Source organism: Podarcis melisellensis (genome assembly GCF_964234715.1).
Source record: "Podarcis melisellensis genome assembly, chromosome: 3".
Lineage (NCBI taxonomy): Eukaryota > Metazoa > Chordata > Lepidosauria > Squamata > Lacertidae > Podarcis > Podarcis melisellensis.
Window position 1 is genome coordinate 37981037 of NC_138530.1, and position 107399 is coordinate 38088435.

The 107399-nt window shown below is 43.0% G+C and overlaps 3 protein-coding genes and 1 long non-coding RNA gene across 5 annotated transcripts; 1 reads left to right on the top strand and 3 right to left on the bottom strand.

Moving 5' to 3' along the window:
- Nucleotides 1-14597: 14597 nt before the first annotated feature.
- LOC309366024 lies at nt 14598-20529 on the bottom strand. Its single transcript, XR_014166413.1, has 3 exons — nt 20042-20529; nt 18078-18223; nt 14598-17802 (listed from the first exon to the last, which is right to left on the bottom strand). It is a non-coding gene; the product is annotated as an uncharacterized lncRNA (long non-coding RNA).
- Nucleotides 20530-20668: 139 nt separating this feature from the next.
- CCDC167 (coiled-coil domain containing 167) lies at nt 20669-45339 on the top strand. Its single transcript, XM_081904577.1, has 4 exons — nt 20669-20798; nt 36136-36230; nt 38592-38644; nt 43114-45339. Exons 1-4 carry the CDS (start codon nt 20757-20759, stop codon nt 43215-43217), a joined length of 294 nt encoding a protein of 97 aa, XP_081760703.1. The 5' UTR covers nt 20669-20756; the 3' UTR covers nt 43218-45339.
- A 314-nt stretch (nt 45340-45653) lies between these two features.
- Nucleotides 45654-79652, bottom strand: CMTR1 (cap methyltransferase 1). Its single transcript, XM_081903882.1, has 24 exons — nt 79435-79652; nt 76798-76932; nt 75677-75831; nt 72893-73051; nt 72202-72294; nt 68761-68832; nt 68283-68377; nt 68131-68203; nt 67704-67902; nt 67110-67228; nt 66152-66248; nt 65215-65347; nt 64331-64510; nt 62778-62834; nt 62313-62370; nt 59381-59449; nt 58289-58420; nt 57079-57201; nt 54625-54716; nt 54046-54114; nt 53225-53272; nt 52073-52185; nt 50630-50738; nt 45654-46917 (listed from the first exon to the last, which is right to left on the bottom strand). The coding sequence occupies exons 2-24, from the start codon at nt 76925-76927 to the stop codon at nt 46716-46718; spliced, it is 2577 nt and encodes an 858-aa protein (XP_081760008.1). The 5' UTR covers nt 76928-76932; nt 79435-79652; the 3' UTR covers nt 45654-46715.
- A 3172-nt stretch (nt 79653-82824) lies between these two features.
- On the bottom strand, nt 82825-100052 carry RNF8 (ring finger protein 8). Of its 2 annotated transcripts, none has more exons than XM_081904100.1 (8): nt 99759-100050; nt 96311-96439; nt 93522-94259; nt 89062-89124; nt 87350-87439; nt 86934-87041; nt 85251-85455; nt 82825-83171 (listed from the first exon to the last, which is right to left on the bottom strand). In XM_081904100.1, exons 1-8 carry the CDS (start codon nt 99879-99881, stop codon nt 82969-82971), a joined length of 1659 nt encoding a protein of 552 aa, XP_081760226.1. In that variant the 5' UTR covers nt 99882-100050; the 3' UTR covers nt 82825-82968. The 2 variants fall into 2 exon arrangements, with proteins under 2 accessions (XP_081760226.1, XP_081760227.1); XM_081904101.1 differs by having other exon boundaries at nt 82986-83171; nt 85244-85455; nt 99759-100052.
- Nucleotides 100053-107399: the final 7347 nt, after the last annotated feature.

The following is a 107399-nucleotide window of genomic DNA, read 5'->3' on the forward strand; positions in this document are numbered from 1 at the left end:
ATGGCCGGTGCAAAGCCAGAAGGCAGATTGCTCAAAGAGGGGCACCTTGACAACTTCTGACTGACCTTGTACCTGCAGCTCAACACAGTAAAGTCTGCCCAGGCATTACATATTGCTGAATGGGAAAGAGAAAATTGAAAATATGTGACACTGGAAAACAGCAGGTATGTGATTTGGGGCAAAAGCACTCTCTCAGCAGTGATATCGTGGAATTTCAACAACCATACCTTCAAGGTCCATAGGCATTGTCCAGTGGAGAATGAGAGGAAAGACCTTAATACCCTCCCCCAATAATATTTCAATCACAGTCACTAAAGATGCCATCCCAAAAGGAAATAAAACAAAGCCCCCTCTGATATCTGCACCTATAATTCAGGCTCTGGTTCGAAGAATGAAGAAATTATCGACAGCATTATGATTCCCAAGGCTTGCATCTTTCCAGCTTTTAAGGTTCTGCAAAATCACTTTGACCTATTTTAACATTCAGACACTAAAGGGTAAGGGAAGAAACATATAACAACAATGACATCCTTTTTGTGTTCAGAACATTTCACAGTATTCCTTACAACAACCCTGAGAGGTAGGCAAATATTTTCCTCATATTGCAGATGGCAGCTGAGGAATAGTGTTTTGGCCAAGTTTGCCTACTGAATTTGTAGCTGAGGTTTAGTCTGATCCAAAGACTTCTTGACTCCCAGATCACATTCTCACCAGTCACTATGTTTCTACAACGCTGATAGATGCTAATCTGTGTTCAGATAAAGAGTGTACTATATCAGATAATAATATCTGTCCTCTTCTTTACAGAGACAAATAGCTTACATGCCAAATATCAGCTCTTGGGGGCAAGGCTTTATCTCAAGTCGGATCTTTCTGGATTTGTGTTAAACTAAACAGTTATGCAACAGTTATGCCAAAAACCAAAATCCTCTTTGTCTAAAAGCAAATTTATACCCCTTCAGCTGGTAGAGGAGTTTAGTGCACAGTATTACAACAACATAACCTGAGGTCTAAAAAAAGAAGAGAAAAATTTGTGCCCTTGGTATCTTTTGTTCATTGTTAAGACTACCGTAATTTAAGATTGCAAGAGAAGGAGGCAGACTGGTTAATTGTTTAAGGCCTGGGACTTGCAGTACTGCTCTCAGCTCAGACAAAAGAAAAATGGAGGGTATCCAGGGAAAACAGAGAGCACTGAAAAATGTAGAGGAATGTAGGGAAAATGGGGAAGTGGACATGGAGCAGGTTGCCTCAAAAAAAAGGAGTTACTCTGCATGACCAAAGACATGCAGGTCCTGGATGATATTGAACAGGTTAGCTATCTATTACTTTTCATTTAATTTTCTTTCTTTATATACCACTCAATGCCAAAATAGAATTCTAAGAGGTTTACAAAGTGTAAAAACCAGATGATACAAACCAATGAATTACAAATGTCCATAATTAAAATATACACAACAAAACAGTACAGCAGTTGAAAAGTTGAGATATATGGAGGTGCCTGTGTAAATAGTATATCTTCAAAAGCCAGAGATATGCCAATGCAGATGCGGCGTATTTCAGCAGGGAGCACATTCCATAGCACCAGTGCTGCTACTGAAGAAGCCCCCCTCTGTGTTACTACAATGACTTATAACAACTAGCAATTTGTTTGTGTCTCTGTGTGATTTTGTTTCCTATGTCCATTATTCTTGCCACCTCTGCTTTTGCAATAGTTTCAGCATCTTTGAATTTGCACTCTGAAAGGAACTGAAATCTGACCCCTTGGGTGAGGAGACACATATTCCTGCATTCCAATAGCTTGGGTAAAACACCTACTTCTCCTCAGTTTCCCCCTTCTGCAAAATGGGACTGTTATCCTCATGTATGGCTTGTGAAAATTAAGCAGCCTTTACACATAGCTGTCAAGTGTCCCTTATTTGAAGGGACAGCCCCTTATTCCAGCGCCATGTCCTGCTGCTGTCCCTTATTGATGGATGTCCATTAAATGTCCCTTAAATTTCAAAGGAAGCAGCTCCTCTCCCTCCCTCCCTGCCAGCCAGGGAGGAGGGAGGCTCCAACAGTGTTGCTTGGCTGTGTTGCTCACCCAGTAAGAAGTCTAAGAATGACAGGGGGTGGAGCTTGCATGCCTTGTGTGTGGCTAGTTAATGCAAGCTGAGGAGGTTTTTGAATGCTGGACGCCATTTTGTTGCACGTGCTGCTGCAAACTTTGCAGTGCAAAGCCAGGCTGGGGAACCATCTTAAGTTGAGGCTGCATAGGCCTTGTGGTGCATGTGATTCAGATTCTATTCAGTTGAACCTCTGGTTACAAAGTTGGTTGGACAGTGTTCTAGAAGCTACCAGCATGAGTTTGACCAAACTGTAGGAGGACAGGAAGCCTGGAGTGCCTGGAACAGGTGAGGCTGCAGGTCCCTTATTTTCAAATCTGTAAGTTGACAGCTATGCCTTTACAACATTTGGGAGATGCAAAGAGCTGGTGCAGTCCTTTGAGAATGCAAAGTTCTGAGTCCTAGCAACAGTTCAGGTATTCTTGGATTTAGTATCTTAGACACATACTGCAGGTTTTTTATCTGCTGTTTGTCTACTGTTGTGTGGCGTGTTTGAAGTGTGTAAAATTAATTACTTTTAAAAAAGAAGAAGAAGAAGACTACTCCTGTGGGGAACGGGAAAAGCAGAAAGTCTGAGTTTAATTCAAATGCAATGGAAGAGAGTGATTCTACAGAGAGAAGTAGGTACAACAGAGTCACTAATGGAATTTTGCTGTTTCCCCACTGCAGGGTGTTCGGGACAATGCTCTCTGCCATGCACTGACTGAAGGAAGGTCAGAAGAGCTTTTGTTAAAGCATTATGTACATTCTGGAATGCGACGTGTGTTGTGTGTTGTGTGTTTTGTTTATTTATTCTATATTCAGCTCAATATCTTTAACTTAGTGAGTTCTATACCATGACACAGGCCCTACTAACAGATGGTTGAAGTAAAGAAAATGGAAGAGTACTTTTTTATTCAATACAAGTAAACAAGGACTATAATTAACAAAGAGAGAGAGAATCATAAATATAAATACACAACATCATTTAAGAAAGATATAAAGGAAGAAACATAGCTATCAATAGTAGTACATCTGCTCTACATGCAGAAGGTCCCTGGTTTAATCCTCAGCATCTCCAGCTAGGGCTAGAAGTGTCCCCTGCCTGAAACCTTGGAAAGCCAATGCCAGTCTGCCATAGATAATAATACTGAGCTAAATGCAACAATGCAGGTTCCTGTGTTCCTAAATCTAACCTACATATTCCTATTTTAAATAAACTCCAAACTATTGACTCAAAGAAGGCATAAACAGTAGCAATAATTAATACAGTAATATCCTGCCATTCAACCGACTATGTCATCATACAACAGAGAAGTAATTAATTTTAATCTTATAACCAACCTTCAAAAAGTCAATAAAAGGTTGCCACGCTTCCTCAAATTGAGCTTTTAATTTTCTCCCGTCCCTAAATCTCATACCTTCAGTTAGTTTAGAGAACTGTACTATTTTCCATGTACAAATTGTTAATATTTTCTCATTTTCTGCTATTTACAATTGTGGCTGCTTTTTTTAAAAGCAACATGACCATCGTCACATTCAAAAAGCACCTGTCATCCTATGAATGTATCTCTCTACTTGATTCTAAAATTGTTTAACTCTGGGATACTGCTACTACATATAGCGTTAATACACTGAGACACTGCCAGAACAGTGATGGCTAATCTGTGCCCCCTCCCAGATGCTGCTGGACTACATTCCCCATCCTTCTTGACCATTGGCTATGCTGGCTGGGGCTGATGGGAGTTGGAGTCCAACAATACCTGGACAGCCGCAGGTCAAACACCACTGTTTTAGAACCATGCTTTCAAAATATATATTTATATTCTCAGTATATCTTATATTGAGTACGACTATCAAACCCAGAACTGTCAAGGGGGGGGGGAACCTGTGTCCTTTCAGGTGTACAAATCCCCATCATCCCTGGTCATTGACCATGATAAGGTTCTTTCCTAACCTTGAGAGCCTTTAACAGGAGGTGTCAGGAGACAAACATAGAACCTTACACTGGCTGGGTCTGTGCTCTGCAATCGGGTTGCAGCCACTTATGATGCTAGAAACATATTTGGAAAAGGTTGCTGATCCAGGAAAAGCTGAGTTGTCACTTAGGCATGCTGTGAGACATCCACATGGTCTCTACAATGCAGAAGAATAACAAGATAATTGGAAACTCAAGACTGGCTTCAACATGGATTTTTTAAAAGGAGAGAAATATGAACTGGCACATAGAAAAAGTCACACTATTAACACCCAGGAGATTACACAGCAGAAAACTAGCATGATTCCTGGCATCTGCTAGAAAACCCCAAGCCTCAGGCTGAAGGGTTGATGTGCATTCCCTAGTAGTAATATCTTCCTCTCTGGTTCATTAAATGCAGGGGATGCTAGAAAGGAGCTGGGATCTTTGCTTCCAGAGCCAAAATTGCCCAATTGTGACATCCTGCATAACTGGTATACAGAGGCAAGATATTGCCTGAGAAATCACCAAGTAGAGCAGTGGAGGGGAGTACTTCATTTTGTGCCCAGGCGTTAGCTAAGGCAAGGTGAGAAAGGAACAAGGGAAACCAAAATGTCTCCAGACACTGGGACATTTGCTTGTTTTCTACTGATGGCTGTTCCAAGCTTGCTCCGCTGCCAGATTGTCCGTCTGCAGGGTGTTCTAACAGCATATTTGTGTCCCTGCTGCTTGTGATGCTGGCAACTACTCAAGGGCTATAACAGAAGCTATTAAAAAGATTGCTCTCAATAATTTAAAAGCCAGCTCTACAGCTTAATAAATTCAGAGTTGGAGGGGGATCCTTTCTTAAGCACATGCAATTAAACAAACAGTCCTAGACTCAGCTGCTTCACACAAAGCACTCTTGCTGGGAAGCCTTTTGTACCAGGAACTGAATGCCACCGTGAGCTTTCAGGAATGGGCAGTAGAATGAAAAATTATGCACGGTGTGGAAAAAGTGGATAGGGAGAAGTTAGATCTCAGGGCCATGCAACAAAGATGAATGTTGGACGATTCAGGACAGACAAAACAAAAGTACTTCTTCACACAACACACAGGGCTTATCCACACTTCCCCTTGTCCTGCTACTTTTCCCTGGAGAAAAACAACTCTTTAGAACTCATTTGGAGCAAATGGCAATTCGGGTGGTGCCTGTTAGGTCTAACAGGCAGAGAGGCCAACAGAATGGGGAACCAGAGCCAACTAATTCTAGTCTGGCCCTCATCCACCCCCCTACTGTGTTCTGATAATGGCAACTCTGAGACTACAGAGAAGGAAGCTAATAGCCAGTGCTATAGTATCCCTTAGGTTTGGGAAAGGTACTCACTGTGTGAGGATATCTTGCATTAGGTCTGCCCAAACAGAAGCAAGAGTCAGGAGAACTTCAATACAGTGGTACCTCGGGTTAAGAACTTAATTCGTTCTGGAGGTCCGTTCTTAACCTGAACCTGTTCTTAACCTGAAGCACCACTTTAGCTATTGGTGCTGCCGTGCTGCCGAAGCACAATTTCTGTTCTCATCCTGAAGCAAAGTTCTTAACCCGAGGTAATATTTCCGGGTTAGTGGCGTCTGTAGCCTGAAGCATATGTAACCTGAGGTACCACTGTAGTTGTTTTTCTTATGTATGAACAGCAACACAACACCTAGTTAGTTGCTAGAAGAAGAAGAGAAGAGTTTTGGATTTGGTATCCCGCCTTTCACTCCCTTTAAGGAGTCTCAAAGCGGCTAACATTCTCCTTTCCCTTCCTCCCCCACAACAAACACTCTGTGAGGTGAGTGGGGCTGAGAGACTTCAAAGAAGTGTGACTGGCCCAAGGTCACCCAGCAGCTGCATGTGGAGGAGCGGAGACGCGAACCCGGTTCCCCAGATTACGTGACTACCACTCTTAACCACTACACCACACTGGCTCTCTAGCTGCAACACAGGCAAAACTAAGGTTCCCACTGGTTCCTACTGTCTTATGGAGGGAGCCACGTGCAGAAAGGAGAGGGGAGTTTCAACCACACATCACACATGTCTCTTAAAAAGAGAGGCCACATACATTTCGAGTGTCACACCCTGGACTGGATGCAAGTAAGAAGGCAGGCAGACTGTGGTTCCACCAAGGGCAGACTGCGGTTGGCAGGGTAGAGCCATGTTTGCCCAAATGGAGAAGTCTGCACTGCCTTGGGCTGAAAAAGTTGCTCCACCTCCACCTTACATCCTGTGGAATTCAGATATCCTTTTGGGAAATGTTCAGTCCTCCGCACATCTTCAGCAGTTTGGGAACAGCCAACTGCTACATTTGTTCATTTTTGGCTATGCTTTTTCTCATTAACCTCCAGCACATTGAAACCTGAAAGCGGAGTTTTGAGCTCCAGGCCCAAGAGCTTTCCAATTTGAATTTGCTGTTGCCACCTTGGAAGCTGGGGCCTGAATTGCCTTTGGAAGCAGGTGGGCTTGTTGGCCAGTTCAGCAAGAGAAGAAGCAGCTACGCACGAACCTGGCAGCTCAGACATGACCAGAATGGGGAAAGATGGAGATGCTAGCGCAGCATGCAGGCTGAAGAGCATTTGCTCCTTTCTGCTTGGCAAGGAAACCCTGACAGGCCCGATCAGTCTGGATCCAGATCTGAACACAAAGCCACTGGGTCTGCCTTGATGCTCTTGTTGCGCATTTCTGTGCTGCTTCCCTGCTGTTGAGCTCTGTTTGCCACCAAGCCTAGACAGCTCCCCCAACCTCAGCAGGGCTCTTAATGTCATTTCAAGGACTGGCCATTGGAGGCTGATGCTAACTAGCTTGGCTCATTGCTGTCCTTTCTTTGGGTTGCAAAGCTTTGGCACAGGAGAGCTCATTTGTATGTCATTATGATGCATTCAAACCCTACTAGCTTGTGCCTTTCAGAGCTTCAATCCCAAATTAGAAAATCAAAATGTGTGCCTTGCACACAGGGACCTTTTGTCACTACCTCTTGCCTTCCATGCCAATGTGTCCCTGTAGTTTGCTTATGCCACATTTGCAGCATAAGGCCTGACTGGAAAAAGACACTCTGAAACAATAAGGGACAGGCATCTGTGCCTAAATGTGTGCCATACAGACTCCTAGATGGTCTCAGTCCCTGAGCCAGCAGTGGAAAATTGGGATGCTTACAGATGACTTGTTTAGTGAGCATCATTCTGATTTGTTTGCCTGGATGTTACATGATGCTGCGTCAAGCAAGTGTATTCTAATGTATATCCCCATCACTTTCTTCATTGCAAAATGGCCGATCTTTCGGGGGCAGCTGGTTTGTTGTGCAAGACTTCCAGATCAACTTTAATTGCACAACCTGAATTTGCCGGTATGTTATAGAATCCCACCTGAGAATAGTGGCCATCTGGAAGTGCCCTTGGGCTCATTTGGACATATCAAGAATCACAAACAGTGGGTTTTCCCCGCCAAGCATTTCCTGAGTTTGGAAACTCCCAGGTCTAAGATCCAGCTCTCATTCTTTTTTCATTTGGCACCTTGATGAACTCCAGCTTTTGATTTTGGACCCCATCCCACTCTTATCCTTATAAGATGGGGCTTCTATAGGCTGAGCAGGGTGACTGAAGAGACATTGCCAAAGAGGGATGTTAATACAGATAACATAAATCTGCAGCTCCACTCAGAAGTTAAGTCTTGTTGAATTCAGTGGGGCTGTGGGTTTAAGATTGCATCCTACATTTCCAGCAGGCTGCTGCAGCATCTATTCAGCAGCGCCACCTTTCACCCTGGCTGAGTGAGCTGGCAGGCCTCAGGAAGGGGCAGTTCCTCCACCACCACTACTTTGGGGTTGCTCAGGTCCTCTTTTTAATAGCTACCCTATACTAACTGTTCTCTGAATGATGATCGGGCATAGTAAAAACAGTATTAAATCACAATTCCACACAGATACAAACAGCAGCACTAACAAAACAATCACATGAGAAAGTAATATATAACACATATCATAAAACCAGCCATTAGGAGCACGGAATTTAAAATGAAAAGGCATTGGCATCAAATGGCATTAAAGTGAGTGCCAGACGAAGCTCTCCTGGGAGGGCACTCCATAAGCAAGGGGCCACTGCTGAGAAGGCTTTCAGGGGTGAGTCAAGAAAGCATATGGAAGGGAGGGTGTGAGTGCAGAGGAGGTGCATCATTGTACAGATGCCATGTGGATGGCAGAGGAAGCCTGAGGCCTGGGGAAAGCCCACCCCCCTCTTTTGGGCAATTTCACCCGCAGGGTGCTCATGCTCTTTCAGATGAATCTCTACAGCAATTGACGGGGAGTATTTCAATCAGAAACCCATCTCCTTTAAGGACTGCTTTGGGGGATGAGCTGGAAAAGCAACCAGCAATCTGCTTCCTGAGGTGGAACAATAATGGGGCCAAGGAATCCTGTTGGAGAAAGAGCAAGCAAATCCCTCAAACACAGCCTGGAGCAGGGAAAACAACAGTACAGCCTCTTGAAGTGCCAGCCAATTCCACTCTCAGGCTCTCTACAATAATAACAACTCTGCCTCCTACTCTACTCTCCCCTGACAATCAGCTAGTGAGGAAACATTATCTTATCCGTGAACTGGATTCTAAACCACAGTAGATGGAGCCCGCTGAACTCTATGTACTTGTGTCTGTGTATATTACTTTGCTCCCCTCTGATTAACTGGTTTGGTACAGAGCCGTTTGAACGCTCTAGCATTGTAATAGCATCATGAGGAATCAAAAGCACATACCAGAATAGCCTTGTCTATGCATGCACTGATAAGGTCTGGCTACCGTATATGTGTAGAGAGAACTTAATGAATCCAAATAAATGCCTTTAACACACTGGGGCCCACAGGCTGCTCTGGTAAAAACAGACTTGCACAATTCGTGACCTCCTCTTTCACTCGAGCCAAATGCAATTCACTAGCTGTTGTGGCCTGTCAGGGGCTTGACAACTCTGTCCCCTAGCCCATTTTTGCAGACTCGTTCAGGCAGCAAAGCTAGGATGGTTACTTAGGCTGCACTTTTACCTATGTCAATTCAGAAGTCCTGTTAAATTTAATGGGGTTTACTCACAGGAACATGGGGTTAGGATTGCAGCAGGCTGCTATCATATAGTGGCAGCAATTCCATCAGGCTGAAGCAGGAAAAGAGAAGCAGGCCCACACCATCAGCCATATTGAGTTGCCAGCTCCTTTTAGTTCCTCCTCTCACTGAACTGTTTCCATCCCAGTGGGCTGTTATAAGACCTATGCAACTGTTGCCTGAATCTGCTTTTTAAACTCTCCCTCCCCATCTTTTTTTTCTTTTTGTGTTTTGGTTTTTAGATTGCAACCCTGGGAGCAGGAAGGAAGTTTCCCCCCCCCCTTTAAAAAAAATATGGGAGCCTTTTCTGCTGAAGAGTGGATTAAAAATGCTTTTATTAAATTAATTAATGTCAACTGAGCAGCATTCTATCACTGTAATTACTTGGAGAGGGCAGGTGAACAGACGATAGCAAGAAGAAAAAACGTCAGGCCTAAGGTGACAATTGCTTCCTTGCAGAAGCGTGGGCCTTGGGAGGTGGCCCAGCAATCCCTACCCCTGGTGCAAGCCCAGTGCAGAAGCCTGTTTACTACCATCCAACAAAGCAAGCAAAACAAAACAATGAATGAGCAATACAAAACAGCAAAACAAGTAATAGAAAACCATGAATCTGAAACAATCCCCCCAGCTCTCCTACCCACTAGATAAGTCACTGCAGGTCTTTTAAATAATTCTTTGGGCTTTGCCTGAACTCCCCGAGTTTGGTCCCAGCGGGGTACAGGAGATGAGCAATGCCTTGAGTGTGTTCTGTATTGAATTCAGGGTCTTCTTTGGTTGTCCCAAAGGGCAGCCAATGGTTTGGAAGGAAACTCCTCCAGGAGAAAGATTATCACCCATCATTTATCAGCCTTTGCTAACCTGGTGCCCTCCAGATGCTTGTCACCATGACACCCAGAAGTCCCAGCAGGCACACCCATGCCGGGACAGGCCAGCTGCAGAAATGATGCAAACTATTTTTGAATAGGATGCAATGCCAAGTCGCTATGTCTTGTTTTCCCTTACGCTTTCAAAACCAGTTTCCAGTTCTCCTCGTTTGTGCCGTAGCAAGCTGCAGCAGCCGCAGCAGTGTGCTTAGCCTGGTAAATAATGCATACAGTCCTCACCGCTATGCAGACAGACAAAGGCAGGTAGTGTATCAAAGAGTAATATTGTACTGCAAATTGCAGTGTAATAGCAGTAATTTAGTGCCCTGTAGGTGATCAGGGATTCAGAAAGTACCGTAGCCCTATGATCTGTGCTGACTGGCAAGGTGACTGGAGGCATAGTGTGGAGTTTGACCTTTGGATTGTCTCCAACCTAAGCGAAGCCATAAAAAATTCACAAGACCATGCTGTCTCCCAGAAAATGGGTGGTGGGACAGATAAATAGGTTTTTAGTTAGCATACTCGTATGGATAAAGTGAGAGGATGAGATAGGGAGGATCCACACAGCATACAATGCACATTCTATATCCATCATCTCCCAGTGTATTGATCTATTTATGCCCATGCAGCTTATTCTAGTAAGTGCACAGAGATAATAGAAAGAAGAATTGCTCAAGAATCAAGTTAGTTAGATAAGGGCTGGGCCTAGAGTGGCTGGAGGTTTGTCTAGATTATTTCCTATTACTTGCAGGCTTGACTGAGAAGAGAGTTTTTCCATTAGGGCTCTGGCAGGGTGCTAGCTGGGGGATTTTCTCAATTAATTTCACAAGCAGGCATATGGATAATGATCTGTCAGTGTGCATGTGGGTGGTGGAGGTGAAATTTCAGCCTACCATGGCTTCATGGACTGGAGGGCATTAACATTCTTCGCCAGGTTCCCATTTTCCAGCACGTTTGTCGCTGTTGATCATTCTGGTAGTAGTCATCCTGAGCTGGAGAAATGATATCAGGAGAAATATGCTATTTTCAGGCTCCCTACTAACTTCTTGATCAGAGGCAGCTGGAAGCACCGAGCCATGCGTTCCCATGGAGCTCAGCAAAGAGACCTGGAAGGATGTAATCACTCGGCCCATTTAGGAAATACAAAACTACCCTGGGTTTGCAAAAAGCTGTCACTTTGCATTTGCAGAGGGGGCTTTGGTATGCGGAAGCCCCTTCTGGTCCTCCAACTTGTGTACTCCTCTCACACCACACCAAGGCTTCTTCCACCAAAAGCAGGGGAGGTGTCATGGTGATTCCTGGACTGTATCACTTCAAGCGCAAACCTCAGATTTCAATGCTTCTTGGTGGGGGAGCCGGGGTGGGGTGAGGAATCCTGCATATCCAAAACTAGTGTTATCAGGCACAAGCCTAGCCTATAACTTTTCTTTGTGACATCTGTTTTTTCTACCTGCGGGAATATTAATAATAAACAAGATTTCATATGGAGGGGCATTCATTTAGCCAGCCTGCTGCCTAAAGCGACAATGTCCGGGAACAGTTTTATCACTTGCTATTCATGGGATCTACATATGAGAGGGCCTGGCATGGAGAGAAGGAACCGGTAGCTGATTATTTTTGCATAAATTGTACAAGGGGTTGCTATGGTGGATTTTTGGCAAGGAAGAAGCACAACTGAACCCTGCTTCGTGTTTATCCATTTGATTCACAAAAGCCTGAGATGGGTGGAAGCTTTTATGTGGCTTTCGTGGATTTTACTTCAGTATTTGACTTAATAGACAGTGCCAATGGTCATTTGTGGGAGAATTAATCACATACCACTATAGGTAACCTTATTCACATACTTGATTGCAGACACCAAGCTGTTTCTTTTATTAGACAGACCATTTGTCCTTGCTTCTATGAAGCAAGGAAGGCTTGAGACTGGCAAATTGAAACTCCCTTGCTTATCTGGCCATCCTCATCCTATTTGGTATATATTATACATATATTAGGTATATTTTCTGCACTTTAGTATATAGCCGAAGTCATTCAAACAGCTCAGTCCTAAACATGTTTATTCAGAGTTAATTGTGCAGAAGATTGCAGCCTAAGAAAAACATTTTCCCGCATTTGCAATTCACATGAAAATCCCTCACTGAACAAAACGTACATGCCACACCAGCAATGGTTTTCTTCCATGCTGCATATACACCATACTTTTAAAATATGTGACATCCCCCAAAGAATTCTGGGAACTGTAGCTGACCTCTCACAGAACTACAATTTCCAGAACCCTCCATGAACTATAGTTCCCAGATTTCTTTGGGGGGAAACATGTGCTTTCAGTGTATGGTGTGTACTCTGCTGCTCATGAACAATGTTCAGAGGTGACATAAGGGTCTTCCTGGACACAGAATCATAGAATTGTGGGGTTGGAAGGGATCCTGATGATCATCTAGTCCAACCCCTGCAATGCAGGGATTTGCACCTGTCCCTTACGGGGATTGAACCTGCAACCCTGGCGCTTGTGAAGTTGTTACTCATCTGTTCTGGAGGATCCAGAGGCTTCCCTCCAGAAGGCGCATCTGTAGTGAATATGCAGCGCCCACAGACAAAAACAGAAGCATATTCATCATACGCCCATACTTCTGATTCCTTAAATTGTCCCCCTCCTAACATGATGTGTGTCCCACTCCCACTGAAATACAAGGACGGGCAACCCTGCCATATATCTTTTTTAGAAGCTTTCAGTGCTCACCACATTCCAAACATGCAAGAGACAAAACCTCATCAAAATGAGAAGTGTGTGTTGACAAGCGTGATGAGCATCAGCCCTGGCTGTGGAAACACGTCTTAAGAGAATTGCTCATTTCGTGGAACCAGGCAGCCTTGTGGTGGGTGTACTGATTAATTTAATTCTAATTAATTCTGTAATCTCAAGCTGTTTCGGAAATCTGTGCATAGCTGTCAAGGTGGAAGCATGGAAGGTGACACAGAGACAAACCAGGGACTGAGTTCATGGGGCTTCTGTATATTTATGTCACTTGGAGAGGACATCAAGAGCAGCGCCATCCAGCCTGCAGGACTCTGATAGCGTTTTCTGCCATTCCCATACTCGTTGGACACACTGAATGTGCATAGCCCTGGGCAAGCCATATTGGGAATGCAACTGTATTTGAATTAATGCCTCCCAAGACTTAATAATCAGTGATCAGACTCTTTCCTGGACCTAAATGGCTAGGGCTAGCTGGCCGCAGGCGAGATTTCAGGAGGAAAGCAGGAACAGAAGAGCACACAAACACAAAACAGTTATAAGAACAGGGGATTGTAGTGCAGAAAGATAATTACAGCATCTGCCCTGAACTGATTGAAATGCTCCACCTACCCTGTTGGCTAGGTGGCAAGGATTCACACACACACTCCTGCCTGTGGCGCAGGTCTCATTTTTGGTCCCCTGTCACTTGAAGATTGGCAGTATCTTTTGTTCTTCATTTGGTCTTCCTGGAGGAGTCACAGCTAAGAGCTGAGGAATGGCTGTATTTCTTCCTTGATGGCCCATCTCCAGTCTTCTGTCACATTGAATGTTTCAGCCTCTGACCCCTGGGCATTCTCCCAGCTACCTGGCTACATTGCGATTACCTAGACAACGCCAGCTGTCTATCAAGACCCACCTGGGTCAGAAATTCTTAAAAGGGAACTGTTCCCATACCATCCCTTGTCCCCCACCTCACTGGACTGTCAAGGCTTCTACTTTACACTTCGGAGACCCAAAGCTGATTGCAAGCAGCTGCAGGAGGAAAGATAGGCTCGGACTAAACTGTTTTAATTTTTTTGAAACAACCTTCTGCCCCCTCCATTCATCCTGTTATTTCAGCTTAACTCTTAATAAACTTCACAATTTTGGAGTTTTGTGTGCATTTCTACCAGATCCAAAGGGAATTTGAATGTGCAGACCATTTTGGTGTTACAGTACATGTGGGTATAATTGTTCTTGTTTTTATTTTGATTACGTAGTCTGTATTTTGATTACGTATTCTGTGTTTTTATATTGTGATTTTATCCTATGAACTGTCCTGAGACCTGCGGGTATAGGGCAGTATACAAATTTTAATATTTATAATATAATTTTTTTAAAAAGCACCACCACAAAATAGTTTCTCAGCCCTTTCTTTTTTTTTTAAAGGGGGGGGTACTCTGAGCATGTGTAATTTCACGTTTTAAGCTCACTTAAATCATAGCATCATCATGACTCCAGAAATAAACAAAAATAAAGTTTGCTTCAGCTGGCCTGATGTTAAACACATTCACTTTGGGTTGGGCCCAATTTTAATAGTAGATCCACTAAAAATGATAAGACATGACTAACTTAGGACCATTAATTTTGACAGGTGTGTACTCTCGAGTACAACTCTTAGGAATTAGCACCATTTTATATTAGTAAAAGGCAATATGTATTTAAAGTAAAGAAATAAAAAATAAACTTCTATAACAATGTGCATGCCTGACCAGCTGATCCCTGAATAGAATTGAAGAAAGGATTCTACAGTGACCAGTGTCAGTCCTAGTAAGCAATATAAGGGGCAATAAAAACCATCCCATCACACATCCTTCTGCTCACCCCTCTTCTCACTCAGATCTATTTATAGAGCTTCCACTACCTGTATTAAAACACCAGCCATTGGAAGGCTATTGCCAACGCACAGAGGATATTTAGTCATTTTTCATGTCGTATATATATACATTTTTAAATACAGAATTTGCAATCCTTACGCACCACAAAATTGCAAGCTATTATTCAAGAATCAAGCCAGAAAGAGACAAGTATTCCCCAGCACCAAAACAGCAACAATCACCTCTATACCTCCACCACCTATTTATTTACTAGTATGTCATGGAATGAACAGTAACTTGAATAACTTTGAAAAACACATTTCAACAACAGGAGCCAAGTTATCCCCAGGCAAAGGGCAAAGGTTCCACTTTGGGGCTGACCTGGAAAGAATTGGGCTAGATGAACATAGTGTTTGCTGACTCCTAAAGAGGCAGTGACAGAAACAACCAAATTAGACCATTAATCATTTCTACAGCTGTAGAAGCAGTCCCTTTTAGAATTGTTGCAACACAGGAAGGAGTACAGACAGTCCTGCTCTTCTCATTCCCACCCCATCCCAGGATAGGACACAATGGCTGCAATCCTATACACACATGAGTAAGTCCCACTGAACTTGGGGTTTACTTTTGAACATACATGTATAGGATTGCACTGTAAAGAGTGTGTGTGTGTGTGTTTTACAAGGGATGGTAAAGGAGTTCTCCGTCACCCATGAATCAATATGTACTTTTCTAAGGCAGAAATTTTGTTCTGCAGGATTGATGGATATTTCGTCCTATCGAAAGCCATGACAGATGGGCTGCATTCAAACCTCTATGCATTTTTAAATTGCATTTACACTCAGCTAAACAAACAAGAATAGTGTCTGAAGCAAAACTGTATTTCTTTTTATGCCCCTCTCTGCATACTATGCTTCAAAAACACCACTGGGAGCCTCAGCTGGGTTTTAGCTTTGAGCCTGCTGCGTTTCCCCCAAAATGCATTTTCTTTTAGCCCAGCTTTTGCTAGATTGAGAAAATGCTACAGATTTTCCCATTATTTATTAACCAAAAACAAATCAGAAATGGGAAACCCTGGATCTGCTCCATGTAGTGAGTTCTCTACCACTATTCTGCAATCTTTCAGCCCCATCTTATGCATGTTGCCAGAAGTCTTCCTGAATTTAATGGGACTTACTCCCAGGGACGCCTGCACAGGACCACAGCCTCCAGTTGCTTTCAGATTGTAGAAACATCATACTTCAAATCATGAACTTGGTTCAGACAGACCTTAATCCCAGGCAAGGTTGCAAAGGTTCATGGAAGCAGAAATAACATGAAATGGCACACATAATGCAAGAAGAATACTGTGGCACCTAGCATTCATGTAGCAAGCATATTTGAAGTACACAGAGTGCATCATCCTAGCAGCCCTTACAACAACCCTATAAATCTTATAGTATAAGGTAATATTATTATTACCATGCTGCTTATAGGGAGATGAGGCCAAGAGAACAGCTGGCAGATCTAGGCCTACCTAGCAAATCCAAGGTTTGAAGCAAAGACTACTTGGTTCACTGCTCATACCCTGAGCCACTACACCTGTCACCACCACCACAGTCCACTATTGTCTGGCAACCCAAATTCAGGGGTTTTGGTTCAAGGACCTCCAGGTGCTGCTGACTTGAATAAAATTGGACTTAGTCATTCATTTATTTAGAGGTTTCTATACTGTTCTTCACAAAGAAATGGTAATGGGGTGGTTTACAAAAAAAAGAAAGATAACAAAACATACCGTAATACCTACTAAACAATACAATTCTCATAAATTACACAAATAACAATTTAAAAGCAGTACAAATAACTTACCCCATCTGCCACCAAAAGCCAGCAGGACAAGGTGGGTTTGTTATACCAGGTGTCTGAAAAAATGCAAAGTTGGTGGGGAGGTCATTCCACAGACATGGAGCCAACACAAAAAAAAGGCTAGCCTCTAGTGAGCACATTTAACATGGGAATAACCAGTAGAGCTTCTTCCTCAAATCTTAATACATGAGCAGGTTGGTAAGGGAGAATATATGGGTTCAAGTCCCACACATTGGAGGGTGTTCACATGCACACTCTCTCATAATCAATGTGTACTTAAGCTCCTTTCTCACTAATGCTGAACAGAAGGTGGAAATCCTGCCCCCCCCCCATGCATTCACTGAACATCTGGTGGGATTCAATACGAACACGCCTTGTCCAAGCCCTTAAATCTGGCCTCTGCCATGAATTCACTGGGTGGCTTCAGGAAAGTCACTCTTCCTCAGGCTCATCCCCCAATATGAAGATAAGGATACCCACATAACAGGGTTGTTATAAGGATGGCGATGATACAATAGCCAGAACCAGCCCAATATTTTTTTTTCTCCCCAGCCCCTACGATTGCACCTCCAGCCACCTAGGCTTAGACTTTACAAAAGTCTATGTGGGAACAAAGTTTCAAACATCATTCAATGCAGGTTTTTAAAGCTCTAACTAGAGAGTCCAGGCGAGCAAAATGAAAAAATAAAAATACTCCTTTCTTGCAAGTAAGTCTCCCAAAAGGCAGAATTGCTGTGGAAAAGGAAGAGCCCCAGCAGTGCAGCCTGATGGGCAATGGAGCTCCTCGCTCTCAGTTCTAGAATATTCTTGAAACAACAGTACTGTAATAATTAAAAACACTCACATATTTATTTTAAGTATGCTCCTCTCTTCTTATGGATTTGAGTGACCCCCTAGATAATAACAACAAGAATGTAAGGGGGACTCACCCTTTGAAATAACTCGGTAGACCAGGCCTGTCCTGAATCCCTTTCCTGCAGCTCTTAGTCAAAATGGCTTCCAAAGGCCGTCATTCCTCCCCACCCATCTGTACACAAGAGCTTGAAAGCATTGAACCTCCTTAAAGTAACAGGTCTAATTAAGCCATAAGGGTTACATAGGTACAGGTTTTGCTTAAAGCAGAGCAGCAAGCCCTAAATGACAAGCCTAGAAGAGAAAGCGAGCTGCATTTAAACCTGCATTTGTTTCTCCCCAAATCTAAACAGAATTAAAAGGGTGGGTTGATATTATGTTTATGGGCAGGGTGGAATTTGTGAGGGCGGGGGGAAATTTCCCCATGTTTTATATGTTTAAAAAATGTCCTGCTTTGGTAGGAGAGAATACATTTAGTGCTGTGGCTTGCTATTGCTTGTTCAGCGCAGAGATCTATAGGGGGGAACAGAAACAGAACAAAAAGAGAGACTAAGGTTCAAATAAGATGTGACATTAAATGCATTGTTCCATTTCGCATGCAGGTTTTAAAAAATGCAAACAGCTGTAGTAGTGGTGGTAGGAATTATAATGATTGGGACTGCAGCAGGCATAGAGTTTTCCTGCTAGCCTTGAGGAAAATTCCTCTTCTGAAGGCAGTGTTGGCTTTAGGGAGTACCCCCCCCCCCTTGGCATCAATAGGGAATTCCCTCTTGTTGCATATACTACACCTTTAGAAGAGGGCTTTTCCTCAGGACCACAGCAGAGGAGAAAGAGATTAACTTCCTACTTCTTGCCTGCTGCAATGCTAAACATCTTCAGTTTCCTCTGATATGGTTTTGCATTTTTGAAGTGAACTCCTGAGTCCTGCTTAGCCCTGGGGGAAGAAAAGGAAAGTAAAGGGGAAGCAAAGAGACCCTGTAAGGTGGAGAAACAGAGAAGAGGCAGGTGGGGTAACATACGGCGTAGAGAGATCTGTGATGCTGTAGAGATGAGAAAAGAGTACTATGGATGAACAGAGAAATGGAGTCAGAAATACAGAGAAAATAAAAAGAACATTTTTTAAAAAGGAGGTGTAGAGAGACCTATGAACTGGGGAAAGAGTAAAAGGGAGTAACAGATGAAGAGCACACAGAACTGTGGCTACAGAGAGGGAGAAAATAAAGGAATGAAGGAGGCTGACAGAAATTTTGGTGCAGAGAAAAATTCAGTTAACAGAAAATGGACTAAAAAAACCCCTAAGCACTTAGTTGAAAATGTGACACTATGCCAGTAGTGATATAGCACTGTGGCCCTTTTGAATTAATAAACAGGTAAAAGTGGCCCTCAAAGTGATTTGTCCATCCTTCTTTTAAGTGTTGTTAATAAGAGCTACATTTCAGTATCATCCCTCCTTGTTAAATTTCAAGCCACTTATCAATTCACTTTGCCAAAACACCTCTTCATTTTCTGTACCCTAAGCAGTATTGTTACCTTCATCTTCCTTTCAGGTTGCTTTGCCACCCTCCGCTATAATGCAGATGACTATGTTCCACCCAAGAACACAAAAATGGTTGTATTTCAGTAGCAGCTTGTGTTGTTTCGGATAGATTTCACAGCCTTACCCAAAGGTGCCTCCTTGTCTAGTTTAATTATAAGACTCATAATTTTGGGTGTTTTCTAGCTGCCTGAAATTATAAGAAATGTGCTATAAGTTGGTGGGGAGTTTGGTTTTCTTGTAAAAAAATACTCTGTTTAGAACTCTGCTTTCCTTGTACTTGGGGTGGGAAAGATGCATGCTGCGCATACTAAAGGCTCAGAAGCAAAAAAAGATGATGATGAAGAAGCTGCTAAAATCAGAGTTTTAATGCAGTCTTGTGAGCTTGTGCTTTTAGAACATCTGGAGTTTTAGTCATTAGCATTTTTTATTATTTGCTCCATTCACCTTGCCGCAATTATTGTTAAGGAACCTAGTATTATTGGCAGTTCAGGAACCACTTCAGTTATGGGTCTTGGTAAAAGTGGTATCCATCTTGATGATTAATAATTGAACACTACGTGATGTCAGCCATCTCTCTCCATATCTATGCTGCTATTCTCCAGCTACATGATTAAAAATAATGGATTGATGAAATTAGCTGTCTTAATTGGCTTCTAAACTTGCTGGAACCAGGGATTAAAGAGGTCTGGCACCCACAAACTCATAACACTGATTTCCCCCAAAGAATCCTGGGAACTGTAGTATGTTTAGGGCACTGGGAATGGTAAATATGTGAGAAAACTACACTTCCCATATTTTTTGGGGAGAAGTCATGTGCTTTATAATAATAATAATAATAAATTTTTATTTATACCCCGCCCTCCCCAGCCAAGGCCGGGCTCAGAGCGGCTTTAAATGTGTGTTGATTGCATTTTAAATATATGGTGTGGATCTGCCCCACTAGGGACCATAAAAGCATCCCTCAACACCTCACAAAAAACCTTGTGCACAAGGCTGTGCATGTTTTTAAATGGATACGACACAACCACATCCTCAAAATATTTTGCATTTTTCCATTCTGACAGCATTTTTAAAAACCCTGGATTCAGCACCTTATGGTGCAAAAATTAATACTTGTTAAAATACAAACCTTATCCCTTAGAAATGCACCTTCCAAAACTCAGTCACCCTTCCCAATGTGACCCCCCAAAAAAACTTTATATTCGAGACACAAACCCTCATGATGTGTATCATACTTGGGAAGCAGATTGTGGTAGTTTTAGTATGCAGATCTTTCCAATCACATTCCACGTCTGAAAAGTCCCTTTACTGATCATACTATAGGACATAAACTGTGCTGTCCACTTAAAGATGAGCCCAACACCATATTTAGCAACACATTATAGATGCTATAATTTTTTGTGTGAAGGAGTGAGCCTGTTAAAAGATGAAAATCATTCTCGTTTCATGAGATAAAAGGAATGCCGGGGGGGGCGTAGGAAGTGGTGATATAAAGCAATCCATGCCATACCATCCCTCCCCCAGTGGTGAATTCGTCTTATTTGGGGTATTTAACTGCGGCAGCATCTATCAGTCGTCGAAACGCAACGCTGCGTAACATCTCCAAGCCCTACCCCTAACTTTTTACTCGGCGGCTCTTCTGCCAGCCAGAAACCTTAGACACAGAAAGCCTCTCCTTAAGCCACGTCTCCCACTAAACCACAATTGCTTTGCCCTTCTCAAACATGGCGGCCTGCACGTGCGCGATGGAAAGCGGAGAGAAAGGACCGGAATACCCGAGACAAAGATGGCTGAGGAGGCTACTCGAATCCTCGCCCCCTTGCTTGAGTGAAAGCCTATGTGGCCATTCCGCGCCTGACTCAGGAGGGAGGTGGAGGAGGAGGAAAGCTGTGCGCATGTGCAGCCCACCTGTGCAACGTGGAGGGGGAAAATGCCTAAGAAGCAGGGAGAGCGCGTGGGCGTAGCTCAGGAGGTGAGGAGAGCGGCACGTTGTCCGGGCAACCAGGAGGAGAAGGGGGCTTTTTTTTGGGGGGGGGAGCACCTTACTGAGGCCGTGGCAAGGGTCCGTGAAAGATGGCAGAGGGGATGGGCGTGAATGGGGCGGGGCAGCGGGAGCGGGTTTTACAAATGGGTCAGCCTTGGGAGGGGGGGAGATGCATATAGGATGGGAAGAGAAATTGGTGCTAGAATGGGGAGCGGTAGTGGCTAAGCGTGTTGCACTAACCTACCCCGTGGGGTTGTTGTGAGGATAAAATGGAAGAGGAGCACGCACACTGCCTTAAGGTCCTTGGACGTGTAGTCCCAAAGTAAGGAGTGGAGAGGGATGTCTGCAGGAAATAATTGTGGATATATTAGATTGCGCTGAATAGTTGACCAAAGCACGCCTCTTCAACCAACCACACTGTTGTGAGTGCCCGTGAGCATGCTTAGCTCAGTGGTCAAGCTCTATGTTACGACTTAAAGCTGAAGCGACAACATCGAAATGTAATAAGTAAGCAAATAAGCAACGGACATAGATGGGTGTCTGTAGCAAAAGCCTCTTTAAACTATGCTGTTGTACATTAGGTGTTGTATCTCTTATTCTTAGGACCTGATACATATCAGGTAGGGTGACCAGCTGCAAGAAAGGACAGAGCTCTTGCATCTTTGAATAGTTGTGTAAAAGGGGAGAGAGGAATTGGTGTAAGCTTATCATGTCATGTCTTAGCCTTAGCTTGCCTTCCAGGGTTATTGTGATGATCAAATGCCACAATGGAATGTCCAGGCACCATTTTTTACCTGCAGTTGAAATTATTATTATTTATTTATTTTATTTAAGAACAAATCTCAAGGTGGTTTACAACACATCAAAACATCAAATAAAACAATCCAGAATAAAACGAATTCAAGCTTCAAGGAAAATATTTCAGATCCTTCTCTAGGTGACATTTTGCTTTCCCCAGTCGCCACCCTGGCATCCAGAGATCTCCACATAGTCACAATTGCATACATGCCAGTTGCAAAACGTGCCTGGCGCCTGGCTAATTCTAACACTGGTTGGTATGGCTAGAGCTTGAAAAGGTGTAATGAGAATGTGGCAGGCAGAAAGTTAATTGGTACAGCCTTTCCAGCCTATTATACTAATTAGCATCCTAAATTGTTTACTTGTTACACTTTTATGTTGCCCTTCTGTAGAAGCCATGGGTGATGTACATGGTTTTCTCACACCCTCGCCCATTTTATCCACATAAGAACTCTGTGAAATAGGCTCAGCCAAAATCACACAATGAGCTTCCTGTTTAAGTGAGGATTTGAAACCAGGTCTTCCCAGTTCTAGGCTGATAGTCTAATCACTGTACCGGTGTCTCAAGTGCAGGATCTTTAACACTTCTGCACCTTATTTATTCCTTGGCATAGCACTTCATGCACCTGATGCAGTCCACATAAAATCTAAGCCTTTGCTGTTTTTGCTGCAAATAATTTGACTTCTGGTTTTGGAACCTTAGTTCCGACATGCTGGAACTTTAATTCTGAATTACTGGCAAAAGGGGAGAATACTTTATTTGATAAACTCTTTCCCTTCCTCCCTTACCTGTTAGTGGGAGAAGGGTGAAGGAGAAACCTATAACTATCCTAGCTCACTATCAGTGTCCTTGTATAAAATTCACCTTCTTTGGGAAAGGTGGTGGTATTAGTTGGAAGGTGCAACTGGAATACAGATCCCTAGCTTTTTCTAGCTGGCTTGGTACCATCTCTGAGGGTGCTTGCCATGCTAGCTGCCGTTCATATCTGCTCCGCCTTTGCAGTTGGCCTTGGAGGTGTAATGTCTTCACTTCTTACACATCCTTCCTATTCTGCTGTTTAGTCCCTTGGCTTTCAGTTCAATGTGCTTTCTGTGTAGTGAAATAATTTGGAGAGAATAATGTGGAAAGTACTGCATATGACTGAGCCAAGGGTGGAGGAGAAATATTGAAATTTCCTAATATTTGTTGTGAAGAGCCATGGTCAATATCTGAATCAATGCTTGGGTGACAAGGCACCTTGCAATTTCCCCAGTGTTACTAGGCATTACTGTCCGTCCCCCCCCACCGCCACCATTTTGCTTGGCTCAGTCACCATTCCCTCTCTTTCCTCCCTGCCCACCCCCTCCAACTCCAGCCTAAGAAGCCAGGATGAGAAATGGCTTTTAGAATTTGTTGGTTCTGCCCTTTCAGTGTTTCCATCCCATCCCTTCCTCCCTTTTGCATACCGTACTCTCTCCAGAGTTGTTCACTGCTGTTGTTTCCCCATGTTGCAAAGTCTTCAACTCTGTCTCTGCAGTTATTTAGAGCTTATTAAAACTCCCCCTGTTCAGAGGCAATGATGTGTTGATTTAATCAAAAGTATCTGCTGATCTGAGCAGTGCAACAAAACGTTGGCAAATGGGAAATCCTGGGATATAGGACCTCAAGCTCCACTAATCTTCAGTGGCTCAGGCTGTTCTGCTGTACCTTCAGTGGCAAACACTTTCCTTCTTTGCATGGAAATCTGCCAGAGGGCCCTGCTGTGAGCTGAATTGCTTCCTTCTTCAATGCATATTCTGCTTGTATCACCCAGAAACAATGGTTAAAATCTGAGTTTAATTTGAGTGTCAATGTGCACAAACTGGCTGGTAGAGTGGACTCTATATAATAAACAATTTATTACATATCAAATACTGTTTGAAATATGGGCTCCTAATTGTCGCTCGGTCTAACTGCACAGAGCATGAATAGCCAAATCCCACTGAGTAGTCAGACACATAAACATGATAATGGTTCATGTCCACTATCATCTAACATGTGGCAGTATATACACAGAAGCCCCCAGTGGCACAATGGGCCACTGTGTCTGGCTGTGGGCAGGATTCCTGCATTGCAGTGGGTTGGACTGACTAGATGACCCTTGGCATCCCTTCCAACTCTACAATTCTATGGTAACTTAAATATCACAGCAATCCTGTAGTCCTTACAATCTTCACCTCCACCAACCGTGCGCACTTGGTAGGTTGATAGCACTTGAGGTCAAGTGGCTATCAGTTTGGTAGTGAAATTGGGTCACACAAAAATAAGATAAATGATTTCTACATAGTTGGGGAACCCTCTGCATATGCAGAAGAATATAAGTTTGTAAATTAATGAAAATTTTAACAACAGCCTCTTAAGGACCTGTGAGCTTCCGATATGTACAAAATGTTGAGATGTCAGTTTGGAGGGTGGGGGGAAAGGGAGTATTGGCCTGCTGAAGACCCCAAAAGCTGCTAATACACATATCCCGGGGGGGGGGCAAGGAACTCAAGAGGGTTGTGGTGATGCTGTAGACATTCCTGGAAGAAACGGATTATCTTGACCCATTTCAATCTGGTTCAGACCCTGGTTTGGAACTAAATCTGCCTTGGTCACCCTGCTGTCCTTACTAGAGCTCTCATTGGCTTTTGGTACCATGGTATCCTCTTGAAATGGGCATTGGAGGCACTGTTCTCCATCTCATTCTCTTGGCATCTTTTATATTTCTAGTGCTCTGAGAAAGAGAGAAAAACCTTTCTCTGTCCATTTTTCTGCAGAGAAAGGTACCGGTAATATGGCATTTTTTTCCCCAGCAACAATTTATTCATATAGGTATTCTCAGATAATTTAGAATAGCAGCATTCACCTGCTGTTTGAGGGCTTTAGCTCACTCTTTTAACACCAATAGATGGTGCATGTTTGCATTGACCCCAAAAAATCTAGTTTGCACTAACGTTTAGAGTTAACCTTTTCATCACAGTTTAGGATTCGGCGGAGACATTGCGCCTCTTACTTGCAGATTAAAGGTGCATTGGGGTTAAAAATTACTGTGTTCTTAAAAGGCAGTCAAACAAAAATAAGTCTGTTGAAATAGGAAGTGACAGCATCATAAGCGAGTACTTAAAAATTAACGTGTATGGCCAGCCAAGAGCACCAGCCAGCAGGATTTTGAGGCTGCCGCATGTGGGCCATGTAAGCACTGTGACCAAAAATACATTATTGTATTAAGATTCACTAACAGGAACAGAGTGTGTAGTACTTTTCTGCTCTAGTTGGCTCTGGCTAGGGCTTCCTTGAAGACAGCACTCATTTCTGGGCGGATTGTTTCAATAAGAACAGACAACTGGAAGGTGGAGGGGGGATTCAGTACTTGAAAAAGGACTCTTCTTCCTCCTTCTCCACTTGTCTTGGGGCAAAGACTTACCCCATTATACTCTGGAGAGCACCATATTGCATACATTCCTCTAGCCTTTGACTCCCTTTGCCCTCGCAACTGTCAGTCATGTCAAGAGACTGGTGATTGGTTGAGGTACGTTGGCATTATTCTTTGGGATCCAATGGCTCTCTTAATAGCCTTGATAGATGTTTACAGTAATGAAAATTCTACAAACCCCCAAGACAGCATGTTCCACTAGCCTCAGCTGTGTTTTCAGTAGATCATTTTTCCCTCCCTATTTAAGGAACCAGGCTAATTTAAATCTAGGCTGTTGCGAAAAAAGAACAATGGAGTAGCGCTGACAAGTGTTGCAGCCAGATTTTCAAATACTTCTTGGAATTTTGCAGGTGGCTCTTTCACTCCGGCACATTTCTCATCCCAGTAGCAGAAACAAAAGCTATTTTTATGAGGCACAATGGTAGAATAGGAAAAGGATGTCTTAGTCAGGGAGACAAAGACTATGTACACACCATATATTTAAAGCACATCTCCCCATCCCACCCCAAAAGAGAATCCTGGGAACCATAGTTTATCCTTCAGTTCCCAGCTGAAGGATATGTGCTTCAAATGTATGGTGTCTCCATAATTAAATGAACTGCCCAAGCAGCTAGCCCTGATGGTCTCCTTATCAATACAGTGGAACCTTGGTTCTCGAACGGCTTAGTTGACAAACAAATCGCAACCCGAACACCGCAAACCCGGACGTAAATGCTTTGGTTTGCAAGCTTTTTTCAGAAGCCAAATGTCTGATGCAGCTGTCAGCTATTGTTTCTGGGGTGTCTGTGCCAATCGGAAGCCGTGCCTTGGTTTTTGAACTTTTAGGAAGTTGAACGGACTTCCGGAACGGATTACGTTCAAGAACCAAGGTACCACCATACTGAAATGTGCCCTGAAGATGGAGGTGGAGAAATAAAAAGTGTGCCCATTTTGGATGCTGTTTTCTGACACTTATCTTTAGCCTCCTGTTATAATTCTTGAATCTTACAAATACTGCATGCATTGTGGAGGGGGAAAGCTGCTGGCAGGTTACATAGGACAAGTATCCCCATTTATCGATATTCTGTAAATACAGTTGATAACCTACTGGGTCACTCAAACCAAAGGTCCATCTAGAAAACCACCCTGCTTCTCACAGTGGCCAACCTAGCTGTGTCCAGGAAGCCCACAAAACAAATTAAGAATGAAAACCCTCTGGCTGTGACTGGTTTTCTGTGGGCTGGTGCCTCTGATCCTGGAGATTCATGACAGCTGTTATGACAAATAGCCAGTGTTTATCAAACTGGGTTTTTTTTTTAAAAAAAAGTTTGGTTCTCTAGTTTTTCTGCTTGTTTTTTTTTTGTAAAATACACTGTTTTGTTCCTCTGATAATTGCTTCACTGTTGCTCTTATAATATTGCTATATTGTTTATTATTTTTATTTTGTAGGTGATAAGTTGGAATGTTTTATAATGAAATTTTATCTTTTAATAAGTTTTGAGCCACCTTGCTAATATCGAAAGGCGGCTTACAAATACTGAAATAAATCTGCTTAGCAGGAAGATGATTCCATTTGTCATTTTCTCACAAGCCACCGTCCCCCTTTTCGTTTTGGCTCTGATCTGTTTAATGAGGGTCAGGAGGTGTAAAGCCTCATTATCTTACTCCATTGGATGTCAGTGTGTGTGTGTTATGTGGCCGAGTGCCAGGATCTTAATTAGGGAATTTACAAAGATAGAGGCCGGATGCCACTTCTTCAAAACTGCTTGCAGCCTTCCAGCAAGGAGGAATGGGTTTGATTAACTCATTACAAAATTGGTTTATTTTGTTAAAAATAAAAAGACCAGCAAATTCAGCCCAGATCAAAACGCCAACCTTCTGTTTTTAAGGCACCCGGAGACAGTATAAATAAATATCAGTAATAAGCATCTGTGTCTCTTTGGATTGACATCTATTTCCCAACCCCAAGCCTCTGTGTTTTGGGAAGTCTCCAGAGTTCCCTCAAGTGAATCCAAATTTCAGAAGAAGTGGGCATTATGCCTGATGGTGTACTTCCTACGAGGGGATGCCTCTGGCTTTGGCACTTTATGCAGATTGCTTGTCAAGTATGCAGGGGCTACCCATCCTCTCTTAAAGTGCATATTGTAGCATTGAACTGGGGAATGCAAGAGTGCATTGATTATGAGGGCAGTCCTTACTGTTTTGGAGTGGTGTTTGATATCAAATATGTCTTAGGAAACTCTGGGTATGGTTCAACTAATGAATCCTATGAGCATAACAGGGCTCCCCCTTCCCCTGGCACCCCCAAAATTGGCTGTGGGGTGTCAGGAGAACACTCTGAATAGCCTGCAGGGGGAGGAGAGAGGGGTTATTCCATCACGCCCTGTCGAACACTGTCCCATCAAAAGTCAAGGAAATAAGCAATTATCTGACTTTTAGAAGACATCTGAAGGCAGCCTTGTTCTGGGAATTTTTTAATGTTTGATGTTGTGTTGGAAGCTGCCCAGATTGGCTGGGCGAACCCAGTCAGAGGGGTGGCATACTAATTAATTGATTGATTGATTGATTGATTGATTATTAGGCAAGCGGAAATGCTTATCCTGATGGCACAATCAACATACCATGCCACTGGATTCCTTCTTGTGTCCCAGCCTTTGTGGGATTATAAGAATTTTTAGATTAGCTGCACACTTTATATGGCAATTGTGTCTGCTGCAGATGTATTGGTGTTATCCCAGTATTTCTTGCTGTGAACATGTTGTGAATGTTATTTTATTTAATAGTAATTGATTTTTCTTAATCCCACCTTTTAGAAAGATTGCCTTTTGAATGATAAACATGCATCCTTAAACAGTGGCGCATGTTTATTGGAAGCCTGCAGTCCAGTCAGGGCTCCTGAGCATGTTTTTTTAATGGGTATTACAATACAATATAAGTTTATTGTTTTAGCCAAAGGCCATGACAAACCCACAGCGACATTACCAATAAAACAATACACACCATTCATCCATAATATGAGCCAACACCCATGATGTAAGAGAGAGGTTTCCAAAGACACCCACAAACTCAAATCCAGCTTGATTTCAAATCAAACCACTAAATCACAACAATTTATAGCAATTTTATCTAATCCCCTTTCTCTGTTTTTATTTGCTTTTATTTTGTTATTTTTGCAGCCAGGGCACAGAGGGTGTTACAAAGCTATTATTGTCACTCAGTGGAAAACAAACCACTTCTGCCAGGGTGTACCTGCTTGCTTGTGTGAACAAAGGTTTCAGAAAGCAATTTCTTGGGTCTGTATGGAAAGGCCCCATTGGGAAAGGGAGTAGCACAAAATCATCTGCATACATCATGATTGAGACATTTCTGTTCCTAATTACTGGAGAGGGGGAAGTTTCCGTTGGCTAAATATAAAATAATTGGCTAATATAAAAGTTGAAAAAAGTGGTAGCCAGAATGCAACCTTGCTTCATTCGTGACAGTTTAAAAGCATGAGTCATACCACCATTTAAACCTACACTGACCCTCATTTATGTGTTGCTGCATAGTTCTTGGATCAATAGCAGAACTCTGCAATCAACGTTGGCAATTTGAAATTTCTCCCAATCTAATTCTGATAATAGAGTCGAATGTAGCAGAAAGACCTTTAAAGCCCTAAACGGCCTCGGTCCAGTATACCTGAAGGTGCGTCTCCACCCCCATCGTTTTGCCCGGACACTGAGGTCCAGCGGTGAGGGCCTTCTGGTGGTTCCCTTGCTGCGAGAAGCCAAGTTACAGGGAACCAGGCAGAGGGCCTTATCGGTAGTGGCACCCGCCCTGTAGAACGCCCTCCCACCAGATATCAAAGAGAAGAACAACTACCAGACTTTTAAAAGACTTCTGAAGGCAGCCCTATTTAGGGAAGCTTTTAATGTTTAATAGACTATTGTATTTTAATATTCTGTTGAAAGCCGCCCAGAGTGGCTGGGGAAACCCAGCCAGATGGGCAGGGTATAACAGGGTATAAAAAATAAATTATTATGATGATGATGATCAATAAAGGCCACATAAATATTCTTATTGTTCTTAGTATGTTTTCTAGGTGACCTTTGGGTCCCTTCCAACTCTTAAGATTCTATGATCCTTAGAATACAGTTCAGGCTAAAACACTGTGTCCTCCTCTGAACTCAGCTGGTTATTCACGAGTAATGTTGTTACTTTGTAACCAGTCTGATAATTTTTGAAGGAGATACTGTGCATATAGCTTTGAGGAGATGTCTTACTGGCTGATAGTTTTGTGGCTGATTCCTATTGTTAAAAGTGAATAATGAAGAAGAGACTGTAATGTGGTTGATAACATTTCCACCCTATTTGTTCAAATAAGTACAGTATACTGACCCTTAAAAATGTCTACAGGACTCCCATGAAGGATATATAAATTATGTCGGGATACAAATTCTAACAATTTCAGGCCCTGTGCCTTATATTTCTTGCCAAAGAATAATGAAGTCTAAGCCTAAAGATAGCAAGAGATCCTCTGCAGTAGCTCTAATTTGGGCATTAAAATCCCCACAAAGAAGTAAATGCTGTGAGGAATTTATGACTGATCTGTTCCAGCAGGGATGTTAAATCTGACCAAAGTTTGGTGGTCAGTGACAGACAATTAGTAGGGGGAAGGTAGATGAAAAGAAAGATCCCTGATTCAGTTTTGATTTGTTTTGGCAAAATAGCATCATTTTGAATTCCAAAATCTGCTATCCAAACTTGCCCTGCTAAATCAAGCTATATAAAGGAACGTAAGCCCCCACGTCATTGTCCCTTTTTAAATTTCTTAACAGCTGGCTGTCTAAAAGAGTTAAAACCCTGTAAGGGGGAGGGTTAAGTTCATGAGGCCAAGTCTCTTTCAAACCTATTATATCAAATTGCTGGGACATACAAATAATATCCTTCTCGGCCTTCTTATTTATCCCAACCCACAGGTACCAGGAAAGAGTGTTAAGACCTTTTCTGGATGTTTTCTAATCAGTTATGGCATCTTAAAGGAGAGCTAAAGGCATCATAGCTTGCTTTTCTATAATTACCCCTAGGCCTGGTCTTATCTTGAGCATTTGTTAATGGAGAATCCTTTTGATTTCTGGAAAATAGATTGCAAGCAGGGTAGGAACACAAGTTAGCATAGTCATAGAATTGCAGAGTTGGAAGGGACTCAGAGGGTCTTCTAGTGCAACTCCCCATTTAGTGCAGGAATCTCAACACGCAGTCCTCCCTCCAATAATCTGTTTGCATCTCTCGCCCTGCTCCAAAATGGTGGTCGTCTCCAATGCTTGGGAGAATCATCATGATGTCTACTTTCCATATTCTTCTCCTTTATTTCCCATTTAGGATCTAATGCTACAGTCCTCCACTCTCTTACTTGGGAGACAGCCCTATGGAATGAATTCCTCTGAGTAGGTTTGCATAGGATAGTTTTGTTCGTGACCCATTCATTCTTTGGCTGAAGCTGCCAGGAAAAGAATATTGCAGGAAGAAGCATCTGTCGCGATCCCCTCCTTGCCCCTCCCGTTCCTCCACTCGTTTCTAGTCTGCCTTGTCTTTTCTAAGCATTCCTTACTGGGAGCAAATGCTTTCCATCTACGCCAGGGTTCAGGTGTTCAGCAGTTTCAAAGAGCACTCTGTGGAGAGCATCCTCTGGGGGTTCTTGCAGAAGCCTTACTGTTTATCAAAGCCTTACTGTTGTGGTGTTTAGTGTCACTGGCTTTTGCCACAATAAAACTTGGTCTGGTTCTCAGGAAGAGAGCCCAGAAGTCACATATTCAGTCACCAGATATTGCGCTGCCATGATAGATATTTGACGAAGAATGATCTATGCTACAATTCAATCCTAAACTGAAGGCCCATATTATTAGAGCCGCACTTCTGAAGCCCACCCCATTAAATCTACGTCTGGTTCTAGCTCCTATTTATTTAATAATTATTCGCCTCGATTCATACTGTTATGCTATTTATGTATATGTTTTGTTTATGCTGGTCTATGACCGTAATAAAGTACTTGACTTGACTTGACTTATCAAAGTCTGTGATTTTTGTACAGATATGAGATCCTTGGGAAGTTCCATCCTCAGCAACCCTTAGAATAAATGGTAATTCTTGCCCAAATGCTCCGATTACTCCAGCCCTCCCTGTCCATTTCTATCTCTCCTGACTCTTCCACTGCCCCTTATCTACAGCAAGATTATTACCACTGTAGTAAGAAATATGCCCCTGAATTACCATGTATTCAGCATTCAGTCTCATGCACCTCTAAAGTGTGTATAGGCCACTGCTGGGCTTGCATCTGCCTATATTCTTCTCTTCTGCACAAATATTCAGTTATGTCATCTGGACAACTATCAAAGCTTTAATGCTGAAAGGTGGGCTGTCCCTGAGCTAACTTGCCCACCTCAGAAATCTCAAAATCCGAAATGGATCTGAAGTGCAGGACAAAATTTGCAATGGTGGTTCCCATTCTTCCTTTTTTTGTCACAGCTCAAACAGTAAGGTGTTCTGTTTCCAGCCTCCATGGACTCTATAATGCCGGTCACAGTGTGTGTGGAATTGGTAATGCGCTGGGATAAACTGAAGCTCAATTCTGACAAGATGGGAGATGCTGCTGATTGTATGACATGTGGTATGTTGTACTCTCTTAAAGATCTGGTTTGCGAGTGAGTCATCTGCAAATTCTCCTAAGACAAAAAGATAGTTTACCCACAACTATTGACACTCTGGCAATGTCCTGTTGAGACTATTGCCATTCATTGTCCACAAGGCTACCCTTGAAGACCATTTGGAAACTGGAGGTTGTACAAAACAAAGATGGTGGGTAGACTACCAATTTGGATCTTGTCAGTCTTAAAACAGATGGATTGGTTTCTGGTCCATTTCCAGGACACATTATTGTGCAAGACCAAGATGCCTCAAGTAGAGTCTCTTGCCTTATGAACCCTCCTGAATATTAATATTCTTCTCAGAGGGGCCTTCTTTGGGTCTTACTGCCATTTGAAGAGAAGTAGGTGGGGGCTTGTGCTATAGGGTCTTTTCTGTTGTAATACCTTATCTTTGGAATGCTCTCCCTATATAGAGACTTGCCTGACACTGGTTTTGCTTTCTTTTTAGCACTAGGCAAATGCATTTTAATTTACTCCAGCTTCTTAGTGTGCCTTAGTCTCAACTGATGGTTTTATCTGGTTCACAACCACCCACAGTTCTGTTTTCATTGTCTTTTTGTTGAAAGGTGTCATTTTTATTGATGGATGTTGTTTTAAATGACTGAATGAAAACTCTTGTGTGAGGTTCGCCTAAAAAGCACTATAGAAATGCTGAAATAAAGAGAGGTGCTTAACCTGTTCTTCTGCTGCTTTGCCAGGAGAGAGAGACAGCTTTGCTAAGAGGTGGGCATCTTGCTTCTGTGTGAACCGTTTCTGATTTTGGCCAAAGACGGGGTACATATCCCAGGATGCATCTGCTCTCAAAATAGGCAAATATGCAGAAGAGTGATTGAACACATTCAAGGAGGATAGACCAATTGAGATTATTAGCCATTTTCAGAGACTCTTTGGCACTCAGTACCAACAACAAGGAGGGAGCTACTACCCTCAAGCCCTGCTTGTGAGAGTCATATAGTAGGATTCTGACCTACATGGACCATTGGTTTGACCCTACAGGGCTTTTCTAATGTTATCTGGGCAGGTGTGAGGAACCTTTGGCCCTCCAGATGTTGTCTAACTACAACTCCCATCAGCTCCAGCAAACATGGCCAGTCACCAGGAATGATGCGAGATGTAGTTCAGCAACCCCTGGCAAGCCAAAGGTTTCCCATACCTGTTTTGGGGGCTGTGTTTTTAAGGTGCTTTTGCTGTAGACAGACTAATAATACACTGCACTTCAATTTTTCAAAGTGCTTCACAAAGATAATGTCAATAATCCTTATAACACATATGAAAGGCAGGCCAATACGATTTTCCTCATACCAGTCTGTTTCTGCTGCCATAAATTGGTCCCTTGCATCCCGATTCCTTCCTTCTTCCCTCTGCCTTGCCCGAGGCTGGTGCTGCTTGCTTTCCTTGAGCAGAGTGTGAGGATTGCTAATTAGCCCAGAATTGAGCCATAAAGTGGCTAATCAGGGGATCAGTAGAATTGATTTCCCAGTGCAACTCTTCGAAGGGATGCCTTTCCCTCTTTCCCCGCCCTGGGATGAGCAACCAGAGTTGGTGCAGGACTGGGAAAGGTCTCCCCATCCTCTGTATTGAGCACATCTCAGTGGGCTACTGGGAAGGGCTGCTCCAGATGGGCACATGACCTCTCTTAGCCAGGCTTCCTACCATGCACACTGGAAAGGGGTACTGGGAAGGGAGCATGTACTGATTGACAAGCTAATGGGAAAACCATGTCAAGCATCAGTACTAGTTCTCCTTGCAATTCCCCTGTACGGGGAGGGGCCTGTAGCTTGCAGAGCTGGCTTTGCATGCAGATCATCTCCTGCTCAATCCCTGGCAACTCCAGTTTAAAACATGTCAGGTTTTAGGGCAGGGAAAGACCTCGTTGCTTGAGACCTGGGGGAGCAGCTGCCATTCTGAGTAGACAGCACTGGCTTAGATGGGCTCCATGGTTGGACAGCATGAAAAGTTGCTTCCTATGTTCCACAAAGAGCACATTGTTTCTGCCAGATACTAATGGAAACTCTTTCCTGATGCTTTACCCGTAGGGTGGCAAAACAGATTTCCCCTGGGCTCAGAATGAGATGCTGGGGAAGGGGGGAATTCCCCAAGGCACTTTTCCCTTAAGGGGCCTCCTTTGTTCAGACCTCATTCTTCCCATACTCCTAAGTCTTTCATCACCTGTTCCCTTGCACTTCAGCTGCTCCCTCTCTCTCTCTTGTCTCTCCACTTTACTGGAAAATAAATTAGCAGACTAATTAGATGACTATCTTAAGCAGCCAGCAGTTGCTTCCTGCCACAACTCCAGCTGAATGCAAGATGATCACGGCAGTTAGAAGTATCCTGGGACTCGGAATTGCCCAAGTTAATCTGCCTGCCTCACCTGGGGCAAGTCATTGGGCCACTTTCCATTTTCTGGAAGACATGGCTGCATTAAGATATAAATAGCCTCAAATGTGCCTTATTTCCTGGAGAAAATTCAAGAAGTTGTACATCTACATTCCAAAGGTTTGCTCCAGCTGCCTCCCCCCCCCCCAAGTGTTGGCTATGAATGTTCATGTCCTCATCTTAAGCCAGTGGGTGTGATGTTAAATCTTAACATGGAAAGTAGCTCTTTAAGTAGCTCCTTCCTTGGAGGTTTTTAAGCAGAGGTTGGGTGGCCATCTGTCATGGATGCTTTAGCTGAGATTCCTGCATTGCAGGGGGCTGGACTAGATGGCCCTCGGGGTCCCTTCCAACTCTACAATTCTATGATCTCCATCCAGATATGAGTGTGTGTGTGTGATTGCTTCTGAAGTGCAACGAGAGTACTTATTTTGCTAAAAAGAGAGGAATTGAGCAGCAGACATTTGTGTCCCAATCTGTACTGGTGGCAAATGAATACTCTTGCCCTGATTTTGCTCTAGTCACACACAACTCATGGTCCATGGAAAAGAATGTTTATTTCTCATCTATGTCAAACGTCAGGCCAGCCTGGATGATCATACCAATGCAGACCCAGATATGCACTGCCATCAGTTCTTGTTGTTGTTTAGTTGTTTAGTCATGTCCGACTCTTTGTGACCCCATGGACCAGAGCAAGCCAGACCCTGCTGTCTTCCACTGCCTCCCGCAGTTTGCTCAAACTCATTGGTAGCTATGAGAACACTGTCCAACCATCTCGTCCTCTGTCGTCCCCTTCTCTTTGTGCCCTCAATCTTTCCCAACATCAGGGTCTTTTCCAGGGAGTCTTCTCTTCTCATGAGGTGGCCAAAGAATTGGAGCCTCAGCGCCATCAGTTCTGTCTTTGTGCAAACCTGCTTCTTTATGCCTTGTTCCCCCTTGCTGGATTGGGATCTGTTCTTGCTAGACAAGGAATGGCGCCTTCTGTTTTTCTTACAGAGCAATTATCAGTGCAATACAAAGCATCACATACTGTAACTTTTTTTTTAAGCTACAGATGACATTTTAATGCCAATCTCAGGTTCAGTTTTATTGGGAATCGGGCATCTTAAGTGATATTTCTACCTTTTGCGAACCTATCCCTTGATACTGCAATTCTTGGAATATTTTGCTGGGGGGGCACCTTTAATATTTAGTATGAGAGCCACATGTTTCTTGCCCCTTTATGCCATATTGATCCCAGCACTGGAGACCCACCATAAAGCAAGCTAACCCTGCTGTTCGGATATCCTCTGCCTAAGTGTCTCTCTGCCACATTTGTAAAAGGGGGGTTTTGTGGTCCCTGTTACTGGAGAGTAACCTCATGTTAACCAGTTAGTGTCTTTAAAGCCCTGATCGGCAACCAACTTCATTGCAGGCCCATTTGCAGGAAGGGATGTTGAGTAGAGCTTCACCACCAGATTGCTGACTGAGGTTCCCTTCAGATCTAATATAACCTGTTTTAAAACAGCTTCACAGGTTGCCAGTTCATTTCCAGGCCCAATTCAAGGAGCTTACGTTATATTGGAAGCCCTGAACAACTCAGGCTCTAATACCGGAAAAGACTACTTCCTTCCCTACAGACCCTCTTGGGCGTCAAGATTGGCAGAGGGTGTCTGCTTGGCACCCTCAGAAGCTCACTGTGGGAGGGTGTGGCGGCCCAGGAGAGGGCCTTCTCTGCAGCAGCCCCTAAGTTGGGGAATTTTCTCTTCCCACAAAGGTGTGTCCCACAAAGCACCTTCAAAATACAGCTTTTGGTGAATGCTGAAGGTGAACCTCTTTGCCCTGCTTTTGACACTTGAGATGTGTGTTTTTAAGAGGTGAGTAGCAACAAAGAGGCTCTGCCTGTTGCTTTAACAGCCCAAGAATACAATCTGCAGCTGTCTCTCCTGCTTCTTTCTGTTGGAGGGTGGGACAACTGAAACATTTTTCAAGTCTCCAGTCAAACCCAAGGTGGGCATTTTGAGCGGTTGGTGAAGAGTCTAGTCATACATTCTTGGTGTTGTTTTATGTGTGTTTCAGATAGATACCCTGGAGGAGAAGCTGTCCCAGTGCAGAGAGAACTTGGAAGAGTTGGATTTTAAGCTACGGAGAGAAGAACTGACTCCTGAGGGAAGGTACTAGTGGGAATTCAAAGAGCTCATTCATGCATCATGGAACTGCAAGTGTCTGTTGCTCATGCAAACCACTGGTGGGCGAAGTTTGCTGATTGCAAACAGCTCTGGACAGAGCAGAGATTTAATGAGATCCCCCAGCTACAGTTTGCTCTGAAAAAGAGACAATTTTGAACAAACTGAAGCCTGCCCTTTGCTGCTTTTTGTTTGTGGTGTAGCCTGTGAGGGTGCACTCTGAGCCTCAGTATGCTCTTAATTTATCAGCTTTCCTTGATAAATTCTTTTTGGACCACCCAGAGAATCTTGGGCGAGAAGGAGGGGGATGGCAGCAAACAAGAGGAGGGACTGGCTAATTTGGATGCTTATGAACAAATTGCTAAGAAGTTGGCGCCATTTATTTCTGATCCTCAAAGCCCCCAATACAATTTTGCCAGCCTTTTGTCTTCTACAGTAGCCATTCAACAGCTGCTTTAGAATTGGCTAGATTTCTCCCCACCCTGGCTGGTGTCCCCCTTTCTTCCTCCTTTGACGTACTTCTAAGAGTCCTTCTCTGCATGCCCTTCCCAACATGAACACATTCTGTGCTCTTCCCCTAACTCGCTCTGCAGTCTACTTTGGCTCTATTTACACCCTGTCTTGTGCTTTACTCTCTGAGGGAAACAAACCCTATTAGGCCCCCTGCCTTCCCCAACTACACCACAGAGCCTGCTCGGAACCAGCAGCCAATTTGCTGGCGTCTCTTGATTTCTAGCCACACAGTGGCTGCTGCATGTCTTCTCCGCTGTTATTGGAACCGTACTGTTGCTGCAGGTGCTACTTTCAGGCAATTTGTTTTGTTCTTGTGCTTTAAACTATGGATTAATTAATCATGTTGTGCAGCTAACAATGCAAAGCTGTAGATTTGTTCCCCTTCTTAGAAGATGTGATGTGGAAAAGCAGTGCAGCTGTTCAGTAAGGGCTTCTACTAGATTCAGGCAAGATGACCTAATGTAGGGAAACAGATGCGCTTATGTCCCTTGAACATTAAACCACATGCAAGACTCTGCAATTTTCTGCTCAGAAGTGGCAGACTGGAAACTTCATCTGGGATGAAGCAGTCAGGATTTTTTACTGAGATGAGTAGACTTGGAAAGAAAGGGCAATAATATTTCGAGAGGGATCCTCCTCTTAGGATGTATTTATTTTCTAATGAGGAAATGTGTGTACAGTATTTAAGCACTCTTTTGGGAGGCAGCCAGGAGTTGCATGCTGTTGAGTAGCTGGAATGGCATGGAAGCAAGTGGGAAGGCTAAATTCTGCACCCAGTGCAGAAATGCAGCTCTCTGTCCCTCCTCTGCCAACAGTCAACAGGCTAGTTACTTTTGTGGGGTTATTTACAAAAGGCTGATTTAAGCTCCCCCAGTTTGTTAGAGCCCTGTGGAAGGGAGCTGACTTGAGGATAATTCACAGGCAGCAGATAAGGTAAACCAGTATCTGCACTATACTGTAGATCAGTGTTTCTCAACCTTGGGTCCCCAGCTGTTGGACTACAATTCCCATCATCCCTAGCTAGCAGAACCAGTGGTATCTATTCTAGGGCAGATCTCTTTGTGATTTGTCACGGATTGGCAAGGGCTTCCGCCGCTCAACGATTCAACAGTAGCAAAACCTAAAAAGCTTTCCCACTGGAATTTGATTGCTGAAAAACAACAATTGGAGAACAGTCAGCAAGAAGGATTTGAGAGCTTCCTTCTTTTACTGATCACAAATTCCTGATCTGACCAGGTGCTTAATACCTAGCGTAAACCTGCCTGTCTAAGTGGCATGTAAAGGTTCTAGCAGAAATAAAGTAGATCCCACAAGTCTGAAGTCTGCCCGCCCCAGAAGATACTTGAGACCTGCAGATGGGGGGAGTCACATGATGGAAGTCCCTGCATGTAAAACAAACAAAGCAGGCTAGGCTAGAGCCCTCCTCCCTGCCATGTCAGTTTTTGCATAGAGAGCCAGTGTGGTGTAATGGTTAATAGTGCTGGACTATGACCTAGGAGAGCAGGGTTTGAATCCCCAGTCAGCCCTCAACTCATTGGGTGACCCTGGGCCAGTCACCATCTCTTAGCCTAACAGGGTTCTTGTGAGGATGAACTGGGGTAGGGGGACTATGCATACCACCTTGAGTTCCTTGGAAGAAAAGGTGGTATGTAAATGTAATAAAAATATCATATGAGTGGTGCCCACCTTTAGTGATACAGTCCAGACACAGTTTGTGATAACTACAGAGGACTTATAGTCTAGGTGCCAGAGTACCCTCTCAGCCAGCCGTGGGGAAGATTTTATTTCACTGCACAACTTTCAGAATATCTAATAATCATTCTCACATATTTGCAGAAAGTCACTGGAAAGAGAGAGAAATCTGCTAGCAACCAAAGCTGAAAATTATGGTAAGGAATGAGTAACTTTAGAAACTGCTTTCCCCAAAGACATACCATTAATTCACAGGCTCACGAGAGGGAGGAGCTGTGAAACTAAAGTAATTCATTCAGCTGCCCATACGCTCATGGAAAACTGTTTTTTAATGCGGAGATCATAAATGCCTTCCGAAACAGAGTTCAAGCACTCCTTGCCAGAATTTATGTATTAGAATTCTGCAGTAAACCCCCTAATTTTTACAAGAATATACATTTCCATTTAAACAGTGTAAATTAAGGATGTTGACTATTTCAGCTTGAAAAGGTAAAATGAGAGCAGAAAAGCAATGGGTAAATAAAAACAGGGCAAGTGGATCATAAAACAGGTTGCGTTTGTGGGGTTGAAGTGGAGAATGGCTGCAGATAAATGATGTTTGCTTGCCTAGGGTTACCTAGGAAATGCATGGCTGAGGTTAGATTTGAAGCAGGTACTTCCTGTCTCCCAGCTCAGACACTCCCAACCTACTACACTGCTCCAGGGGGAAAGTTACTCTAAACTCTAAAACATCTCTAAACATCTAAAATGCATTTAGCCTCTTTTCCAAGGTGATTTCGATTTTTAGAATTTGCTGAACATATCACACGCACATACACTTAAAAATCTGCATCATTCAAACAGAGAATTTCCCTGAAATGGAGCCTTATAAAGCCAAGGTTATTAATTAACCCTCAGAGTAAGAGTAAGGCCAAATCCTACACATCCTGAAAGAAATCCTGCTTTTTACTAATAGGAATGCAAAACAATTTGTCAGATCGCGACATTTCTCTTGTTCATTGAGAGAGCCGATAGCTTCGTTAACCATTTTGCTGGCTTGGCTGATATATGATGTAATTCTTCAGGCCTTGATTTGTTTGGTGTACAAAAGAGGAAGCAATTTTGCAATTGCTAGGCTTCCAAGTTCTGGGTGCCCCCTGGTGAGAAAATAAAGGTTGCTTGCACTCCCATTAAAGACGTTCTGCATCAAATGCAGAGTAGCCTCTTGATAAGAAGATGGCCCTTAAGGAGTCGCTTTTGTGGGGTCTCTGAAGAAGGGTGGGAATGTACATGCACCAGAAATAATGGGGGGGGGGACAGAGGGGAAGAGTTTAGATAAAGCTTTTGGTCAAGGAGGCTCTGGCCATTTAGCAGCACAGTGACTGTTCATTTCAGACTGTGGTTGTAAACCCTGCCTCATGTAGGTCCATGGTCCAGCATCTTGGGGCAAAAAAGTAATGGCATGGATAGCTGCAAGGAAAGGCAAGGGCAGTCTAATTGTGAGAAACAAAGATTGCCATCCCCACTTTAAAGCCCTGGCACCAAGGAATATGGTTATTGGTTGCTGGAGAAAGGAACCAAAGTATCGCCCTTCCCTTATTTGCCCCCACAGCAGGAAAACTCAATTCCTTGAAACCCAGTACTTAGTATTCCATGACTGCATTTCCTCAAGTAGAGCATACATCGTACTTGAAATTGCTGCATGTATAATATCATGGCGACAGCAAGTGGCTATTGGCCATATCAGCACCGGGGCTAAGTGACATACTTCCTTCCTATAGTTTTTTTTTCAATGTGATTTTTAAAAATGTCTAGCTTCTTGGGTTTCTGACTGTACTTCTAGGACCTTTTAAAATACAAGAAAGCAAAACCCTAGTACGGCAACCTCCTTCGCACTTCTGCTAGGCCATGTTGCAAACTTTGTTCTTAGTTGTCTCAAAGAAAGGGTGCAGAGAGGGAGCCCTCCTTGCAGCAAGACTACTGCTTCCCTTCCATTAGTCGGTGATACTATGGCTGAGAGCTACTTCAAAGCTCACGCTCTCTGCTTGTGGTCAGGAAAGCCCCTGATAATTGCTTCATTAGCCCACTATCTATCCTTCGCTCTTTAGGTTGTGCTGCCACCTGCTGGCTTGTTGTAAATCTCATTTGCTCCAGAGATCTCGCCCACCCTCTGGATTTGAAAATAACCTCAGGACCAGGTCTAACAGAAAGCCACTTCACACATTGCACTGCACAAAGTTGTACATCTAAAGGTTGAAATTGGCATGCGTGCGCATGGTAGCATGCAAGTAAACTATTTTAGGGAGCTGTACTTGGCTGCAGTTATTCCCTTTTTATATTTTAATGGAAACCTTAAACAGGTGAAATGGGTCCCTGGTGTTAGAAAGGATGCAATGAGATCATGTGGCCCAGCTTCCAGGACCAAGTTGTTCCACTATTATCCATAATAGGTTCCTGAGAGACTCTTAGAAAAACATTTCACCACCTCCCTGCCACAGAACACAACTGGAAAATTCCTCCCAATGCCTGATCTAAAATATTTCTCTGCCTTCCTGATGTAGTTGATCCTGTTTCTAAATAGCCAGCATGCACAGTCGGTCAGTGAAGGGAGCAGTGCCCCATAAGAGCACCATAGATGCAGGGAGAACTAGCCTCCAGTCAAGGGCTGAAGACCTTTCCGCCCCATTTTAATGCAATGGGCTCATCTCAGTTAAAGCTGTCTCCCTGGGGAGCTAGCAAATACAAAGGGACATCCGCCTGAGCTGTCGTATTAACACCTGAAACTTCCCATTAAAATTATACTCCTCTGGCAGTCGCACGCCGAGCTGCGCTCTGACCTCTGCCGCCGCTGCAGTCAGCGACAATGATTCTGTTGTCAAATAAGCAGTCGCTATGGTCTAACCTCTCGCAGAAATTACAAAAGCGCCGAAATTGCCTCTGAAGAAGCTTGATTGCTGTGTAGCAGCCCAAGGTTGGTGTAGCAAGGCAGCTGCAGCACAGCTATTGAGTAGGCTCTCAATTAAACTGGAGCTAGCTTTCTTTATGTTACAACTCACACCCCACCTTTCCTCCAAGGAATTTAGGGCAGAATACCTCATCCTCACAACCACCCCACGAGGCAGTGCTAGGCTGAGATTTCCTACATTGCCTGGACCCTCAGGTCTAGGAATGGCTGAGATGGGAACAGTTGCATAGAAGCTGGCAAGCAACATAAATTCCCCTGGAACCCTCCGCCTTCTTTAGCCAAACAGCTGGGGCCACAGATAGGCAAAGCCAGAGACAAAACTGGGAGAAGCAATGAATGCAACTCCTGCCTTGGCACAGTAGGCTACATTCTAGCCACACAAAATTCACACCACACACATCGCCATCCAGGCAGTAAGGCAGCTCAGAACAACATTCCAGCTAAGATACTGGAGCAGGATCAGTGAGAGGCAGTCTGACTAGAGCCACACTGAGAGGGTTGCATCCAGTCCCTCGGACCGCAGTTTCTCATCCCATAATTCAAACTAGTCATATAGTTAGGCAGAGAGGCACTTTCCTGCCTCGACTAGTAATTCCTTTTGAAGCAGCAGGTTTCCACTGGCTCAATACGTTCAATGACACAGAGGTGGATTGAAGTACAATGTTTGTATGTGTCAGTAAAGCCAGCTCATATGTCGCCATGTAATTGTTTTAGGACTACATAGCAAGCATTTTGAGTTACACAGAGCTCTTCTGCAAGCAAGTTTATGAAAACTAGGCTTAAAACTCAAGGCTTCATAAGAACCTTAAGCAGGACTCTAAAAAGATTTGTGGACCTCCTTTAAGAACCTTGAGTAGGAATATAAAGATTTGTGAATATCCTTTAAGCTCCTTATCCTACCTCCTAAGCAGCTGGACTAAGAAAAAGCTACATTTCAACCATCTGGGATCTGAATTCAATGAGCATGCTGCTGAGACGTAACTTTTATTCTCACAAACCAAAGCAATCCCGCCATCATAATTCCTTTTGCAATCATTCTATGGGTTAAATGAGAGACCACATTTGGTGGTTGTGCAAGAACTGCTTTCCTTTTTCTGCTCTCCAGTTATCCGTAACAGGATTAAGCTGAAGCCACAGGCTGATTGCAAAAGTCAGGTTGATGCAGCAGGTTGAGGGATATTTTATGCACCTAGAGTTTCCCCCTCTAAAAGAGAGATTATTTTATTCTACCTTTGTAAAATTTACGAAAACTTCAGGCAGAGCGATAAAATGAAAGCTCAGACAGTGCTTTATAACAAGGCCTCTAGACTCTGCCATGCCCCTATCCAGGCTTGTTCTTCTTCTATGTCAGGCTCTGTAATACGTTGCTTCTGTTTGTAAGAGTTATCCACCTGCAGGTAAGGCATGCAGCTGAGAGAGGGAGAGCACATCTACTTATAATGGAGAAACACAACCACATTCTAAAAAAAAATAAAAATGTTTAAGGCAATAGCTTAAAGAACATTAGAAGGCTTTAACACTGCCAGTTCCACAATAGAGGCACTAAAAGAAATGGAACAGGCCTGTCTTAGATGAGCGGCTGTCTGGGAGAGGTCTAAAATCCAGTTTTTACCAGGCTCACTAATATGGCGAGACACTGGAGCAAGAAAACTTGATTTCCCCCAAACAGAGGTTGTGGGTGATTTTGAGACGAAAGTAGCACCTGTGTTTTTCTCTTTTCAGAGAAAGAACTGAAAGCACTTCGCCATGAAAACCGCAAGAATGCAGCCCTCTCAGTGGCCCTCGTGCTGCTGCTTGTCGTTATTTACACTTGCTGGACGATGTAGCAGATTCTGCAGAGATCCCCTCATGACGTGACTGTGATAACCTCTTCTTTCCCTCACCAGACTGTCTCGAGGGCGTGATCGGCTTTCCAAGCCAGTGCTCTCTAGACACCTCCAAATCATAATGGCCTCGGCAGTCCCTGCTGTTGAAGTATGAGGAAAATTTTGGAGAAGAGGCTGAAGTATGGTTGGAGCCGTCCCGTTATTCTGTGGTGAATAATCAGTAATGCTGCCATTTCCTGTTCTTAAGAAGCCACCTGTGTGTAATCAGTCCCTCAGATTGTTTCAATAGCTCAAGCATTTTGAAAATGAAACTTTTGCCACTGCAAAGCTTTTCTCCCATTCCCCCCATTCAATAGACACCAAGCCTCTCTCTCTCGTCCTATTTCCATGGTCCTCAATGCCTTCCTTTCCCACTGAGCAGCATAGGTGGAGCATCTGGGAGTAGTACAGGGCAGAAGAATTTCCTGGGGTTGGCAAACGGCAAATAAACTAATTCCACAATTTGAATAAATACCATCCTCCCGCTTGGAAGAGGATCTATCTTCTGCCTCTTTGCTGTGACTAGGAAATAATTGCACCAAGAATGAAGGCTGTGTTGGTTTATATGTTTATAATAATGGGACTCGTGGAATGGCCCATCTTCCACTGATCAAAATGAGCTTGATAATAAATCCTGATAATGTCTGTATGGTGGGCACACGTTGCCAGGCAGAGCTGAAAAGAGCTACAGTCTCATGGAAGCCAACAGCGTATTGTCCATGGCTTATGTCCATGGCTGTATTAATACTCAGAGTCTCTCTCTTACTATTTCTTTACGAAGGGTTCAAGCCAGAGCAGTTTTACCCTCCCTTCCTTAGGCCACTTTGTATACACAGCAGAGCTCTGGGAAATTCATCTAAGCCAAGAACACAGCACATTTCTGAATTATAAGGATTGTATTGGCGATGCACAGACAAAAAGGGAAGAGGAACAAACACAAATGGTACACAGCTTCACAGAACACATTGTGTAAACATTCCTTTCAGCAAGACATTTTTTACCACCTTCACCCATGGGCTGGTATGAGAACAGGCAACAACAGCAGGTTGCATTATCCAGGCCCAGTCTTTCTAATGGGCTTCCATGATCTGAACTTACCAAGAGTCCATTCCCCAATACTGGAATTAAGCTGTTATAATGTTCATTAGTGTCAGGCATGCGGCCTTTAACAGATCTTGAAATGACTTGGGAGAGCTGGGCTCCCCAGCTAGTGTACTTCGCAATGGAAAAAACTTGACCCCATAAGAGGCCATTAGATCTTTTACTAACACCATTTACTAGCCCTACGACAACAGAAATTAGCTGTAGCGCAGGTGAATTAAGTGAGGATAGACATTTCTGAAATCATTCTACCCCAGTGTTCATACTTCCCCTACCAATTGCCCTCAAATAATATTGACTAACATCAGAGGAAGTCAGGTCTTATAATAAAATCTTTCTGAAATATTCTATGCCAGCAGCCAAGGAGGTTCTGAGCTAGAATACCCACTGTTAATTACATGTCTCATTAGTCTCGTCTGCTGTGTCATATTAGGCGCAGGGGGGAAGGCAGCTCAAAACACACCATGCTGTTCTACAAAACAAGCACTTTCAGAAACCAACGCCATGAAGTTCAAATTAGAGGAGTCGGAGGTTATTTATTCACCTTTGTCCCTTCCCACTTGAAACAAAATGGGTCAAGCACTGCCCTACGCTCTACCCAGAGGACGATCCCTTATCAGGAAGGCAATTTTGATTTGAAACTTGCCCTGTTCCTGCCACAATTGTCCTGAAGAAGCAGAACCTTGGTGTTGGCACCACCCCTTGGCGCCAGCTGATGTCCCTCCAGTATATGGAGTGGCCTCCTCCTCATGCCTGATCAACAGAGACTTCAACCGCTGCGCAAAGAGGACAGCTTCCAACTCCCATTGCCGTATTCCAGTAAAGGAACCTCGAAACAAGTTCCAGTGGTGCAAAGTCTTGATCAAGCTAGACAACTGCTTAAGCTACTGCTATAAATAAAGTATGAATGTATGTGAACCTTGTGACTGAAGAACAGCAGGCTTGAAGGCCATGCCTAATAAAAGCACAAAAACGGTCACAAGATTTAGGTTCTGCTTATAAGGAGGTTTCTAAAGGGTTGTGTGGAGTGGTGGTGCCTTGCCTAGTACCTCCCCACAGCGGACTTGGGTGTCCCTTGTTAATGTCCTGTTCTGGGTGCTTTGCTATCAGGGCAGAGACTCAGATGAGGTCTTCACTTGCAGGAAGCTTTCCAGATTTCTTAAGGCACAATCTAGGCCACCCCTTAAGTCAACGCTGTCCCTTCATGCCAACATGTGCAAATACTTCTGTGCCTTCACTGTCTCCGTAGTCTTTTGCAGTGTATTAATGACTGGCTCCCATTAGAAAACGCAGCAAAGGTTTTAACACGGGGAAGCACCATCGTGCCCTTCAAGCTGGTCTTTTGTTCTCAGCTCACAAGAGCTTAAGTGCCAAAATACAGGCCAGAAAAGCAAAGGTTACTTTTCATCGTCATTGCAGAAAAGGAAAAGAAAGAAGATCCTCTGTGCCTTCATTGCAGATGGAATTTTTGATCTAAACGTAAAAATGATTTCTGGTGCTTATTTTAATAATTAAAAAGGCCAAGGGAAAGTGACCTATTTAGAAGAGGGCTGGCTGTTACCCTGGAAAGATCAAGTCCAGATGGTTCAACCAACCACATGCTTCTTGGAGGCCACCAATCCTCTAAATTCCAAATCTTCCCAACTCGCTGAACTCAGTGAAAAACACTAGGCATGCCTCAAGGATTTCAAAATGGAACTGCTTGGGGTGACCCATTTGCATTACTGAAAGTGGAGAGTGGGAAAACGCAACAAACTTACTTTGCATAGAAGCATGAAATCCACCTTTCAACATAGTCACAAGTCACTGTCGGCAGTGACTACAATCAATACCTCCCATTTGCCCAGTTTTTGCCCCTTGAGCACCCAGAACTCCCTAGGCATGGGCCACAAGCCCAAGGAAGTAAGTGCTGCAAGAGCCAAGCTTCCCAGTGAATTCACACCAGGCTCCTAAAGCAGAGAGGCACTATAAAGGACAAATTGAGGCCTTTAAAAGCCCGCTCTTCCCTCCAGCTACATTGTCTCCCACTCTTACAAGCACGACCGAGGAGCTGTGCGCATCCTCTTGCTCGGTGTGCCATCTGCTACGTGGAGGCCAGGTGGTCGTGGCACAGGTGGGGAAAGCCCTAGAAAGAGATGGTGGGGATCAATCCGGAAGAATGTCCTCTGCTCCAGGAATCTTACCTCTGTGGTACTTGCAGGATAAACTGCCCGGAGCAGATATTTATGTACAGAGTTAGTTTGCAGTCGGAAGCCATTTCCCATTTGTTTTGCACTGATTCCCCTACCACCCGACCAGGCTTCCTTGACCATAGTTTTCCTCCATGGCTCACTGCAAGCAGCTGGAAGAAACTTGATTCTAATCAGCTGCTGAAGTTTCCAACCCAGGCTCATTTCCTGTGCCCCAGGATCGCGTGAGGAGCTGGTCGTAGGGCGAGTGGAGTCTGATGAAGGATAAGACAGCGTCTTTGGATAGCTTCTCTGAACTGTCCCTTTTTTGAGAGTCGTGCACTCTGACGCCTTCCCCCCACTCCCAGAAGAGGCGACTGAAGTAGCAAATTCTGTGGACAAAGAAGGCAGAAATCAGCACAAGGAGTTGGACACAGGCAGTTGCAAACAGTTGCGTATATAAGGCCCTCAGCTCTATCTCTAATTAAAAGAGCCCTGGATTCCAGGCAAGGAACTCTGTTTGTATCACTGGAATAGCAGCAAGCTGAGGCACAGAATTACCAGGTTAACTGATCTGGACTTAGAATAAGGCAGTGCTTTCAATTAACTTTCATAGGGCACAAAAAGGCTCCTTTTAAAGGAATGTAGCAGAGCGCATTAAAAAGAAAACCAGAAGGTTCTCCAAGAAGACCAGATTATGTACTAAATAATCTCCAGGGATTTTTCAAACTGACTGCATAGCAAAAGAGCTCAAATGCTGTGCACAGCTTTATACAAATTAGCACATAATTTCTAGTTGTTACATTCTTTTGCAAAATTTCCTATATGTGCCTTTGCTACAACTGAGGGTTAAGTATGGGTGAAGGAAAGCGAGAAAGCAGCAAAATAACTTCATCTGAACTGTAGCTCTTCCTCCCTATGTGTGCGTGTGAGACCATACATAAAGTAAGCCCAGTATAGAAGAGTTTGCTTCACCTTCAACGGCAAGAACCATTCTGAGGAACTGGTGGTGAAGTCCCATCTCTTGAGCCTGCCTAGCCAGAGGGTCCAGTGCCAAAGAAGGAATGGGTAGGGTGTTTGGGTTTTTTTGGTTATTTTTTTGACGTTGGGGGCACAACAGAATGATGAGTAGTAGCCACAGGTGTGGTCAGTAACTTCCTTCACTTCTGGAAGTCCTATTAAAAGCCTGATATCGACATCTTCAGCCAATCCTGGCCGCTTGTGCAATGGGGCTTCCCTCCCCTCCCGCTACATGCCCCCTAAATTGGCTTGAGGGTAGTGTCAGGAGGAACCCACCCCCCGAACAGCACAAAGGGGGAGCAGAGAGCGGGTCTTTCTACCCAGAAAACTGGAATGCTTGCACAGACAAAATGATGGGAGGAGCACAACACTGAATTCTACCTTCAAACACCCCACAAAGTCTAACCTTCAGCTTCCACAGAATAGATACGGCTGATAAGGCACTTCAGGTGTAAAATGGCCACATAAACGAGTTTTGTCTGTGCTGATGATGTTCACAGCAGAATCAGCACAAGAGAGAGGAGGGATCTTTTGCCAGCTCTCAAGTGGGAATACGAATCTCAAGCTGAACATGCAGCCCCCAAGTATCAAAAGCCTGTCTGCTGGTCATGTGGCCAAAAAAAACCCGTTTGCTCCCTCTACTCTGATGCCTTAAGAGAAAGCCTAATCGATAATTTCTGCAGGACCCACCAATTAAAGGACTTGCAGACTGCAGACACAGACACCACAGCCAGGTGTACAAAAGGTTGTTTTAACAGAAACAGCCTTATTTTTGCCTCAAGTCAAAGCACTGACTAGAAGGGGGAAATCAATGCCTTTGGTGTCTGAAAGCGGGGGAACCCAACGCATACAGAGCCAAAAAAAAATTAGACTTCTGAGGGGGTGAGGAAAATGAAGTACCCTTAGCAGAATCTATAAAAGAACTTACAGGAGACTTCTGAAGAGTCCAGAAACCAGAATGGAAACCGCAGGAGGTGCAGCAACTCTGACTGCTCAGCAAAACTTGACATTTTAGATAAACAAGTTTTGTACATTCTGATCTTTTTTAAAAATCCTCTTGGAGCAGCCTCATTGATCAGGTCTCTATTCCTGCCTGAGCTCAGGTTCTCCTCCTTGTTTAACAGTGTTGTCATACTGGAGAAAAAGCAAGTAGCTAATTGCCGGAGACAAAGCGGCCTTCGAGTCCAACAATTACTGGCATTTAATATTCACAGCCTATTTAGTTGCACTGTTCTGATATTAGCATTGTGACAAGAAAATATATCAGTGCCTAATTACAACCGTATTAGAGTTCACAAATGATAATGCAAAACATCCATTATCAAAGTCACACAGAAGCCTCTTCCTTCCCACTGTTTTCAGAGCCACAGTTATGCTCTCTGCAGAAAATATGCAATATGAGGAGGGGAAAGGAAATAATTCCTGAGTTTCTGAAAGAAAGTGAGATGCTGCTTACTGCCTGCTTAGCATTTGACAAAAAGAAGTTCAAAGGGCTCCCACAGTTTCTCTAAAACTATTCAGTGCAAGAGAGGTGGAAAACTAGAAGCAACTCAGCAGGAGTTCCCAGGGGTCAGATACTCTCAGGCCCGAGAACTAGGCTGGCTTTTTCTTAGGGTAAACAGAACTCCTGAGAATGAGCCTCTCATTGTCTGCATAGGTAAAGGGACCCCTGACCATTAGGTCCAGTTGTGGCCAACTCTGGGGTTGTGGCGCTCATCTCGCTTTATTGGCCGAGGGAGCCGGCGTACAGCTTCCGGGTCATGTGGCCAGCATGACTAAGCTGCTTCTGGCGAACCAGAGCAGCGCACGGAAACACTAATTTCTGTCCTTTCCTTCTAGGCTTCTGCAGAAGACACCTTGTTTGTTTGTTTGTTTGTAAATTTGTAGACTGCCCTATACCCACAGGTCTCATCCTTCTTGCCCATCCTGCAGAAACTCAGCTGCAAAGCAGATACTCCTCTTTTCCAAGTTCTCTGCATGTGCCGCAGGAAATGGGAAAGGTTTGGGGTTCACTAGCAACTGCATATAATGGCTTAGATAGAAAGCCGTCCAAACACCTGGAGCCTTGGTAAAAGGAATAAGGAGAGCTTTAAAGACAGAGGAAAGCAGTATGAAAGAGATAGAGATTAAAGAACTTCAAAGAAAGAGGGGTCTACATTTAAGACAAAAAACACCCACAAAACAAAAGCAAACAGAACAGAAGAAAGGGGAAGCATGGCTGAAGCAAGCAGCAGAATTTGTAACTATCTAATGGCTGAAGGTGGAAGACAAGAATGCCAATGAGAAGAAGACAGCTACAGCAGATTCTAGGATTCTGGCATAAGCAAGGATTATTTCATTCTTGCTTCTGTCTGACTGCTGTGAGGTCCCAGAATTCAGAACCTGACAGGGCATAGAACAGAAGCATAGTGAACCATACATCTCTGCTTTTGGTGGCAGATACTCAAGGAGTATGTTTTGAATTAAGTGCAGGTATGTATGGCTCACCACTTCCTCAAAAGCCTTAGTGCAGTGCTGCCTTTTCTTAAGTCTCCTAGTCAGCTTCTTTCCTGTATCTCAAAGCCTTTAAAGTGAGAGTGTTTCCATATTACAAAGTTTAATCTGTAGTTCTATTAAGGGGCCCAATTAAGATCAAACCAATAAATCTTAGCATCCTTTCAAAGATCCCCAGAGTTGTCTGGGGAAAACTATGATACATCAAGCAGTTTCAGGCCACTGTAATTCTGTGGTATTTAGAAGATCAAAAGCTTTCGGGGAGTCCTATTCCTGACACAGACTCCAGACCCAGCCAAGTATACCAACTGTGGCATGCATTGTAATACATGCTGGGTTACCTTGCCACCTCCCAAAGCCAACTATTAAGTGTACAATGACTTGTAAATCATGGTCCAGAACCCTCCCAATGTTTCCTTAGATAATAGAGCAAAGCGTGCGGTGGTAACTTCTGTGGACATTTACTGGTCAACACCACACAGTTTAATGATGCTGGAGAGAGATCTATGCACTACAAAAGCAACATGTGCTGGTATGATTCCCCCTTGTTGCTTCTAGATAAACTGGCAGTATTTTCTGGATGATACTCACTGAAATGGTGCAACAGATTCTTGAGGCAGTTCGTACGTTGATTTATGTGTTGTCTTGTTGTAGAAAAATTTCCTATTAGAATTTTTGCTAACTGCCATGGTCCACGGATCTGTTGGGGGTGGGGACGAGATCAGATTAAAAAGAGAAGCATAACTGGACTACTGTAGAGTATTGCATGTGAGGCTGTCCTTAAGAAATGGTTCAGAAGCTGCAAGTGGTGCAGAATGCAGTGCTCAGAGTGCTAGTGGGCTCTGCTGGCTAGGCACATAGCACGCCAATTCTTAAAAGACCTGCACTGGTTGCCATTGTGCTTCCAAGGCAAGGTTAAGGTGATCATGTTGACATACAAAGCCCCAAATGACTTGGGCCCCAATATCTAAATCAGGCATAGGCAAACTCGGCCCTCCAGATGTTTTGGGACTACAACTCCCATCATCCCTAGCTAACAGGACCAGTGGTCAGGGATGATGGGAGTTGTAGTCCCAAAACATCTGGAGAGCCGAATTTGCCTATCCCTGATCTAAATGAAATGCCTCCACCCATATAGCACTGCCCAGGTCTGCAGAGGAGTTTTTGCTAGCAGTTCTACTACCTTTGTGAAGTCTATGGGGCAGCAGTGTCTGAGAGGGTCTTAAAAGACCCTTATGAGAGGAAAAAACTTGCCAATAAACTTTTTTTTTTGTACACCAAAGCACCTCATTTCTAAGGCACATCTGGAAAATTCAGGATATGGCCTGAAGGCATATGAGGCTACCACCTTGCTGAAGCTGGGTAGGGTCCAAGTCAGGTCAAGATTTTTTGTACTTCTGCCAATCTTGGGATTCCCCCAAGAATGCTTATGCCTTCCACTTGGTTTTCAGTGACCTTGGCTTAGCTACAATCCTGCTGGTACTCATTAGCTGAATACACGGTAGGACTGATGGGGCAGGAAAAGCAGCCTCATGTGCCAGGTGATGGACAGAGGACAAGGGAACAGGTAGTTGCCCTGCCCTTGAGTTCTCATCCAGTTACTGGGTACCCTACTCATTTTAATCCTGAGTGGTGGCAGGAAAAGCAATGCATGGGAAGAGAAGCTGCTTCTGTAGTATTTATCATGGGTGGCTTTTAAGGAAGAAAAGCACAGGGGGCATAGGAAAGGAGAAAACTACTTCAGCAATCTTCTGCAAGCATTTTGCACTGCTTTTTCCGCAAAAAAAATAATACCTCAAGATCTTCCCCAGCTTCCAACGTTGCCCTGCACAATGCTGCGCTCTTCTAGGAGAACCAGGATCCAAGACAGAATGGGAGAGGCAACTAACCAAATAGAGGAATGTACTCTCTCGGTTTTTTAAAAGCAAAAAATGCTCCATGTAATTGTTTTGACCAACAATATGCAGAGATGCATATTTCAGAGCCTGACTTTGACCATCATAGCAAAGAGTCCCTGAACAGAGAAGGACATACCACTGACAGTCCGAACGATGTACAATCCTGTGGGAACAAAGTGTCTGTCGTCACGGCCAGTGTAGGAGAGCCGTGGGGTTCCGCCTGAGCTCTTGATGATCTTCATCTCTAACCTACGCCACCAAGCAACCAGGAGACAGGGTGTTCATACCCAAAGTAACAAAAAATGCACAAAGCACAAGTCTCAGCAATGTAGCAAACAGCTGGACCCTGGGACTTGGTCCAGGAAGCGCAGTTCAAATCCCTAGCCAAGCATAAACTCCACTGTGGTCAAATTACCAACACAAATTCTTCTCTCTGTTAAAAGTATAATTGTGACATAATTTTGAGGGGTGTTGTGAGGATGAACAAGATAAGAAGGTTGTCGGCCAACAAAAAAATTGTTGCCAGGATCATGCCCCACCCCCAAGAGAGCTGGTTTGCTGGTGACCTCATGCTGAACCTCCAAATCAAAGATGCATCTGGGACAATCTCCTTGCTGAGTGCTCTGAATACCCAACACTCTAAACAACTCCCAGGTTTCCTCCAAACTTTGGGGATGCAAAGGGAAAGGGGCAGTTCTTCCCCCCTGCAGCTCCGCAGTTGGGTGAAGCCTGGGGCTCCTCACACTCACTAGAGACCTGCTGAGCACTTTTCATGATGAACAAAATTGAGGAGCCTTTTAAAAGGGGACCAGGGGACTCTGAATATTAGAGAGACACAGAAATGGTTTAGAAGGTTCAGCTGAGAGCTTTGTAAAGTACTAAGGCAAAGCAGCTAGAACTCTTACAGAATCTACAGATAGATTCAAGGCTTAAAATCTGGTCATTTTAGCACCATCTATGGATTCTATTGTGCAAAATATGAATGTGCTGATCTTTAAAAGCAGCCAGTATTTCTCCCACCAGCCAGCCACACAAGCAAGCCTCTTCTATGTCACAGGGGAGAAATGGGACGGATCTCTGCAGGGCTGGAAAACACAGTTAGGTTTTTTATGGCCAAGCCTCCAACACTAACTTCCTTCCGCTAGCCAATAAACTTATGTTCCTTTTGGATAGGCTGATAAATCCTACCAGTAATGCAGAATTAACAATATTCTCTTTAAAAAACAACTGAGAAAGTCCAAATAAAAACAAAATAAAGGCTGCAAATCCAGGATTTCTGAGGACTTACCTTAGAAAAATCTTTTCCATATCCTCTAGCCTGTAAACCTCCTTCACTCTGTGGAGAAAAGTCCATGAGTGGAATAATATGCTGGCCACAACATCTAACTGTAGGTTGAGTTCCTACAAGCTCTTCAAAACTGCTGATGACTCTGCTTTAAAAAAAACTTACTCCCCAGGTGCTCTCATCAAGACTCCTAAAAATCTTAGACTTTCTATAAAAGGAAGTTTCTAGCCCTCATGATCGAGAAGTAGAATACTGTAATAAAGAAAAAAAACTTATCAAAGATTATGACTTCTAATCACAGAACTCTACTGATCTGAGCACTTCTTGTCAGCCGTACCACCAGCCTTCTTGCTGAATTTAGATGGCTGGACAACTTGCTTGAGAAATAGGAGGTGAAACCCTTTATGAAGGTTAAATTCGTTATCCAAAACAAAATTATTAAAACTGAAGAGGCACAACCACCCTTTAGTAAAGTGTATGTTTCCAAGATGATCCATGGTGCTGCTCTCTCTCTTGTGCCCTGATTTCTTTGCCCTCCCCGCCTGTCTTCATATAAGTTACAAACTAGACCCAGAAAGAGAACCACATCGTTTGGTCTCTGATTCTTCTGTCAAGGAGCTAAACCAGTTTATTTCAAGGATAAGCTCTTCACATATCAAACTGACCTGAAATGGTCTTTCATAGGAAAGCATCCTCCCACAATCACTCTTGCTGGCTTCCTAACATACAACTTAATGTGAAAATCCATCATGGTACAAACTACCTACAAAGTATGTTTAATTACAGCCCCAGAAGACAGCAAGAATCCAAACGGCCGCACTCACCGGATGGGGTTCATATCTGGCCGGCTAGGTTTAGAGACGGCTTTTACAAATTTCTCTGCTAGCTGAATTCTGCAACCAAAAAATAAGGATTTCTTTAGTTTAGCTTTCCTCAGAAACAGATTAAAGTCTTATACAATGGGGAGGCTACTCAAAATAGTAACATAACCAATCTAAAGATTTACTGATTTAATAGTTTGGCCCATTTAATAACCAGATTTTACGGTAAGCCCCAAAATAGGACAAACTATGAGTAAAAAGTGGCTAGGAAGGCATTTGAGGGCTGTTGGCTTTTTCTCATGAAAAAGGATCCCTTCCATACTAGTATATTCCCAAATGTTAAGATTTGCTTGCTTGCTGCTAATGGAGTAGTCTTCTCTGCCACAGGGTTGCATTGGCTAACTGAGTGGAGATCAAGAAAAGGCATACCACATTCAGAAGTTTGCTCTTTCAAAATTTCTCAAGTGTCTATTTGGGGTTATTCTGTTGAACAGCCGAGACTCTAGGTTAAGAATCCACCTCTCACACACCCCCTGCACCCATCAAACTATATACACAAGTAATTTCCCAAACTCTGCTTACCGCTGATTGAAATGTTGTTCTCGGACATCACTACCATTTATCACCAGGGCATCCAGGATGTGGATGGCATTAATTTTTCGCTGTGCTTTTCCCTAGGGAGAGGAAAATCGGCACTTCACAAAGTGCTGCTGTATTTTGAGTGTGTTGCAAAGAATACCATCTGCATGCGCAACAGCTTCCCACCTCACTGACTGCTTCAGAAGTAACACTAAAAAAAAGTGCCTCTTTGGCTGCATGTCACGATAAGCTTGAAAGAAACTATGGTTCACAGGAAACCACAGGGCACACGGCTCCACCATGTTGGTTTTGCTCCACCCTGAGCCAGAAAACAAACCACAAGCACTTTTGGTTTGCTTCTCCCAAACAAACTATGAGCAGTAAGCCAAGGTGGCTTCCACTTATGGTTTGCTTCAAGAACATACTGAGTGCTGTTCCAGGTTCATTCCTGGTAAACCATCCTTTATTTCAAACTATGGCTTATCGTGACATGTGAATCGGGCTGTTACCAGGTTCTCCCATCCCAAATATACAATTCCATAAAGGATACCGCACATGCTGAAGTCTATACTGTTAAAATTCACTTCTAAGATGTTTTAAAATTGTTCCCAAATACTGGGTAAGACACCACCAGCTTGTGGGGAAGTAACTGGAGAGCAAACCAGGGCAATGGATTATAGGACTGTCACTTCTGGATCTTGAACTCATAGCTCACCCATTAACAGATAAAACCCATTGGCATGCTGTCTTAGGGGGTGGGGGAAAGTCAGGAATCTATGGATCAAATCAACCTCCCAAAAGAATGAAGGAACTGCTTAGCTGGTGGAGATCAGGGGTGTTTCTACGCCAGCACTCCCAACTGTGGCTAGCCAGGTAACCTTGCAAAGCTCACAAGCAGGGAGTAATGGGAGAAAACACCCTTACATTTGTTCTCCGCGTTAAGTAAGCATGCACATATTGTGGCAGAACATGGAAATTCCATTCTTAACTGTCACGGAAAGATCTATCTCCCATTTAACTCATTTAATCCTTTTAAAAAGCCATCTCTACAAGTTGCCAGCGCCACATCCTGCAGTAGGAAATCCTTTAATTTAAGCACCGTGTGAAGAAATAGTCCCCTTTGGCTGTCCCAATCCTATGGCTAAATCAATTCCACAGCATGAATCTAGATTTGAGTGTTTCAGAGATGGCAATTTCTCTCTAAACAGTTCATTATTTTACAAAGTCTCTTACGTTCTCCCGCCCTAAAAGTCCGAAAACTGTTGAACACACACAAAACCCAGCAAAGCTGGCGACAGCCAACCACCTCCCAAAATGTTCCTTCAGCTAAGCCTGACTGGATCTGAACAAATGGACTGTGTCAGAAGCTATGGAAAGATCACACAAGAGCACAGCAAGCATATTGCAATAGCTTACAAAGAGAAGGTAGCTTTGTGCCAAAGCGAATATGTGGCTGAGCAAGGTAAATCTTCCTTTCTCTGTCTCACTAGGTGAACCCTGAACTGTGAATTAGGCTTTAAGCAGATTAAAATTCCATTATTTTAGGTTTTCCGAAACAGTGTCAAAGAGTGCATAATGGAATTAAAAACACTAGCATTTTTATTAGGATAAATTGTGACAAGCTGGATGGAAGTGGGAAATTTGGTCCCACAGTAGTTGTAACACACAGTGCTTTGTTCTCTTTTATGATTTTGATATTGTTCAGATTCTACTGTTGATTGTATTCACTGAAGTTCATTTTGCACTTCATACTGTTTCTAACACATCTTTTTTTTTAGTATAAAAAGTTAGAATTTCAGCACACTGTTTTTATTCTTGAACTGTTTTATCCTGTTCTTATTAGATGAAACTGATTTTACTAATTTGGACAATTTTTTATCATTTTGTGTATGATTTATTGCTTTATCACTTGTTTGCCACCTTGGGGTCCTCTGGGAGAAAGGGCAGGAGAGTGACTGAATGATAGGAAAAATTGTGTCAATGCCTTGATTTACCTGGACTGAATTTTTAACTTTTTTTATAAGGATTGGTGTTCCAATTACCTGTAGTTACATTTTGTTTGCTGCTTGTGCACTAGTCTCAGGAATGCTTACATTTTTTCATTCGCAAATATCCCCTGCAGAAAATCATTTATCCCTTGAATAAATTATCTTCTCTAAACTTTGTGATTAGTGACTAAAAATAACAATAATCCCATAGCAACATTTGTTCTCCAAGCTTGGTAAATTGGTAAGAAAATGATAGCTCCACTTCTGGAGAGGAGAGCTTTGGCTGGAGTACATGCATTGTGCAAGTGATCCTACCTTAGAAGAGCAAGCCACAAAAGGACCTTAAATGCCACTATCCTTACCAAAAGCCCTAGTGATGAGTCTGTCAGGCCTTTCCTCCTTGTAATATGAGTTTTAAATTGCTAGTAGAAGAAAATTAGCCCCTTCTGAAGAAAAACCAGCCTCTTACCTCTCCTTTCAGCTCATGAACTATCTCCACAGACAGAAGAGTGTCCCGTGGTAATTCTGTTTTCAAGTCCAGTTTGGTCCAGCGATCTGATGTGCGACCAGCCCAAGTGTATATCTGTGACTTCTGCATGTAAACAAACAGGAAGGCAGCAAGATTAGGGACCAAAGGAGTTCACAGATGAGGCCACAGTCTCTTGGAGTTAGTACCAGGCCAGCAGAAAGATTGCCACAGTGGAACGTACTTTATAACGAAGCATCTAAAAAGGTTGTCAGCAGAAGAAGAAAATCTTAAATCTTATCTCTTCTAGTATATTAACTTTTGTATGTTTTAAAGTAGATTTCTTAGTTTTTTCTGGATTTTACTTTTTTATCTTTTGTAAAATGCTTTAAGGTCTTTTACAATCAAGCAGTGTACAAATTTTATTAAACAAGTCTGCATGTATTGCTGCACTGTAGTTACTACGAGGATCTACGCCTGACCTTTATTGCCCCAGTTCTACAAAAGCTTAAAAATGAACCAGAACTCCAACGTATGAGAGCCTTGGTAGAAGATAAGGTTCCTGAAATTACGATCAATGTTGCCAAATTCTGTGTAGCCGCTATTAGGCGTAGGAAACAAGAGCTTTCCAATGTTAATATGCAGGCGAAGGCAAATACTTAATTTTATTTATGCTGTCTAATTTTAAATTGCTGTTATGGCCTAATCTGTATTGAAATTGTCCTTTGTTTTTCCGGTGTTATGCTTCGCTGACTAGCTGTACGAGTTAATCTGGTCTGTGACCGTTTAATAAAAATTTGATTTGAAATTTTATTAAATAAATAAATAATGAGTAAACAGTTATTAGGGTTGTTTAGCAAACTTCTCTTTTAGCCCTCACAAGCGAGGGACTTAATTTCACTCAAGAAATTAAGAAATCATGTTATCAGAACATGATAAGATCATGTAGTTGGTGAGTTTATAAAACAAGGTAAAGCTTACTATAAAAATCGTCTTGTAACGTATCAGTGAGATACTAGCAAAGGTAATCCACAGACCAAACAACCACCATGGCGATTTAAGCCAGGATCTAAAACAAGACCATTCCTGCAGATAAACAGGAGCAACGCATGTGTGAATGAAATTGCTAACCAAGCACTAACTTGCTTAAAGTACACAGGGGGTCCCCCCCCCCCGCTGAAACGCATTGTTACATTTGATTATTACCACTTACCCCTAGTGCTAGAAGGAACTTCTGCTCACTTCCTGACACCATGCACCTGTAATCCAGCACAGGTCGGATTTTCTCCAAGGTTTTTGAGTTGAGAGGTGTTGGTTTGTAACTGAAGATCTCCATGTCAGCACCCTAAAAACAAAAAAGAAGAGGGAATTGTTATCCCAGAAAAGGCTATCACAATGACTGGAATTAAGGAAAAACAAAAAAAAAATTCCTTCCAGTAGCACCTTAAAGACCAACTAAGTTAGTTCTTGGTATGAGCTTTCGTGTGCATGCACACTTCTTCAGATAAGTGTGCATGCACACGAAAGCTCATACCAAGAACTAACTTAGTTGGTCTTTAAGGTGCTACTGGAAGGAAAAAATTTTTTTGTTTTGACTATGGCAGACCAACACGGCTACCTATCTGTAACTGGAATTAAGGAAGTCATTTCCATGCTCCATATACTGCATATCTCCACCACTGTCCAGCCCGGACACTGAGTCCAGCTTTGAGGGCCTTCTGGCAGTTCCCTAATTGCAAGAAGTGAAGTTACAGGAAACCAGGCAAAGGGCCTTCTTGGTAGTGGCACCCACTCTGTGAAACACCCTACCATCAGATGTCAAAGAGATAAACAACTACACGACTTTCCGGAGACACTTGAAGATTATTGGGAAATTTTTAATACCTGATGTTTCCTAGTATTTTTCTGTGCCCAGACTGGCTAGGGCAACCCACTCAGGTGGGAGGGATACAAATAATAAATTACTATTACTGACGTAGTGACATTTTCTGCCTCCAGCAGCCAATTGTCAAAATAACTGCACAATGCTGCATCTGATCACAAATATATTGTGTGCAAAACTGATTGTTTGAACCAGAGAGTTTATAAGTAGATACATACATTTAGGGACAGGCAAAGCAGATATACCTCTCCGTAATAGCCAGCTCCAAACTTACGACGATACACTTCACCTTTTGCTGTTAACAGCAACCAATACAAGAAGCCTTGAGGGAGTGTTTCCCCCATCTTTGCTTTGTGCTGTCTCATGATAAAGAGCATTAATTTAATCTGAGAATACAGAACAAACAGCAACTGGAAGTCTCACCTGAATTAGCTCAAAGAACTTGGACTTGGGATCAGAAGAGGATGGAGCAACTCTGGCCTGGTCTGGAATCTAGAGCAACCCAAGAGTCAATGAGTCAACAAGGATTTGGTTCACACATTACATTTATTCCATCATTGCTTCTAATTATTTGCTGTTCATCAGGCATAGAATAAAGGGGACGTATGGAGAAGCAAAAAGAAAGCCAAGGCAGATGCACATTAAAATATTAACTTATTTTGTAAAAGACAAAAGAGCTTGAGTTTCCCTGAGCTACTGATGGATCAAAATTAACTTGTATTTGGGCTATTTTTGTCCTCTTTCTCACAATCTCTCTGCCTCTCATGAATGGAAGAACCCAAAGCATTATTTTTGAAGTATTGCTACACACTACTTCTACAGCTTTTCAACATGCCTGCAAAACGCCCAGTAGACTTTGGCAATTGATTTCAATAGGAACAATGGGAGCAGCAGTTCCTTTTCAAATAAAAAGAAAAAATGGGAGCACAATAGATACCGTATTTTTTGCTCTATAAGACTCACTTTTTCCCTCCTAAAAAGTAAGGGGAAATGTCTGTGTGTCTTACGGAGCGAATGCAGGCTGCGCAGCTATCACAGAAGCCAGAACAGCAAGAGGGATTTCTGCTTTCACTGTGAAGCGATCCCTCTTGCTGTTCTGGCTTCTGAGATTCAGAATATTTTTTTTCTTGTTTTCCTCTTCCAAAAACTAGGTGCATCTTGTGGTCTAGTGTGTCTTATAGAGCGAAAAATACGGTAATTAGCCAACAAAATATGTTGCCATGAACATCCCCACAATCCAGCTTTCGTCCAGGGATGACAGGTTGCAGCTGAAGAGTCAGAGCTCCATAGTGGAGCCTGCTGGCATGCATAAATTCCCAGCTTCAATTCCTGGCAGCTCTGGGAAGGGCTGGGAAAGACACGCTGTCTGAAAGCCTGGTGCGCCACAGACAATCTGTGAGTTAGATGGGTCAATGGTCTGAGTTGGCATTAAGCAGCTTCTTGTGTTCCTGTTTAGTTTTCTTCTTCTCGGCTCTGAATGATGAAGTATATATTTATCCAGTGGCCCCACCTAGAGCAAGGGTGAGAAACCTGTGGTCCTCCAGCTGTTGTTGGACTCCACTGCCCATCAGGCCCAGTCATGGGTCAGGCAGGATAGACACTATAATCCAACAACTCCTGGAGGACCCTAAGTTTTCCACCCATTTGCTACAGAGTAGTAGTTTCCATGAATGCTGAAAGTGAGGTCCTTTGTATGTTTGGGGAGAAATTGTTCTTGTCTAAAAGGATCTATGTTTATTTATGTTAGGGTCCTATGGAGTATCCTGAGTAGCAACTCATACACATGCCAAAATACGACTTCTTATTTTGGCCAATTAACCAAAAACAGCACTGCGCCATGATTCCCTACTCACAATCACTAACTTCATTTAGAACAATATACCTAAAGCATGTACTAACAGTGCAATCAACTGATCAGACTGTGACTACAAAAGGGGATATTGAAGCACTCTTAAGAGCTGGCTAGTACTAAGTGGCATTGCTCTTTTTGGTTAATTAGGGTATGACATTCCCTTTTCGTCCACACACACGATGACATTTACTCCCTCAGCCGCTAAACATTTTAAGCCAAAGAGATATTTCTCAGATAATAGGAATGGGATGCATACTAAAAAGCAAGAGCTGTTACTTAAAGATTCATCATACATTCTGTTTGTGAATGGCAGAAGTTCTTTCAATGCTTTTAAAATTGAATTTCCACAGGCTACACTTGAGAGAATTTTTTTCTTTAAAAGCAGGTATGGATTTATTAAATTTAACAAGTCTACAGCTAAACAGCTATTTTCTTTTAACCAACATGTTACTCCAATAGCCATTCACATGTTACTAAGAGAAAGACACACAGAGAAAGAAGGTTTTTCTTCTTCCGGTAGAAAAATGCTATGATCAGTAAATAAAGGTGGCATCATCTCATGAAATATGGGGATTTTGTTTTATTACATTTCTATGCTGCCCCTTAACATGAAGCTATCGATCAGGCAGCTTATAACAAGTGCAATGAAGTATGAGAAGAGACACAATTATTCCATCCTGGTAGCAGAATTACAGCAGAATAATTTTTAACAGCAGTCAACTTCTTAAAAGCCTGCATATCACGAAGCAGACTTGAAGAGCCTCAACTGCCTGTTGCAATGCATCAAACCCAAATACAAACCAATGGTTTACAAGCAAAATTTTATGTGTAAACCTATCTGTTTATTTCATTTTACTACACAAATCTTATGTCATGGGAATATCAATTTGAAATAAAATCCAAGCGGTTGAAGTTTGAACTTCATTAGTTGCACACTTCTAACCCAAAAAAGTAGGGTGGCCAAGAGAGAAAGAATTCATTCTGAGACCGTATGTGCTGTGATACCTCAAAGACCACTGTATTTTTCAGTGTAAAAAGCATGGCCTGCAGCTTTGTCATTTACTTTAATAGGTCAATGCAACTTAGTAGAATGATCAGAAATCATGCTCTAGGCCAAAGAGACACTGTCCAAGATGACCTATTGTGGTGTGTAAGTCAGGAACAGGCATTTAAAATATGGATGCTTTAGAAGGCAGTTGGCATTCATCATGAATGTCTCAAGTAAGTTATACTCGCATTCACAATTAACTTAGTACTAATTTTTCTGTCACTGAAGATCTTTAGTTCAGCGACAATCCCACCCTTTGGGAAATGGTTTTATAAAAATCTCTTTCTCTAACCATCACTCTCTATATACACAGAATTATATATAAACAATATATACAGTCCCTAGCATGCCCTGTGGTTTTTTAAGGGAAGAAAATCCTCTTCAACAGAGAATACAGAGACATTAAAAAAGGAGAACTACAAAACTATAGTTTGCTGTTCTGCGGTTTTACTCACCCCCCAGAGTCGGAGGCATTCCTTTCGGATGTCAGCCTGTCGTGGTTCATTCAAGGTCCTAGAAGAATTTGTGATGGTTCTTCTGAATTTTCCAGTAAAAAGGATAATTCAGCTTGCCCCCCCCAACACACACACCTGTCCCCAAAGATGGTTTCTTCTTTTCAATTCACATAGTGATTTATGCACCATACAAACAAAAACAAGGTGAAGAAGACCCTCAAATAAACTTCTGAAATGCTGCTCTAAACCCCAGAAATTACACCTGGAAGATCTATAAAAGAATACCGCAAACCACAAACTTGACTGACTTGAATGACGTTCCCTGGAATAGAGCCACTTTCATGCAAGTCTCTCCCATGCCCCACCACCAAATGAAGGCTGTGACATCTCAAACAGTACAAACAACAAACCTGAATTACAGTTCGGCCCTCACCCAAGAGCACCTTTAAATATAAATATACTTACGTGTCTTGAACAAAGGCACGGATTTTGGCCAGTGCTTTGATCTGAACAGCGCAGAGTCTGGAAGAGAAAGCAGGTCCCAGCTTTAGAATGCATTATCTACTAAATTGACAAAGTAGCTATCTGAAGATCTTGTGAATCAGAATGCGCATGAAAAATAACCAACAGACACAATGACCAATTTCAATACAATACAGTAACTGGCCATGCTGCAATGGTACTGCCAGGGAATTGAGAAATATTTTCACTCTTCCTTCACAAAAGGAGGTTGGGTTTTGTGTGTTGTTGTTGTTTATGTTAACCTATGACTATTCTTATCTGCGCAGAAAGTAAGTTTTTTTATTATTGCTGCTTTTCAGGTTAAAAAGAAGAGAATAATGACTGGTCAGGATAATACAGAAATGCAACAAGTGAATAAAGTACACTAAAAAACAGAAATTAGCAAGATTTCTTACGATCAACTGATAATACCAGTTTTATAGTATCACTGCAGAGTAGAGAAAGCCACGAAACTACAATATACAAAGCAGGAGTGAGAAATCCAGATGTGCCATTAATTATGCATCTACAATTAATGGTGCCTAATTGGTATTTGAAAACAAAGGACAGCACACAAGTTATAGAGTGGTGCCCCACAAGACGAACGCCTCGCAAGACGAAAAACCCGCTAGACAAAAGCTTTTTCTGTTTTGGAGGCACTTCGCAAAACGAATTTCCCTATGGGCTTGCTTCGCAAGAAGAAAGCCCATAGGGAAATCTCCGGGGACCTCTTTTAAATGCTGGCGGTGGGGAGCAAAGCCTTTCCCCCCCCTCCGGCCTTCAGAAGAGGTCCAGGAAGGCCAGCGGGGGCCGAAAGGCTTTGCTCCCCACCACCAGCATTTTAAAAGCAGTCCGGGATAGCAGGGAAGCGCTTCCCGCTATCCCGGATGGCTTTTGAAGGCAGGCGGAGGGGGGGGAAACTTTTGCCCCCCGCCCGCCTTCAGAAGAGGTCCTGGACCTCTTTTGAAGGCCGGCGGGGGGCAAAAGTCTTTGCTCCCCCCTGCCTGCCTTCCCGGGGGCTTTAAAATCGCCCCGGGGCGATTTTAAAATGCTGGCGGGCGGCAGCGAAACCTTCGCTGCCGCCCGCCAGCATTTTAAAAAACCCTTCAAAAGCCGTCCTCTGCTGTCCCAGGGTTTTTTAAAATGCTGGGGGTGGGAAGAAAAGCCCTTGTCCCCCCCCCCCAGCCTTCAGAAGAGGTCGGGGGACAGACTGTCCCTGGACCTGGTCTGAAGGCGGTTTCCATAGGAACGCATTGATTGATTTTCAATGCATTCCTATGGGAAACTGTGCTTCGCAAGACGAAAAACTCGCAAGACGAAAAAACTTGCGGAACGAATTAATTTCGTCTTGCGAGGCACCACTGTACAGTGTGTCATTCACTTTGTCTTGTGAGCTAATCCACAAGATGTGGACTTTGCAGAGAAAGAATTATTGGAAGCAGACAGCTTAGGAAAAGTGACTAGCAGAAAGGGTACCACAAAACCCTGCAATTTCTTCTCACTGCCCTTCAACTCACCTTTCATTTGATCGGATTATGTAATCATGGAAATCATGGTCACCATTGATTACTTCCAAAGGGACAACGAGGTTTACATCCTGGTCTGTGTTGCGTAGCTGATTGAGTTTGATGTTCACCGAGAAAAGATAGTCTCTCACGTCATCAATTCCAGATTTCAATCCTCGGCATACCACATACCTGCAGGGTGAGACAGACTATTTGCTCATTAACTATAATGACCTTCTGATGCATTGTAACAAACTGTAAGATGAAATAAATGCAGCTTGCAGAAAACCCTTTCTGCTTTTGCAAGAGGTGATGACAACCTTTATTGGTTATCATATATTTTATTGCTTCCACTAGTGTAAAACACTTTCCCAGTTCCATCTTGTTTTATTCCTATTTTAAGGACAAGAAAATTAGAGATATTGACGTGCCCCAGATGAACTGCAGTACCTTAGGCCACAATCCTGCAATTAACTGGGAAGGTGCTTTAGAAACATTTTATTGTGATCTGGGCTTCTTTTGGCAATGGCCCCAGAGGCATCAAATTCACTGAAAAGAAGATACAGTATGTATACAAGCGATTTCTGGTCATTATCTGTCTGATGAAATTTTACTCCAAAAGTATTTGGAAAAGGTAGGAGGCAAAAAGAAACTTCAAGCATTAACGAATATAATAGCATGAAGGATTACAAGTGATCCTCTCATTACAAAATTTAATTGCCTCCCATTTAGCAGCTTGATGTGCCAGCAAATATTTAGCAAAACAATTTGAATGTGATACAGAACCTAAACTCTCATAGAGTTTGTAGCAAAGCTGCAGCTACTTCAAACCCTTTTTTTTATCAGAGCCACAGTGTTCAAAGAGACAGGTACCTTCCACAATGCTCAGGTCTCACCTTTCGGAATTGGCAGGGCGACTCGTCACAGGTTTGAAGATTGACACGCGCTCAAAGCAGCAGTAGAGCAAGTATACTAGGCCAACGCTGAATGGCGTGAACAGATCAAAGGTTTTGCAGACAAAGTGCCCTCCTGGAGCAGAAAAAGCAAATTGAAGCTACACCTTACAAAGAGAAAGGAGAAACACACGCTACTTTATTATTAATCATATTTGTATCCCACCCTTCCTCCAAGGCACTGAGGGTGGTGCACATGGGGTTATGACATGTTATCCTCACATGCACCTGTCAGGGAGATTAGGCTGAAAAACAGTACCTTCTACACAATGAACATAATGGCTGAGCCGAGATCTAGATGGGGGCCTCCCCAATCTGTCCCACACACTGTCTATATCACACATGGTTTATGACAGCAGCCATTCTTGTCCATAGATGATATGGAGGACCATGCTGTGGAAATCTCACAGGATATTCTCTTGGGTACTTAATAAACACATTTTCAAAAGTCATTCAACCCTTTCACCTCCATTTGCCACTTCTCCCCTAATTCCCCGAAAAGGGAAGAGATTGGACAGAAGGGATTCCCGCAAAGTCCTCTGGCTGCTGCCTTCAGAATGTTTCCACGGTAAGCTGGTAATTCCCAGAGCCAACACAAAGTTCTCCATTGCCTCGCTATGAGAATTTCATATTCTGCAAATACGAGGAGATAGCCAAGAGCTTCCAAATCCAAATCTTATTTTAAAAACAGTGATGCATAATTATAGAAGAGGAACAGAAGGACCAACACCTACAAAAACAAAGAGTCTGGTCTCTTACAAAATACCGCGCAAAGTGGGGGTGGAGATAAGAGAGTCTAGAATAGTTAACACTAAAGCCACAAGGGACAGAAGGGGAAATACAGAGACGGGGGGGGCGGGGGGAGCGTGTGGAGAAGCACCTGTTCGTACGACAGAGAGTGCTGTGAGGAACTGGCAAAGAGTCAGCTGCTTGCTTAGAATCTCTTGGATGTTTTCCTGACCCTCAACAGAGAAACCCTGAAACACACAGCAAACAGCAAACCTTAATGCAAATCACATTTTATGTAACTGAAACCCAGTATCACATTTCACGAAACGGAAAACTTAAATTCAATTCACCCTTCCCTCTTTGGAGAGTGTGACAAGTCACTGCCTGCCCACTGAGCTGCATGCTGCCTTCTCCCTCCCTGGGCTTAACGTGCGCTTTTGCCTTTCCATAATCTGTCAGGGAAGAGGAAGCTTGCTTCTCACTTTCAGTAAAGAGGTAACTGAGATAATAGTCAGTAAGGATGGAGTAGGGAGTGAGCAGAGAATTGGTGGAAGTGGTCCTCCTTAGTCCCACACTCAGGAGGGTGGGGGATCATCTTCATGGCACTGTGCCTCATTGAAGAGTCTGTTCCTCCTCTGCATCATCCTTCTCTTCACACCTATCAGTTCTAGGAAGTGCTCTTCACACAAGGAGCCACTGTCCTTGTCTGTCACACAGTGTACACACACATACACACAGAGTGTGTGTTATTCAACTAGAAGGAACAAGGATGCACTCGCAGAGGGTAGCAGCAGCTTTCGTGCTGTACACTGAGTGCTCAGATATGCTGGTGAGGGACATCAGCAACAAATCTATGTTGTGATGTTCTATGAACCACCACACCATGTATTTGTTGATTTTAGTTGTACTGAAATGAAACCATTAATCCAATCCCAAAACAAAACTGAACCATTATCTATATCCAGAGGTAATCCTGTGTATGTGTGTGTGTGTATAAGCTCTCTGAATCATCACATCACATTTATAACAAGCTAAATGTCACATCACAATACACAAAGCTAGGTCCCTCTCTTAGCTCAGTGAAAAAAGGGGAAAGAGAAGGAACATACCCCATCAGCCATCAAGAAATGTACCCCCTTGCGATCTGTATTGTCCAGCACAAAATTCTGGAAGGCAGTGATGTTCTCGGGACGGGTGATGTCTCCATCTCCCTCAATTCCTTCTTCACCTGTGAGCAAGGAAAGCAAAGAATTTGCTATCGTCCGCTGTGCATTATTGTTATTACATACCACAGAATCATTTCCAAAGATTTCTCATTATTTCATTTTAAAAACTTATGACTACACTTCTGCATAAAGTGATCTGAGAAGTTTTGTAAAAGAAACGCCACTTCTCTCGCCTCTCGTGATGTTGGTATTCCTTGCTATCCTTGGTAGTTTCCACACTTGATTACATCCTTTGTTTAAAAAAATGGGACACAGTGGCAACAATCTGTGTATGCTGCCTGTCTGTCTCTAAGATCAAATGGCAATCAACTTTCAAAACATGTACAACTTCTGTAGGTACTGACAGAGCTGTCGCCAAAATGTTTTAGATTTAAAAATGCACGTGCATTCAAAACTCTTTAAGTCTTTCAATTGACACTGAAGATGAACTATGAGGGGGTGGGGAGAAGGTTGCCATAAATAAATGCTTATACATACCATAGTAAGGCTCGAAGAGCTCACTAGAAGCAGCAAAGAAATCCTCCAATTTGAAATCATTTGGTCCTTTTAAGGTCATGCCAAACCCTTTTGCATGCCACTTCTTCCTCCAGAGGACATACTCTGAGAAGCCCCCAGGGCCAGCACATACATCAGCAAAGTACAGGAGCTCTGCATCACGATCTCTGATCAGAGGTTTCTGCCAAAATGGATAAGGGATGAGACTCAAAGCGCCTCAACAGAAGCAACTGACTAACCAAAGAAACAACTGCATTGCCGTACTGCATCCCTGACTGCCAGGGCACTTAAAAAACAACCCCCCCAAAAAAAACCCCAACTATTTTGGTAAAACTCTGAAGGATTTTTCCACCCAATTCCCCCATTCACAGAAGATACTGAAGATTTACAGATATAGAGAAACCTTTACCCCTCGAGAATCCTTTGGGTTTGTAAACATGTGGTCAAAGACGTAGTCTAGGTTTGCCATCTTCATTGCTGCTCTGTAAATGCAAGAGGGAGACTTGTTAAGAGTCTGCCCTTGCTAACTCAAGGGCCGCAAATCTGAGATCCTCCATTGACCTGTTTAGGAAGAAGACTCCACGGATCATCTCATAGGGGTTGGACCTTGTACGAGCTCGGCGCATTTCCTCCCCATCCAGCTCATCAAACACGCTCTGGAAAAAGAAGGAACAAGTCTAATTTGACAAGGAGGTCAAATTATAGTTAAGTAACATCAAATTACAGGAACCTAGCTATAGGGGAATAGCAATGAGCTCAAAATTCTCTAGCTGGAGGTATTAAGATGCAATAACTTAGGCAGCACCACTACAACCTTTTGAAGCCAGTAAGAAACAAAGGCCTGCTCAAGTAAGATTTAAAACACAGTCTGATAATTAAATTCTGGTCTCGAAATTAATGCCTTATATTGCATGGATGAAGTGTCAAGGTCTCTTGACCCCCAATGTCTCAAAACAACCAACTCGCAGAGCCTCCAGATCTTAGATATACTCCCGTTCTCTTCCATGGAGAGGCTCTGTCCCCAACAGACAAAACTCACCTTGCACTGAAGCATATTCTGTAGGAGTTCTTCTCCACAGAAATGTGTTTCATCATCAATCACCAGTTTTTTCTAGAGAATAAAATATGGAGGAAATGAATAAACAAAGAGAACATCTTCCTCTTTATTAAGACAATGTGGCAAGACACCTTTCATGAAAACATGCAGATCTAACAAAAAATAATAGTTTGGAGCAGCTGCTCTCAGGTGGGAACTCTGACCTACTCCTTGTGTGCCAGATAAATGGACACATCACTTTTTCAGTATGAGAAATAGGACTGAGGGACTGAAACTGTAGACACCTGCCTTTATCAACAGCTTCCCACATGTAATTCTTTTTCAAACTTTGAAAAGAAATAGTTTAAAGAATCATGGGCTAAATGGAATACTTATCTGATTTGGGGCCATACTTGCTGATCAAGCAAGTAATGCACATGGAAATGGCTTCAGACAGGAGCCTAATTTCTTATAGAGCTTTGCTTTTTTAAAAAATAAATCACCTATGCTAATAAAAACTTGGATCACAACACTGAGAGGTGACATTTAGCAAATACCGCTATGTGTGAACCCACTCCAGACTTTTTGGGTTGACATCAGATAGCCAAACTTGAAAACTAGGTGCCATCATCACATACAGTGGTGCCCCGCAAGACAACGCCTCGCAAGACGAAAAACCCGCTAGACGAAAGGGTTTTTCCGTTTTGGAGGCGCTTCGCAAAACGAATTTCCCTATGGGCTTGCTTTGCAAGAAGAAAGCCCATAGGGAAATCTCCGGGGACCTCTTTTAAATGCTGGCGGTGGGGAGCAAAGCCTTCCCCCCCCCCCGGCCTTCAGAAGAGGTCCAGGAAGGCCGGCGGGGGCCGAAAGGCTTTCCTCCCCACCGCCAGCATTTTAAAAGCAGTCCAGGATAGCAGGGAAGCGCTTCCCGCTATCCCGGATGGCTTTTGAAGCCAGGCGGGGGGGGGGAGCAAAGACTTTTGCCCCCCGTCCGCCTTCGGAAGAGGTCCTGGACCTCTTCTGAAGGCGGGCGGGGGGCAAAAGTCTTTGCTCCCCCCCGCCTGCCTTCAAAAGCCGTACAGAGGCTTTTAAATCTCCCCGGGAAGGCAGGCAGGGGGGACAAAGACTTTTGCCCGCCGCCCGCCTTCGGAAGAGGTCCAGGACCTCTTCCGAAGGCTGACGGGGGGCAAAAGTCTTTGTCCCCCCTGCCTGCCTTCCCGGGGGCTTTTAAATCGCCCCGGGACAGCGGAGAATGTCCCGGGGTTTTTTAAAATGCTGGCAGGCGGCAGCGAAACCTTCGCTGCCGCCCGCCAGCATTTTAAAAAACCTCGGGACAGCGGAGAAGTCCTCTGCTGTCCCGGGGTTTTTTTTAAATGCTGGGGGTGGGAAGAAAAGCCCTTGTCCGCCCCCCCCCCAGCCTTCAGAAGAGGTTGGGGGACAGACTGTCCCCGGACCTGGTCTGAAGGCGATTTCCATAGGAACGCATTGATTGATTTTCAATGCATTCCTATGGGAAACCGTGCTTCGCAAGACGAAAAACTCGCAAGACGAAAGAACTTGCGGAACGAATTAATTTCGTCTTGCAAGGCACCACTGTACTGGCTACGCAATCTCCACTTCATAGGTTCATGTAGCCTGCAAGAACCACTCTCTATTTAAAACAAAAAGCAAGTACATGCTGCCAAAGCTGCTGCTGAAAGGGATGCAAAAAAAGGGATGCTGGGAAGGGGGCTTCTGAAGAATATTTTGGTGGTCAGAAAAATCTCTTGGGAGCATGGAAAACATTCACCCAGTTTTAATTTTTAAAAAACTGTGCAAGAAGGCAAATTAATGAAACTCTGCATACAGGAAACAGGTTTGGTGTGCCGTGCTCAAGGCTACCAATGAATTTATTTGATATTTAAGATCAAAGCCTTGTTGCTTGGGTCCAAGCCCAATGCACTCTTAACAAGGGCTCATAGCACTTTTTATAAGAGTCAGAAGCAAGGCTGATCAATAATCAGTCTGTTTCACTGCAACAGGAAACAGTATACAAGTACATATTGGGAGTATGCATCTATTTCTACTTCAGTTTTCAATCTAAGAACAGTTAGATATCTACTCACCAGGCAGACTAATAAACATGGCATTTTGCAGCCTGAAGAAAAGTAGGGAAGCTAGCTTTGTATAAACACCCTTAAGAATCACTGTGGTACATCAAACACTTGCCACTATATATCATTAATAAAAACGGCTGGTATCCAAGAAAAAGAAAAATCCTGTCACTGCTGTTATTTACACTTCTGGCTAGGCTGCAGCCTTTCAAACTATATCACTGGTGAGCAGCAATATTCTGTGCCAGGCAGACAGAGTACTCTGTACAAAATGAGAGCATCACTACAGAAAATGCGGCTTCCTGCTGTTGTGATTAAGCAGCTTGTCAAGGTACTCAAGCTCTCACAAATGCAGCAATTACAAGGATGAAGCTTATTCACACTGCAATCTGATACTGAAGAACAGAGTGAGTAGCCCTCGAATACCCAAGTATGTTAATTTGCTCCCTTCACATGGAAGTATGGATTCAGGTTGAGAACACAAAGCTCAGCAAGATAATGAGTGGAAACACACCAACCTAGGACCCAGGCCCACATCACCCAGCAAAACATTTTTAGTACAGAAAATGGAAGAGCTGGACTGTTCACAGGTCCTTCTCAACAGATGGTTGTTGTTAGTCAAGTAATAAATTATTATTATTAGAGATAAACAACAATATGACATTCTGTAGACATCTGAAGGCAGCCCTGTATCAGGAAGATTTAAATGTCCAATGTATTGTGTGTTCTTTATATTCTGTTGAAAGCCTCCCAGAGCGGCTGGGGCAACCCAGTCAGATGAGCGGGGTATAAGTAATAAATTCTTATAAAAACTATTATAGTTCGGAAGTGAATGTTAGCCAAAACATGGGGTGAACATGGGCAGTCACTTTCTCTTAAGTCTAACATTACCTGACAGGGTCAACATAAGACTAAAATAGAAGAGGAACCATATACCCTCAACTCTTTGGAGGAGGACAAAACAAAAATGCGATAAATAAATTGTAAATAGGAATTCATTTATATAGGAGTTCATTGTAGACCAAGCACTAAAATAAAATGTTTGGAGCTCATCTGTAATTTTAATAAAAAAATATTGAGAAAGTCAGAATCATCTAATTATATTTTTATTGGCATTTATTAAATGTATTTTTTTACTTCAGTTGGCTTCCCTAATATTAATTATATTTTAAAATGTTTACTCAATATTTTGGTCATTCTGACCCGGTCTTAATGTGTTTGTGTCAGGGAAAGGGCATCACTCAAACTGCATTACACTTTTGCATGCAGAATGGCACCTCTGGACTTGGTACCCAGCCTCTCTGAATTCTTAATTGGCTTAGCCCTTAACTCTCTTGCCCATGCTTCATACCTTGCCTATAGTCATCCAATCCTTCATTTCCTCAGCATCTGGAATTTCAGTGGTACATTCTGGGAACCAGTCCACTTGCTCATAAGCGCTAGCCTGTGAACATAAGAAAAAATAAGTAAAAAAGAAGACTGTGTATGCTGCAGCAAAATTTAACTCCCTTAATATTTGGAAGTAAACCAGAAGCTCAACACAATCTTTTAAGTCTGAAATTCAAATAATGTCTTTAAGAGAACCATAGTGTTTTCATAACACATGGGCAGGCAATATGTTCATGTGACAATTAAGAATAAGGAAGTTGAAATAGATTACCAGACAGAGGACAGGATTCACTTAACAAATCCTGTCAGAGTCCTGAATAAGGAATTCCACTTGCACATCAGGGCTTTCTCCCCTATCTTCAACCCACTCCGGGCTCTGGGAGGTGGGGTGGGGTTGATGCAGGGGGAAGAGAGGGGGGATTAATTCCATCTGGAAAGCTAAAATTATTGCGCTGATGGAACGATCAGAAGAGCAAAGGGCTGAATTCCTCCCAGAGGCTAGCACCATTTGCAAGATAAAAGCCTTCAAACCAAGGGTTATTTTGCCACAAACTTCACCTGAGCCAGTGGCCAAAAGACCTCTCCACAATGCCCAACAGATAAGTGGAAAGCACAAAAAACATGTGGAAGGAACAAAATGTGCACATAATTACCTCTGGCTCATCCTGCCAGTTGATGTTGACTTCTCCGTCAAATCCTTTCAGAGTCAGCCCCAGACCTCGTCTTCCTTTCTGTTTGGAGGCCTCAACGATCTCTTGTCTCCCCTGGCCATATTTTCCAAGACCTTCACCTTCTCGGAAACCCATTTTGGCCTGTAAGCCAATGCAGAATAAGCTCCTTAGTAACGTCTAACAACAAATTTATGCACTACCTTCTGTGCTTAGGCTGAGGACTAGCAGAATAAATAAATAAATCAGGCCATCTTAAGACTCCTGTGATTAAAAAGTATTGAGTGCACTTAATGAATCTCATAGAAGACTTCTGGACACTCCTTCAAGTGTGTTCAACTTAATTAGGATGAAGCTAGATCAACAGAATGAAACATGTAAACACAACAACAAAAATGAACTGCCTTGCTACAAATGAGTAACCTGTGAAGAACTCAATAGCTATTTGCCATTTGTCAGGTTTATCAACCTCTAAGTACTCTGGGCTCTTTGGACAGAAAAGTCTGTAATGAGACTACAGTTGTGATCATGGTCTCTCTCTTTCTGTCTCACACATGTCAGAAGCCCAAAGCAGTTCATGTGAACCTCACAACAGTAAACAGATGGGATTCAGTTAGCCATAACCCTTCAGCCAACAGTAGGATTTTCAAACTTGTGCTCCAGGGAACTCTGGGGTTCCTTGAAAGCTTATCAGGTACAACTTAAAGCAGAGGTTGCCAAATGGTGGTCTGTCCACTTCCTTCAGGTGGTCTGCAGCATGTCTGTAAAGAGCAGGTAGACGGCCAGGTTCTAAGGTGAGTGGGATGGACTGGAAGTGATTGGGAGGGGGCATTTGAAAGGAGTGGAGAAGACTAGAGGTTTAAAAGTTTAATCTTGATTTCATTAAAGAGAATGTAGCATCATTACAATTGCTAAAACAGGCAGAAAAATCACTAAGTGGTCCACCAAGACCCTCCGTAATTTTCCTGTGGTCCATTGTGGGGGAAGTTTGAGAACCACTGTCTCAACAAACAGATCAGGTAGGTAGCTGTGTTGGTCTGATGCAGTAAAAATAAATAAATAAAACAAACTTTGTTGGTCTCTAAGGTGCTACTGGACAATTTTTTAATTTATTTCAACGAACAGATCAGTAATGGCAAACAGGTTTCCCTGTAAAACAGCTCACATAAACATCTAGAAGATGGAAGTAGCAGGAGAACTGGGGTACATTCTATGCTACACTCTCAATTAACACAGAGTGACCCTAGGATCCTCTGCTATGCACAGGGATTCTATAGCAGAAATGTGAAGATTCAACCTGCCATGAAGAGGTTCCTTGAAGACAGACATTTGAAAACCATAGAAATAGAGCAAATAGAATTATAGATCTTGTCGGTTATATTTTTTGATTGAAAATATTTTTAAAATTCCTTTACACTATTAAATACCTGCTGTGCTCTTACAGATATAATTTAAAGTCAGGAAGGAAAAACAGTACCGACCTGTGTTTGAAAGACTGCAAACCCCAGTTCCTCAACTGTCAATTAAAGAAAGCCAAGGTCTGAAGGGGAGGTCTAGCTTTGTGGCTCAACTCTCTGGAATGTTACTGTTGGAGAGACAGGATTTTGGTACTGTAGCACTGCCACCCTCTGGAATTCCCTCCCTAGAGAGACCGACCTATATTCTTCCTTGCAACTTTTTAGGAAGCATGTAAAAATATTTCAGATCAGGACACCATTTTGACTTTTGATATTTTATTTTGTATTGGTTCTTATTGTTACGATTCACCTATAGTTTGTTACCTTGGGCAGAATATTTTGTAATTAAGTAGATCAACTATTTCTTTGGCAGCGTTTATTCTTTTAGAAACATATATGAGCCAGGGATGTTCAACCAGAGTTGTGACATTCCTTGGGGAAATCAGAAGCTGCTTAAACAACTTTACTCCTAGAAACACAAAGAGGAATATAGCACTCACTCAATTTCTTGTAATATAACTATCAAGAACTGATTCCTCAGCTAATCTACACAAATAATCACACACAAACAATATAAGCTTGGAGGGGCTCATTAATCTCCTAACAACTGCACATATTTCTTTAGGAGAGCTCACCTCACACTGAGAACTGTAGCTCTAGCACAGCTTACAGCAAACCCTCTACCATGAAAGTAATTACTGAATTCTGTGATGGATTTAATTAACTGCTCACTGACAGATAAGAATCAAGCAGGCCTCTATGAGCCAAGGGCAATACTGATGAGGGCCGAGTTATTTTCATAAGGCCTGAGCACTTCGCTCAGAAAAGGTGCATCACAGACAACCGGAGCTCTGAATTTCCTCCCCAATATAATGCTTGCATAATTCCCTGGCAGGGTTCCTGTACTTTTAATACCTGTGTGACATACTGAAATTCAACAAGTGGAGATTTCCATATCATTGGATCACAAGGGTAAGAAAAGCTTCACCTGCTTCTGGCTGCTATGAAGCAGTTCAAGATTATCAGGAAAAAGATGTCCGTTCTAGACTAAGGGACAGGTTGTCCCAAGTTCAATTTCTGCAACCTGTCCAATACAGCTGAAGTTGTTGTTGTTAAAATACTGAAGATTGGAACATTTTATTATAAAGGCAAGATCCATTTTTTGTATTATGTGGAAGGTCAGATCTAAAACCTGCATGATACTTCATTGAAGTTATGCACACTTGCCTAGGATGAACTATTCCATATTTCAAAAAAGTTATTTCCCTCAATTCAGTTTCCACAGTATGTTTGCAAGGGTGTTCTGACCTACCATGAGCTTCTGAGACACGCTGTTATACATGGAGTATCGGGAGGATGTGCCCTGTACAAGGGAGTCTGCGCTGAACTTATTGCTGAAAGAGCCGAGGACAGGCCGCCTCTCACTGATCTCGCCATCAGATTCGCTGCTGCTTGTGGTGGAAGACTCTGAAAACCAAGCAAAGGGAAGAAACGCTCAGTCTATGCCACAGTATAATCAAGTTATTCATGGAGAAGAACATAGATCTATCTAGCTCAGTGCTGTCTACTCTGGCTGGCAGCAGCTCCCCACGGTTTCAGACTTATCTGGAGATACTGGGGTATGAATCTGGCACTGTTTGCATGTCAAGCATTTGCTCTACCACTAAACTATGGCGCTTGAGCCTTACAGTTCAATTCACTGCTGGAAATCTCTTTAAACTGCCACCAAGTGCTGTAGGAAGCAGACATCCCTCAAACACAATCCTTAGTGTTGCACTGTCTTCATGTGACAAGGAAGGAGATTCCAATTAAACAGCAAGAAAAACTTTCTAGCAGTAAGAGAAGAAGAAGAGGAGTTTGGATTTGATATCCCACTTTATCACTACCCGAAGGAGTCTCAAAGCGGCTAACGTTCTCCTTTCCCTTCCTCCCCCACAACAAACACTCTCTGAGGTGAGTGGGGCTGAGAGACTCCAGAGAAGTGTGACTAGCCCAAGGTCACCCAGCAGCTGCATGTGGAGGAGCGGAGACGCGAACCCGGTTCCCCAGATTACGAGACTACCGCTCTTAACCACTACACCACACTAGCTCTGTTCGAAAGCAGAATGGACTCCTTCAGGAGGTGGTGGACTCTCCTTCGTTGGGAGGTTTTTAAGTAGAAGTTGGATGGCCGTCAGTCATGGAGCTGAGTCAGAAAAGTTGTTTTATAGACTGCAATAACAAATGAAAATTCCACTGACTTGTTTGTACCCTATATAGCCCCCAGTGCCTCTGACCTCACATGGTACTCACAATGGTTTAACTATTCTTCTCTGGAAATTAGCAAGCAGGGTTCTAATGATACCAGTTAGTCCATGACTCCATTCTATGTCCAATGAAAGGTTGATTGCAGCACAACCAAGTTTAGATGTGGACAGGCCCATGTGATGTTACCTTGAGCTCCATGATTACCAAGTTGCGTTTCATCATCTGATGTGGAGCTGAGGGTCAGACCCAACTCTTCGATCCTTTTCTTCTGCCTCTTTAGGGGACTGCTATATTCAGGTTCTGCTCGTCGCTTCATTTTCTCTGCAAGGAGGAAACAAAATATTTAATTATTAAAATATTTCTATATTGCCTATTATAGGGGCATCGCAAGGTGGTGTACAACAATACCAAGAAACGCAATACAAATACAATCAAAATGATTACAATGCAATCCGGTGGACAGTAAAAATATTCTTAAAACCCCAGAATGGCTGGTGGTAATAGTCAGAAAAAGTCATAGTAAACAAGAAGGTTTTCACCATGTGCCAGAATAGTTTCAAACACATTCATAAGTGTGGCATAATTTTAAGGCAGTGGAGTATTCAGGTTTTCAGTCCTTATATAGAAACATTCTCTTAAGAAGAAAACTCTTTCCTCTGTGCACTTTCAAGACCGCTCATATAAAATAGGAGGGAAATCAGGAAAGCAAACAATTTGCTCTCCATTAATTTAAAAAGAATGAAAACACCTGAATAGGCATTTTCATAGCATGTTTTCATTCCACCACTTTCATCATACAGACACACATCCCAGTAGAACACAGTTCTAATTCAGGTTTCACTGATAAACACACAAGAGAAAAAACAGCACAATCCTATTGTTTATTCTCATCGAGCCTTACTTCCAGGTTACTGACATACAACTGCATTTTAAGATTGCAATCCTAACCACACTTGCTAGTGAGTAAGCCCTATTAAGAGAGTGGGAGATGCTGCCAAATAACCATGCACATGACTGTACAGCATGCTCCTTTGAACTCAGAGGGGCAAATTTATAAGTAAACATGAATAGGACAGAGCTATAACCATGCAATCCTATACATATCTACTCAGAAGGTTCTACTGAGTCAGCACCAGCTTACTTCTAGGTACAGTAAGAGGCTGCAGCCTAAGCTTGTTAAGTTATCACAGTACATAAACAAATAACAAAAGGTGCCCAAAGTATACCACCAGTTTAGCAGGTAGTCCTGAGTTAACAAATTTGTGAAGAACCAGTTTCTAATGCCAGAGCATTCAGAAACCTGGTTATAAATAATGTTGTTTATATGAGCTCTCATATATTGCAATAATGTACTGTAGTTGCTAATAAATACATCAAAAGCATTATTTTTTGTTATGGAAGATACACTGATACCACAGCATAATAGGGCTAAATAACACACCACTGAATTTACCACTCCTGGAATCATTAAAACTAGGAGAAGAAACATCAACTATGTGGTACAAATTTTCTTGAGGCAAGTGAGGAACAACAGGGACAGCACACTGTGGCTATGCTTATTAACGGTGGTGAACACAACATTGTTCATTTGTACAAATCATAAAACTGAGTAAATTGAATGTTAAACATAAGAGCTGAAAGCTTAAAGTTGTATAGGCACAGTAAAATTTCCAGGATGAAGCCATCCCCTTCCAGTCTCCCTGCAATCAGCACGAGAAACAGCAGCTAGTTAAAAGGAGTATCAACGGGAAGATTCTCATTTTAGTTCTTCTATGGGCAACATTTTACAGCACAAATCATATACATGCCTACTTAAACCCCATTCAGTTCACTGGGGCTTACTTCGAGGTACGTAGGTATATGATTCGAGCCCATCCATCACTGGGCAATGAGGGATTTTACTGAACAGTAGCACTGAGTCACATTAACTTGGAAATATAAATGAATTATATAAAAGAACACTGCACAATGCTAGAAGATCTCACAATACATTGGGGGACAGTCTCAAATTTTATTCTGAATATGTACACAGTCTTCAATACCCAACAGAAAGTAAAGCACAGTATTGTAACGGATAGTTTCTTCACAATTTCATCCAGTTGATTGGTTTTGTAACAAAACCCATTTCTATGACGAAGCCATTAAGTGCTCAACTAGGAATATATTTTAATTCAGATGCCAGGCAGTGTACTTATATTTACCAAACCTTACAGGGGTGGGAGAGATGGCCTTAATATAGGCACCACAACAAAGCAACACTAATTTGCAAAGAGGTCTAAGGGCGGGGGGGGGGGAGGGGGAGAGAATGAGAGGAATACACCAGATCAAAGGATGGATGTGGCTTAGGTAAGGGAAAGAAGTTGGGATTCCAGGTGGAAGCTAAAGTGAGCGTGTGTTTCTGTGCAGAATCCACAGTCTGTGGAAAGCTGCAACCTGACCCAGAAGTAAGTCCAAATGAGCTAAAGAGAACTTCTTTCCTGGGAAACATGCTTAGAATCTCAGCCTTAGTAAAAGGGGGAAACCGGGAGATGGAGATGAAAAGGGAGGCGAAACAGGAGAGACAGAAACCTATCAAGCGATGCCCTCAGGAGGGAAGGTCTCGGCTAGGCTAGGAGACATAACGGGGAGAGGCAGGAACTGGGGAAGGAGAGGGGCAGACAGGGGCGGCCAGCCTGGAGTATTCTCTGGAGCTGCGAACAAGCGGAGACAATCGGAAAAGCAGCATGACAGGGGCGGCGGGGGGCAGAGAAGCAGGGGCAAAACGGGGCCCCCCGAGGCTCGTTCGCTCTCCCCGACCCTCCCGGGAGCCTTTGCTACACTCACACGAGGGGAAGGGGGAGGCTCTGTCTTAGGCCGGAGCGGGAGATGAGGGCAGAGAAGACCGCGAAGGCCGAGCCTCAGCCCCCTCCAGACACGCGCCTGGGCTCGAGAGACAGAGAGAGGAAAGAAGGCCGGATCCCCCCAACTCCTCTCCGCCACAGTTCAGTTTCGTTTCCCGGCAGCTCCGCACTGGGACAGGGCCCCTCCTTCGCGCGCGGCGCAAACTAATGACGCAATGGGGAGGGGAGAAGTCCTAGAGAGGCGCTGGGTGCCCGAGCCGCAGCGTCCCCTCGCGGCGGGAGGCTGCAGAGTGTGTTGAGGGAGTGCGAAGCATCTGAGAGCCATCGCTGCACCTCGCGCAATGAATACTGTAGTACATACAGTACAAGGGAGTATTAAGCGAAAACGTAAGCTTCTTGTTCCCCACCTTGTACGATGGGGAGGGGGGTAAGTTCCCTTTAATATGACGTTTTAAAAGTGCTGTAAATAATAATGCAGCGCATTTGGAATAGTCTACGTGCTTCACACGTAGGTGAAGGATAGCTCAGAGTAGACCCATGTCCTAGTAACTAGTTGAATATTGTGGAAGATCAGCAGCCTTGCTAATTAGCATAAGGAGGAGAGAAGTCTACGGGGCTGCATTGCTCAGGGAGATACTCAGACCATAGAAATACAATTGGTAGAGAGGTCTCTGTCTGATGTTATTTCCCCTCCACTCCTGGGAGGGAAGGAGTAACTGATACAAGAGAATAAACATGACTTCAAACCATATTTCCCCCCCAAGACCCATTTATCCTTATTAGAACCCAATAAGGCAGACATATATGCACAAAGTATTTGTTTTTAATGTGATCCCATTGAGATCCCAAGATGAAATTTTGTAGGAAGCTCTTTAAAATATGAAATATTATTTTTTTTGAATTCTTTAATCATATTGATTTTTTTATATCACTGTTTTAAAATTTTCAAAACATTCAATTTTGTAACTTAAATTAAAAGTTTAAAGTAAGTCCATCGTGTGCCATATCATATTAAAGCCCATGAAGTTCTGAAGAGATTTGTATTTTTAGTTTTGAATTACTGGGATCTTGTCTTATACTACTTTTAGGAAACAGAAAATTGAAAGCAATATAAAATGGTAAGGTAAATGTCACTGGATCACTTGACATGGAATGCCCCTAAACCAAAAAAGGAGATGTGCAGAATGCATAAATATGTAACAGATGAAGTCTTTCCAATTTCTGTCCTCCATCTTTTCCCCTGAAAAGTCCAGGTAGGTGACAGAATGGTTAACACCTTCAAACAGTCAAAAACAAATATATACACTACAAGGAAGCTTCACATGGGCATATCAGTGCAAACCAGAGATAGCTAACCTGTGTAGTCCAACAACACCCACTATACCTTGCCCATGGGAAGGCCAGAGATTCCCCGTCCCTTGTGTATACCCATGACTTTAAAATACTTGATGCACCAGGAAAGCATTTAAGAATAGGCTTGTCCACAGCAAGAGACAAGTGATAAGGAGAGTGGTATTTTAAAAAATATGACCAGGAGCTTTTTCTACCAACAAATTACTACAGGCAGCAACCATTTTAGACATGCCCAATGTGCATGTTCACATCATCCCCAACCCAGAAGTGACCTGAAAACATCACCAAAAAAGGGGGAGGACGGGGCAGGGGCAGAATGGAGTGTTTGCAGGCATTTTCAATGGTGTTTCACTTAAAACGCATAATCCCCATGTCAACTGGGAGATGCCTTTGATTGAATGCATGGTCTTCTTAAGAGTTGCTTCATCCACTACAGTTTCCCTCAAAAATATCAATTCTATATACACTGCTGCATGTCTCCAGTAAGCACATTCATACACAGTGAACACCCTGTGAAACAGACACTTCGAAGTTGACACATGACTATGCAGATGCAATGTCACGGCAGGGAACAGCAGCTGGGATAGCAGAGCAGAACATCCAGAAAGGTAGCTTCCCTCTTCTGAAACGAGAGTGTTTCCAAAATTGCCAAATAACAGAAATCAAGGAGAACTAGGTGCACCATCATGTGTAACAAAGTTGATATAGCAATGAGGTTTGCCTCATTTAACCCATTCCAATAACCTTGTTCCAGCTGATTCCCAAATTGGTGCTCATGCGCCAAGGTGGTTTTTGAGGGAGGAAGTGCTTTCAGATCATGCATTTCTTGGTAAGAAAACACTGCCACTTTATTAGAATTGGGGAGGGGGACCACACATTCTTATTATATAATTTATAACAAAAGTTAACATAGCTTTATGGCCTATGTGCCCCTGCATCTTATTTCATCTGTTTGAAACTACACTACCAACATCTTCAGGGCAAAGTAGCATTAACAAAAAAAATATGGAATTTATGAACTTGCAATAATTTATTGACAATAGTAAACTACTGTGGTGGCTCAGAACTCCTTGCAACGGGGAATGTTAAGTGTCTTTATCCAGTTATAAAAGTGTGATCTTCATTAGCATTAAAGCTAGAATCAATAAAAATAAGGTAGCCAGACTCAATTGGCTAGACACACATAGCTGGGGAGTACCACACATTCAGAAACACGAAGAAAGGATATTGGCTTATGAAAGCAACTTGAGCAGAAATCACAGGTTTTTTGTTCTTTTATATAAATTGTAACTTTTAAACAAAGAAATAAATAACCACCCCAAGACATATCAAGGAAACCCAAAACAGAAGCAGCTGCCAATCCAATTTGCCTGCTAATTTGAAGCCAAAGCCCCTGAAATGGAACCTGAGTTGCTGCAAACTTATAGTGCTGTACCAGCAACATACTGTGAATACTGATAAATATGTAGTGCCACCTTCTGCTCATTCAGAAATGCAACTTCTTCACTCAGCCAAAGCCCTCCTACCACACTCTACACACACACATACACACAGAGAGAGAAATGCAAAAGCGCTGCTACAGTTTTGACTGTCTGCTCAATTTTGGCAACAGAGCTTGAGAGAAAGTGATTAAGATGCTTTTCTGGGAAGCTAGGTATCAAACTCTTTGGGGCTTAGGGCATGGTAAATTTAACCTTGACAATTTCTCCAGACTTATGCAGCTGTAAATATCCTTATTCTCTTTATGAACCCATGAGTCATGTGTAAACAGCTTTCTGACACAAAAAGCAAATATGTACTACATCAGGTTACACTTAAGCAGTTATTTAGCTGATGAGCTGGCACTCTCCAACCTATTAGGAGGGAAGCAGTTAAATTTAAGTTTGGTGGTACATTGTCAACTCCAAGAATTTTCATAGCAAGAACAGAAACATGGGTTTAGTCACCTAGTATTAAAAATGGGTTTGAGCCTAACAGTTTTCAATCGTACTCTTCAGAGATGAGGACATTGCACATTCACTTAAGAAAAGAACAGGACCCTGCCAAGCCCTTTTAATCCACAATTCAAATTCCAGTCTCTTCATTGTTCCAAGTGTCCAATCCTTTCTCCCAGAAAGCATCCAGAGCAGGCTCGAAACAACTGCAAGGGTACGGTGCAGGTATTTCAGATAACATGGTGGCTGTCAGAGTCTCCCTCATAGTCATCACTTTCAAAGCTGCTTAATGACATGATGGACTGCACAGATGTAAGGCTACTGCTCTCGCTGTCTAATGTTGAGGTAATGCTACTGCTCTCGCTGTCTGAGGACGTGCTGAGAGTACTGCTCTCACTTTCTGACGCTGGGTTCTCCGCAACAACCTGCTTCCCTGCAATTAAAATACACAGATAAAAAAAAGAAAAGCAAAAGTGATTTGAGGCAAGTGCAGGAATACCCAACCAAAGGATTTAAGTTTGGGAGTATATTTGTTTTTCAATGGTGCAGGAAAAATACATTTAAAAGTACAGTATAGGCAAAGGGTAATGAGGACTAAGGGGGAGTGGGCTTTGCTTTCAGTACTCAAGGGTAAAACTTTTATATTCTGCACAGCTCTGGTCTTTCATACTGAATACTGTCTCTTCCCTTGGACCAATGCCCACTCTTCTCTCAAGGAAGTACACAACTGTCTCAAACACAATGCTTAAAAGCACAGACAGGGTTAGAGAAGAGGAAGAAAGAGAAACAAAGGAGACACAATGTCTCAACATAAAATCAATACAGAGGTGGAGCAATGCAAGGTGTCTCTGTCTAAGCCACTGATGGCCAAACTTGGCCCTCCATTGGGACTACAACTCCTATCATCCCTAGCTAACAGGACCAGTTGTCAGGGATGATGGGAATTGTAGTCCCAAAACAGCTGAAGGGCAAAGTTTGGCCATCACTGGGACTCTAAGCTGAACTCTAGACTGCTTGACTGCTTGTAGCAGACATGCCATCCTCACTTGCAAGATAACAGTTAATCAGTTGGTCCTAGGGAGGTGGTCCCCAAATTCCAACCCCCAACCACCTGAAATGGTCTTTTCTGCATGTTGTAGCCATTATAATGTGCTGTGCTAGAGGCTACATGATATTAATTGGGTTTTTATTGCTTCTTTTATTTCTTATATATTGCATTTTATTTAATTGTATTACAATTTGAATTCCATAGAAGTCAAATTGTAATACAACCCAATGCAAGATAACAAAAGGAGCAATAAAAATACAATTAAAAATCAATACGAATATTTCATATAACGTATATTTCATATAACGTATGTACTCTCTCCCATCTTCAACCACAAATCCACAGACCCACTGCAGACCACCTGAATGAAGCTTCCAGGTAGTCCATGGACCCCATTTGGGATCCCCTGTTCTAGAGCATAGTCTGAAGTTATAATAATAATAATAATAATAATAATAATAATAATAATAATAATACCACCTTTATTGTCCATGTACAATATGTATACAATGAAATTAACTGAGCCTCCCTCCCCCCAATTCAGTCCCATTGCACTCTGTGTGCTTGTCGCACAACACACCAACCCCGAAAGTCTGCTGCACTATATTATTTTCCGTTCAGCAGCCTAACAGCCCACAGATAGAAACTGTTTTTTAGCCTGTTGGTATGACTGATTATACTTATATTTCCCCTGCTTGAGGGTAGAAGATTAAAGAGGTGCTGGCCGGGATGTGAATCGTCCCTGAGAATTTTTCTCACTCTCCTAAGGCAACGATTCCTTTCAATGTCATCTAGCAGGCTCGGGGGACAGCCCATGATATCATGTGCTGTGTTCACCACCCTCTGTAAAGACTTTCTGTCCATGGCTGTCAAGCCAACGTACCACACTGTGATACAATATGAGAAGACACTTTCTATTGTGGACTGGTAGAAGGAACTAATAAATTGTTGTTTAACATTGTTCTTTCGCAAGACCCTGAGGAAAAGAGTCTCTGTTGGGCCTTCCTAACCACCTGAGTTATATTGTTTTTCCAAGTAAGGTCTTCACTAAGGTGAACTCCCAGGAATTTAAAGGAGCAAAGCTAGATTCTAGTCAGTGTCTTCTCAGCAGCTGCATGACGGAAAAACGAATGTAAATATAATAAATAATGTAAGCAATGCTAGCATGAAATGAAGAAGTTGGCTGAATTAGAAGATTAACCCAAATTGCAATATCTAAATTTTTCTAAGTTTTTGTATCTTTAGGTGTGGGTGGCTGGATGTACAACAACCTTGCTGTTAGCTTTGAAATGCTGTCTCCAAAACAGCATCTGAAACTGAAAAAGCTTTATTCATGAACAGAAATAAAGCAAGGCACAGAAACCTAACTGTAGTTTGCTATCAATATATTTCTAATTAAACACTACACTACGCAGGTGCCAAGGAATGTTCAAATGCCTTAGGAATGGAGGACCCACCTCTCACCTTTTCGCTCTTGGATGAGGGAAAGGTGGCGATGCTTCGTCTCATCATCCAGGTTTTCCACCATCCTATCAATACAATTGTCCAGAACTAGCGATCGTGTCTTGGATAATATCGTCCCTCTACATATTGGACACTCCAGCTTACGCTTCATCCATTCATTGATGCAATAGGAGCAGAAGCTGTGTGCACAGTTGAGAGTGACAGCCTGAAAAGTTCATATTATATATAATACATTAGATTAGGATTTCTATCCCGCTTTATTTACAGAAGCTTCAAGGCAGCTCAGAATGGAAAATAAAATTCAAAATACTAAAAACAATGTAAGAAAATGAACTGTCAGAACTGGATAGCTTGGCTGGTTAGAACATGATGCTGATAACACCAAGGTTACAGGTTCAATCCCTGTATGGGACAGCCGCATATTCCTGCATCGCACAGGGTTGGACTAGATGATTCGCAGGGTCCCTTCCAACTATGATTCTATTAAACATCCACATAAAAGGATAAAAGAGGAAATGAATAAATGGAAACCAGTAATATTGTGTGTGTGTGTATAAAAACTAGGAATAACGTACAGTGGTACCTCGCAAGACGAATGCCTCGCAAGACAAAAAACTCGCTAGACGAAAGGTTTTTCCGTTTTCGATTTGCCTCGCAAGACGAATTTCCCCTATGGGCTTGCTTCGCAAGACGAAAACGTCTCGCGACGTCTAAAAACAAAGACATGTTTTGTTTATAAAGTTAATTTATTTTCCCTTCAGTTTTTGAACTGCTCTTTACAGTATGTGTGACTTTAAAGAGCAGTTAATAAACTGTTGTTGTACCAAATTTGGCTTTGTTTAGACTTTTTTTGACCATAGGAACGCATTAATTGATTTTCAATGCATTCCTATGGGATTTCGTGCTTCGCAAGACGAAAAATTCGCTAGACGACAAAAATTGCGGAACGAATTAATTTCGTCTTGCGGGGCACCACTGTATTATTTATTTGTCGCTATAAAGGAAATGGACTTAGACCTGTACATTTTTGGAAGCAATTATTCAAAATTGAGATTTTTGGAAATAATCTGTATACTTATTTTTAAAAAGTAGATTGATATTTAACATATTTTAAAGGTATGTTAAAATGTGATAATTGTGATGCCAATGGTCTTTTAGTAAGATATTGTAGGATTATTGAAAAGGATTATTATTATTTTTTATTATTACTATTATTATTACTGTATCATTATTGAATATATATACTGCCCTATACCCAGGGGTCTCAGGGCGGTTTACAGAATAAAATCAAGATATAAAACCACAAAATACCTAATAAAAACAACAACCCAATAGCCCCCCCCAAAAAAGAACACATTTTAAAAGGGCATAGGATGTATTTATATAATAGAATGTGTTGCATTAAATGATATTCTAATATCTGTATTATCTTTTGGAGTTTGTATAGCATGTATAATGTTTATTCATTAAATCAAATGTTTATTTAATTCTTTTAAAGGAAATTGTGTAAATCACACGCATATCCCTTCCATGCTCACAGAATCATTGGATCCAACCCACAGAAATCCCAGGAATAAAAATCGGGTTCAGCAACTTTCAAACGGATTTGGTGTCAATAAAAGGGGATTAAAATATATGTATACTTACCACTGCTTCTTAAAGTTTTTATCTTTCAAATCTTACCTCAATGAAGTGTTCAGAGCAAATAGTACACTGCAGCTCATTCTCCAGCACATCATTCATGTGGCTCAAGGCCTCTTCCTTTTGTGCTCGTGCCTTCTCCTTCTCTTCCTGTAGCCCAGAAGAAAACGAACCCAAAAACATCAGGTAAACAATGGTAGAAGAATGAGAATGTATTGGGCACGTGAGACATACTTTCCGAAAGGTGAAAACTTTATTAAACTTAAAAATCTGCACAAAACAAAATGCCCCTAAAGTTATATACAGCTAAAACCCTCCACTTCACCACAGTGTAGAAATAAAAGCAAGGTGGTGCGAACCTATGGAAAAGCAGAGAGCAACTTCCTTAAGCTGCAAAGTGGGAGGCTTTGGAGTAAGGTCTAAACTTCGACTGCTGTGTATTTTTCTTCTGTTCATACCTTAGTCTCTTTCAGTTCCCTGTCCTTGGCTTTAATGATCTCTTCAAAATCCTTCTTGCTACGGCTCAGTTCTTCCATCAAAGCACGATGCTGAGAAATAAGATACCAAACAGAAATTCTCATTAACATACTAATTAGGAATGCCAGATTCTACTTCGCATCCTGAAAATATGTCAACCCACTGCATGAATACAACTCATTTCCTCTAAATAAACATAATCCGTAAAACATACACATAAGGTAAAGGTAAAGGTACCCCTGCCCGTACGGGCCAGTCGTGTCCGACTCTAGGGTTGTGCGCCCATCTCACTTAAGAGGCCGGGGGCCAGCGCTGTCCGGAGACACTTCCGGGTCACGTGGCCAGCGTGACAAAGCTGCTCTGGCGAGCCGGCACCGGCGCAGCACACGGAAACGCCGTTTACCTTCCCACTATAAAGCGGTACCTATTTATCTACTTGCACTTAGGGGTGCTTTCGAACTGCTAGGTGGGCAGGAGCTGGGACCGAAAGACGGGAGCTCACCCCGCCGCGGGGATTTGAATTGCCGACCATGCGATCGGCAAGCCCTAGGCGCTGAGGGTTTACCCACAGCGCCACCCGCATCCCATACACATACTTAAAACTTATTTAGATTAGAAAAATGAATAGGCAAAAGGTACGTAAGGATGCTGCTAACTGTACAAAGGTAACCAGATGAACTATACAAAACAAAGTTAAAATAAAATTAATCATAAAATACAATTAACAGCAGTGTATCACACCCAGTTAACCAGATAAGGCCACGCCGACACTGCTTTGAATACTTGCAAAAATAGGAAGCTGTCACCTGAATGACCATAAAATGGGAGACAACCGGCTTTCTACTACAGGTTTCATAGACAGGGTGCCACATCGGAGAGGCCCTTCTATACGGAGTGGCTCCCTAGCCTATTCTTAGTGAGGACACCACAAGCAGAGTCTCATGCACAAACCTTACAACTCAGGTTGGATGGTTCTGAGGCAGGTGTGCCTTCAAGTATTGGGTCCTAAGCTCTTCAACGTTTTGTTCACTGATACCAACACCTTGAATTGGCCCTAAGAATGTACTCATACATATAACTATAACATCAGGAGCTGAATGAACATTTATAGGCCAGCGGTAATTCCCATGATTGTAGCACCTGGAAATAAGTCTGCCTTCAGTCACAAAAGTAGCGACCATCCAGTTTGGGAACCTGTGGTCCTCCACATGTTGCTGAATTACAACTCCAATCCTTGACCACTGACCATGCTGGTTGGGATTGGTGGAGGAGTCTAACAACATCTGGATAGCAACAGGTTTCTACTCCTAGCAAAGAGCTTACCACACATTTCCTAAATGTTCCTCATGATAGAAAAAGACCCTCTGGCCCAGGTAACATTTTGTGAAGGTGTGCCAAGAGGGAAGAGAATGTGCTGCAGCAGTGGGATGAACAGTAATAACTTACAAAATGATGGGACCAAGCCAAGAAAAAATCAAATTAAACAAGCCATCATTACAGATTGCTTGTGGTTTTGATACTGTCTTTTCTGTTCTTCCTAATCATCCACTATGTTTGCTACTTGCAGCCAATCAAGCATGTCTCACTGCAAGAGGCAGAACTAAGCATCCTGGCAATTCGCCAGTGGGGGTAACATTTGAACATCCTCAAGCGATACAAACATTGGAAATAACCTAACACTGTGCTACGTTACCTGCACTAGAACCTGGGTCAGTTGTTCCTTCAGTCTCCCTTCTCCTTCTTCCTCTTTTGCTCCCTAAACAATAAATAAGAGCCTGTCAGTCAAGTAAAGGAAAGACATATAGAACTAAGAACAACAAAATGAAGGATAACAGAAGCTAGTGCAAAATATGCTAAAAGGAGTCAAACAAGTTTTCTTCCATGCAGTTATAAAATAACAATAAAATGGCTGCTGCCTACACAAAACTGAAACCTGAAAAGGAAATCTTCAATTATTTTTATTTTTACAGTATTCCTAATCAGAGACACATACCCCTATACAATACACTATCTCAGGGGTCTGCAACCTTTAAGACAAAAAGAGCCACTTGGACCCGTTTCCGAAGAAAAAAACCTGGGAGCCGCAAAACTCGTCATTATAAAAATAACTTTTTTGTCACTTTTTTATTATTTCTTTGTTTGACCCCCTCAGAATTACTCCTCCTCATAGAAATAAACGTTAAATTAACAAGTTACCTTTTTTTGGTGTGTGTTCTTCACTCCCCTTCAAAACAGTGACCAGCGTACATGTCCCTTACAATGTAGCGGGCGGGCGGGAAGGTGATGTCGGGACGGTGCATGACTAACACACGCACCACCCCCATGCGACGTCACAGCCAGTACAGCGACCGCCACAGTGGGGAGTGTCCGGGCGCACAATGCGCCTCCTCCCCTCGCTAGTATCCGCCCCGGAGCTGCGGCAAAGGTGTAAAAGAGCCACATGCGGCTCCGGAGCCGCGGGTTGCAGACCCCTGCACTATCTAATCATGTAATGCCTAGAGTATCTTCACTTGTTTGTTCTCTCTGCTGTGGTTGTATAGGCAAGGGAGAAGGGCCCTAGCTCAGTGGTAAAGCATCTACTTTAAGTGCAGAAGACCCCAGGTTCAATCCTTGGCATCTCCAGTAGACAAAACTGAGACAGATAGACCATTGGTCTAAATCAGCATAAAGTAGCTCCCAATGTTTCTAACAGGGAAGGAAAATAGCCGGAGCAGTGTCTTCTTTGCTCCCTCCTTGCTTGTGTTATCACAAGAATGTGAATCATTGACGGCTTTCTCCTTGGTGGAAGAAGCAGTCACCTACAATAACTGTTGCAGGCAGTGGATGTTATAGCTGCTCTACATTGTTGGAAGAGCAGTTTTAAAAGTCCTGCTTGCAGGCTGTAATGTGTAGTCTTTATGGACATTAACAATGTCTACTAAACTCATTGGAGCTTTCCAATTAGCAAAAATTGTGTAACATTAGGCCACAGTTAGGGGTGTGTGCTGCTAACACACACTCACACAACTAGTACTGTGTGCTTAGCTGTCTTCACTGCCCTTAATAGCTGCAAAAACTTCTCTCAAACCTGCCACCCTCATAGGCAGACTTGGGGACACAGAGAGGTCTTCTCAGTGGCTGCTCCCAGACTCTGGAACTCCCTGTTTTTGCTATTCTTACTTTATCTGTAAGCCGCCTTGAGTCCCTGTCAGGCAAAAAGGTGGGGAATGAAAGAACAAACGAATGAATGAATGCAGTCCCCATATCTGAAAGGATTGCCGAAAGGACTGAGGCAGCATGGCAGAATGTATGTGACAGTCACAACCCAAGAAGCTGCCCAGTTCAATTCTACCTCTTCAAGAACAAGCTTGTTCCTGCACCTCTGACAAAGTTCTGGGGGTGTGGCAGGAAGTCAATGTAATGGTTCTCCCCTTGATTGTCCCACCAATGGTGCTAGGAGGAACAGACAGGACACACAGCAAAACCTACTGCCCCTAAGCTACCATCATGCATACACTATCAATGGTGATGTTTTACCATCATAAGCGCAATACAATACAGATGATACAATGTGATAGAACAAAGCTATTAAACATTTTGATGTAAATAAAAACAATAGATTGCAAGCCACATTTCTTATCCATTCATAATCATTTGTGAGCATCTGCCACAAGCAATAACATGCTTGTTCACTGAAGTAACGTGTGAAGCAGCCATGAATCACTGTGTTTTAGCAGACAACCGTTATTAGTTGTAGGTTTCTCTTAGGTCACAAATCTAAGGAATAGTTGGCTTTGTCAAAAACAGAAAAGAGATTTCTTTCACACTTAGTGGGAATGTGCAGAGGTGAGTAAAATACTGGAGAATGGTCCTGGAGGTAATTAAAAATATTTTTTCAATTTAGCACACTTAGAGATCCCATCATATGTTTATTAAATTATTTTAAAGACAGCTTCCTTTGATAACTAAACAATTTGTTATATGTTCATATAGAACTATAAACCTATAAAGAGCTGGAATCATATATGTAAAAACATGAAAAAGGTAATCAAAGTTAAACAGATTTTTAAAGACAAATTAGTGAACAACTGGTATTGGTGAAGCTTACTGCTTTATTTTTCAAAAATCACAAAATTATAATATGATCATAGTGAGTTAGAATTACAATATATTAAGAGGAAATTAAGTATTACAGACATGGAGAATGTGTTTATTGAACTATGAAATAAAGAGCTGGGATAACACCATGGTTATAATAGCTAGGGCATTAACCATGATCTAGCAATTTAATTGCACACTCAGGCTATATGCACATTGGTGCCTTGAAATACATTGAGGGGGTTTTTCCGGCAGTGTTTCAGGTTGCTTTTTTAGGTTGTTGTTCATGCCAGAGGGGGAGCGGGGATGTCGTCATCTGATGCCCATTACCTAATTTGTTTACCCACACTGAACTCCAATTCACTGAAGCTGTCGCTGAGAGCTGCCTAAGAGCTACAGACCTCAGCTTCACCATGGCTTTCATTTTTTAATCAATGGAGGCTGTTTAGAAGAACAGCAAACAAGACTCCAGGATACCTATGGATTGTGGCTAACTTCATGTCTACTCAGGTTCAAAGACCAGCAGTGGGAGCGCACTGGAGCCAGAGAAGGGGTAATGTGTGCACAGCCTACGCTATGGTTACAAACTACAGTGGTACCTCGGATTAAGTACTTAATTCGTTCCAGAGGTCCGTTCTTAACCTGAAACTGTTCTTAACCTGAAGCACCACTTTAGCTAATGGAACCTCCTGCTGCTGCCATGCCGCTGGAGCATGATTTCTGTTCTCATCCTGAAGCAAAGTTCTTAACCTGAAACACTATTTCTGGGTTAGCGGAGTCTGTAACCTGAAGCATATGTAACCTGAGGTACCACTGTACCAAATGAAGCCGTGTTATACCCTGCTGTGATAAAACTCGTTGGCTTTCTTTCACAGACGGAAGGGGAAGTTCTGTTTTGCCACCCATCCTATTCTTATCCCTTCTGTAGCAGGGGCCATGAGGAATAAAACAGGGACAAAGATAATTAAACACAGTGTATTTCCATTGTTCATTTACTGCTAGACACTTTCCTTAGCGCTACTACTTCATCAGCAGGAATTTCAAGCAGAGTTGCTGATGGAAGAACTAGAAGTATTTTAGGGTCAAAGCAAAGAACAGTATTGTAATCTCTACTGAAGTGACTGTGCAACTAGTAAGGAAGAGAAGCAATATTCTGCTAACTACTGTGCCCATCAGACAACAACAATCCATTCACTTCACATCTTTTTTATTGAACCCATAGCTCTAGGAGAGAGAGGCCTTGCACTTCAGTACTGATCTTCTGGTGTCCATCATTCAAATACAGTAAGCTGTGGCTCACAAGCCAGTAGATGCAGCCATGTTAAAAACACATCAAGTATCCTGAGAGCAACATGTCCATTGTTGCTGATCTTGCTATCTTGCCTAGTCTCACCAAAAGATGCACCATCTGCAGAAATGCAACTCATGTGTCTCACTAATCAATGGGCTTTTTGCAACACAAGAAATTTGAGGAAATTAGGACAGGGAGCAAACAATTCTCTCTTTGCCAATCTCATCATAAAACAACTACAGTGAATTTTAAAATGCTGCGCTTATTTTAAAAAATACAAACTCTACGGTGAAACAGGACCAAGTGTTGACTCCTTCATGCATAGTATTTTTATACATGTGATAATTTTTGTATGAAATAAGGTATGGCACATGACTGGGCAGCCTAATCAATGTATGAGCACTGAAATAAGTTACCGCAATACACTGTGTACATGATGTTGCACATGCTTTTTCCTTGACGTCAGATATTTCAGTGTAGGAGAAATGTCATAATTAATCTACTCTGTGCTAATAACTAAACCAGCTGGGATTTTTAAGCAGCTAAACTATAGTTTCAAACAACTTGGCAACACTGTTGAAAATAGCTCATTAGGCACACTAAATGGAGGACTAAGAAACCTTAGTGCTGAAAATGAAGGTGTGGTGGTTTGGGAGACTATGGCAATGCTAAAAATGCTAACCTTTCCCCCATCCAATCATTCTTGCTTAGGCACAACTTCAACACTTGCAAGTTTTCAAATGGTACATGAGAGTGGGTGGGTGAAGTATCACAGCTGCACCTACCTCCAATTCTTCACAAACGGTCTTCTGCAACTGCTCCACTTGCTGCTGTTGCTGCTCCTGCTCAGTGCATAACTGCTCCCTCAGTTCCTGCAATTCCTGCTCCAAAACCTGGATCTCTACAGGAGCACACTTGTTCATTTGCCTCACATTCAGGACAGCTGTCTGTTTCTCCTGCATCTTGGCTTTTAGCTTTGTCATATCTGCTAGAGTTTTCATTATTTGTTCCAAACCATTCCAAGACTGTGCCAAATTTGGGGCTTTATGGTCCTTAGAAAGAAGAGCTAAACCATGCTCAGGCGGAATGGTGCTACAGTGATTTTTCTTCTTCTCCTTTTTACTGGGCCTTGGAGAAACCAACACTGTTTCCATGTTTTCTGTTGTTTGTCTGGACAGTTCCGTCCTGCCTCCCTCACATTTCCCCAAAGAGTCATTTTCTGAAGACACCCTGTCTCTTTTGGTTCTGGAATTGGAAGGCCCTTCCGCTCCAGATGCCTCAGATTCCTCCAAGCTAATTTTACGCTTAGCCCTCGTGTCTTTCGTTTTCTCTGTCAGCTGGTCATTTTTCAGCGCCAGAAATGGACTGACTTTCTTCCAATCTTCCCTTATTAGTGTATATTCATACTCAGCTGTTTCTCTGTTTTTAAAAGGAACTCCTAATTGGATATAGTCGCCTTCGTGTAAGAGATAGGGCCGTGATGGATCAATGCGTTCACAATTCAGCCAGACCCCATTTAGACTCTGGGGAAGATAAAAAATAATAAGAGAGAGCTAGGAAAGGTGCTTGTTTTTCTGCACATCAAAAAATAAAACAAACAGACCAGAAAAACAAGCCAGCAAGGAAAACCTGGCACTCCTCAAATAATACTGCAAACAAACAAAAAACAGTGATCCAGCACTAGAGTAGAATTAGCATGAGACACAAGCAGTATTTCCCACTCCAACAGGAAACATCTGAGCCAAGAGCAGATTTTGTATTTTATGTATCCATGCTGATTAAGTGATTTGTCCAGAAAACTAGCATTGCAATCCTATGCACATCTAATCAGAAGTTAGTCCTAGACTTACTCCCAGGTAAATGGGACTGTAGCCCAAAGAAATTTATTACAACTCCCTGAGAAGATAAATCAAGATTTAAAAACAACAGCCCCTGGTACACATGACACTCAAGACATGATTTATATGTTGGAAATGTGGCAAGTCTCTCTTCATCAGCTGAACTAACCAAAATCTTTGGGATCTCCACACTTTAAGCTGGGGTCACGAACCTGTGCCCCTCCAGATGTTGACTCCAACTCTCATCAGCCCCAGCAAGCACTGCCCATAGTCAGGAATGATTAGAGGTGTAGACCAACAACATCTGGAGGACCAGATTCACCACCCCTGCTTTACACAACTCTTCCAAAAAAAGTGTGGGGGGGAATAATCGAAAAGATATTTGCGTTATCTTTAAAAGGACAGCACATACAACAAGACAAAACAGCATCCAAAGCAAAATGTGAGACACAGTGTGGTAAAATGGGCAAGAGTGCTGGGTTTGGAACCAGGGATTACTGGGTTCAAATGCATGGCCACTCACAGCCGCCCCAACCAACCCCACGGGGCTGCTATGTGGATGAAAAGGGGTATCTCTCAAATGCTCCTTGAAAGAAAAGGCTGCCATAAACTCAATAGGTGAGCTAATGCAAGCCACGTTTTCAAACTCTCTCTCAGCATTACCACCCACCCCCTCTGCAAGAAAGAGAACACTGGCTTTTCCCGCTATAAGGATTACAAGTAGATAATGCATGTTTTAACACTTCTGTAGTACTTTTAAGTATTAAGTGCCACAATCATCTGAAATTCAGTATACAGTAACTGCAGGACCTTATTGGTGATGGCATCCAGCTACGGAATTTAGAACTTCCATCTCACTTTAGCAGTTTGTTCAGGTTTTTTGAAGAATATTAACACCAGAGCTTGTGGCTTATTTTTTACTTGTTTTACTGGTTAAGGTTATAAGTACTACATCTTTCTCATGTATATACTGTATATTTTATATATTGTTTTAAAATCCTATGTGTGCTGCTGTAGGATTTCTATTTTTTATTATTTTTATTATAAATATTATTATTATTACAAGTACTACTATTTTGTGTGCCACAGGCTTCCCAGGCAACCAGCCCCGCTACCATGGCAGCTCCCCCGAAAACTTTCCATAAGTCTGTCGGCCTTCCTGAACAACAATGTGGCTGGTTTCACTGGTGGGAAGGGGTGACAGTGGAAGGAAGAAACTGCACAAAATTGGACAGAGAAACCTTGCACTCACATAATCTTAGGATACCACTCATTATAGCTACTTCATCAATTCTGCAGTCTAGATGATAAATTCCAAGTACTATATGAAAGAAAATAATCCTATACAGTGGACCCTCTAGTTATGTACCACTCTGGTTACATAACTTTCAGGTTATGAATGCAGCAATCCCAGAAGTGTATACTTCCAGGTTTCACCATGTGTGCATGCACAGAAGCAGAATCTCTAGTTACATTTTTTTCGGGGTGCACACGGACCCCCGGAACGAATTAAATTCATATCCGGAGGGTCCACTGTATTACTGAGGTAATTCTCACAAAGAAAGTCTACAGAATCAGGTATACATTATCACAGCCATAAACTGTTCTACAAACTGCATACAAAATAAGCTTTTCATGTAGTTCGCCTGGCACTCCAGCTTTCCTGATCACATTTTCAAACTGGATTCCACATTCAGCATCTTTCAAGTCAATTCATTTTTAGTAACTTTCCGTACCTTGTTATCAATCACTGTCCACTGCCCATCAGTATTTTGCTGGAAAACACAGTGGTTCCGGGAGATCATCAAAGGACAGGATTTTGACATCAGTTGGTAAGTAGCACCAGTTCCTCGACCTATACTTACCTAAACAAACAAGCAAGCAAGCAATTAATAATCTCCTTTACCAATATCTCAAACATATCTATTCTGGATTTCAATGCTGTGAAATGGGTATTTCATTAGTTTCTTACAGTAATTCAAGGGAATACATTAAGCCACCATACAAGTATTCCTTTATTTTAGTTGCAGTGCCAAGATTGTTTGATATGTCAATGTTGGTTGCAATGAAATACAGGCATATAAAAAGATGTTTTCCTGGATGCCAAAATGCAAGTTTGGGGCAAGTACTCCTTAGTGAGAGAACCCCAGCATAAATTTAAAATCACAAAATATGCAGCAAAGCATGGAAATATATGCTGTTAGACCTTTAAAATATGCCCTTCTAAGTTCTTCCCAAAGTTCTCCTCTTCCTCTAACATTGAAAATGGCCACACATTTGGGAAGTTAAAAATGGTTTACTTACAAACTCTTCAAAGCTCAGATTCATGTACTTTTCCATACAGCATTCAGAAAAAGTTGCACAGGTGGTATAGCAACACAGCAAGCAGTTCAAAATATCTTCACACACTGAGCTTCTCTAGCAGACTGAGGTACAACAATAGGCTTGATTGCCTTTCCCTTAAGGTGAGAGCTAAGCTAGCTAAGCCTGGCAGGTAAGTTTACTCTACAACATTAACCTCTTCATTAATTAGACCTAAACATGTTATCCCAGTCAACACATTTTTAAAACCTGTGACCTATTGTTGTTGTTGTTCATTAGTTTTCCACAAATGAGTATTTGTTTATTTGTAAAAAGAGCTATTTACTCAAGCAGGCAAATCCAAGGTAGCCTAACAAACAAGTCTGAGTAGCCAATAACAGCTGAGAATGCCATTGCAATTATAAATTCTTCTAAATCCCATTTAATTCAGCTTTAGGCCTGTATTAAGCAATTGGACATTTATTCATTTTTTTCTATGAAGATCAAACTTCAAATTACATTAACGTAATACTTAACAATCTGGACTATGATGTCAATATATACAGTATTGTAGATAAACCCCTTTCAGGTTACATTAAATACTTCATTTCTCCTTCACCCCAAAGCTCTGCAATTGATGCATGGCTTTCAAAGCACCTCCAGGGACTTAAAAAGAGGGAAGGCTTGTCAATATATTTTCAAGCTGCACAGCTTCTATATGATGAGGGATTCTTGGAGACTCTGTCCTGCCTTCTGGCTCTTGTCACAGTTCAATCTCACCATATGGCTTCAGAGATTATCATGTTCATAAGTACAGAGCCTCCAAGTAACAGACACAGCTGACAAATCACAGATTTTCTCCATCCTGTCACTTGTAAGGTTATCACACTTTTCGACCAAAATAACTGGACATGAACAATCCTTTGAAGATCTGTCATATCTTTCATTATAGTACCTTGTATTGGTTCTTGTTGTTTATTTTTAGGCACTGTGAGCCACTAAGGAGGATATAAATTTTAATAAAAGCTTGAAACCTTCCACAGCATTTGTTCCCAGAATTATGGTTAACATTTTAATCAGGCCTATGGAGCCTGAGACTCAAAGTCAAAATGTATCCATGGGCTTGAGAACACCTTTGCTTTTGCAATTCCATACTGATAACAAAATCAGAAGGCTTATTTTGCTGCTGATGCAGGCTGCTGTTCATTTATGAACAGTGAACTGCATTTCGCTTGGTGTCAAAAGCTTGCAGGCTGGCTTTAGATTATGCTAACTACTTTGTCATAACCAGCAAAGATGTTCACTAGATTTCAACAGATGGGCAAGTGTTAAGTTAGGCAGGCGAAACTTTCTTTTAAACTGCCTTATAGAGGTACAAGTGAAGGTCAAATCTTTTATGATGAAGATGTGCCAACATGGACACCTCTGTGGCTACAATCTTAAGCACATTCAGGAGAGCAAGTACCATTTAACTAAGATATAGCTCAGAGCGAAGATGCTTAAGGTGGTCCTGTTACAGGTGATCCTGTAAACGCTTACATCACTTTAATCTAGATTCTAGAAGGAAATGAAGCAATGTTTGGGCACACATATGAACTGACCCGGACGCCACAATCATATGAGGGTGGTAACACAAGAATGGGTCTTTTCTGTGATGGCTCCCTGTTTGTGGAATGCCCCCGCTAGGGCGGCTCGCCTGGCACCTTCATTGCGTATTTTTAGGTGTCAGGCAAAAACACTCTTCTCCCAAGCCTTTGGCCAGTTAAACAATGTACTGTATGACCTTTTAATCTGGGTGTGCATGTGTTTGTTACTGTTATGCACTTCTGTGTTTTTATATTGTAAACCACCCTGGATGAAGGACGGTATAAAAATTTAATAAATAACAATAATACTGGATGGAAATTACAGGGTAGGGCAACAAACCACGTTTTGGCCCACTAGGCTGACTGTTGAGGGCTTTGCTTTATTTGCTGTTTTATTTTGGCAGTTCACTGCCTTTTTATTGTATTAATTGGCTTTATTGTTTTCCTGAATGTTACCCTAAAAGTTTAAACTGAAAGGTGGGACAAGCACTTTGAAAACAGAAGAAGACGACCCATTCAGCCCCAGCTCTAAATTTTGGCCTTTTAGGGCTGACCTAATTCTGCTCTGGACCATAAAGAAGGCTGATCGCCGAAGAATTGATGCTTTTGAATTATGGTGCTGGAGGAGACTCTTGAGAGTCCCGTGGACTGCAAGAAGATCAAACCTATCCATTCTGAAGGAAATCAGCCCTGAGTGCTCACTGAAAGGACAGATCCTGAAGCTGAGGCTCCAATACTTTGGCCACCACATGAGAAGAGAAGACTCCCTGGAAAAGACCCTGATGTTGGGAAAGATGGAGGGCACAAGGAGAAGGGGACGACAGAGGACGAGATGGTTGGACAGTGTTCTCGAAGCTACAAACATGAGCCTGACCAAACTGCGGGAGGCAGTGGAAGACAGGAGTGCCTGGCGTGCTCTGGCCCATGGGGTCACGAAGAGTCGGACACGACTAAACAACAACAATTCGGCTCAGACCGAGGCTATGGGGAACCATGGGGTGGAGAAAGGACAAGAAGAAGCTTCAGTTAGTGGGCTGAGAGGGATACGGTACAAGAGGCAAATGAGGAGGTTAATATCCGCCTCCCAGCTGCTTTATTGATCCCACAGCCCCGACCCGGCCCCCTCAGCTGAGGGCAATTCGCGCGCTCCCCTCCGAGGCAAAGGAGGGCGCAGTTCCAAATGCGGGCAACAGGAGGCGCAGCTTTCCTTTCTCTTTCCCTTTCCCTTCCCAACACAGTCCCTCACAGCCCCGGCGCTCGAGGATGGGGGGGCAGCTCTCGCCGCGCTCTCTCTCACCTCGCTGCCGTCCTCCAGCAGCAGCCACTCTTCGCTCATCCCCACTCGCTTGAGGCACCAAGTTTGACCCGGCCCCCCTGAGGGGCGAGAAACCCTGCTGTCCCCGCCAACGCACTCCGCCATCTTCCGCGGCCCGCGCGAGCTGCAGGCAGAAGCAATCGCTCGGTTCGGAAGGAACAGATCGGCTCCGCCTGCCCTAGCTCTTTTCTTTTTTCCCCCCCCTTTCCTTTAAAAAAATAAATAAATAACTACGAGCGGCTTCATCTGCCCCTTACAAAGATGGCCACTTTAACGGGAAACATCCCCCGCCCACTGCTGTAACAGACGAGATCAATCGATGCCAGAGGCAGCCGCTGCAGCCGCTGTTATTACGTTAGTTTGTTCGTGAGCTGTATCACAAACAGGCTTCAAATGTAGTGGGGGGGGGGGGCGGCGTTTGAAGGAGGTCTTGCCAACTGCCGGCCTATTTAAATAATAATTCGTTTGCTGTGTATACATTTACTTTCTTTCTCGTCTGAGTTTATTTGATTTTAAGGAGACAGCTTCCGCTGCTGCTGCTCTCAGGTTTAGCAATGTTGTTGGGGGGGGGAGGGTGTTACTTAGAAACAGGCAATATTTCAGGGGCTGCAATCCAAGCAAAACAGATTTCGGGAACCTTTGGCCTGCCAGGTGCTGCTGAACTAGAACTCCCATCACTCCCAGCAAGCAGGTCAGTGGCCCTGGAGTGCTGGGAGTTGTAGTTCAGCAACATCCGGAGGGCTCGAAAGGTCTCCCACGCCGAGTACAGAACGACTTAAGGATGGGGGGGCGCGATTCCCACTGAAGCGAAGCCAATAAGGTTTACTTCTGAGTAGACACGTAGAGAATTGCACTGTGAGGGCAGCTGCAGCACGGTATATCGCCTGCTGTCACAACTCTCAGCAAAACACAAAAAGGAAAAGCATTTGGGCTGCCTTTATAAACTACAAGAGAATGCACTAAGCATGTACAGTTTCATACTTATGAAAACTGCACATATTCAGCGTACTTTTTGTAATCCATGACAGTTTATGTAGTAATGTATGTGTTTGTCTTTATAATGTCTCTCTGTTTATTTTCTGGTACCTTATTTCGTGCATTTTAAGGGAGGAAGCCGGGCGAGGGACTGTTTTGGGAAATGAACCAGGCCCCCAACCCACCCTCCTCACCTTAATGTGGCCTTGGTGCTCCCAGCCAGCACCAGGTGCTAGAGTTCCCTCAGAAGTGTAGTCTATGTGGCTCCTTTCATGGACACTCAACTATTATGCTAACCAGATCCAAGAGTGAGAAAAGTTCAGAAAATATGTCTCTTAATTTTAGTAAAGTATGAATTTATTACAAAATAGGGATGCTTGTGCTTTGTGGACTGGCAGATCTGACTGGCAACAGAGTCGTTTCTAAGGGAGACAGCCCCGCTGTTGGCAATTGTTGGGGGAAATCTTTATGAGAGATGGAGGCCTTGGTTGCTCAGTGCAGTTTTCTAAAAAGTCTTTGGCACTGGGTAAAAGAAAGGAAGGGTGAAACAAACTGAGTCCTTCTTGGGCTCAGGACGGTAGTATTGCACACGCTGTAGAAGCCTGGATATGTAAATAAAATTTGGAGGTGTTAATAAATCAAGTTAAATTGCGAGGAGTAAAAAAAGCCAGACAGCGCCCGCGGAGTATCGAACCGCCGTTAAGCAATTGGTGAATCTGCAAAGATTATCCGAAGTAACCGCTAGGCTAAGCCGGCCCAAGGAAGGCTGCCAGCTAAAACATATAAGGAGCCATTAAGCAAGGGGTGTGGCTAATTGGGCAAACAATGTCATGCTCTTTGCAAATGCGATCCGCAGCTCCTTTTGAAAGTACTTTACATCCTCTGCACCGCTGGTGTGCGTGACAGATGCGGGATCTACGGGTCAGCTTCATCAGACTCAAGGTGTTATAGGAAACAGACGTGGTTCAGTGTTTGCCCGGCTGCCCCGCTTCCTGAATAGATTCTTGTAAACTCCAAGCGACTTTCTTTTCTCGAGCCAGCTCAGCCCAGCGGTTCCATCGAGCAGAGCATTAGCTTAGATCCCCTAATCGCTTCCAGCGGTTGGAGACCCGCGGGCGCTGCCTGGCTTTTTTAACTCCCTTCCACTATAAGAGTTTCTCCTAAATGACGCTTAAATTTGCAAAGCCAAACTTCTACACGATTCTCTGCAATTCTGCCTGAACCCAGGAAAGAGAAAGTTTTCTGCAGTCTTGCTTCTGCAAAGTGTCCCATGAACATCCGAGTTGCAGCAAAAAAAGGGGGCGCCCTAAAGTTTTTCAGAGCAATAGCAGGATAAAAATCAGCTCCGTAAGCGAGAAAGGATGGATACAGACCCAGGGGGCTTGGCGAAGGGGAGGAGACGTGACTCGTTTGCAGGGTGGCGTCTTCATTTTTATTTTTTAATTTATTACTGATGGGGACAGGAGAGAAAGCATCGCCCTCCCACCCTCTTGTAAACTCAAGCGACCTTCTTCTCTCGAGCCAGCTTAGCCCAGCGGCTCCATCGACCAATGCATAGCTTGGATCCTGCAATCGCCCACAGGCAGCGGTTTGAAACCTAAGGGCACTGCTTGGCTTTTTAAACTTCTCAGCTGACCCGATGAACAGCTCTAAATTACACCTGCGGCAACGTATTTACATAGCAAATCATCTACAGGTTTTGCAATCCCACCACAGTCCAGCAATTAGTGACAAGCGATTCTGTGTGCTTGACCTTCCCTTGTCTTGCCCAAGGCGAAGGACTTTTTTAAAGACCTGCACTGAACGAGGATGATCTCCTTCTCCCAATAAGACTTTGCCCATCCATCACACTTCCATTAGCATGCATCCTCAAACTCGCCCCTCCAGCTGCTTTGGGACTACAGTTCCCATCATCCCTGACCACTGGTCCTGTTAGCTAGGGATTATGGGAGTTGTAGTCCCAAAACAGTTGGAAGGGCCGAGTTTGCAGGGTGCCTGCATTAGGGCATGAGGACGCTCAGCATCATTTTGCTGCAATTGCCCGTTTCCCTACACTCCAGTAATACCATTTCCTCTTTATTTAACTGGAGGATGCAACTTGTAGCTTGATTTTGCTTTCTTTGTTGTGCACCTTCGTTTTCCTAGGAAAGGAATGTTTTTAAAGCATGCATAGAATTGTCTACTCTCACATGTCATTTGATTCCGGGGGTTCCACCAGCCTTGGACTCCAGGGTGAGGTTATTTTGTGAATTGCAGCCTAATAACCAGCAAAGCAATTCATACACACCAGCACTAGCAGTATGATGCGAGCTCAAGCTACAGCAGTTCAGCTGCTGAAAGGAGAGCAGGCCGTTCAACACAGCTCATTTCCCTTTCCCTGAAGGTTGGTTGGTGCTGACTGTTGTCCGCATTGTTGTTTCCACCAGTCCCCCTGCTTTTTCCACCTACAGAAAACCCCACTATTTTCCCCCAGGGTATCAAAAAGCAGATGAGGGTGGAGAATGATTTACCACGCACCCTCACTTCCAAAAAAAGTAGGGGAAAGATTAGTTGCTCCCCACTATAGCTGTCAATGTTTCCCCTTTTTTAAGGGAAATTCCCTTATTCCGAATAGGATTCCTCTCAAGAAAAGGGGAAAGTTGACAGCTATGCTCCCCACCCCTCACCCAGGACCACTGCTGCATATCACTTCACTGTTCTCTTTTAGAAATTTTGGATTTCTTTTTTAATCTCTATTTAGTTTGAACCTCTGGGTTGCTAAAAGGCACTTTAAAGCAATGCGGGGCGAGTTATTCCCTCTCTGTCATCATTTTCTAACAGGGCTTGGTGCAGAATTTCATGTGCAAAAATCTCTATGCAAACGATGCCTGGGCTTGCAGGTAAAAGAACCCCTCTTTGAATGTCCTCCTAAAAGCCCCACCCACCCAGATCCAGAGCCCAGAGGCCTTGTGAACAGTTGACTTGCTTGCAAAGTGTAACATTCAGGTCACAACGAAAACAAACCCATGTGCCAATTAAGTTTCTTTCCATCTAGATCTATGCCAGGATCCACATCAGCTTTGTAAGAGAGAAAATTATGGGGAAAGAGATGGTGGGGTTTCTGCAGTCACATCCTTTTCCTTAATAGCCTTTTGTATGTACCAAGAGTTAACTTTTTTTAGAGCCACCAGTGGTTCCATCTACCGCATCAGCAGTTAGAGACCAGAAGGTGCAGCCTGGCTTTTTAGCCCTCTCAACTAACCTCATGAACCCATTTCCCAATATACATTGGCTTTCAGATGCATTTCAAATTGTACGTTTTTTACTAAGTATTCCTCAGCGAGGTCCAATTAGCTTCCTTTAAGCTCCTGTAACCTATCCATATATTAACAGTAAATAAAAATTGTTGCGGGTGTATAGAGACTATCTTGAAAGTGCTTTTGTATGTAGATGATGCAATATAAACATTCCCTACTGTCCTTTATTTGTGGCAATAAAGGATTCGGTGTGTTTTTACATGAGTAGAATGTGTCCTTTTATTTAAAATGCATCTCTGGGTTATTTGTGGGGCATAGGAATTTGTTCATTTATTTTTTTTCCAAAATATAGTCCAGCCCCCCACAAGGTCTTAGGGACAGCGGAGCAGCTCCCTGCTGAAAAAGTTTGCTGACCCCTGCTCTGTCTAGACACATGCCATTTGCTGAGAAATATACACCATATACCCCTCTGACCTATTTGTAGGTACAGGACCTGTTTTTTCCCAAGCTGCACAGAGTGTACATTGAAATGATATATGAGTTTATTTTTGATTGCCACATTTCGCCTGGGAAGCATTGGTTTTGAGTGACCTAGCCTGTTTGTAGTAATTTTGGGCACACTGGATGGATGTAGAGGGATGTTTTATTGTGTTTTTAATATTCTGTTGGAAGCCACCCAGAGTGGCTGGGGAGGCCCAGCCAGATGGATGGGGTATAAGTAATAAATTATTATTATTATTATTATTATTATTATTATTATTATTATTATTATTATTATTGGCATCACGCGTTTTCCACTCCCTGTTCACCTTCATGACCTGAGCCAGAATTCGAAACCGGGTCCAAATCCAACACTGCAATGAACTTGAAGTTTCCCCAGACTTTGGTCGCTGTTTTTTCAAGAGAGCCTTCTTGGGCTCGGGTAGTATTGCAATCAGTGTAGAAGCCTGGATATGTAAATAAAACTTGGAGGTGTTCATGAATCAGGTTAAATTGCGAGAACTAAAAAAACCAGACAGCGCCCGCGGGGTATCAAACCCTCCACCGAGGATTGAGGAATCCTGCAAGATTGAAGTAACCGCTAGGCTAAGCTAGCTCGAGAAACAGCATCAGCTAAAAGCTCCATTGGAAATGGTGGTTTTTAAAGTACTGTACTTTACATCCTCTGCACCACTGGTGTGCTAAAAGGTCTGCTAACCTTACGCCAAGCGAGGTATTCACACTCGTAGGCGCCGCCCTTCAGTCTTTCTGCTTCGATGCCAGCATCTACAGGTCAGCTTCGCCAGACAGAAGGTGTTGCAGGAAAGAGAAGTGGCCCGGCCGCCCCCCTCCCTGAATAACTTCTTGTATGCCTCAAGTGAGCCTCTTCTCTCGAGCCAGCTCAGCTCAGCCCAGCGGTTCCATCGACCAAAGCATTGCACAGATCCCCTAATCGCTTCCAGCGGTTTGAGACCCACGGGCGCTGTCTGGCTTTTTAAACTCCCTTCCACTATAACAGTTTTTCTAACATGCTTAGATTTGCAAAGACTTCAACACGATTCTCTGCAATTCTGCCTGAATCCAAGAAAGAGGAAGCTTTTGCAGTCTTGCTTCTGCAAAGTGTCCCATCAACATCCGAGCTGCAGCAAAAAGAAAAGGGGGGGGGCGCCCTAAAGTTTTTCAGAGCAAAGGCAGGATAAAAATCAGCTCCGTAAGCGAGAAAGGATGGATACAGACCTAGGGGGCTTGGCGAAGGGGAAGAGGCGTGACTCATTGTTTGCAGGGTGGCGTCTTCATTTTCATTTTTTAATTTATTACTGTATTTCACGACATGTATATACAGTACTGGTTGATCAGTGATGGGGACAAGAGAGAAAGCATCGCCCTCCCACCCTCTTGAATGCTCCAAGCAGCTGCTTTCCTTCGAGCCAGCTCAGCCCAGCGGTTCCATCGACCAACGCGTAGCTTGGATCCTGCGATCGCTCACAGCGGTTTGAAACCCGCGGGCGCTGCCTGGCTTTTTAGCCTTCTCAGCTAAGCCAATGAACAGCTCTAAATTACCCCTGCGGCAACATATTTACATAGCAAAACCGCTACAGGTTTTGCAATCCCACCACAGTCCAGCAATTAGTGAGTAGCGATTCCGTGTGCTTGACCTTCCGTTGTCTTGCCCAAGGCGAAGGACTTTTTAAAAGACCTACACTGAGAGGATGCTCTCCTTCTCCCAAGAAGACTTTGCCCATCCATCACACTCCCATTAAGGCATGGGGACGCACGGCATCATTTCCTGCAAATTCCCGTTGTCCCTGCACTTGCCAAACTGCACTGTATTGCCAAACTGCACAGATTGCACACTGAAATGATATATGAGTTTATTTTTTGATGGGCCACATTTCACCTGGGATGCAGATACTATAAGTAACCTAGTCTGTTTGTTGTAATTTTGGGCACACTGGATGGGTATAGAGGGATAAATGGCATCACGTGTTTTCCACTCCTTGTTCATCTACATGACCTGATCCACAATTCAAAACCGGGTCCAAATTCAGCACAGTAATGAACTTGAAGTTCACACAGACTTCAACGGCTGTTACTCATTTTTCAAGGGTGCCTTCTTGGGCTCAGGTAGTACTGCAAACAGTGTAGAAGCCTGGATATGTAAAATCAAGTAAAATTGCAGAAACTGAAAAAAGACCAGACAGCGCCTGCGGGGTATCAAACTGCCGTTAAGCAATTAGAGAGTCTGCAAATGTAGAGTCGAAGTAACCGCTAGGCTAAGCCGGCGCGAAGAGTAAAGTCAGCTAAAACATACAAGAATCTATGAAGCAAGGGGTGTGGCTAACAGTGCAAACAATGTCTCCTCCCACTCAGCCAAACTCAACCATATCTACAAAGTGAAGCTCTTTGCAGCTGGGACTCGCAGCTCCATTGCAAATGGTTATGATTTTTAAAAAGGGACTTTATAACCTCTGCACCGCTGGTGTGCCTTACAGAGCAGGGATCTACGGGTCAGCTTGGCCAGACAGAAGGTGTTGGAGGAAACAGACGTGGCTAGGTGTTTGCCTGGCCGCTCCCCTCCCTAAATAGCTTCTCATATGCTCCAAGCGACCTTCTTTTCCCGAGCCAGCTCAGCCCAGCGGTTCCATCGACCAACGCATTGCTTTGATTCCCAAATCGCTTCCAGCGGTTTGAGACCCGCGGGCGCTGCCTGGCTTTTTTAACTTGAAGTTCACACAGACTTCGGTTGATGTCACTCAGTTTTCAGGGGGACCTGCCCAATATATTTTGGCACTTGAGATATATAGAATAAATATCTCTGACCGATCATGGACTTAGGGGACTCAGAGTCCCATGGGGAGTTGGGCAGCAAAAGCCAAACCCCGATTTTTACATCACTTCATGGCCCTTAGTTTTCAACCAACCTTGCACTGCT

Excerpts from the sequence above, each read along its gene's own strand:
- CCDC167 (XM_081904577.1), top strand. The coding sequence starts at position 20,757 with ATGCCTAAGAAGCAGGGAGAGCGCGTGGGCGTAGCTCAGGAG. Across the intron at positions 20,799-36,135 it reads GCGTGGGCGTAGCTCAGGAG|ATAGATACCCTGGAGGAGAA; the intron begins GTGAGGAGAGCG and ends TGTGTGTTTCAG. Across the intron at positions 36,231-38,591 it reads GAACTGACTCCTGAGGGAAG|AAAGTCACTGGAAAGAGAGA; the intron begins GTACTAGTGGGA and ends ACATATTTGCAG.
- CMTR1 (XM_081903882.1), bottom strand. The coding sequence starts at position 76,927 with ATGAAGCGACGAGCAGAACCTGAATATAGCAGTCCCCTAAAGAGGCAG. Across the intron at positions 67,903-68,130 it reads ACCCAAAGGATTCTCGAGGG|AAACCTCTGATCAGAGATCG; the intron begins GTAAAGGTTTCT and ends CCATTTTGGCAG. Across the intron at positions 62,371-62,777 it reads CGTGCCTTTGTTCAAGACAC|GACCTTGAATGAACCACGAC; the intron begins GTAAGTATATTT and ends AAATTCTTCTAG.
- RNF8 (XM_081904100.1), bottom strand. The coding sequence starts at position 99,881 with ATGGCGGAGTGCGTTGGCGGGGACAGCAGGGTTTCTCGCCCCTCAGGG. Across the intron at positions 96,440-99,758 it reads TGCTGGAGGACGGCAGCGAG|GTAAGTATAGGTCGAGGAAC; the intron begins GTGAGAGAGAGC and ends TTGTTTGTTTAG. Across the intron at positions 87,042-87,349 it reads GGGAACTGAAAGAGACTAAG|GAAGAGAAGGAGAAGGCACG; the intron begins GTATGAACAGAA and ends TCTGGGCTACAG.